The following is a 144179-nucleotide window of genomic DNA, read 5'->3' as shown; positions in this document are numbered from 1 at the left end:
TTAAGCAGGGGAATGACATGACAGATTTGTGAGTTTTTTTTTTTTTTAATCTCTCTAGTTTAAATCTCTAGTGGAGATTCCAAGGTGGGGAGGGAAAAAAGCAGATCGAACACAAAGAGAACATAATCCATCCAAGAAGCTTGCTGTGAAAACTGGAAAACCCCCAATGAGACGGATTTCCCATCCAAATCTCACAGTTGCACTGCTTTAAATGAGCTTAGACCTTACTTACAAACTTCACTCACATTTTTAATACTCAGGTGGTGAATTTAATCACAAGGGTGCATTGTATTACTTACTTCATGTATTTGGAAATGCGAGTTTTTTCACTGAGTCAGCATGGCCATATAGCTTAGCTCAGGAAAACATGTCAATCCTTATGCCCCCTCAAAACTGCCATTGACACGCATGACATCAAAATTTTCTAGGTGATGTGAAACTAAATCATGACTCTTTGCAATGTATTCTAATCAGCTACTCCATTAACTGTCTTCAAGCGGTAATCAACTCGGCTCCAAATGAACAGCTACATATTCAGCTTGCTCCATGAATTCTATGAATGCATAAACCATAACAAGTTGTAATTATATTACTTTCAGAAGTCATTTACAGCAATTGAACAAACTAAGAAAAATTCTAAGATTCTTGTGTGACAGCGCAATTAAACAATATGAACTGTAAGACTCCACTTCATATTCTAAAATTTAGTTATGATGTATTTTCCGAGAAAAGATCTCATTGGAATATAGACATTGTTCAGGTTAGGGATTCGTAACTTTAAATTATGTACCACCAAGCAAAGTTATCAGATAATACATCATATTTTGTCACATGCCATATTAAATACATTTCTTGAACAGAGAGAAATCCTCTCTTTTAATAGGGAGGAAGGTGGAAATGTCTGCGACAAAAAGACCACTGGGAAAAGGAAAGGTACTTTCACAGTACCCACTATGTGCCAGGCGCTGAGCTAAGAACTTTACGTATTTTGACCTATTATCATGTGTTTCATGCCGAATATTTGATAGAACCATCCATTTCCCTCTCGTCAGAATCCTTCAATTTCAAGTAGTCAGGTAGTTCTAAAGAGACTAGTACCATTTCAATTACCCATTGCTGCATAACACACCAGCCCAAAACTTTAGGAGTTTAAAATAACAACCACCATTTATAATCCTTCATGATTCTGTGGGTGACCAAGAAGTTCTGCTCTGTGGCGATGGCTTGGCCACTGGGTTAGCTGGGAGGTTTACAGTGGCCTTCCTCCCATGGCAAGGAGTTGGTGTTGGCTGCTAGCTTGGAGCTCCACTGGGAGTGTTGGCCAGAGGCCTTGGTTCCTCCCTATGAAGCCCTCTCTCCATGGTTGTTTGGACTCCCTCACAGCATAGGAGTTGGGTTCCAAGAAGGAACATTCTAAAAGTGAGCACTCTAAGAGTAAAAACCCAGCATGCAAACACTTATTGTGGTAGGTAAAATAATGCCCCCCACAAAGATATCCATGCTGTAATCCCTGAAACCTGTGAATAGGTTATTTTTATGGCAAAAGAGACTATACAAATGTGATTAAGTTAAGGTGAGATGGAAAAATTAGTCTGGATTACCCAGGAGGGACCAATATAATCCTAAGAGTCCTTGTAAGATGGAGGCAGAAGTAAGACAGACTTAAAAATGTTATGCTGATGGCTTTGAAAATGAAGGAAGGGGCCATAAGCCAAGGAATGCAGGCAACTTCTAGAAGCTGGACAACAAAAAAAAATAAATTCTCCTCTAGGGCCTCCAGAAGGAATGTGGTCCTGCCGACACCTTGATTTTAGCCCAGTGCAACTTCTGACCTACCGAACTATGAAGCAATAAGTTTGTTTTATTTTAAGCCAGGAAGTTGGGGTGATTTAAAACAGCAATAAGAGGGTGGCTCAGTCGGTTGAGTGTCCGACTTAAGCTCATGTTATGATCTTGCAGTTTGTGAGTTCAAGCCCTGCACTGGGCTCTGTGCTGACAGCTCGGAGCCTGGAGCCTGCTTGGGATTCTGTGCCTCCCTCTCTCTCTGCCCCTCCCCCACTCACGCTCTGTCTCTCTCAAAAATAAATAAACATTAAAAGATGTTAAAAAAATAAATAAATAAAACAGCAATAGGAAATGAACACATTTGTAAAGCTTCTGCTTTTAACCCACTTGTTAATACCCAATGGGTAAAGCCCAGAATCATTGGACTAAATTCACAGAGACGTGATTCATTGTAACAGTATACCACCACAGTGACAATTCAACATGAGTACTATTTCCTTCGAAATATTTCCTGTGATTTAGTTTTCTGTTGCTGCTGTAACAAATTAACACAAACTCAGTGACTTAAAAGAACGCAAATTTATCTCACTGTTTTTTGCAGGGCATCGCCTGACACGGGTAGGCAAGCTAAAATCAAAATGTTGGCAGGGCTACACTCCTCACCAGCGGCTCTGCAGAAGACTCTATTTCCAAGATCATTCATGTTGTTGGCTGAATTAAGTTCCTTGGGGTTGTAAGACTGAGGTCTCCATTTCCCTGCAGGTTGGCAATCAAAGGCTGTCCTTCACTCTGAAGGCTTCTGTCCAGTCCTTGCTTGTGACCCCTTAGATCTCAGAACCATCAACAGCACACTTGGAATTCTTTGACTTTTCCTTCTGCTACATCTTCCTCCAGATAAAGAAAGTTTTCTGCTTTTAAAGGATTATGTGATTAGATCGGGCCCACTCATGATAATCTATTTTAATATCTATAACCTTAATTATCTCTGCAAATCTCCTTTTGCCATACAACATAACATATTCACAGGTTCCAGGGATTAGGGCACAGACAACTAGGGGCGGAGGGGGCATTATTCTGCCTACCATAGTTCTCTAAAACCAAAATCTTTGTGACAAGGAGAGTTAGAAGTACAGCCTCAGTCTATTCTGTGCCCTGTCTACGAAAAAACCCTCAAAGGAGCAATTAGCACAGATAAATTCATCATCATTCTGCTGTTCACTGGCTCCAACAGCATTTCCAGGAGACAATTTATTTGAGATGTTACTCCTCCAAAATTAGTCACAGTTGGGTATTTCATAACCAGCTCTGCTCTATCATTAAAGGGAAAGGCTTCTAAAAAGAGCAACAATGCTGTTTTTATAATAACCACATAAACTGCCTTCCTAGACAATGAAGAACAAACTGAAAACCAACTGATTCAAAATGATTTCATGACATCATATAATGGACTGTATACCCACAGTGTTGGACCCGTCTTCACATCCCTCTTTACTCCCCAAAGATTTTGCACTTTTTGTGTCTGTTCTGAATCTACTAGTGGCTTTTTCACTGCCAAAAGCAATGTAATTAGGGCTTTTGTGGCAAATTGTGATTATCCTATGTATTAAACATGTGTCTCTTACTTACCGATAGAGACTAAGATAAATAGGTAGAGACAACTATACTTTTTAAAAAAATCCAAGTGCCTTACTGTTTATGTTAAAATATTAATTTTTAACGTTTATTTTATTTTTGGGGGGACAGAGAGAGAGAGAGAGAGAGAGAGAGAGAGAGAGACTGAGCATGAACGGGGGAGGGGCAGAGAGAGAGGGAGACACAGAATCGGAAACAGGCTCCAGGCTCTGAGCCATCAGCCCAGAGCCTGATGCGGGGCTCGAACTCACGCACAGCGAGATCGTGACCTGGCTGAAGTCGGACGCTTAACCGACTGCGCCACCCAGGCGCCCCAAAATATTAATTTTTAAAACATTATATTGGACTTGGGGTACTTGACTGGCTCAGTCCATAGAGCATGTAACTCTTGATCTTGAGGTTCTAATTTCAAGTTCCACATTAAGCATGGAGCCTATTTAAAAAAAAAAATAGGGGGGTACCTGGGTGGCTCAGTCAGTGAAGCGTCCAACTTCAGTTTAGATGATGACCTCAGGGCTTGTGAGTTCAGGCTGACAGCTCAGATCCTGGAACCTGCTTCAGACTCTGTGTCTCCCTCTCTCTCTCTGCCCCTCCCCAACTCGTGCTCGCTTGCTGTCTCTCTCTCTCTCTCTCTCTCTCTCTCTCAAAAATAAATAAACATTAAAAAATAAACTAAACAGAACAAAATAAAACACTATTTAAAAATATTGTATTGGACAACCTTGACAAAACAAAGCCATAAAGAAAACAAAGCTTAAGAATTAAGCTAAGGAAGCTTGACATGTCCCAAGTGAGGAAAATTTTATCCCAACATCTTTGTTTATTGTCATTCCAGTAGGAGAAAAATATTGCTAACATGAATGAGCTGGTCTAAGGAAAGGGCACTTTATACTCACTGAAACCTTCTTATTCATGATGCAAGTTTAAATTCTGCTCCCAAAAGGAAAATTTCGGAGGGCTACTCCTACCGCCATCAGTGATAGAGACAGCCTGGGGACTATCAGAACCACCTGGGAAGAATTAAGTTTGGAAGCTTTTAGTCTAACTTCACTCAGTGAGGTGGAAGGGAGCCTCCTTCTGGTCAATTACATAGAAGAGAATTTTGGTTTTTACTGAAAGTCCTTCTTTGCCTATTGTACAGCTGACATTGCAACCAGTTTCTCTTATTGAAAAATATTCTGCAGTATTAATACAAAAAGAACAAAGAAGATAATCACCCTCAACTAACTCAGGAGAAATGTGCCCAAACATAAATGCGCTTCAGAGTAAAGGAAGTTCCACATGTTTCAACTAATAAATAATCTTTTTACACGGTAGTCAAATTCTAAAGAAAACAAAGCCTACATATTAGATGTGTTCTCAAATCATGGGTAGACTAAGGACAAATCTTATTAGCTAAATAATTTGCCAGTGAAGTTTTAAATGACCTTTGCTTTATTATTAATTTAATGTAGTCTAGATGTAGACTGTTTCACAATTTTGCATATCTTCCTTGCAAGAGGGCCATGCTCATCTGTTTTAAAAAATGTTTATTTATTTTTAAGAGAGAGAGAGAGAGAGAGAGCATGAGCAGTGGAGGAGCAAAGAGAGAAGGGAGCAGAGGATCCAAAGCAGGCTCTGCGCTGACAGCCCAATGCGGATCTCACGAACCGCGAGATCATGCCCTGAGCCAAAGTCAGACGCTCAACCAAGTGAGCCACCCAGGCGCCCCCGTCTTTAAGATATTGTTCCAATTTTAGTATATGTGCTGCCAAAGCAAGCACTGGACTTCAGTATTTATTATAATAAATGAATCATAGGAGCATAAATCCTGATTCATATATTTTAATGTACAAATCCGTCAGTTTGATTACTGGGGTCATGTGTTTTTTTTTTTTTTCCTTCAGTCATGTTAAATTACATCCATAGCCAAATCTCTGAAGTAAATCATGAGCTCATTCAGGAAACATCCTGCCAAGAGAGTATTTGGCACACAGTAGGCAGTCAATAAATATTGAAAATGGTAAACATTTATTCCATCAAGACATACATAGTAGTATAGATTTTTAACCGTGTGTAAACTCTCCAACTGAAATGTTAACAGTCCGTCAGTCCCTCATCCAACACACCTGAGAGTTGCTTTCCCTTCCGTTAATTGAAATGCATTCAGGAGAGAGACATTAATTAATATTAATCAAGCCTACAATGAAAGTAAGACAGGGCTATAGGCAATGTACTCTGAGTCCATATAATAATGATTTTAGAGGCACTGCATTCCTTGTTCCTTCAGTTTACGCTGATATGTAATTGCATGTGATCATGTAGAAATAATCACTGATCAAGAAAAGTCAGGGTGGGTGCAGTGCAGGTGTATCCTTTTCCATAATCTGGAAAGGCTTCCTCAATTCCCTCAATTCGCAGATATTGAATGGGGGTTTGCCCTGCATCAGGTGCTGTACTAGGCACCTGATACGCAGAAGTGAAAAGAGATGTGTTTCCTGTCCTCAAGAAACTTATAATCTAGTACCTGTAAGTTCAGACTTGGAAGGGCAAAAGTATTATAAGTGTTGAGATAGAAGAATGAGAACACAAATGAAGAAGTTGTCAGTTTAGAGTCATGTCTAGGGGAGAAAAGCTGGAAACCCTTCTCCCATTTGACCTGAACACATCAGTTCCCTGCTGCAAAAGGCATTTGAATGACTATGTCTTCCTGTGACAGCTGTAGGAAATGTCAAGGAAAACTGAATGCAGGAAAAGAAGGCCCAGGGACAAGGCGAGAAAGACTCACAATCAAAGCATTGTTTGCAATAGGTCAATCCTTAACCAACAAGTATGAACCTTCAGATGCCTGAAAGCAAACACTAGAATGTACCTTCCTGCTGACTGCCACACACAGACACACCTATACACACTTATATACCGCCTTACACTGTAGATAACTTTTTCACCTTGGCTTTCATTCACCAGCCTTAGGAATAAACAAGGGCTTGGGAACCTGACTCACCAGGGCCAAAGCCCTCCGTTTTCCCCAGACAGTTCTCCAAAGAGATTTCTATGGCCTGTATAAAGAGGATTCTTGGAGATTTGTTTATAATTCCTAAATTATCTGAGTTCAAGGAGCCAATGAGCCCCCTTTCTCAGCAGTGCCTCCCTGAAGGCCATCCCCAGTCAGCTATGACCATTACTCAGTGGGCATGTCATCTACACAGGGACTATGTCTCATACTTCTTCCTTGGTATCCCGCACAGTTCCCAACACAGTGCCTCACAGATCATTAGATGATCGATAATAATGATGACGATAAACAACAAACACAGAAGCTCTCCAAAGATGATCAGAATGGTAAAATCCCAAGATTATGCCATGTGTTAGAAGTTATGTATGGTCGATCGACAGAACAACCTATTAAATATATTCTATGCATTTGGGGTGCCTGGGTGGCTCATTCAACTTCAGCTCAGGTCCTGATCTCATGGTTCACGGGTCTGAGCCCCCAGTCGGGCCCTGTGCTGACAGCTTGGAGCCTGGAGACTGTTTCAAATTCTGTGTCCCCCTCTCTCTCTGGCCCCTCCCCTGCTGATGCTCTGTCTCTTTCTCTCTTTTAAAAATAGACATTAAAAAAATTAAATATATTCTATGTGCTTTATATTCCCATTCCCTCTTCCCCCACAGTATCATTAATAACAGAGGGTACGCTATCATGTGTGTTCTTTATTTGTGCTGCCCATGAAGAAATACGGAGGCTCCTGTTGATGCCAATAAGGCATTTTATCTGTTTAACATAAGTCACCATATGGAGCAGGTTCTACCTGAGGCCTGCCTGGGTGAGGTCCAAGTCATTGTGTCCAATTTATCCAGGGTTCTGATTTACCAAGTAATGTCCCAAGGTGCTGCCATAGATGCCACGCCTGTGTTAGTAGAAACAAACACAAGGGCTCTAACCTGTGTCCCGTAAGCAGAAGGAATCCTTTGATCTCACTGGGAGGCCACAGTTCTGTTACATGTACCCTCTTTTGGACACGTCAAGCTCCTATTTGTTGCAAGAGCATTTATTTGGAAAAATTAAGAGACTCTTTTAAGAAAAGCAAAGGACAAGCTCAATAATTTATGAGACATTTTATTTGACTACTGGGTCAGTGGTATAATTTTGCATACGTTCTCATGAATGTAACTGCTGTGTTTTATGTGAGGATCATCTTGTAAACCAAATGTGCTGGCGGAGGAGAATCAGTGTGCAGCACCCAAGACATTAGGAAAATGGGCGGCTGTGGAAAATACCTGTAAGGCTTTCCTCCCCAATGTCACAGCTAACCACAGCAGAAAGGAATACCCTTGCTCAACCACTCTCCTTTCCAGTGGTTAGCTCTTCTGTTGACCAATTACCTTCTGGCTAAGTTTCAATGTGAAGTAGAAGCTGGAAGTAGCAACTGACCAGCGACTGACTCTTACCCTGGTGCTGTTTTGTTGAAGAACAATATTCTCTTTGTAATCAGCTTCTCATGTCTCATGTGCCCCTAATCAGTGGCAAATTAATTAAGAATTAAAAGAGAAATTCTCTAGGGTGTGTGTGTGTGTGTGTGTGTGTGTGTGTTCACATGTGTGCACATACATGTGCAGGTTGACATGCTTTGTTTTCAAGTGGCCAAGACCTATACATGAAAGTGTATTTATAGGAAATTTACAGCCTCTATATTTACCTCCATCCCACTAGGGATGGAAAATCCAACAGTGCAGACAATCCCCATCTGAAGTTGCTATTACGATGCAAGTGGATATTGTCATTAAACTCAAGACGGCCTTCTTGGTTTTGTAAGCAGTCCTGGACACTGCGGTTCCCTAACACGGTTATCAAAGGCTTGTGATAGCACTTAATGGCTGCAACTACCATGTGTGATTAGAACCTACCAGATGACACTGTACTGGGCATATTCCCTTTAATCTCTTTCCATATTGCTGAAACCTTGAAGGACATATATTTTTATCCCTATTTTATAGATCAGGAAACAGAACTTCAGAGAAGTTTAAAAGTGGAAAAAATGATATATGAACCTAAATTAGCCTGGCACTAAGGTCAAGCTTTTTCTACTGCATGCATAGCCACCGATTTTATATACCTCTAGGAGTATAGCCAGCCCCCAACCTTATTTTCTAAGAAGCCCTGCTTTTCTGAGTGTTTAACATTTTTGAGAGATAAATTCTATAATATGGCTTTCTAGCTAGAGGTAGACACAGTCATTTACCCACTCTGCTGAGCTAAGGCCCAGAAAGTACCCCTCTACCCATCTGAGATATCAAGAGAGTAGGAACAAGGTTTATGGGACACAATACAAATAAAGCTTCTCTTAGCCACTCCTATGAAAAATCTGATGTGCATCACTCATTCATTCAACAAATATTTACTGAATGACTCTGTGCCAGGCACTGTATTATGTGCTGGACTTAAAATAATGAGTAAGAGATAGTGTCCACTCTCAAAACACTGGCAGTATTAGGGAGACAGGCTAGCAAAAGAGCAATTTCTAGGTACAGTGATTAAAAACTACTACCGAAACAAGCATGAGATTATTAGACACAGATCAAGGGCAACCACTTGTCTTGGAGTGTTTAGAACAACTTCCAGGAGAAAAATAGCATCCCCCAGAGTTCTAAAGAATAAATACTTGGTGAGCCTGGCAATTGAAGTGAGGCAGTTAGGAGTTTTCCAGGCAGAAAGGACAGGATATACACAGATCTAAAAGTGAGAGGGAACCTTCAGGTTTCAAATCCTGCAAGGTCTCCTGTGTCACTAGAGGGGATAAGAGTAGAAAATAATGACCCTGGACAGCTAAAAACAGAACAGATCATAAAGGTCCTGGTAAGAAATGTTAGGACTCCATCTTAGAGGGAAAGTATTCCCTAAACAACAAGCTATGGCTTAGATCTCTTAGACATCCAAATAGAGTCTCAGGGAGCCAGAACATTGCTCACAAAACCCACCTTAGGAGCAAAACACTATACGTGTAAGATTTGTTTCCCTTTGTGCTCCTCACTCAGCCCTGAAGAGTGATTGTGTGTCTTTCCCCTTTGCAGGGACGTGATTCTCTAGCAGTCTTATGAATACTCATGAGAGAACTGGAGGGACCAAAGCAGGGGAGGGCTGGTGCCAAAGAGGGTGTCATTCATTCATTGTTTGTTCAGTCATTCATTTAACCCAGGCAATACAGCAATAATCATTTAAAGCAGGGGTTGGCAGTCTACCACCTGTTAAGTCAAATGCGACCCACCACCTGTTTTTATAAATAAAGTTTTATTGGAACACAGTTATGTGTGTTCATGTATGTGTTCATGTTTATGACCTCTTTCACACTACAAGAGCAGAGGTGGTATATTGTAACAGAGACAACAAACTGAAAATATTTACTATATGGTCCTTTACAGCAAAAGTCTGCTCACCTCTACCTAGTTGATTTCAGTACCAACTCTGCCATTTGGGCTCTGAAACTCAGTTTCCTCGTCTGTAAAGCAGAGAGATGATAATAATGGTGTTACCTAATAGATTTTCTGTGAGGATTAAATAATTTTTATGTGTGAAGTACCCAGCACAAAATAATCACTGAATGAATATTTGTTGCTGCTGCTATTGTTGTTATTTATTCCTTCACCAATATTGCAGGAATGGCTTAGAGACTGGAACAAGGACTACAGTGAACACTGTATCCAGTCTCCATGGCTGCTGAGCTGTTTGAAATGCCTTGTAGGTGGCACAGAGAGAGTAGGATATCCAGGAGCAATTCATGGAGAAAGAGTTGAGGCTGGGTATACACATTTGGGAGTAAATTGCATATGATATATTTAAAACCACGGACCTGGATGGATTCATTGTAAAAAGTGTATGTGGAAAGTAGAGGTGGGCCAGACAACAAGTCCAGTTGAGGTTTGTGATCGTAATTTTAAAGTTAGCCTAGTAAGCACTGTTGCATTTTTTTCCCAGCTACATTCAGCTGTATTGATGCAGTGATGGAATAGGAACGAAGTTGAATATACTGAAGGTTGAAATTTTCCCAAGCAAACACATTAGGGGGTGGGGCAAAGAAGTTGAATATGCATACATGGAAATTATTTAACAATAGACTGAGAAACGTTAAAGACAAATGTTGGCCAGTGAGATAACAGTAAAGTCAATGGACTGGGCTTCCTAATGGTGCCCGAGAATTACTGGAATAGAGTAATTCTCTACTTGTTTACACTAGAGGAGGTGAATTGGAGAGAGAAGAAGAGGTGGTCAAAGAATAAACAGAAATAGCGATGGTGAGCAATTTAGTAAACTAATGACTAAAATCCATAATGCATGGGGAGAATGAGGGAGAGGAAAGTAGTTTACTGTAAAAAAGGGGAGAAGGGCAAAGTGTATAGCCTAATTCCACGTGCTTCAAAGACCAGAGGGATTGAAGAGGAAATAGAAGTAATGGTATAAAAGCAGCCTTAAAGAAAAAGGTGGGCACCAACCCTAAATAACTTCAGTAACAGATAAGCACCCAAGAGAGAAATGCCTACACAGTAGAGGCTACATGTAAATAATATAAAGAGAGTAGATCACCAAGGGAACATTAGCTGCCGTAAGAAATAGATAAAACCCAAATGCTCAGCGGCCTAACTTAATAGAAGTTTATTTCTTGCTCAATAAACTCAATAGAAATGATCTCTTAGAACAGGAAGCGCTCCTTTCTATGTAGTTATTCAAACACTCAAGTTGATGGAGACCCTCCCATACTCACATGTGGTTTCTAAGGCTGCCATGGGTGTTGACACCAAGAACAGTAAGAGAGGGGGAGATGAGCATTGCATTATGGGCCAGACCAGGAAGTGGCCAACATCATCTTCTCTCATTTAGTAATGTGGCTAGGAATGGAGTCTGTATTTTGTACCCAGAAATAAAAGGAAGTAAATTTGGTAACTTGCAGTAGAAGTCTAGGGGACACTTTAACCAGTATACTTTCATGGAATTTATCAGTATACTAAAAAATATCATAGACTCAGAAGTATTTGATTTAAATGTATAGCTTTATCATAGATAGGAACTTGAACAAGCCATGTAAACATTAATCCTTATTTATAAAATTGTGATAAATAGTAGTGCTCTTGCCTTAAAGTATACCTAAAAATATCAAAATAAGATACCATGTATTTAAAATGTTCTTAGAAATTCTGAAGCACTGCATAAATTTCAGCTATTATCAATACTACTCAGAACATAATAGGTATATGCCCCATTCTTGTTTCTTTAAGTTAACTACATCCTTGTGCAAGTTGGCAGTATAATTCTATAAAAAGCCACTTCAAACACCTGTGTTCCCTATCTAAAATCCTCATACATGCTTTCCACTTATCCACCTAGGTCCTGACTTTTAGCAGGCCCAACTTCCCGCTTCTCCTGCTTAAGTATTATTGTTATCATACTTAACTTTCATTTTCTGCCTATCTCATAATGTTAAGACCAAAGTTTTGGGTTTTCATCTTGTTTTTGCCCTCTGACACATCTATAGCAAAATCCACACCTGTTAACACCTAAAACTTTACAGAAAGTGGCCCATGTGCACTGCTCCATTGCCTGTTGACTATCAGGAAAAACTTTTACATAGAGATGTGCAGGCTGCATACTGCATAACCCTACAGGTCATCGTTCATATGGTTGACCAAATTATTACAATGTTCTGACAGATGGCAGCAGATATCTCCAAGACAGTATTCCATTACATAGAAGTTATATGTCTCGAAGAAAAGGTCCCTTTTCCTAATTCACACTAAGGTACCACATGGACTTGTGGTGGTCCTTTCTGTGAGGTCTGTTCCTGTCCAAATGTGGAGAGTCATGTGACCTGTCCAGTAAGATTAAGCACAAAACTCAAGAAGACACTGCACCTAAAAGGCTCAGAACTATTTCAGAGCCTTGTCTCTTGCAAACTGTAGGTAAAAACTTTTTTTTACCAGTTCCTAATGACATGGAATTGTTGATTAAAAGAGCGCCACAACAGTAAAACACATGTTGAAATTTGTTATACATGTGACTGTGTTCATTATTATATAAACTTGTATGTAGATTTCCTATCTTCATGGATTGGTTCTTTAAAAAAGCAAACAAACCAAAAACCTTTGTTTCAAAGCCAAATCCAAATACTCCATTCCATCACAAAGTAAAAACAATGAACCCAAGCATCCATGTTTTTGGACCTAGGTGATTTCTTATCTTCTGGACTGCAATTTACATTGATGAGTCCATATAACCGATGCCCAAAGATCCTCCCTGAGTTGAAAACCACAGGTAAAGTCAGATATAAATATATAAAGTGAACAGAAGCCAAAATATCCATAACCTAAGAGGAACTGCCCCAAGGTAAAGAAATAAAAAACATGGTGCGTCAGCTTCTATCCCAGTACCTGTTAAGGAAATATACCCTTTTTATGCTTTACTAATCCAGGTACCTTATGTACCTTATGACTACCTGTGCAGTCACACTCATCTTTAAAGACACAGCTCAAAATCTACATTCTTCTTAAAAAGACAAATACTGTATGACCCCACTCATATGAGGGATCTAAGGTCGTCAAATTCACAGAATCAGAAAGTAAAATATGGTTATCAGGGGCTAGGAGGACGGGAAATGGGGAGTTGCTGTTCAATAATTACAGGAGTTTCTGTTTTGTAGAACAAACAGTCCTAGAGATCTGTTAAACAGTAATGTGAATATACTTAACATTATTGACCATACACTTAAAAATGGTTCAGATAGTAAATTTTGTTATTTTTTTTACCATAATCCCAGACTTCAACTTATATTACCAGTATGGTACTGGCACAAAAATGGACACATATATCATAGTACAGACTAGAAATCCAGAAATGAACCCACAGTTGTATGGAAAATTGATCTTTGACAAAGCAGGAATGAATATCCAAAGGGAAAAAGACAGCCTCTTCCACAAATAGTGTTGGGAAAACTGGACCACTACATGAAAAAGAATGAAACTGGGCCATTTTCTTACCCCAAACTCAAAAATAAATTCAAAAGGGATTAAAGACCTAAATGTGATATAGGAAACCATAAAAACCCTAGAAGAGAACACAGGCAGTAATCTCTTTGACATCAGCCATAGCAACTTCTTTCTTGATATGTCTCCCAAGGCAAGGGAAACAAAAGCAAAAATAAAGTATTGGAACTTTATCAAAATAAAAAGCTTCTGCACAGCAAAAGAAACGATCAACAAAACTAAAAGGCAACATAAATATTGGGAGAAGATATTTACAATGACACATCTGAAAAGGGCTAGCATCCAAAATATATAAAGAATTTATAAGACCCCAAAAGTGAATAGTCCTAATTGGATAAAAAAAATGGGCAGAAGACATGAATAGACATTTTCCCAGAGGAGACATACAGGTGGCCAACAGACATAAAAAGATGCTCAACATCACTGATCATCAGGGAAAGGCAAATCAAAACTACAAGGAGCTATCACCTCACACCTGTCAGAATGGTCAAAGTAAACAACAAAAGAAACAACAGGTGTTGGCAAGGATGTAGAGAACAGGGAACCCTCTTGCACTGTTGGTGGGAATGCAAACTGGTGCAGCCACTGTGGAAAACAGTATGGAGGTTCCTGAAAAAGTTAAAAATAGAACTATTCTATGATCCAGCAATTGCACTACTAGGTATTTACCCAAAGAATACAAAAATACTAATTCAAAGGGATACATGCACCCTGATGTTTATAGCAGCATTATCTACCAAATTATGCAAATAGCCCAAGTGTCCATCAACTGATGAATGGATAAAAATGGGGTGTGTGTGTATCTCAGCCATAAAACAGAATGAAATCTTGCCATTTGCGATGACATGGATAAAGCTAGAGAATATTGTACTAAGTGAAATAACTCACAGAAAGACAAATACCATATGATTTCATTCATAGGTGGAACTTAAGAAACAAAACAAATGAGCAAAGGAAGAAAAAAAGAGAGGTAAACCAAGAAACAGACTCTTAGCCATAGAGAACAAACTGATGGCTACCAGAGGGGAGCGGAGGGGGGAGTTGGGCAAAATAGATGATGGAGATTAAAGAGTATACTTGTTGTGATGAACACCAGGTGGTGTGTGGAAGCCAGCAGTCAGGCAGGCTCTGTGCTAACAGCTCGGAGCCTGGAGCCTGCTTTGGATTCTGTGTATCCCCCACTCCCTCCCCTATCTTCTCTCTCTGTCTCTCTCTCAAATATAAACAAACATTAAAAAACATTTTTTAATGAAAAAAAATGAAAAGGACTTTGGCTTTGGTCATTGTCAGAAACAGGATACCGATAATTCTCTCTTCATGCATGCATTTCCAATTACAATAGGTAGGTTCGCGAGGCTTAAAGGCCCAGGGTCAGGCAACATGGATGAGCAAACCAAATAAAAGCAATCAAATTAAATATACCAAGAGCCATGGGCAGATACCAACAATCATAAGATGGTGCAAGAGGCCATATAACATAACCATTAACACAAATACTGATGCCAGAATTCCTCCGCTCAAATTGCAACTATGTCAGTTATTTGCTATGTAATGTTGGGCAAGATAAGGATATGCCTCCATTTTCTCATCTGTAAAATAGGAACAATAATTATACCTGCCTTACAGGTGGTGTTACAAGGATGAAATGAGTTAATTTATGTAAAAGGTTGAAGAGAGTGCCTAGCACATAGTAAGCTATATAAAAGTGTTACCTATTAGGAGTTAAAAGCATGAATGATCACTTCCAGATGCAAGGGCCAGGAAAACTTTGTATAGGAACTGGCATTTGAGTTCACTGTTGAATGACAAGTACAACCTGAATGCATGGGGAGGGAGTACAGGGGGAGGTCAAAGTGGCATGAATGCTCAAACTGTGTTTAGGGAAGAAAGAGAGAGAAGAGAGAAAATGGCTGAAATATAGGGCACACATCAGAGTATAATGGGAGATAGAACTAGAAAGGTGATTTGCAGCCAGATAAGTTGAATGCCAGGCAAAGCCATCCACAGAAAGCAATGGAGGACCACCATGGGATTCTGAATAGGGGAGTGGTACCATAAGAGCAGTAAGATGGATTTGGAGGCCCTTCGCTGCATGGACTGGATTGAAGAGACTGAAAGCCACGTGCCCAGGCAAGGAGTATAATATTGCCCAGGTTAAGGTATTAAGGGTCAGAGAAGGGTTAGTACCAAAGGCAACATTATAGCCATGCAAAATGTAGAGTTGTAAGAAAAGTATCAAGAAAGAGAAATGAATAAAATCTATAAAACACACAATCTATTAATGTACCAAAAAACACTCTGTATGTTCCACTGTGACAACAGAGAATTAGAATCCCTGCTCACGACATTTTCTATATATGTGGATTGTTCATTTCTATGCATATTCCTTAGGAAAGAACTCAAATTCCTCCAAAATATTATCTCAACCTGGATCCCCAACCTTCTCTCTCTCCAGCCCCTGCACGCCCCATGCTACAGCCAAATTGCATGGTTATTCCCAATCAGTGAAAAAACATTGTAAATCATAACGCACCATAAGAACTTGAGCATTTATTTATTATTTTCATATCTTTTGCTGTCTTCCTTTTAGGCCTTGGCTCACCCAGTTTTCTCCCCCTGGAAGACTCTTTTTATCTCCAACTACCAAATTCCTATTTAACCTTTGAGGCCCCGCTGAAATACTGCTTTCCTCATGAAGCCTTCCTCAGTGCCTCCACCAGGAAATGATCTCTCTCTTGTCTGTTCTCTCAGCACTTTAAATCATATCACTATGATTTAATGCAAAAATGCAATAAATGCTATTTGTGAACATGTCATAACTATGTCATTACTCATCAATTTTTAAAAATTGTAATGGTGCTTGAGAGGTTACAGTCATATCTCATCTATTGCATATGTATAGAATAATCCTTTTAACCACTTGTTATAAAAAACAGGAAAATTTATTATTACTCTCACTCTTTACTGCTGACGAAAGAATAAATGAATCACCCAAGGTCACACCACACCAAGGCTTGAACCCAGATTCAGGGAATTTGCTACCACATGTTCTCTCACCCACTAAACTCCTCTTATACCTTCCCTACATGAACCCTTGACCCCCAACCCTCCCAGGCAGCGCTCATGATGTGCTTGCGCCACACCAATGAGTGGGATCTCCACTGTGTGTCATCCTCAAAGGCAGAGAGGCTCTATCGCTTTTACTTTTTTAGTTTCCAGGTCACCATTACTCCACCTACCATGATGAACATCTCTGCATTCACAACATGCTCTGCCTCCAGCCCATTCATTACAGTGCCCCAAGCAGCCGGGAGCATCTGCTCAGAGTTGCAGTCAAAATGAAGCCAGTTTGTCATCGTGGATACAGGAAACATGGAAGAATCATGTGGTCCATCCCAGAAGAGCAGACTGGATCAGACTGCATTGGACCCAGTCACTACTGACCTAATACAGCTTTCTTAATACGATGTTCAGCAATACAATAGATATTCTGCCCCACTGCCATCCAGTGCAGGAAAAAGGAAAGAGGAGTCCTTAGAATTTTATATGAACTTATAATATTCTGTGACTTCTACTTAAGCATCTTACTTTTCCCATCACTCAGTTTTAATAGATAGTTGTTTTTTTTTTTTTTTCATTTGCTAGCTTCTGAGTTAGACCAAAAGGGACAATCTAGCAAAGAGGGAGAAATGATTGAGTGGTACAAGGCACCAATTCTTGAAGTATAACATTTCTGTCTGCCAAATCCTTTCCCTTGTCAAATTTTTGCTGGAATCAATAGGTTATTTTTGGAATTGTGAAACATAGTACTGAATCAAGCAAATTATGTGACAAATAATATCAGAAGTACTATTCAGAGAAAGAAAATAATAGATGATTAAGTGCCTCCATGCAGTCTTCCTAGGATAATGTTTTCTAATGAATTATATGATGTATATATTTAGGAAACTATTTTCCCTTCAGAGGAATGCTCCTTTATTGATTGAGAAAAAAAATCCAACTGATGCCCCCACAAATAGTACAGATTCTCAGTTTTCAAAAAGTGTTTTCTCTTAAATAACAAAGGTACAGGGAGAATAATATTCAATAACCTAATTTCATATTTTGAGGACTTTTCTCACTCTGATTTTCTTAAATCTTTGCAGAAATCCAATGCTTCATTACATCTTTATTTTTTTTAATTTTTTAATGTTTATTTTTGACAGAGAGAGAGAGGGGGGGGGGAGGGGGGAGGGGCAGAGAGAGAGGGAGACACAGAATCCGAAGCAGGCTCCAGGCTCTGAGCTGTCAGCACAGAGCCCGATGCAAGGCTCGAACCCATGAACTGCGAGATCACGACCTGAGCCGAAGTCGGACGTTCAACCGACTGAGCCACGCAGGCACCCCATTGCATCTTTATTTTAATCTTTATTGCTTTTTCTGATTAAAACCATAATTCCTGCTATCATAAAAATCCAAATATTTCATAAAAGCATTACACAGAAAGCAAAGAATCCTGCAATTACTCAGAATTGTAACATTTCTAAAGTCTCTAACTATAGCTTCAAATTCTCTCAATCTGTTAACCCTCTACTTCCCTCTCTCGAGATCAGCCCAGTTCTTCCTTCCACATTACAGCCCTACCTCTCCAGCCCATGTGCACACATTCCTCATAATTTTAAAAATGTCCCTTGACCCTTCAGTCTCTTTTAGTCCGACGACTGACTCTCATTCCTTTCTCTTCTGAACATCTCAAGAGTAAGTTTTATCATTTCTCAGATCACTGTGATCTGGTTTCTTTCCCTTCAACTCAACTAAAGCCATGAGATTCTAATGTCAAAATATAATGAACACATTTGTGATTTCAGAAATCCTCTCTCCAACTTTAACCCTGCTGATATCTCCCTCTTTAAAATAGGTGTCTCACTGGTTTGATTACATTTCTTTGTCCTTGTTCTCTTTCTGCTTCTCTGGTAATGCTTTCTTAATCTGCTTTATTATTCCATCTTCCTCTGCTTGTCATTCTTATGGTGGTGCTTTGTCTTTGGCCCATTTTCCTTCTCGCTCTACATGAGTTGTCTCATCTGAGTTATCTATCTCAAGGTTTTTACAACTACCTATTGCAGACTGATAACTCCCAAATCTCATTCATCTCCAGCCCCTCCCAATGTCTTCAGGTTCCATACTCACACATGGACTTGTATTTCCCAAAGGCACCTTAAAATTGACATTGTCCAGATTGAATTCATCTTTGCCTCCCCACTTCTCCCAATCCAAGAGACCGCCTCCTGCTGTCATCTGTGTGTGAGCCATTGACACCATTGTCCTCCTGCTCACCCAAGCAAGAAACCAGGCAGTCATTTTTCACTTTTTCTTCTTCAATTTCCTTATGGACTTAACCATCCAAACATATTTTGAGTCTGTTCCCTTTTCTCTAATCTAGGCCCTATCTTTTCTTTTGTACCTTTTCATGATACTAATTTTCTAGAGCCCAGCCTTGGCCCCTCAGATACATTCCATACTGCTTTCAACATAAATTTTAGAAAATTAAAATCTGATCCTATTATTTCCTACATTAAGTGACCAATGATCTCCCTCAGCTTTCAAATAAAAATCCAAGCTCTTTAGAATGGCATTAAGGTCTTTTATAACATGGCTTCTATAATTTTTCTACCACCATCTCATAATTTATGATCCAACAATGCTAACCTACTTATGATTCCCTGCATATATGGTGCCCTGGTATTTACGATGCTATTCCCTCTTGTTTTTCCATTTATACTCACTTGCCTGTCTAATTCTTACTCATTCATTTATTTTTTAAGGATAATAAAATGAAAGTTAGCTTTTACTGTTTCTAAGGCTCAAAGGACATCCAGACTGGACTTCTGTTCTGAATAACAGTGGGTTAGACTTCTGCAGAGCAACTTCGTGCTGGGGCAGAGGAGAACTAAGAAAGGTAGGCAAAATATTTTTAAAGATTTGATTTAAGGCATATGAGAGATTCCAAAGCAGTGAGGGTTTAAGGGACAAATATCCAAGAAAGAAGGAAAATGTGGAAAAGCAAGCCCAATTTTCCTCTCAAAGCATTTCCTGGCAGGAATGTAAGTTAGTACAGCCACTTTAGAAAACCATTTGGGGAGTATCTGCTAAAATGGAACTATTCACACCCTATAACCAAGCATTCCATTCTTAGATACCTGCCCCACAGAAATGTGTAGCAAAAGCCAAGTCGAAGAGTGTGCATAACCACATTATTCATGATAGCTCCAAACTAGAAACAACTGATATTTCCATCAAATATTAGAATAAATAATTAAATTATCCTTGTACAATGGAATGCTACACAGCACTGAAAATTAATGAACTACAGCTATACCCAGCAACATAAATGCATTTTCTAAGCAAACTTTGTATGAAAAAGCCAGATACAAGAGTATATACTATAAGACTTCATTTATACGAAATACAAATAGATAAAACAAATGCATGATGTCAAAAGTCCAAATAGTGGTTTTCTTTGTACAGAAAGGATTGGATCCTGGTAATCTTCTAATACTTGATCTGAACAGTGCTTACCTGGAGGTATTCACTGTATGACCATTTGTCCAGCTGTACATCTATAATTCATGAAAAGTTTGGTATATATGTTATACCTCAATAAAATAAAACACCTTTCAAAACAGGAAAACAGGACATCTGTATCTAAATACAAAATAGTATTATGTACAGTTGAAGAAGGACTAATAGAAATAAAAAGCTATGTTTTAGAGAAACAGTGTGTCTCAATATGCACGCCTTCAAAGCTATTACCGTTAAATTACTGGAGAACTACCAACCACAGGTTAAGTGTCTGAGATATACATATTATTTACTACCACAAAGAATTTATGCAGAAATTTTATTTAGACACAATAAGAAAGCTTCTCTTTCCACAAAATATGCTTTACTTTTCAAAGAAAGCCAAAATTGAAAATGGTTATCAATTTTTTTCCAGCTGACATCACCTGGGAGATGCTATTAAATTTCATTTGTTTTAGCATCTGGTGAATGGTTTGGATTGAGGTTTCTGGAAGGCTCTTCCTAGCCTTTGTGATAGGTCATCTGTCCCTTTACAAAATGCTTCACTGTGTATGAGTACTTAGAAAACATCCCAGGTTTTTCACCTTCATGTTCTGATATAGAGGGGGACTGCATCGACAGTTCTATGCTTTTCCAAGTGCCAGAAAATATTTAAATAGCTTCCAAGGTTTTGTGTTTTTTTTCTAGTTTTGGAGGTTAAAAAAGAGTGTGTATTGAAAGATCTTTATTTTTAAAAATAGGAGCAAGATTAATTATCAATGTTAGACCAGTGCATTTAAATGGTAAAAATGGTGAGCAAATGAGCCACTTTCAGCTTATGGTCCAGCAGGCATAGCAGAGAGATAGGAGTTAAGAAAATGCAGAATTAAGCATCCACTTTCTGGCTACCTGTTACCTCCATCTGGGGTTACACAGTGTAGCGTCAGTTGCTCCCATTTTTGACTACCATGCTTCCTCACACCCAGGTACTACATGGGTTCCTTGGACAGCCAAGGCAGGGTGGCCTCAGCCAGGGGCAATAAACAGAGAGTCCATAGGTACTTTACTTCCCAGAAAGAGGGAAGCTCCCCACCCTCTCACCTCCTACAATCAAAATCTGGCATATTCATTGATAAGTCCATAGATACATTCTCCCTGACCTCATAGAATTTTAATTCTAGGTGAGAACTTAAATATTTTTAAAGTCCCCTACTCTATAATTCTGGTAAATGGGCCTTTGTTCCCCTACATATGAGTTTCTACTTCAGTAAATTCAGATCCACAGTTCCTATAAAAATGTGGTTACTCTGGCTTACTCTTGTCAGTGTCCCTCTAGGAACTCCCAGAACCAGCATCTACATCTTACCTCCCATCAGATTTTACTGAAACATTTCCCTGAAATCAACTGCTTCCTGGATACCTAGAATTCCAAATGAGTTATGCATTTTCCACTATAGCATTTCACCCATCAGTTGATAATTGCTTGTCATCTTGGATTAGACTCCCACTCCCACCTTTATATCAAATGCTTCCTGTCACAGAGACTATGATCAGGAAGAGAGGCCTTATCCCGAGCTCTGGCAATTGCATCTAATGTTTCTGTGATGGACAGATACTAAGCTGTCCCCAGATTAGCCCTGTCTCCTGGTCATACCTTGGTGTAATTCCCTCTCTTCAGTGTGAGTGGAAATGTTGACTTGCTTGTAACCAGCAGTATTTAGCCAGTCTCTCTCCATTGACTCTCCTTTATTAGATTTGATCAAGCAAGCTTCCGTATAGACAGGTCCACGTAGCAAGGACCTAGGGTGGCTTGCAGCAAATAGTCAACTAGAAATTGAAACTCTTAGTCCAAGAGATACTCAGTCCTGGCAACCAACAATCATGTGAACTTGGAAGAGACTCCTTCTTCAGTCCAGCTTCAGATGAGACCCCACCCCTGGCCAACAATCTTGATTTCAGCTTTGAGGGAGCCTGAAACAAAAGAGCCAGCTACGCCGTGCCTAGACTCCTGAGTCACAGAAACTGTGAGACAGTAAATGTGTGTTGTTTTAAGCCACTAAGTTTGTGGTAATTTGTTACATAGCAATAGATCAATAATACAATTTCTAATATCTGCTTCACTCCCAAAAGGTTACTGAAATTAAGTGGGTTAGTCCCACACTTTTCCAAAGAAGACATCCAGATGGCTCAACATTGCTCATCATCAGGGAAATACAAATCAAAACCACACTGAGATACCACCTCACACCTGTCAGAGTGGCTAAAATTAACAACTCAGGAAACAACAGATGTTGGCAAGGATGTGGAGAAACGGGACCCCTCTTGCACTGTTGGTGGGAATGCAAACTGGTGCAGCCGCTCTGGAAAACAGTGTGACGCTTCCTCAAAAAATTAAAAACAGAATTATCCTATGACCCAACAACAGCATTACTAGGAATTTATCCAAAGGACAGAGGAGTGCTGATTCATAGGAGCACATGTACCCCCAATGTTTATATCAGCACTATCAACAATAGCCAAAGTATGAAAAGAGCCCAAATGTCCATGAACTGATGAATGGATAAAGAAAATATGGTTTATATACACAATAGAATACTACTTGGCAAAGAGAAAGAATGAAATCTTGCCATTTGCAACAACGTGGATGGAACTGGAGGGTATTATGCTAAGTGAAGTAAGTCAGGCAGAGAAAGACAGATATCATATGTTTTTACTCATATGTGGAATTTGAGAAATTTAACAGAAGACCATGGGGGAGAAGAAGGGGAAAAATAGTTTCAAACAGAGAGGGAGGCAAACCCATAAGAGACTCTTAAATACAGAGAACAAACTGAGAGTTGATGGGCGGGAGGAGAGGGGAAAATAGGTGATGAGCATTGAGGAAGGCACTTGGGATGAGCACTGGATGTTGTATGTAAATGATGAATCATGGGGATCTTACTCCCGAAGCCAAGAGCACACTGTATATACTGCATGCTAGTTAACTTAACAATAAATTATATTTTAAAAAAGTGGGTTAGTCCCAGAGCAGCCCCAAATTATCATATTTTTAATAATAAGCCCCAACTTGATAGGTTTTTGAATGTGAAAAAGAGCAATATATTCAGAGATCAATTTTAATGTCATTAAATTCTGCCATTTTGAGTATCTGAGGTGAGCTAGTGAATAGTTAGTGAACTTCTAAACATTTTTTTTATTCCAATTGGGAGAGACATTGTAGATTTTCACACCCTACATGGCAGACTATATTTCCCAAAGATGGGTATAACAGTATCCTCCATGCTATGTGCTCTCATGCAATGTGATCTTGCCACTCTTCCATCAGAGGCACAGTCTAGTTCCCTCCTCTGGGGCCAGACTATGTGACATGTTTGTAATCAATAAAATGTGTAGAAGTGAGGCTTCATGATTGCTGGGGCTAGGCAGTAAAGGCCATGCAGCTTCTGCCTGTTCTCTTGGCAGTTTTCCTTCAGGGCACTTCCTTTCAGCTTGCTCCTTCCAAGCTACCATGTTGTGAGAAGCCAGAGCCAGATGGAGAGGCCATGAGTAGGAGTTCCAGATGACAGGGTCAGCTGAGCCCAGTCTTTAAGTCCGGTACCAGACCCACAAGTGAAGAAGTCTCCTCACACTTCCCCAGCAGTTTGGATCACCCCAGGCATGGGGGTTTTCCCAGCTGAATTCCCTGACACTATGGAGCAGAGACAAACTGTGATGGTCAGTTTTATATGTCAGACTTGCTAGACTACGGTATCCAGTTATTCAATCAAACACAAATTAGGTGTTGCTATGAAGGTAATTTTGTCATCATGATTAACATCTAAGTCAGTTGGCTTTAGATAAAAGACATTATGCTGGGTAATCTGGGTTAGCCTGATCCAAGCACCTGAAAGTCTGTAAGAACAGAACTAGATTCTCTAAGGAAGAAGAAATTCCACCTGTGGACTGCACTGGCAGCCCCTTCCTGGGGCTTTCTCTTCCTGACAGCCCACCGTGCAGATTTCAGACTAACGTAACTAGCCCCCACAATCACATAAGTCAATTCTTTGCAATAACTTTCTTAATATACATGTATCCTCCAGGTTCTGTTTCTCTGGTGGAATACTGATACATAAGCCATCTGGCTATGCCCTGTCTGAATTCTTTACCCATGGGAAATTTAGCTTAATAAAATGATTGCTTCTTTATACTACTAAGGTTTAATTATTTTTTTATGCAGTGATAGACAACCAGAATTCATCCTGTTATTTAACCAACTTATAAAGAATTCCCTCAATCACAAGAAAATGCTGACTGTATGTACCTTACAGCTCTCTCATACTTGAGGCAAAATAAAGGGAGAGTAGACTACTGTCCTTGAATCTGAATACATTATTGGTCATTATATCATTGAGATTGAAATTGAAAAGACACCTATCTTTAGTCAAGAATATATTAAAAATACACAAGAGCTTCCTAAACTATTCTTAGAGAAATCAATCAGATTTGTAACCTGGAATTTCCTTTGTTAATATCAATGTGCCAGTCACATAAATAATAATAATTATGATATAACATTAATAGTGATTAATAACATTTCTTTAGCTGTAGCTCTACCTTGTTTTACAGAACTTCTATTCTCTAAAACCTCCCCTTCCTGATCCCCCAATTTTTCTGAGAATGCCTGTTTAAGGTTTCAGTCAAACCTTGTTTATGCTCATAAACTTTTTTTTTTCTACTTCCACTTGGTGCCCACCAGATTTCCCCACACATCAGCACCCCTTTGATGGTGGTGCCCTAGCACACAGCCATCACCTGCTGTCCATGGTGCTGATTTTTGTGCCAGGGGCACTGTCTAATGACAAAAAGCACAGCTTCATGCTACTGTTGAATCCATTGACCCCAGACATCAAAGCCAGAGACTCAGACTTGGATTTTGCCAGGTGCTGCCATGAAAGGTTTTGAGTATTCCCATGGTGCTAAAGACAGTGTTTGGCTGACATTTCAAGTGCTCCTAATATGTCAGTGCCCTAAATGTATCAAAGTTTCATATTCCTTGCACCCACCTTATTCATAATTCCATTTTTTGTACCATGCTCCTTTGTACCATGCTCCATTTTTAATGGACACCAGTGCAATGCTGATTACTCTCTGGGTATATAAACTACTAAGTTTTTTGTGAAAGTGGATTTTTCCATTTTTATATTCAGCTCTCAGTTTCCTAGAGATGAATTGATAAGCATCACACTGGAAAGCAGATTTCAATAGCAAAAAGCATGTTGTACTCAAAATTGGTTCTCATTTCTTATTACCAAGCTTGCTTGTTAATTCTCTCTCCTCGTAGAATAAGCTCATTCTCAAAGAGGTTGTTTTAGAACTTCTTTCAAACAGACGTTGAGTAAACCTTCCCTGATATGTTTAGTTCTTTTTTAATATATTTTTAACATTTATTTATGTATTTTGAGAGAGAGAGAGAGAGGGAGAGGGAGAGGCAGAGAAAGAGGGAGAAAGAGAATCCCAAGTAGGCTATGCACTGTCAGCCCTGAGCCTGATGCAGGGTTCAGTCTCACAAACCATGAGATCAGGACCTGAGCCGAAATCAAGAGTCAGACATTTAACCGACTGAACCACCCAGGTGACCCTGATGTGTTTAATTCTAAAAGGTAACTAGCACCTAGGCTTTAGCTGGAAATGCCTGATATAGCGCATTTCTTTAAGAATTTAGTTTAGTTGAAGGAAAGGTGTGAGTTCTCATTTCATTTTGACAAGTGAAAAACCCAGAACCCCAATTTTAATTAAAACGTCTTATCTGGGTGTGGTGGCTTATTTGTATTAACTGATTCTAATCTTGCAAAGAGCACAGAGTTAAGGGATGTGCTTTGGAACAAGACTGAGTTCTTCTCCATTTTGCCAATTACTGGCTGAGGACTTTGGAAAAGTTACTTAACCACTGTCTGTGCCTCAGTGTTCCTAGCTGTGCAATGAGAATATTGATAGTTCATACCCCATAGAATTTTAGTGGAGATTAGTTCACATTAATAAGAAGCACTGGCAAAGAACAGTAATTGGTATACAGCATGCACTATATATGGATTTGTTAATATTATTTAACAATTGTTTAGCTATTGTCACTTTGCCAGTCATCACCCAGGCAAAGGGCTTCTCATTTAGTGACACTCGATGAGTAAGAATTGATGTGGTCTGGGCATGTGTCAAGGATTTTACTTATTTCAACACTTCCATGCATTCTGCACAAAAGGAGATGAATTAGAGGACATTGTCTAAATATTTGTATTTATATGTAAAAAGGCATTAAATTCTAGTACATGTCACAATTAGAAGAGTGTTTTTCTTGGGAGACGTTTTACAAGCAAATGTGTTTTACTGCCATATAGACATCTTTACTATGTTAATACAGCCGTGAATTTTCACCAGCAGCTGGCATAGTTATATGATGCTAATACATTAGATACACATGTAGCCAACATGTGAGCTCCTAGGTGTCAGGCTATATCACTTAATTATAGTTCATTGACATAAATGTCAGAATTATTCCTGTTTTGACCAATAGGATTACCTCCAAAAGGGCCAGAATCTCTTTTCACTGCTGATTTGTAGATTTTCTTTATCCATTAGCTAAAAATACTGAGTTAATGGATTAACATAATGAATCATCAAAACAAAAAAGATGTAAATGAAAATTTAGATTCTCAAACACACACACACACACAAATATGTACACAAATATTCATAGAAGCTTTATTTCTGATAGCGAAAAACTGGAAGCTACCAAATTCTCTTTCAATGAGTAAAAATGTAAACAAACTATGGTACCTCCAAATCATTAAACACTACGCAACAATCAAAAGTAAGGAACTACTGATACACACAACAACTTGGATGCCTCTCAAGAGAACTGTGCTGAGTGAAAAACAGACCATCTGAAATGATTAAATAGGACATGACTCCATTTATATAAATTTCTTGAAATGAGAAAATTGTAGAGATGGAGAATAGATTAGTAGTTACCAGAGGTTGAAGGAAGGAGTTGAAGTGGATGTAGCTACAAAAGGGTGGCACAAGGAATCTCTGAGACGAGACTGTATGTGTCTTGGCTGTGCTGGTTTCCCATGAATCTACACATACAATAAAATTGCATAGAACGAAACACACACACACACACACACACACACACACACACACACACAAAAGATTGCATGTAAAGCTGGTGGCAAAATATGGAAAAGATTGGTGGATTTTTATCGACAGCAATCTCCCAGGTGTGATACTACATTAGTTATGTAAAATGTTACCATTAGGAACAACAGGGTCAAAGGCATACAGGATCTCTATATCTTCTTATAATTACATGTGAATCTACAATTATTTCAGAATTAAAGGTTTACAAAACAAGATACACTTAAGAACTTTCATAAGATATTGTAGAAAATATAAATTTAAAAATGAAAAGTATAAATCTAAAAGTAGTGATTTCGTTACCAGAAGTTTACAAAATCTGTTATTTTTAAAGGAGCAATTACATGATTCTGACTCAGTAAATATTTATTGACAGTCTACTGAGCTCTAGGCACAAGAGTAGGCATTTCAGCAAAAAAAATATTAATTGACCTTCAAGGATACTCTTGTAAAATAGGAACTACAGTACCTACCACAAATGAAGACACATTCAGTAGATAGCAGGTCTGGAACTTGCCCCCAGCCCCAGTAGTTTTCCTAGCACTATATCAGATCAGCCTCTGTCATACAGAAATGTCCTAAACAGTACAAAGCAACAGCTATCTAGGATGAATTTAGAAGCTTACATGGTACTTTTTTTTTAAATTTTTTTTAACGTTTATTTATTTCTGAGACAGAGAGAGACAGAGCATGAATAGGGGAGGGGCAGAGAGAGAGGGAGACACAGAATCTGAAACAGGCTCCAGGCTCTGAGCTGTCAGCCCAGAGCCCAACGTGGGGCTTGAACTCACAGACTGTGAGATCATGACCTGAGCTGAAGTCTTAACCGACCAAGCCACCCAGGCGCCCCTTACATGGTACATTTTGTGTATAGTTTTTAAAAAATATTTATTTATTTTGAGAGAGAGAGAGAGAGAGAGAGAGAGAGAGAACAAGCAGGAAAGGGATAGAGAGAGTGGGAGAGAGAATCCCAAGAAGGCCCCCACCCTGTCAACGCAGAGCTGGATGTGGGGCTGGATCCCACAAACCATGAATGAAATCACGACCTGAGCCGAAACCCAGAGTCAGACATATAATCGACTGAGCCACCCAGGTACCCCTATATTTTTTATCACAAGAAAGGGGTAACTAGCTTTTTGTTGCAACAATCCCTAAATTTTATTTTACTTTTCTTTTGTCCTCAGCCACAAGAAAAACCTGATCATTCTCCTACCCACATCTACAAAGAGCTTCCTACTTCCTTCCCTACACTCATTCTATAAAAACATCAAATCTGACTCAACCACTAAATCCTCTTTGTCCACCCCAACCACTGAACTGCTGAAAACAGGAAAACAATAACAGTTTTCTTCAAGGAAAGAAGATGGTCCCTCAGGGAGATTTATAGGCCAATCTGTTTACATATCAAATCTGGATCTGATTTCCTAGGTCTAAAATTACAACTTATGTATCTTATTCTTTCAGTGTTTGCTACATATCATTTAAGGTTTTTTTTTTCCCTTAAATTTGCTGGTTCCCTCACAATGCAGTAGCATGTCTTGCTTAATATTTATATTTTTCCAAGATACTACTTCCTAGTGAAAAAAATCCGTTATCTGAATTTTTTAAAGGTTGCCCTTGAAATATATTATGTTGAACTAGAATATAATTTTAATAAATAGCTATTGTTTATATATTAACCAACCCCAGTAAATATATAGACCTTTCCAGAGGCATCCTCAAAGGAGTACAGAGGTGTAAGTGTTATCATTATTCCCGGCCTTCCCCATCTCAATAATGGCCCCTCAGTCTACCAGTTACTCAAACCAGAAACCCGGGAGTCATTCTGGACACCTTTTTTTTCTCTTCATCCCCACAGTCAATTTATTAATGACTTTTGTCCACTCTGCATCCATAATACATGCTGGTTCTTTCCCCTTCTGTCCATTTGCATCACCAGCCCCAAAGGAAAGTCCACCACCATCATTGTCAGGTGGACAATGTATCAAGTCTCTTATTGGTCTTCTTCCCTCCTATTGTCTTCCTTAAATCCATTTGCCACACAGAGACCTGAAAGCTCATGTCACTCATCTAAAACTCCTCAATGGATTCCCATGTCACTTACAATAAAATCCAGTCCCCTGAACATCACTGTGGTTTAAGAGTCTCTACACTGATCTAAGCTTCTCAAACTCAGCCCGACCTATGACCACTCTCCTCTTGTTTCTTACGCTACAACCACATCAGCTTCCTCTAGCTTCCTCAAACATGCCACATTCTTTCTCACTAGGGTCTTACAGGTGTTGTTTGCTTGTCCTGGCACGGACTTTCCCCTTTCTTTTCTCAAAACTGGCCATCTCTATTCAACCTCCAACTCTCTGCTCAAATGTCACTTTCTCAGAGTCTTTTGTAACCAGCAAACTTAAAAATGTTTCACCATCATCCCCTTGGTTCTCCATCACAGCATCCCATTATTTTCCTTTAAATACCTTTCACAATATGAAATCATATTTTTATTTGTTTACTGGTTTGTCTCCTATTATATAAATTCTAATAAGGCAAAGACTATTTCTGATTTGATCACTTTATAACCATGCCTATCACACTGTAGTAGGTCTTCATAAAGATTGTTGAATGAATGAAAGTACAAATGAAGAAATCAAGGTTCACACAATATTTGTTCAGGGTAGGAGTTAATAAACTCCTAAGCCATAAATAGAACCATAATTCCTTCAGCTTTCACCTAGCACTTGAGCCACTGTATCATACTTTCCTTAACTGTGTATAAAGTATTGTTTTATTGTGAAGTATAAGTGTAAAAACTAAAGGCATTCAGAATTCAAAACCCTAATTCCAAAGCTGCTACATTCTATGACTAATGTGAACCAGATACCATCTCTACTACTGATTCAGTTATTTCAATGTAACTATTCTTAATTAGTAATTGTTCAGTTATTTTCAAATTGAAAAGTACCCAGAGAATAGTTTCATTTCAATATATTTTTCACTAATGTGTAACATCAATATGATGCCTTTTTTACTGTTAAGTTCAAAATAATGAAAGTTCTAATGAGGAGTTAATATGAGCAACTTTTATAATATCATAAATATTTTTCTGATAATTCTGTGTACTGTTTCATTTGTACTTAGTAGCCTTCTAGTTATCTTTTTGTTTAAATTTGGACAACTTTGAAAAAGAATGAATTTTATATGCTTTCAAAAGATGTCAAAGATTGTGTCTAAAATTGGTTTGAATTGAAATGTTTCAATTTTATAATCACCTATTAATCACGGACTATACAACTTGGAAAAATAAAAAGTCATAATGCTTGTAAGAAGTCATAAAAATGTCTAATGAGCATTTGAATTCAACAGACTTCTTTGATTTACAATTTTATAACATTTCTTTAAAACTGTTCTCAGAATTCACTACTTTACCATATTGTCTATTGAGAACACTTCCACTTAATTCCAGCTATTTTTACAGTCTCTAGACATGTATCTATCATTGTTATAATAATTGTTTTCCAGTGATGCATATGTGATCTCTAGCGATAGTCATATCCATATATATGTGTGTGAATATCTGTAGTTTTAAAGATATATCTATATAGATATATATAAATATATAACTATCACTAGAGAGTGTGTGTGTGTGTGTGTGTGTGTATATATATATATATGTGTGTGTGTATATATATATATATATATATATATACTTTTGTTCTCCTCTATTCTTATATATTTTGTTCATTTTCTTCATTAGATCATAACCCTCTTGTGATGGAAATTACATCTACAGTTATTTCCTTTGACACTTTCTGCAAAGCCTCCCAAAACACTATGCCCATTGTAGCTACTTAATAAACATTGGCTCATTGCCTGAAGTTAGCAATTGACAACTCAGTCATAAAGAATTCATAGCAGTGCATAAATTTATTAATTTAATTTTTACATCCCTGTGAGAGGTGATGTACCAAAATATTTTCTAATTTTAGGTGAGATCCTCTTGGCAATCAGAAAAGAAAAGGAAAAATAATGTGACATTCATGGCTGGCTAATTTCATGATAATAGTCTTTTCAGTGTGTAAAAATTAAACTGTATGAATGAAAGTGGAAAAGAATGTGTCTGTTGATGTAGGTTTCTTTAATTTCCTCCTTAACTTACTTCCCAGATTTGGAATATTTGATGTCAACTTGGGAGACATATATTAACAACAATACTTCATAAGAGAAGAAAAACATTTCCTAAGATAATACAAAAATACAAAACAGCATTTGTTGGAAAAAGAAGGGGCTTTGAACCTAGATGTTTCTGGGTTCGGATCTTGGTTCTGCCACCTACTCATAACGTGACCTCACATGGGTCACTTGTCCTCTCGGAGACTTGGTTACCTCAACTGTAAAACAGGATTAAAAAAATCTACTATATAGCATTGTTATGAGGATTCAATGAGTTAGAACCTGTAAAATGTCAAGTCCTGCTGGTGTGAACAAATGCCTACCTAATATTTTTCTTAAATTTTCTTCCATAATACCTCCCCTTTTGTTACTGAGAATGGTTGCCAGAAGGGGAGCTGGTGAGGGGAAGAAATGTGTAAATCTTTTAGGTGATCAGATAGTTGCTGCAACAGGTAACAATATTCCCCACACTAATTTCTTCCTCTCCTACTGTTCTACCTCCTCACTACATTACAGCTCACTACAAGCAAAGTTCATTAGCAACAGCCGTCTCCTCAAAAAATCAAACTGTTGAAGGCCCTGCACAACATTTCTCTGCCTAGTTTTCCTCTTTTGACATCATACTTTCATTCTAAACTGGAAGATAAGGTTATGGAATCTGAGGACTGCCCACCAACATTTTCAATAACCATACGAGACTTGTCAGTCACAAGTCTGGTCAATGCAGCCAACCAATCTCTCCCCCACTACAGTCCAGTCCTCATACATGTCACCAGAATTCTTAGCTTACAGTTTAGCTTTGGTGCTCTCTTTCCATGCTAAAGAATATTCTTGAGCTCAACATTTCCTAAAGTGGAACTACTTACCATGGTTCTCATGACCTTCCATAATGGAAACCCACCTGCCTATCCACTCTTTTCTCTCAATACATCTTGTCATGAGGTCAGAGTTATTGATAAGTCTCAAACATGCCCTAAACCACACACCTTAATTATTACTGTTCTTTCCACCTGCTATACGCACTTTCCATTCATAGCTATTAAAATCCTATCCTTCTGTAAAATACAATGAACATTTCTCACCTTCTTTAGCCTAACCTAACCTTAAACTCTCTCATCCCATCTTCCTTATCTGAGCACCTACAAACCATTTAAATTCCAAAAGTGGGAGCTACTCCCTCCTTGAAGCCCTCTAAGACCTCTCCACCTCCCTAACCTCAGGTAGAATTGATCACTGCACCACATTACCTGGCACATATTCCTTTCAGAGTCTCTATCACACTGCTGGTCTCTCTTATTCACATTTCCCCCATTAGATTCCAGGTTCTTCCTGGGTGCCAGGGTGGTTCAGCTGGTTAAGCATCTGACTCTTGGTTTTGGCTCATGTCATGATCTCATGGTTCGTGGGTTCGAGCCCTGTATCAGCTCCACGTTGTCAGTGCAGAGCCTGCTTGGGATTCACTCTCTGCCTCTCCCCTGCTCGTGTCTTCTTTCTCTCTCAAAATAAATAAACTTAAAAAAATAGAGAGAGACTCCAGGTCCTTCTGAAATGCCTGATCAAAACAACATCAAGGTTGGAAACTGCTGCTCTATATAGTAAAATTGAATAAAATTGCTAAAGTTTGCTATATTCCCTATTAAAATCCTACCTTAAGGTTACAACTATTAGTTTTTCAAAAGAATGTCAATCATGAATATTGAATAGAAGAAAATCTTAAATATCTTCACCCAAATATGAGACTGAAATCAGAAAGAAAATAAATAAGCAGGGGAGAAGGCAGGAAAGAGGGCACGCACATTCGGAAAATATTAAAATGAATACTGCACTCAGCAAACTTTTTTGAGTATAGACTATATTCAAAGCTCTGTGCAAAAGTTATTTTAAGAGCCTAGAGATTATAATGGTGTCAGATTTGAGAGACTTTTTTTTTTAATAAAGGCAGACTGCCACATGCAGCACCTCATCTGTATACGTCTGGAGTCTTAGAAGCTTCACTACCATATGTTCCCCTAAAAATGGACTTGGAGAGCTTGTTTGGAGGTTCTAGCAGAACTATACCCTCTACTGAAGGACAGTCCTGCTCTTTCAGGGAAGGTCATCTTCTTTGACCAAGTGTGCAGTTTCGGGAAGAACACTCACAGAGCAGTGAGGGAGGAAAGAGACACCCACCTAGCAAGCTAGATTGACCAACTCAACCCTGGTGATCAATGGAATGACAGACATTGCAGCCAGATTTCCCTCACACCTGAGAGACATTTTTAAACCTAGAATGAATAGGAATTGGTGACTAAATATGAAGTGGAGGGTATGTGAGTCATCAGAGATGATGACTCAGAAAGCAAGAGGAGGACCATGGAGTCATTAACCAAGACAAAGGAATCCATGGGAAAGAGAAAAACGTGGTATGGAGCATATAATGGAATGTGTTGACAAGAGAGGAGGCGTTCCAGAGGCCACATTGGACAGATGGACAATCAGTAAGACAAGAGCCAGATGGGATAAGGTCAGCATGGATAGGGATGAAATGGCAATGAGGGTTTGGGAGAGGACGGCAGGCCAGGTGTCCTTGGCTTCTGGGTGATAGCCATGAATCACAAGGAGAAGGAACCTGGAGGGACATGGTAATGAAGGAATAAAACAATGCAGTAAGAGTCTGGTTCCAATATTCCAAATAGTACAATATTGTCACAGTTCAATAGCTTCCTCATAAAAATACTTTCCTAGATGCCTTATCCTGGATGAACTCTCACTGTGGTGCAACTTCATGGAATCACTGCTTGTAGCTTAAGATATAATTAAAGGCATTGGGTTTTCACATTGTGCTCTGCAAAGCCCCAAGGACTTTATGGAGGGGCTGCATGGTCTTCAAAGAACACAGAAGGGATTGAGTTCTAATCCAATCAGTGAGATTCCCTTTCAATTTGTTTTACATGTTGCACTTTTCAGAAACAGGTCCCTACTAAGAAGAATTCCACTGTTAAGAACTTAAAAAAAAAAAAAAAGATTTAAAATTCACTAATGTGTCTCAATCAATAATGAAGTGTAACTTAAGTAATTTGTTATGCATCATAAACTAATGTAGTTTATACATTTTCCATAAATTAGAGTGGATTTAAAAGTATCCCATTAATAATGTCACTCTAACATTTCCAGCTGCATTTCTGAGAGATAGAAAAAAGAATAATGATATTACTAGTATAGTAGGAATTTCACATTATCCAGCTCCACTTATGCGAATGTGTTATTGATGTGAAATTATCCTTCGTAAGTGTTGATGAAAGTAAAGGTTGAGAACTGGTGATCTCCATTATATCCAAAGTCCTTAATACTTGGAGAATGTCCAATTTATCCACTTCTAATCCAGAACCAGGGAAGAATGGATGGATCACCAAAGGCTCCAAGAGCGGGGTCCTTTCTAAGGGCCACAAGTCAGACCTGTGGACACCTTTATACAAGAGTGTCATTTAAAGGTTTCATCGAGATAAAGGGTCAAACTAGGCTAAAACCTATTCAGAAAAGCCAACCAGAGCAAGAAAATCACATCTAGAAAAAAAAAAAAAGGTGAAAAGCAAATAAGTGGAAGTGAAGGTAAAGGTGGTGAGGAAGGAGAGTGACTCAAAGCAAATTCAAGTCCTTAGAAGTGTGGAGCGTGGGAATGAGGAGCTACCTTCAGCAGCTGGGGCAGGCAAGAAGATGGCTCGAGTCTACTCAAAGAGCTTTTACTCCTTTAAGCCTCAGCAACAATGGCTTTTTAAAACTATGTATCAACTTACATAAGAATTCATTGTGGGAAGCCTTTGAATAAGCATAAATAAGAGAGAAGTACATTTTGTAAGATTTGATTAACAGTATGACTTCACTGTACCCTCAGCCCCAGCCGTCTGTGAAAATCACAAAATGTTTACTGGTATATCTTATGTAGGGTTGTGTTTCCACATATGTCGTCTCAGCCCATCGTCTAGGCGTGATGGGATTTGCAAAGTAAATAAAGACTTGATTCAGGGAACAGTCTAGGGGGAGAAAAAAAGGATGCCTGGCCACTGGGAGTTGAAACTGAACTTGGCTGACAAGACACAAATTTAAAAATCAGAAGCAGCATCTTTGGGGGGGTGGGGGCAAGTCACTGCATACAACATAGAGTTCCCTGGGAATGCAGTTGTTAGAGGGCATGACACAGTGATAAAGCAAAGACAGAGTAAGCAGACAGCTTCAACCACAGGCAGTAACCACAGGAGAGGAGTTCTCTAGAGTGCGAAAGAGATAGAATTGGATACAGTGCTCATTTAATTCCAGGTTTAGAGTGGAGGTTTATTAAGCCTATGTAGAGACACCATGACCTGCCTGTCACTTCAAGAAACCCTTGTTCCTCTCTGTCATATGTCCTTCATTCAAATACCTGATAATAAAAATATTATAATAATTTAATACCATCATTGATAAGGCATAGAATATGTATTACTAGGCCTTATGTTAAATCCCTAAAATAAATAATTTTGTTTAGTTCTCATAACAAACCAACCAGTGTTATTAGGAATGATGGTGCCAACGAGTATCTTTAACTCTAACTCTCTCTCTCTCAGCCACTCTCTATTGTTTGATTTGAAAAGCTGACTTTTTTGGAATGTGCTACACAAACTCAGTGCAAGTTCTTTTTCCAATCAGATTGCCAGCAAATCCACTTCTAAATAGAAATTCTGAAACTACCTCTTATTATTATCCCCACCTATGAGGAATTAAGGGTGAGGAGTTCAGTGATAGGCCCAAGGTTGCACAGCCAGGATTCAAATTCAGGTGCTCTGACTACAGAGCACACATTCCTACTCATTATATGCCTTACTGGCCTATAGATTGGGGATTTGTAAAGCTTTTAGCCTAACATGTATAACCTGCAGATTTTACACTTTACATTAATTGTTTCTGCTAATTACACCTTCTATTATGTGTATATGCTAAGGTCCTTTGGGCTACAAGATACCAGTGGTATCCTGGTATCCCACCACATGGTAGTGGGAGTTCAGTTGGTGCACAAGAAACTGGAGAACCCAGAAAACTATTTCAGTAGCTATTTGCCCTCATGAACCTGGTTAAGTCATTCATCCCCACTCAGACACCAAGCATCCCTTGAAATGCAGTCATCAGCTGTTACTCATCCTTATGACTCAGCTTCCCTTTGTCTCAGCACCTGTTCCATTTTGTTCTCCTCTACCACTGCTACTACTCTTGCTGTGTCTCATCTTAAAAATTCCCAAAAAGCAAGGATCCAATTTGGTTGGTGGGTCATTATCCAAAATGGAATCCCCTAGAGTATATTGTAAAACATTAGAGGAAATCCTCTGATGTGAAAGAAACAAAACAAACTGTTGGAGGAAAGCAAATTGGAGCAACTACGCAGGGAGAAGAAAACCTCAAGTGTATTAAAATACTCACAGAGATAAGGAGAAAAAAATACATCCATGGAACAATAGGTTGGAATCTTAAAAAGGATATTTGGAAATAAAAAAGAGTTCTTGAAAAAAAAAATTTAAGATGATCATAGAATTATAATGATTAAGCCAATAGTGGAAATAAAATGAAATACTGAAAAACATTCAATTAATCCAAAAGAAGGCAGAAAAATATGAAAAATAACCAATGATTAAATGAGACAAATAGAAAGCCAACAGTATAGTATCAATTAAACCTAACCAGATAGATAAGTACACTAAATGAAAATGGTCTAAACACTCCAATTAAAAGGCAAAGATTATTAATCTGTATTGGGGAAAAAAGATGCAGCGATATTCCATGTACAAGAAGCCACTTTAAATGTAAAAATAGGTTAAAATAATGAAAAAGATACATAATGAAATCCTACCAAAGTGCACAAAAAAAAGTTTTGGTATAATTGAAATGGTTCATATATTGATTAAATATACATTGCCAAAACTGACTATACACTTAAATGGTGTGGGTTTTTTTTGTATATAAGTTATATCAGCATAAAGTTGATGTTTAACAATTAAAAATATGATTGTAGAAATTAAACACACAACAGAAATCCTGAAATAAATATTAAGGAAATCGTCCAGAAAGTAGAAGGAAAACAGAAGTGGTCTATAGTTGAGAAATAATAGGAAAATCAGGGGATTAATTCAGGAGATCTAACTTCATTATAATAGGTGTGTTCCATAAGAAAATGCAGAGAGAGCAAATAAAAATCAATTTCAAAAAATGTTAACAAACTAAAGGACTTGAGTTTCTGGACTGAATGCCCAACATAATGCATGAAAATAGACACATAAAATTTCAGGCCATTAGGAAGAAGAGCAAATATAAAAAGTCTTCCAGACACAACAGGTTTTACAGACCATCAAAAATAATGACAGAATTTCGGCTTCTAATTAACAGAAGAAGCTATGAAACAACAGAGCAATGCTTTTAAAATTGCACAGGAAAATGATTTGCTTCCTAGAATTTTGTACCCAACAAACTATCCATCCACACTATAATTAAGCCTGAAGGTGGAATAAATACATTTTTGAATATGCAAGTCTCGAAAACTTTGCTGCCCATCCTTTCTTTCTCAGGAAGCTACGGAAGGATGTTATCCAATAAAATGGGGGAACAGAGGAAGAAAAACACTGAGAACTCAAGAAAACAGAGGCTTCCACACAAGAGAGAGATGAAAAGGAAATCCCAAGATAAGATCCTAGGACAGCTTGGCAGCAGGTCTTGAAAGCCACTACCTAAATTTAAATCAATTAGAAGTTCCTGGGAAAGTTATTTCCAAAAGATGAAGCTGGTAGAATATGTGATGTGTTAATAAGAGGTTTACACAATTGGGTGAGAATTTGGGTTTAAATTTGTGATAAACACATTAAAAGAATAATCATCAACAAAGAAGATAACTTGGAAAAATCAAATATTGTGCAGGAAAAACAGTTATAGTATATTACATTACTCAAGTATAGGCATCATTTGAATAGTTTTAATTATTTACGTGCAGACTATAGACCCAATGAAATTTTTCAAGAGAATAAAACTCTACGGAGGGGATGGGAGAATGGACGGATGGGAAATGTGTGGGTGATTGGGATGGGCAAGGAGGGGAGGGAAAGAGAGCTAAATCTTCACCTTTCATGGGAAAGAGGTAGATAATGTCTAAAAGTGAAAAATTAGGAAGTAGTAATCCATTAAAGTTATTGGTGCTTTTCATAATGACCTTACAGAACTATTTGACTCTCTACACAATCTGAATATAGTCCTTTGATACAAGAGAAATTTTATTTTTAAAAATGCGGAAAAGCCTAAGATATTTTTTAACAAAGCTAAAGCAAACCGGGAGAGCAGTAGTTGAGAAGATTTATAGGAGTGGCTATCACATTGCTTCTCCCTGAATCCTTCCTCATTCCTCCTACTGAGTACATGCATCACATAAAAATATGACCAGCAGTAGTAAAGCAAGGTCCTTGCACAACTCATTATATTATTTGTGAGATTGACATAGTATTTCTTCTATGGAGCTCAGCTGCTCTACTGAGAATATTAAGCATGGAACATTTTAACTCTAGGAAATTAAAAGCAAGGGAAGTGTATGGAAAGAGACATAAGAATGAGAGATTACAAGAGCAAATGAAATCAAATCTTCATTAGAAGATAATTAAGACCAAGCCCCTGAATAATTCTGTAGCTTCCCCAGGATGTAATGATAGAAATTGGTAGCATTATTAATTTTTCTCATGAACCATTCTCACAGCATGTCACTATTCCCACTATTTATCACTTCTATCTTTTGTTTTACTGAAAACACTCAAATATTGCTTGCCATCTGAAGTTATCAAAAGCCAATCTACGCCACTTCATTTTACTAAGATTGACTGAGCCTAGTTAGAGGAAATAAATGATCAGAACTGCCTGTAGCTTGATCTCACTGTTCCTGGTGCTTTGCCCTGCCCCTTGGAGGGCCAAATAATAAATTAAAATAATCTGGCCTGGCTCAGTCCTGCATTCCTGGAACTTTTCTTTCTGATTTGGCCTCTACTAGATATTCAGTCATGAAACTTGGGAAAAACTGGGAATACCTGGTTATAACATTTAACTCTGTTTGGGCTCTGTTTGTCTAGAGTAGACAAACTCTAAGTTTGTCTACTATTGAACGGAACTGGCTAAAATTCATTAGCAGAATCAAGAACATCTCTTCATTCTCATTGTGAACTGGTCTGTTGATCTCCTGCTTTAGGACTCCCTTTGAGAATTTAAGAAATAAAAAAAAAAAAAAAAGCAGGGCTTGGAAGAGAAAATAGCGGTAACTAATTTTATCCTAACTTTAACTGTAAAATAGAAGAACAAAAACAGTTTAATCAAAGAGGACCTGACATTAATTCCCTTTTACTGTCTACTTCCTCCATGCTAACGACCATGTTAGACCCTTTATATAATATTATCTCTAATCATTAATATAACTCTTTATGATAGCTATTATATCTGCAAATTACAGGTTGTGCACACAGAGGCTTTAGGCAACAAAGTCTTCCCTAGAGCACCTGACAGGCCACAGAAGCAGTGTAATCAGCTGGAAACCCATCTTCCCATAGCTATGATCTTCCACTATAAGAAGGTGTGCCCTGCTAACAAAATTATACCTATTCCAAAGTTGTTGCAATAATCAAATTAAAAAATAACAATACAACTAGAGCTCTGAGACCAGTGCCCTAAACATAGTGAGTGTTTAATAATGTTAGCTCTCAATACAATTATTACTGTCATTAGAGATTTAATAAGCCTTACCTTCTTTTTCTTTTTCTTCCCTCTTCTCCCTTGGCCAAAAGGAAGTAAGAGATATGCCCTTAAGGAGAAAGGGGTGGATGGCTCCATGACTTAAGAGACTTAAGTAAATGGTCTTCCTCCAGGAGATCTTCTCTGTTGATTAGTACACGGTTCCTGTAGGACAGACCCTGTTCTGAATGTCATAATCTGGGTATTTAACAAGAGTTAGTACCCAGTATGAAACCTATCGTCCTGTCTGGTTTAGTCCTTCGGCAGGACTGCTACTGAAGGATTTATACTACTTCCTGAGAGTTCCGGGGCCAGCGTCATAAAGCAATACTTATTTCTCATTCCTGTCTCTCACCCTCATAGAGTAGGGGTGAGCCCAAGATGCAGTTTGCATGGATTTTTAACACTCTTTGATTAGCTAACTCATAACACTGTTCTACCTAGCCACAATAGCCATCCTACTTCTAGGAGACAAAGGGCTGTAGCTATCAGCTGCGTTCGTGTAATTATTCCTATCAAGAGCCTCTCCCAATGTTGCTTTATACTCTCAACCAATCATATTTCATGTGCTTATCTTACAATTTCCCCTATGGGCTCCCTCCCACATTGCTACATATTCTTAACATTCATAGAAATCTCTTCCCTTCATCCTCTCCCAACAAATACCAGGCAGTTACAGGTGAGTCTTCTTTGTTCCCCTCACATGAGCGTCTCCACGCCTGGGTCTTTAATTAAATCTTGACTGCTTTTCTGAGTCAATCCTTCACCTCCCACCTCCAGGCTGTTGGTGGATACACAGCTGCTCATCTCCACCTCCTTCTCCTCCTCTCCTCTTTAGGCTTCTCTTGGAGTTTCTTCTAACAATAACGTGAGAATTGAGTTCTTCGGTCTCCTCCTCAAGTGTTTGCCCATAGGAAAGATTAAAGAAAAAAAAAAAAACTCAGAATCTGTGAAACAACATTTAATTTCTTACCACTGTACACAAATACTTGCCTTAATCCTGATGGTGCACGAATGAGTAGATATGATTCTCCTATTATTAGAAAGGAGCATAATTTTTTTTTTGAGAGAGAGAGAGAGGAGGAGGGACAGAGAGAGAGAGGGAAAGAGAGAAAATCCCAAGCAGGCTCCATGCCTAGCACAGAGCCCAACATGAAGCTTGATCCCACAACTGTGAGATCATGACCCAAGCTGAAATCAAGAGTCTGACGCTTAACCAACTGAGCCATCCAGGTGCCCCAGAAAGGAGCATTATAATAATGACTCTCATAAGACCCACGTGTGTGTACATTCGTTCATCCATATATGAATTCATCCAACAAAAATACCTTACTTGCCTGCCATGTGCTAATCGCTGTGGTAATGCCAGAAGCACAAAGGTGAATCAGATGGAAACTGGATCAGGGGACAGAGGGCCAGACTATGACCAAGGAAGACAATAATACAATAGTGTAGTAGTTCAGACAAGTAATAAGGTCCCGAAGGAACCCAAACAGTGGCAGTGAAGCTAGGAGGCAGGATAGAGACACGAGATATAAGGAGAGTCTATCAGAAGGATGTGGGTATTTTGTGAGTGTGAGGAACAAGGGGGGAAAGAAACAAAAGTCTAGCATGCCTTCAAGATTTCTTGATGAGACTGGGTGCATAATGTTATCATTCCCAGTCAGAGCATAGGAAAAATCAGTTTGGAGGGAATAATGGGTGCAGTTTTGGAAGCCAAGATACCTGTGGGATATCAAGGTGCAGATAACTACCAAGTATTTAGATTAGAACTAGAAATACAAGTTTGCTAGATTAAATACTTGTCACAGAGTAGAATCTCATGCTCAACGTCCTCAATAGGTGTCAAAAGCTGTTTTATGAGACAATTGCTTGCAAGACAAAATTATCTTCAAGATTCTCTAAAACATTTCCTTAGGAACATAAACCATATTATATTGGTCTGTCACAGAACTGCTTTAACTAAATTGAATCTTACCCTGATGCCATTGTCTAAATGGAACGTGTTTATAAAACAGCCCCCGGGAACTTATGAGTTTATCTTCTGGAATAGTGACATTGAAGATTTGATTCATGTCCTTTGGAGGCCTCCTCACCCACCCCTGAGAGCTTTCCACCCAGTGGCACCAATGGTTGGATTTCTAAACAACTGATATCTTACAGGCATTTTGGATTGCATAACCATAATGAGATTTCACCCTCTTCTCACTGGTTTCTGAAAAGCTTAAGACTAAATTTGGGACTTATAGCATATTTAGCCTCATTCCTCCTGGGTGACATTTTGTTTTCTCCCTTATTTCAATTTGTTCCTTTTGTCTCCTACTTATTTTTTGCTTCTCAGTTGGATTTTCCTGTATCCTTATTAGCAGTTTTAAATCATTCCTGAGACAATATGTATTGTTTAGAAAGTAATTATTTATTCATTCACTTCCCTTTAGAATTCATGAATCCTCAGCCTATAGATTGGAGTCAGAGAAGAGAATGAGACATGCAAAGAGCACACAAAAAGAAGAGGAAAATGAATCATTCACATTTTAGGGTGGAAATAGGAGGAATTGGCAAAGGAGACTGGAAAGAAATCATGAAATGACCCTGAGAGAACTGTGCCAGAAAATCCAAGGAAGAAAAACTGACCGCAGAGAGTCAAATGCTGCAGAGAGATTAACTATAATGAAGTCTGAAAGCAGTCCATTGGATTGGATAATTAGATGATGGCCAGAAATGGCAATTTCATTGACTTGGTGGAATCAGTTGCCTGACTCCCAAAGAATGAGTCAAAGCAGAAAATAAGGATAATCCTCCAGTTATAGAATGAATAAGTCACAGAAATAAAAGGCACGGCTACAGGGAATATAGTTGATGAAATTGTAATGACATTGTATACTAACAGATGGTAGCTACACTTGTGGTGAACACAGCATACCTGTAGAGATGTTAAATCACTATGTCGTACACCTGAAACTGATGTAACATGCCTGTGAACCATACTCAAATTAACAACAACAAAAAAATCTTTAAGATAATTCTTATGAGGCATTCGACTCAGAAGGGAATAAGAGATATTAAAAGACAGCTAGAGGTTGACTTGTGATCAGGGATGAAGCTGTTTTTTATATAGAAAAGATTTTGTCATGTTTAGACTGCAGGGAAGAACCGAATTAAGAGAATAGGAAAGTACAGGGAAGAGAAATATGAAGCAGTGTGTCAGGTTTGGGTGACTGAAGGTTAGGGGTAAAGACAATGTTAAAGATTTCAGAGCCCAGCAGGCAGCCATTCAGGTAGCTGAAGAAGATTTAAGGCAAGTTCAAGAAGATTTAAGACTAAAATGTTGAATTTTTCATCCATGTAGATACTATAGTCACCCAGGATCATGGCATGACTTGGAAGACTGTGATCCAGATGCCAAACCCTCAACACATTTGGAGTTTGGATGACAGCCAGAATAAGGTTAGATGGTAGTATGGACAGAAGGCAGTGTCCAAAACGGAAGGGGGTTTTGCTTGAAGCTAAAAGAGAGATGATTTGCCAGGGCTTAAGGCGATACTGGGAATAGTCTAGTGCTGCCCTGGAGCCCATGGAGTCTGGACAATACGAGGCAGTTTTATTTTTTTTATTTTTATTTTTTTTTCAATATATGAAGTTTATTGTCAAATTGGTTTCCATACAACACACAGTGCTCATCCCAAAAGGTGCCCTCCTCAATACCCATCCCCCACCCTCCCCTCCCTCCCACCCCCCATCAACCCTCAGTTTCTTCTCAGTTTTTAAGAGTCTCTTATGCTTTGGCTCTCTCCCACTCTAACCTCTTTTTTTTTTTTCCTTCCCCTCCCCCATGGGTTTCTGTTAAGTTTCTCAGGATCCACATAAGAGTGAAAACATATGGTATCTGTCTTTCTCTGTATGGCTTATTTCACTTAGCATCACACTCTCCAGTTCCATCCACGTTGCTACAAAGGGCCATATTTCGTTCTTTCTCATTTCCATGTAGTACTCCATTGTGTATATAAACCACAATTTCTTTATCCATTCATCAGTTGATGGACATTTAGGCTCTTTCCATAATTTGGCTATTGTTGAGAGTGCTGCTATGAACATTGGGGTACAAGTGCCCCTATGCATCAGTACTCCTGTATCCCTTGGGTAAATTCCTAGCAGTGCTATTGCTGGATCATAGGGTAGGTCTATTTTTAATTTTTTGAGGAACCTCCACACTGTTTTCCAGAGTGGCTGTACCAATTTGCATTCCCACCAACAGTGCAAGAGGGTTCCCGTTTCTCCACATCCTCTCCAGCATCTATAGTCTCCTGATTTGTTCATTTTGGCTCTCTGACTGGCGTGAGGTGATATCTGAGTGTGGTTTTGATTTGTATTTCCCTGATGAGGAGCGACGTTGAGCATCTTTTCATGTGCCTGTTGGCCATCCGGATGTCTTCTTTAGAGAAGTGTCTATTCATGGTTTCTGCCCATTTCTTCACTGGATTATTTGTTTTTCGGGTGTGGAGTTTGGTGAGCTCTTTATAGATTTTGGATACTAGCCCTTTGTCCGAATGTCATTTGCAAATATCTTTTCCCATTCTGTTGGTTGCCTTTTAGTTTTGTTGATTGTTTCCTTTGGTGTGTAGAAGTTTTTATCTTCATAAGGTCCCAGTAGTTCATTTTTGCTTTTAATTCCCTTGCCTTTGGGGATGTGTCAAGTAAGAAATTGCTACGGCTGAGGTCAGAGAGGTCTTTTCCTGCTTTCTCCTCTAGGGTTTTGATGGTTTCCTGTCTCACATTCAGGTCCTTAATCCATTTTGAGTTTATTTTTGTGAATGGTGTGAGAAAGTGGTCTAGTTTCAATCTTCTGCATGTTGCTGTCCAGTTCTCCCAGCACCATTTGTTAAAGAGACTGTCTTTTTTCCATTGGATGTTCTTTCCTGCTTTGTCAAAGATTAGTTGGCCATACGTTTGTGGGTCTAGTTCTGGTGTTTCTATCCTATTCCATTGGTTTATGTGTGTTTTTGTGCCAATACCATGCTGTGTTGATGATTACAGCTTTGTAGTAGAGGCTAAAGTCTGGGATTGTGATGCCTCCTGCTTTGGTCTTCTTCTTCAAAATTACTTTGGCCATTCGGGGCCTTTTGTGGTTCCATATGAGGCAGTTTTAAACAGTCTCCTGAGAGACTCTGTAGGGGAGGCATTGGAGGAGAGATCCAGAGAGGGAAAGATGAACTTCAGTCAGGACAAGAAGGTAGGAGATTGACTGCCACTCTGTTTATTGTTTGGAGAAAGATTAAAGATGGGGGTTAAAAGAAAAATCACATCCATCCATTCCCCATTTCTTTGAAAAAGTGGAGATGCCCACAACACACAGCAGCCTCCAAATAAATACCTACATGTCAATTCAAAGATGTGAGTCTGGAAAGCAGATCTGAAATGTTGAAAAAATGGAAACTTCTCCCAACACAAAACAGTAGGTAGCAGCTGTCACAGTGTTTACCATGATGTGACCCTTTCTATGAAACTTCTATTTATGTGGAAGAGGAAAAAGGAGAGAGAAGGGTAAATAAGAGGACTACATTGCCAGTGAGTGTCTAATTTGTCAGAGGCTGGATGGGGGGTGGGGGGGGGGAAGGTGGGTAGGAAAAATAATGCTTTTAGGGCATTAATAAATTAACAGTTCCAATTAGAGACTCAGTCACCCAACCCCTTCCCTTTAGAACTCATGGAAAATGAATTGTTTGAAGAGCTCTCCTGTTGTCCTGGGGGAAGAAATCCTGTATTTGTTTGCATCCCTTCATAAATCAAAGGATATTAAATATACTTGACTTTCTTGCTTATAACTTTTATTTTTTGAAACAAATAGTTTCTTTCATGTGTACAGCTAAAGAAAACATCTATTAGTAGCTACAGTCACTTTGATTTCTAATGATTCTCAGTGAAAAAATTTAAGTGAAATATAAAAGCCCATTAATGGATTTCACATGGGATTCAAACGCTTGGGCATGGGGTCGGGGGGGAGTTCCAAGTAATCAGATTTTTCTGTTAAGATCATTTTGTATTGCATTTTATCACACTTAAATCTTACAGAGTTTTAACTTAGAGCTTTGAATACAGCACAGTCCGGGTAGCAGCCAGATTGACACACTAAATCTTAATGTTTCTAAATTAAAAAGTCAGTACTATTTGCCAACTAAATTTTCAATCTGCTGCATCAATTCTTGCATAAAAACTATACCCTCTGGAATTCTACATTTTTATAGCTCTCTTCCTCATAATGAATAATGTATATTCGACACAATATCAAGCTCTGCCCTTTTTGCTTTAATTTTTTATATTTATGTAATTTTCTAAGTATGTAATTATCTATAAGGCTAAAAAAGGACTGTTGCAATGGTTATTTCCATCATATTAAACGTGCACTATAAAAACAGTGATAAAAATTTAAAAATATATATTGCTGTTTTCCTTTTGCCAAAACAACCCACTTCCAATTTAGAATCTGGACCAGCCCAACTGCTCTAATATTGCTATCTTACACATTTGATTTACAATAGTTATGTTTTACCCATAATTGTCATCTAATTTTTAAAACTATAAGGATCTATTGAATATCCAGTTCCAAGTAGAAGCAATCCTTTAAAATGAGCTGGCTTCAAGTAAATATTCCTGAAAGTTAAAAAGTGAAAGCTCTTACGTTCACTGATATTTTCTGCTACCAAAGTACAGCACTTTAAAACAGAAACCTGAACCATATAGGTAGCACAGTTTACAAAAGAAATTGGACATAGAAGTTTTTATTGTATTTAAATAAGCTTTTTCAAATCCACCAGCTCTCACCTGACCAACCACTGTCTCATACTACCATCACCCCACCCATCACCTTATCTCAACTTCCTTTTAGATTGGCAGTAAAATCTGACCATGTTTTTTTCTTTTATGGCTTATTGCATAGCTATCATGCTAAAAATAAGAATGCTAAAAATAAGAATCCAAACTCTAAGAATACCTTTACAATTCTTCCTCATTTTTCTAACACTTCATAGGAATTTTTATAATTAAATATTTAATCCATACCATTTAATTTATAATGTGAATTAGAGTTTTAATTTCCTTCCTTGCCTCCTTCCTTCCTTCCTTCCTTCCATCCTTCCTTTCCTTTCCTTTCTTCTTTCTTTCCAAATATAAGCCAATTACTCTAACACTATATATTAAATAATACATTCTTTCCCCATTGATTTTAATAGCAAGTTTTAATAGCAATTGATGCTGGCATTAATAATAGTTTACACTTTCATAGTGCTTACGACAGGTCAGGTATTATAAATACTTTACACATATTACCTTACAGCAAATCTATGCAGTATGAACTAGTTTATCCCCATTTGATAGGTATAAAATTTGAAAAACAGAAGGTTTAAGAATTTGCGCAATGTCACATACTGTGGTGTTCTCTTATGCTGCATATACCTTGTCCTGAACCCTGTTCTGACCCATTATTAATCAGTCCGTTGGTATGACACTTTTAATTATAGTAGCTTTACAGTACATCTTGACATCTACTAGGGAATATGACCCTCATTGTTCTTTATCTGTTTTCTTGGTGTTCTTAGTCAATCTTTCGCTAACATAAATTTCATCATTAGCATGAGAAGTTAAAAAAATATATTTTGAATGAAACTGTATGAAATTTACAAATTTGAAGGAGAACTGGTATCTTTAGAACAATGAATCATTCTATCCAAGAACATGTGAAGACCCTTCATTTACCCAGATCTTCTTTTTATGCCCTGCAATAAAATGTTATGGTTTTCTTCATATAAGTTTCATATATTTCTTGCTAAATTTATCCATTGGCATTATATTTTTCCACATTTTTTCATTATGTTTCCTGTCTCTTACAAGTTAAAACATCAGATGGAAAGTTCTTCATTCTTGCATATTTCTCACATCTTACTGAATTCTCTTATTCTTTTTTAATAGATTTCCAGTTAATTCAGTTGGATTTGAGGTATTTAATTATCTTATGAAGAGAAAAGTAATTATGTCCATTTCTTTCCCATATCTATACTTCTTTTGTTTTCCTGTTTCATTGCTTTGATTAAAACCTTCAGAACAATATTAAACAAAGTGGTAAGGCAGAAAGTATTAGTTGTGCCCCAGTACCTCAGTCTCTTCTTCATCCATAGGAAACCCTAATTTTTACATGAATACATGACTACTCAGAATGAAGGCTCAGTTTCCAGCATTCTTTGCATCAATGTGTGGCCATGTAACCAATTATTAGTCAAGTCAGCAGCATTATCACATGGTAACATCTATGAGCATTCTTTAAAATCAGCAAATACCACATTGGTCTCCTTTAGTCTTTACTCATTGTCATTTACTCCATCCTCTGCCTTAAATACAGATATGATTGATATCTGTACAGATATGATTGATATACAGATATGAGCTGTCACTTAAAATATGAGAATGAAGACCACACCCAAGGGGTAATAGAATGAATCTGGGTACCTGAGGAGGCCATGGAGTAGACCCACTTTACCACTCTTAACTGCCTTTCTCCAGTTTTTCTGAACAAGAGAAATATAACCAAATCTAATCCTAACAGAAACAATTGTGATAGTGATGAACACTCTTTTTCCTGAAAATAATGAAAATACTACTTGTGTTTCACTATTTAGTATGGTATTTACCACTGGCTTCTTATGTATACCATTTCTCAATTTAACGAAGTTTCCTTGTAACTCTAATTATGGAAAATTTAAAATTAGAAATGACTATTACTTTTATCCAATAACTCCAGCATTTATTTAGATTAGCACTGTTCAACAGAACTTTCCACAATGATGGAGATGTTCCTTTCTGTGCTCATTCCATAGCCACTAGCCATATGTGGCTACCGAATACTTAAAATGTGGCTAGTGGGAATGAGGAACCAAATATTTAAAATAACATAATTTAGCTATTCAAATTTCAATTAGAAGAGTTATATGTGGTTAATGCCTACCATGGAGGACACAGCAAGTCCAGATGATCATATAGATTTTCTCTTTTAATTAACATAAGATATTGAAATAAGAGGTATAGTAATGTGAACCCATCTTTTATTTCTGGAACAAAATCTACTTGGTAATGCTAGATTTGACTTGCTAATATATTATTAATGTAATAACATGGAGAAAATGCATTCACCAGAATTCCTAGGGAAAGCACTATATTTGTTCAGAAGAAATGCTTCATAAGTCTCTTGGGGTGGTATACAGACCTTGAGGGAATGTGCAAATAACAAGCATAATAGAATTTGCTCTCTGTAATGAAAGAGTATGGAATTTTAAGTCCCAAACAGAAAAACTGAGAGGGACAGAGTAGAGCCTGAGAGGCTGAATACTGCATGATGGAAGAAAGAGAGAAAAATAAAACATTAATGACACCATAGAAAAGGAACTGGGAAGAAGAGTAATTTCAGGTGGAGATTTTTCTGCAAGATTCTATATACTATGTGATAATTCCTGATTTGGTCTCCACAAATTTTCAGTAAAGTCCATAAAGATCATTAATGTATATGTACATATGTATGTATGTATATATGTGTTTTATTTATTAGATGTCTCCACAGATATTCTATCTCTCTGTCCTTCTAGACATGTGATAGGATTTAATTTCCTCAACCTCTTAAAATTACTTGTGGCTTGCATTGACCAATAAATGTGAGTGGAAGTAACATGAGTCATTTCTAGACAGAAGCTTTTCCCTGTCATAGCTATTGGTCATGTTCCAGATAATGGAATATCTGACACAAATGACCTTGAATGAGGACTATATACAGCAGAGGGCACAGCCAACCTATGGGACATGGTTTGAATGGGAAATAAATCTCTGTTGTCTTAGACAACTACAATTTTTAGACTGTTACTGCAAAATAACCCATTCTACCCTAACCAATATCGAAATTGATAGTATGGAATGGAGTGTGACTGTATAAAACAAACAAACAACACTAAAATATTTGGCACTGGATTAAGGAATGGAAGATAGGTGGTGAAGAAAACATTGTTAGAGCATGAAAAGATGAAAATCCATTTTATGCAGTGAGAAATCATTTGACACAAGGTAAGTAAAACAAAGACATATAGCAAATATGAGAATTATGTCCAGAAAAGAATTATGGTTATACTGTTAACATGTGGTTATACTGTTATAACCATAGTAACATGTGGTTACTCTTCTAGACTTAAGACAACCACAGGTCCCAATCTTCTCTGGAATGAAAAGTGGGTCCATAAACCTTCTTGCTCCAATCAAGGACATAGTTCTTGATGCCCACTTCAGCTATAACCAAAGGGAATAAGAGAAAAGGAAGAATCTCTTAGAGGTAGAAGCTAGGAACAATGAAGAATAATTAATGGTCAAGGGAGCCAACTCAGGGCTAGCTCAAGGAAAAATCCCCACATCCAGAAAAGGGGCACTTTTCCTGTTACCCAATTCTTGTATATATTAAATGTCTGAGAAGCAGGTAACATTTTAGTTCAGAAGCCTCCAGAAGTTATATCCAGGCTTGACAGAGACTATTAGGCATTACCTCCTTCTTGGTGAAGAGACTCACACATTACCCAGAGATCCTAGTCATTAACACTGGTTTTGTTAGACTATTGAAATTTTGAGTAGTCTTCCTTGGATAGGAAAAATTTGTGTTTTAAATGTAGAAAGGAGAGTAAACCAAATAATTGGCAACCAGAAAGGACTTCTCTAGAGCCAGAATATGATTTCCTATGTTTCCTTCCTCTGCTAGCAGTCACTAAATAATTTTCCAAATGTCTGACTCTCTGAAAGCCTGTATCCATCCCTATGTAAGGAAGTCCCCAGCTGACCCTCGGAAGAGTAAGCAAGAAATAAGCTTTCATTGTTTTAAACCAGTACGAATTTGGCATTATTTGTTACCACAGAAAAACTTGTGTATCCTGACAGATATAATGTGATTGGGTTTTCTGAGTAAACCAGGGAAGGAAGTGAGTTCTGTACTCAATGGCAGAACCAAATGGAGTCATCCTGTGGGGACAAGAAGACAGATATCTTCTGGGTTACATTTAGGATGTATTCATGTACATTCACTGTTTTCTTTTTATGCTATGATTTTTCAGTTTTTATATTACAGTTATGCTAGCCTTAAAACATGGGTAGGCAAATTTTATGAGTTTTTTCCCCTATGATTTGGAATAGTGAAAGGAACAAAGGAATTACCTGTCCCTTAATTACTCTTTTAAGTTAACCTATAAAAGCATTTTGATCAGAAGTATTTCACTTACAGGTAAAAGATATGTAAATTAAACTAGCTTTACTAAAAAGAAAGAAAGAAAGAAAGAAAGAAAGAAAGAAAGAAAGAAAGAAAGAGAAAGAAGAAAGAAAGGAAAGAAAGAGAGAAAGAAAGAAAGAAAGAAAGAGAAAGAAGAAAGAAAGAAAAGAAAGAAAGAAAGAAAGAAAGAAAGAAAGAAAGAAAGAAAGAAAGAAAGAAAAAGAGAGGAAGGAGGAAAGAAACTTATTGCTTTACATGTAGGAAAGACAGCAGTAGCACCAGGGACTCAAGCGATGTTGGGATCTTTCTCTTCTCTTTTTCTTTTCCTTGATTTCCATATCTGTGTCTGAGTGCTGTATGTATGTGTGCCCGCCTCACTCAGTCTCCATCTCTCAGTCAGGGAGTTTCTGACCATATGTCTGTCTGTCCTTCATCACTGTGTCCCTGCCCACATCCCATTTTCCTCCTCTTCCTCTCTCTCATCTGTCATTGCAGATGGGCTTAATTTGCGTGGGAAGAGATAGCTGTGACCATTCTCAGTTATAAGTTCGCACAATCCCCATCAGCAACCCAGAAGAAGAGAACTTTTCCACAGACACAAATACAAAATTACAGGAAAGAACTTCAATGAACTCTGTTGGAACCACATACCCTACTTTGAACCAGTAAATACAAAGATATTTGCAAATATGATTCAACAAGATAGATTAATTTCTGTGTCCAGCAATTGGTATACTGTGACTTCCCGCTATCATAGTCTCACGTAATTGAGGTGGAGGAGGATCCATTCCCAAAAGAAGGAGTGGTAAAAGGGAGGACAGAGACATAAATGTTAGGCACCATAGATATCTGCTCCCAAAAATATGGGCTTAGCTCTGGAGGGGAATAAAATCTTTGGCAACCTTTTTCAATTCCCTCCACCATGACTGGTCTACCTAGGTTTTCCTAACTGCACTTGAGTCAGATTTCATAATTTATATATTGTTTAGAAAATGTAGATTTTCTAATTTATTGGCAAAAAGTTGAACAGGCTTTTCCTTATAATGTCCATCAAAATGAAATCCAATGGCATAATGCCAAGGGCAACTCTGTAAAAGCAATTCTCTGGGGGACAAAAACCAAAGTATTTCAGGCTGCAGCTCTCTCCTGGTTTGGCTTAATCCAGGAATAAAATTGAGTGTCTAGAGAATGGATGGACTGCATTTCCTTCAGGCAATTCTCCATATATATTACTTTTCACAATTGAGCTTTTGATAGGTATTGGGCAGCAGAAATTTCTAGGTTATAACCTCTGACAAGAACTTGGAGCACAAATTATTTTACAATGCTCAATTTCATATGTTTCATTGGTCAGTCAAAATGAAGAGAGTTGACAGTCTCATATGAAAGTTGAGACAACTAAATAGGATATATTTCTGAAGAGAAAACACAAAATAGGTCCATGGAATAAGAATTCATAGATAGGGCCAAGCTCTTCTGAGAACAAAACAGCTGAACAAAACACAAGACAGAATGACATTCTTTAAGATCTGAGAGAAGGTACTGTGCTGCCATCAGAGGGTATGGATAAAGCAGGTGGAAAAGAAAAGTTTTTCTTTTCATCAAGAAAGTGGTAGTGGAGGGGCACATGGGTGGCTCAGTTGGGTAAGCACCCAACTCTTCATATTGGCTCAGGTCATGATCTCATGGTTCATGAGATCAAGCCCTGCATTGGGCTCTGTGCTGTCAGCACAGAGCCTGGTTGTGATCCTCTCTTTGTCCTTCCCCCACTTGCTCTCTCTCTCTAAAAATAAATAAACTTTTTAAAAAAAGAAGAAGAAAGTGGTGGTGGAGATGGGCATGGTGAGATGAGAGGGATTTTAATGGGCAGATGGAAAGCAGAGGAGCAAGAGAGAACTTCATGAGCATGTCTGTGAAATATATTTCCCTAGGGTTTAGGGAATGGGTGAAGGGATAACACCAAGGTTGGATGAAAGAGGAACCAAACTATTGCCCAGCCACTGTAGTGTAAGGAAGTCCAAGCTAAACACTGAATGATATGGAAAGTGACCCTAGATACAATCACATGAAGCAGAGGAAAAGTACAGTTGAGCCCTGACCAAATTCAAACCAACACTGAAAAACATTATGTCTTTAGCTACTGCTTCTGGGTGTGTCCTATCCCATTAGGTATGTATGTAGTCTAGTCTGGAACTGTTTGCCTGGCCTTGGGCTGCCCTCATACTAATGTGAGTGAAATAATGGGCAGCATCCTGCCTAAACCATCCTTCACAGAGGACATATAAACTGTTTTATTCTTTCAGAAGGAAGAGCACAGAGGTGTGGGTATTGAAGCAAAAAAGTTAACCCAGTGCCAATGTTGTTAACTATACTGTGCCTATTAACATTCACCTTGTATGCACTTTCTCCCCCAAATTATAAAATGCTCCCCTTAATTAGGATTTTCAACCATGCTTTGAATTAATAGATGTTCTAAATCCAAGGTTCTACATTTTTACCATTAAGGTGTACATGACTGCTGGCGTTTACATGAGTGAAACCTCACATGAGCTTATCTCCTGGGCTCTGGAAGTCCACTCCACTAGTTATTCAATATACTTGCCTTCTTTATGCAATGTTCTTTTTTAGTGCAGCCCAGTTAGGAGGTGTTGACTCTGTGAATATTTGTGAAAATCTAGAATGCAACTTGAAAATGTCATGGAAAGTTTGTTGCAATGACTTGTTCCTTGATTCAACTTTCCCAGACAATGAGAGAAAAAAATACCCGTATTTTTTGCTTACTCCACTCCCCTCTATGTAAACTGTCCTTCCTTTCTCTTTCACCTCTAGATAATTCAGCCTTTGATAGCCACTTGCTGTCTCTAATTCTCTTTCAAAAGGCAGCATCAATGGTTCTTTCGACTGATTTTGACAGCCTTTTAAAAGTCCTTCTATGATGGGGGACTGCATTTTATCAAATTACTTCTTTATATGTCTCTCTGACTCTGAGGACAGGTCCAGTTACCACATTTACTCTACCAGGTCCAGGATCAGTGCACAGCAAATAGCAGACACTTGGTAATTCTTGGCAGAACTGAAATTAAATATGAAGTCCAAAAATGTTACCTGTTTAAGAAAATGTAAGCAAACTCTTAAGTTTGCTTTGGAAGAAAATATTCTCAGAATTAATTTTCACAAGACCTTTTTAGAAAGAAATGAATTATGAATGTAATTAATTATAAATGAATTATAAGAGCAATGGTGGAGAATAATAGAAAAATGAGAACCAGGAACAGCTCAAATAAAAATGTAAAAAATCATGATTCATTCTAAAACATAATTAATAATGGAGTGACAAATCAATTGCTTTTTTGGCTTTCTAATCTTCTCTACTCTTTCTAGAACTTGAAATCTGGTTTATAATTTGACCCTAGAAACAATTACTATATTCTAGGTCAGTATATTACTTATTAGGGGATCCTTCCTCATTAATTTCAATGCAAGGTCTTAAATTGCAGGAGAATGGAGAAAGGGAATAACAAAATAACTGACCTGTTAGAAATTTCCTCCTCTTACCTGTCCTTATGTCTACAGACGAAATAGAGATAAATCAGAGATTGGAGACAACCATTATAAAATTCCAGTTAGTATCTTCGGATAAATCGGGAGACATTAGTCACTGAAACCAAAACAGATGTTAATAAAAAGAACAATCAGGGGCGCCTGGGTGGCTCAGTCGGTTAAGCGGCCGACTTCGGCTCAGGTCATGATCTCGCACTCTGTGAGTTCGAGCCCCGCGTCGGGCTCTGTGCTGACAGCTCAGAGCCTGGAGCCTGTTTCGGATTCTGTGTCTCGCTCTCTCTGACCCTCCCCTGTTCATGCTCTGTCTCTCCCTGTCTCAAAAATAAATAAAAAACGTTTAAAAAAAATTTTAAAAATAAATAAATAAATAAATAAATAAAAATAAAAAGAATAATCAGTGAAATTTCTGAATGGGAGTAGCTCTACCGGTAATTCTAAAGACTGCCTTACTGTAGCACCCAAATTAGTAGCCATATTTCCAGGAAGACACCCCACTGGTTGTGCAGAACAGCAGTGTTAGACTAAGCTGAGAGCTGACATTGATTTTGACATCCATCTTTTTAATGACCCTTATTAAAGTATAATTTATATATGACAAATTATACTTATTTTAAGTATACCATTTAAAAGAGTTTTGACAATTTGTAACTACCACAGTTTGTAACCATCATCACTCTCCAGATATAGAACATTTCCTGGGGTGCCTGGGTGGCCCAGTCGGTTAAGCACCTGGCTCTTGATTTCAGATCAGGTCATGATCTCGTGGTTAATGGGCTCGAGCCCCACTTTGGGCTCCGTGCTGCCCCTCCCCCACACACTCTCTCTCTTCTGTCTCTCAAAATAAATAAATAAAAACTTAAAAAAAATTTCCTCACCAAAAAATGTTCAGTGGCTCTTTTTAGTCAATCCCACCTCAGTCCTGGACCTTGGAAACCACTTATCTTCTCTCTCTCCCAGGGGGGGTAGTTTTGTATTTTCTAGAATGTTAAGTAAATAGAATCACATGTATTATTACATTAATAATATATTAGCAAGTCAAATCTAGCATTAGATTTGCTAGAACACAGTACGTGTTCTTCTTTGGCTTCTTTGCTTCGTATATTTCTGAGATTCTTCCATGCCATGTGTTCTTTTCTCTTTCTTACTGAGCAATATTCCACTATATGGCTATGCCACAGTTTATTTACTCACTTGCTGATGGACCTTTGAGTTGTTTCCAGTTTAGAGCTATTACGGATAAATTTGCTATGACTTTCATGAGCAAGGCTTTGTGTGGACATGTATTTCTCTTTACCTTAGGTAAATATCTAAGCGTGGAATTATTAGATAATATGACAATGGTATGCTTAAACTGCAAAACTGTTTTCCAGGTGTGTGTAATATTTTACACTCCTTCCAGCAATGTATGAGTTATGGATGCTCCACATCTTTGCCAAAACTTGATATTCATTCTTTCTCTTTCTTTCTGTCTCTTTCTTTTTTTCTTTCTTTCTTTCTTTCTTTCTTTCTTTCTTTCTTTCTTTCTTCCTTCCTTCCTTCCTTCCCTTCTTAGGCATTCTAGAGGGTGAGCAATTGTATATCACTATAGTTTTAGTTTTCATTTTACTGATGACTGATAATGCTGAGCATCTCTTTATGTGTTTTCTTGGCCATTTGTATATCTCTGTTTGCCAATTATCTGTTCAGATCGTTTGCTCGTTTTATTATTGGATTGTTTGTCTTCCTACTTTTGACTTGTAGGAGTTCTTTATATATTCTGTATACAAGTAATTTCTTCATAAATATTGAAAATAACCTCTCCCAGTCTGTGGTTTGACTTTCATTTCTTTAATGGTTTCTTTAAAAAAAATAAAAGGTTTTAATTCTGATGAAGTACAATTTGTCCTTTTAAAAAAAATGTATGGTTTGTACTATCAAAGAAACTGTTGCCACTCCAAGGTCATGTAGATTTTCTCCTATACTTTCTTCTGGAAGTTTTATAGTTTTGACTCTTACATTTAGGACTGTGATCCTTTTCAAGGTAATCTTTGTATATAATGTGAAGTACATGATGTGATTCATTTTATTTCTGTGGATTTCCAGTTATTTCAACACCACTTATTGAAAATATTACCACTTGACCCATTCAATTACCTCAAAATCTTAATCAAAAACCAATTCATATTCAATTTATGTGTATAATTTAGCTCTGTATATAATTATGATTATAATCAACTTGTGTACATATTTCTGGATTCTCTATTCTGTTCCACGGACCTATGCATCTATTCTTACGCTAATATTCACTATCTTAAGTTCTGTAAGTTTAAGGCATCCTGAAATTAGATAGTGTTAAGTTTTTAACTTGATTCTTATCTTTCAAGATTGTATTCAATATGCTAGATTTTCTGCACTTCCTTAGAAATTTGATAATAAATTTGCCAATATCTACAACAGAAAGGCTACAGGAAATTTGATTAGGATTATGCTGAATCAATAGGACAATTTGGGGAATTTTGAAATTTTAACACCACTGATTTCTCCACGCCATGAACCTGATACACATCCATTTGTTTAGCTCTTCTTTAAGTTTCCTTAGCAATGTGCAGTAATATTCTAGGTGCAAATATTAAATATATTTTGTTAAATTTATTTTAGGTACTTTATTTTTGTGCTATGTACATAATATTTATTTCTTTTAATTTTCCAATTGTTCATTGCTCATATAAAAAATTCAACAGAGTTTTGTATATTGAAGTTGTATCATGCCATCTGGCTAAATTTATTTATTCTAGTAGCTTTTTTGCAGATTCATTAGGATATTCTACATCTACTATCCCATATTCTGCAAATAGAAAGTTCTGCTTCTTTCTCTCCAATCTATATACCTGTTATTTGTTTTTCTTGCCTGTTACAACAGCTAGGACCTCCAGGAAAATGGTTAATAAAGGTAGTAAAATCATATACCCTTGATCACTCCAAAGGGAAGGCATCCAGTCTTTCACTAGTAAACATGATGTTAGTTGCAGGTTCTTCAGACTCTCTTTATCAGGGTGAAGTGTTCTTTTATTTTTAGTTTCCCCAGGATTTTTATTAATCATTATAGTGTGTTGAATTTTCTAAGTACTTTTACTGTACCTATGGCTAATCTGATTTTCAACCCTTTACTATTCTTTTAGTGAGGTGGATTACCTTAATTGATTGTTGAAGGCTAAGGTCAAACCAATCTTGCACATCTGGGATAAATCTCCTTTGGTCATGAGGTGTTATCACATTTATATATTGCTGGGTTTGATTCGCTAATATTTTTTTAATGTTTTTATTTATTTTTGAGAAAGAGAGAGAGCACCAGCAGGGGAGGGGCAGAAAGAGAGAGGGAGACACAGAATCCAAAGCAGACTCCAGCTGTCAGCACAGAGCCCGATGCAGGGCTCGAACCCACAGACTATGAGATCATGACCTGAGCTGAACTTGGACACTTAACTGTTTGAGTCACCCAGGCACCCCAGTTTGCTAATATTTTAAGCATTGTTCTGTGTTTTGGGGTGCCTAGGTGGCTCAGTTGGTTAAGCGTCTGACTCTTGACTTCTGAGTTCGAGCCCCATATCGGGCTCTGTGCTGGCAGTGTGGAGCCTGCATAGGATTCTGTCTCCCTCTCTGTCCCCCGCCCCCTGTTTGCTGTTTATCTCTCTCTCTCAAATAAAAATTGTAAAAAAATAAATAAGTATTTAAAAAAAGAATTTTTCTGTGTTTCTGAAGGATTTGGGTCTTTAATTTCATTATCTTTTAATATCTTTGTTTTCAGGAGAACTCTAGCCTCATAAAACGACTTGGGAAGGGTTCCTTCCTCTTCTGTTTTCCAGAAGCTTTTATGCAGGACTGTTATCATTCTTCCTTAAATTTTTGGTAGAACTCACTAGTAAGTCCATCCAAGACTAGAGTTTTCTTTATGGGAAGGCTTTTAATTATAAATTCAAATTATTTAAAAGATATAAGGCTACTCAGATTTTAGGTTAATTTTTTTGAGTATTTGTGACTTTCACTATATGTCCATTTTTGTTTCTATCTTAGCAATGCATTTCTGTCATTTAGGTCTATTTCACCTAGAGAAACTATGTAAGACTTTCTGTAGGGATATATACTTAGGCATGAAACTTGAGGCTTTGTTTATCTTAATGCTTCTATTTTCTTTTTCACTAATCTCTGCTTTTATTATATTTTTATATTTTATTTTCTTTGGTTTCTTTGGTTTTATTCCATTGTTTCCCTAACTGCATACTTTGCTTCTTGATTTTCAACCTACATTCTTTCTCTTTTAAAGAATTTATTACTGTAAATTTATTTTTAAATATCTTTTGCCCATCTCTGAAGTTTTATCTTTAGTATTTTCTTTACCATTGAGTTCTAAGTATATTTTAATCATCGTTATTTCTTTTTGACATAGAGTTACTTAGAAATACATATTTGCAAATGCTCAAATGTATTATGTTTGCTTTTTTTACACTTTTGTTATTGATTTTACACTAGATTGCATTGTTGACAGAAAATATGAGCTGTATGATACATACCCTTTGAAAATTGTCGGGGCGCCTGGGTGGCTCAGTCGGTTGAGCATCCAACTTTGGCTTAGGTCATGATCTCACTGTCCGTGAGTTCGAGCCCCACGTCGGGCTCTGTGCTGACAGCTCAGAGCCTGGAGCCTGCTTCAGATTCTGTGTCTCCCTCTCTCTCTGCCCCTCCCCTGTTCATGCTCTGTCTCTCTCTGTCTCAAAAATAAAATAAACATTAAAAAAAAGAAAGAAAGAAAGAAAATTATTGAGGCTGGAGGCTGGCTTTATGGCCCTACCACATGATTAGGTTGGTTCATCTGTTCCTTATGTTCTCAAGAAGAATGTACATTCTTTAATCATTGGTTCTATATACCAATGGTTCTATATGTATCCATTAATCAAGCTGCTCAGTATATGATTCAGGTCTTCCATATATTCATGAAAACTTTCGGTCTACAATTCACATATTGTATTTGTCCACTTTTTGTATTATTACATCAGTTTTGTTCTCTAAATTTTGAGACTTTATCATTTTTATACTGTATTTTATATCTTTTATTGAGTTCTGTAAGGTTAGAATTAGAATTTCCTGTTGAAACGAGCTTTTTATCATTATGTTGTGAGTCTCCTTATCTTTGACAATACTTTTTCGTCTTGTATTCTATTTTCATTAATATTATTATAGAAACCCCAACATCTTTTGGCTAGTATTTTCCTGGTATACTTTTCAAAAATTATTTTTATTTTTTCATGTTCAACCTTTCTTAGTCCTTATGTTTTAGATGTGTCTCTTATAAACATGCAAAATCCATGTTTATAACCATCTATCAGTCTCTGTCTTTTAGCTGATGAGTCCAGCTGCCTTATAGATATTGTTACCTGGACTAGTTTCTATCATCCTTCTTGTGCTTTTTCCTTTGTTGTATTTTTGTATGTTTATTCTTTCTTCAGGAAAATTATTGGTTTGGTTCAATTTTTTAAAAATTTAGGGCAAAAAAAAATATATCATAAATTTGCCTCTTAAATCATTTTAGCGTGTACAATTCAGTGGCATTAATTACATTCCCAATGTTGTGCAACCATCACCACTATCTATTTCCAAAACTTCTTCATCACTTGAAACAGAGACTCTGTTAACTGTGAAGCAATAATTCCTTTATTCCTTTATAGCCCCTGATGACCTTAATCTATTTTTTGTGTTTATGAATTTGCCTATTTTTGATATGTTACATAAGTGGAATCATACAATCTTTATCCTTTTGTGTCTGGCTCATTTCACTTAGCATAAAGTCTCCAGGTTCATCTATGTTGTAGCATGATCAGAACTACATTCTTTTGTGTGGTTTCATAATATTCCAATGGACGTATATACTATATTTTATTAATCCATTCATTGGTTTATGGACATTTGGGTTGTTGCCACCATCTGGCTATTCTGAATAATGCTGCAATGAACACAGGTGTACAAATAACTGTTGGAGTCCCTGCTTTCAATTATTTTGGGTATATATATAGGAATGGAATTGCAGTTTGCTTTCTTATTTGATTGTTTCCTTCTACTGATTGAAGATTACAGACTCCATATCTACTCTTTCATGGTTAACTTGTAAGTAATAGTTTGCATGCATAATAACTAACCAAGTCTACAGTCAATACTTTCACCTCCTCCAAATAACACAAGGAATTTGGAAACTTAACTCTGATCCCCTCCTTCTTAACTTACATAGATTTATTGTCCAGAATTAGGTTCTGTGTCCTTTGTTAACCCCACAAAGCATTTATTATCATTATTACAATTATTATTGCTGGTATGCTGATATGATACAAATTAAATAGCAATCACTAAAAAAGTAGAAATAAAGCATATAACTTAAATAACTAGAAATTTAAAAAGTGAAATATTGATGTAATCTTTCAATGTAAAAATATTCTGATTTTTTAAGTCAGCCCCTAAGTAAAAATAAATAAAAATTTTAAATTCTCAAGGAAAAAAAGACTTTCAATATTGTGCAGAGCAAACAAAACCCCAGGATGACAAATTTCAGCTCAAGTTTAAAATCTATGATGTAACTTGACATTGCCATTATGTCTAACTGTGGTTTGCTCATACCTGCATATGGATAAAATATGATATTTCATTTACCCTGACTATAATAATCAATTTTGGAACTATGTCATCAAGTACCCTAAAGTTTTTCCTCTATGCTTTACTTGTGGCTTGGCAGACCAATATCACTCCGCTGCTTCATTGGTCAGCATACAGTCGTCAAGTGCCTAGGACATGGCAGCCCAGTTTCAGTCATTAAGGACACAGCATTGAATATATTGACAAAAATGAATGCCTTTATATTTGGACAGACATCTCCAAAGAAGACGTACAAATAGCCCAGGAGCACATGAAAAAATGCTCAATATCACTAATCATTAGGGAAATGCAAATCAAAACTACAAGATACCCCCTCCCATTCATCAGGATGGCTATCAAAAAAACAACAACAACAACAACAGAAAACAATACGTGTTGATGAGGATGTAGAGAAACTGGAAGCCTTGTGTATCATAGGTAGGAATGTAAAATTGTGCAGCCACTGTGGAATACAGTATGGTGGTTCCTCAAAAATTAAAAATAGAACCACCACTATAAAATAGAACCACCATATGATCCACCAGTTCTACTTTTGGGTACACACTCAAAAGAAGTGAAATCAGAGTCTCACAGCAGCATTATTTAAATGAGGTAAACTGTGGAAGCAACGCAAGTGTCCCTAGATAGATGAGGGGATAAGCAAACTGTGATATATACATACATTAGAATATTATTCAACCTTAAAATGGAAGGAAATTCTGACACATGCTACAACATAGATGAAATTTAAGGACATTATACTAAGCGAAATAAGCCAGTCACAAAAAAGAAACAAATACTATATGACTCTATTCATATGAGGTACTTAAAGTAGTCAGAATCATAAAGACAGAAAGCCTGATGGTTGCCAGGGACTAGGAGAAAGGGCAGAATGGGGGTTGATGTTTAATGAGTATAGTGTTTCAATTTTACAAGATGACGAGTTCTGGAGATGGATGGTCGTGGTGAAGGTTGCACAACAATATGAATGCTCCTAATCCCACTGAACAGTACACTTAAAAATGGTTAAGAAAAAAAATGGTCAAGAGAGTAAATTTTATGTGTACTTTTTACCACAATAAAAAAAAAATTGAGGAGTGCCTGAGTGGCTCTGTCAGTTGGGTGTCCGACTCTTAGTTTCGGCTCAGGTCAGGACCTCATGGTTTTGTGGGGTCAAGCCCTGCATTGGGCTCTGCACTAGCAGCATGGAGCCTGCTTGGGATTCTCTCTCCCTCTCTCTCTCTGCCCCTCTCCCACTCACACTGACTCTGTCTCTCTCAAATACAATTAAAAAGAAAACAATTTTTTTGAAAAAAAAAATTCCTTGAGGGAATTTACACATAGAAAGAAAGGAAATGAACAAACAAAACATATGCTAAGCCAAATGGTGAGAATGTTCTAGAGAAAAACAAAACAAGGCAAGAAGACAGAGAATGCTGGGGAAAGAGGCTGGAGGTGGTTGCAGTGGTCAGGGAAGATTTTACCAAGGAGGTGATTCTTGAGCAAAGACCTTGTGCTAGAGAGGACTAGCTTTGCCCTCCCCATCTTAGAGTAGAATTGTTACTACGGTGGCCTCTGAGCCAGGACCTTTCCCGGCCCCTCCTGCATCTTGACATAGCCACATAACCAATGGAATTGGCTCTTTCCACTTCTGGCTCTTCCCTCTTCTGCCAACTGAAGCAGAAGACCCGGAGACTTCAGAGCGGCTGTCCAAGAGAAATATAATGTGAACCACGTTATTTTTAATTCTCCAACAGCCACATTACTATGTGTTTGGGGAAAAAACGGGTGAAATTCATTTTAATAATGCATCTTTGAACCCAGTATTTCCAAAAATTATTTCAACATGTATCTAAGATACAAAAAATATCAATGAGATACTCTTCTTTTTTTCAAAATCCAGTATGTGTTTTACTCTTATTGCACATTTCAAGTGCTGCTAGCCCTTTTTCAAGTACTCAGTAGCACACGTGGCACCATGTTGGACAGTGCAAGCCCAGAATATGGTGGAGCATAGATGATGAAAGAAGGTGCGTCCCTATTCTCCGTATGGAGGACAGCCACCCATCAACCAGGAACACCCACATGTTATCATTACATGAAAAATAAACTTCCTTTGGGTTAATCTTCCAAAGGTTTGAGATTCATCTTGCAGAAACTGATTCCTTGAAGTGGTGTAGAAAATAAAAAACTAAAATATAGAGAATTGGCTTAGGAATAGGGTAACAGGCAGCACAAAAGAGACATTAGGAGCTGGAAATCAGAGACTCATGTTATGTGTTGATAGAACTCTTAACTGCGCACACTTGTGAGACAGAACAGGTACAAGCAGTGACCCTGTAACATTACAGTAATTAAAAAAAAAAAACAACAAGAATGCCAACAGATGCTGTAGTCATCTGCTCAGGCTGCCATAACAAAATACCACAGGCAGGGTGGCTTACACAACAGAAGATTATTTTCTCACAGTTCTGGAGACCGGAAATCCAAGATCAGCCCCGGCAGGATCAGTTTCTGGGAAGACCTCGCTCCTTGGCTTTCAGATAGCTGCCTTCTTTGTGTCCTTGCATGGTCTTTTGTCTGTGTGCATGCATACTCCTGGTGTCTCTTCCTCTTCTGGTCCTATTGGATTAGGTTCCCACCATTATTATCTCATTTTACCTTAATTACCTCCTTAAAGTCCCCATCTCCAAATCCAGGCACATTGAGGGTTAGGGCTTCTACATATGAATTTGGAGGGACACCATTCCGTTCATAAAAGATGCTGAATGCTCCTCTCTGTACTGAACAGAGTAAAGTACAGAGAGGAGCATTCAGCATCTTTTATTCGGATTCTCGATAAACCTTTAAGGTAGTGCTAAAGGCTCCCTGTCTGAAATTCAGGCATAAATGATGCTTATGCTTCTGGGTGGCTCAAGTCAGAGAACTACATACGCATCAAGACCAGGAACTGGATCCCAGCAGCTCATAAAGTGCTTAATGTGCAAAAATTGTTTTAAAAATGTGTTCAGAGAAGAATTGGCTGGTCTGCAAGCAGAAATAAAAGAGAATGAAGAGAATCTAGAAATCAAGGTGAGTTTGGGGCCTTGATGGTATGGAAAGCTGACTGCTTCTAGATACCAAACAGTAGGGGATAACATCAGAAATGCTTTGAGCAAAAGTGCCCATTAAGTTGTTTTTGGTTAAGCAGAACTTTTCAAGGCTAAAACAGAGATCATGGGTAACTTATTCTCTTCCCACCAAGCCTATTGCTTCAAGGGGGCCTCAAGTTAACCCCATGAAATTAAGAGAAAAATAAGTAGAGAGGCAAGGAAGGAAAGAAATAGAGAAGGCCTAAGAATAAATTATTTTTATTTCTTTTTAATGTTTATTTTGAGAGAGAGAGAGAGAGAAAGAGAGAGAGAGAGAGAGCATGAGCAGGGGAGGGACAGAGAGAGAGAAGGAGAGAATCCCAAGCAGGCTCCGCACTGTCAGCACAGAGCCTGATGCTGCGCCTGAACCTGTGAACCATGAGATCATGATCTGAGCCAAAATTGAGAGCCAGGCGCTTAACTGACTGAACTACCCAGGCGCCCCAAGAATAATTTTCCAGAAAGAACTTTGGATGTGGTTACTGGCACATGGAGCTGACTAGAAATCATGGGAATAATGTTTCCGAAGAACAGTGATCTGAGTCTTAAAAAGCCTGTGACTAAACAGGCTTGTGATCCCTTGGACACACCTAGGGATCTCAAGTGCCCAATGGCAGGACACAGCTGTACGTGCTCCAAGGAAGTCAGATTCTTTACTGCTGCTCTCAGATATTGCCAGAAAGGATACTGGGCAAGAAAAATCACCCCAGAGGGCAGAGCCAAGAACTACAGAAAACAGTGAACAAGCAAGTTCCTCCCATCAAGCAGAACCACAGTCTAATGAAGGAACTTCCTATACCACAAGGGTAGGGAGGATTCGTAACGCCTGTCCAGTTGGGTTCGCCACTGCTGTGAACCAGTTACTGCTGTGGATCTCTCAGCTGCCCTTTTCCAAAGAAGAGCTTCTATTGCTATCCTGTTCTTGATTCATATTTTTTATGTGAGGTTTGCTGTGGGGGAGGTGGGCAGACAATTAGCCTTTGAATTCATAGGTCTCTGAACCAAAGGAACACACTACCCAGAGTGCCTGGACTGTGTTCTGGATGAAGCACCGGGGTGGAACTTTGGGCTGTCTCCTTTGGGAAGGAGGCCACACAGATACTTGTGGCCAGGAGGCAGTCCATGGCAGAAATAGCTAGCCGCCTCAAGAGTTGTTACTCTCTGTCTCTAGTGTTAGGCTCTTACTGGGAATGTGCTGCAGAGCCAGTAACTAGCTATTGTCTCAAGAGAATGTGAGCAGAAGTGATACATGCCTTGTCTACTGTCTGTTTCTCCTTCCACCAGTGAGAAACAGAGGTCTCAGGGATTGTCTAAAGACAGTGCACACAAATGGAAGGAGCCTGGGTCCCAGAGTTGCCACATACAGGAAATCTACCTGACATCCAGGAACACCGTTATCAGACTGTTACATGAGTGAGAGATTGACTTCTGTTTTATTAAACCACTGAAATTGTAAAGTTCCTTTGCTATAGAAGTTCACGTGAACCTAATTAATGTGCCCCTAAAAGAGGTGAAAGAGAGAGCTGTACATCTCTAGACGAAAAGCATTCCAGGCAGAAGGAACAGAACAGTAAACGCATGGCCCTTGGGCAGGAGAATACCAAATGTGTTCAAGGATTAGCAAGGAGCTGAGCACGGCTGAAGCAAAGCAAACAAGGGGGAAAATTGAAGGCGATAAGATCAGAGTTGTAAAAAAGAGGCCATATCCTTAAAACCTTGTAGGCTACTGGGAAGATTTTAGCTTTTACTCTGAAATGAGTTGGAAAGCCACTATAGTATCTGGAGAGGAAGGAGGACATGATCTGACATTTTAATTTGGATCACTGTAGCTGGTGCTTAGGAACAAATTACAGGGGAACAACAAATAGGGTAATCAGCTCTGAGAATATGAAAACAATCCAGGGGAGAGATGGAGGTGGTTTGGAATCAGGAGGTTGTAAACTTGGTGGTAATCAGTATTCGGATTCTGGATAAACCTTTAAGGTAGTGCTAAAGGCTCCCTGTCTGAAATTCAGGCATAAATGATGCTTATGCTTCTGGATGGCTCAAGTCAGAGAACTACATATGCACCAAGACCAGAAACTGGATCCCAGCAGCTCATAAAGTGCTTAATGTCCTCAGTAGTGAAAAAGGAATAGTATTATTGTTTCAGTATAGGTATTAATAATTGACTTGTACAAAGTAAATGAAACTAACTGAAAGTCTTATGGATGCTTTCTGAGTTACCCACCCCATAAAGAACTTCCCACTGAGATTTAATGCTATTAAAGTACATGCATCTTCAGTGCCACCTTTAATATTAACCACAAGATGGTCATTGGCCTGAGAGACAAGGTTACTTTGGTTTCCTTCAAACAGCAAACTGTGATTTTCTAAAACAAGCAAACAAACAAAAATCAGCTACTACTTTAAATAGGAAAACTGTGAAGATGTCAGTTTTACAGCCATGAAATTCAGTGAAGCTTGCCTCACAGGCTATATAGAGGTTTTTCTTACTTTCTCTTTACATGTTTAACAAGAGAATCATTAGAAAATAGTGAAACCAAGATTATTCTTACTATTGCGCAAATTGTAATTTACCTCCTGCTTTTACATTTTTAATTTTAGCCCTATAGTTGCCACACGCGGAATCCCCCACAATATGGTGGGCTTTCCTCTCCTCATATGTCCCAGTTATGCTTCGGCTGAGTTTGTCATTTTTTTATGCCTTTAGAAGAGTCACTGGAAAAAAGGTAAATCATTTACATAACTGTATTTTTACTCAACTAGCAACTTTTCTCAGTTTATGTTGACATTGACAAAGGTAAAATATTTTCAAAATTTTTCATTATAAAAAAAAATTGCAAGATTACAAAAAGTTTAGGAAAAGAGCAAACACAAATTACCCTAAGTGGATACTCCAGCATCATGTCACGATGATTGCAAACATCAATCAAATATTTAACAACCATGAGACAGGTGAAGAAATCATTAAAATGGAAAAACATATTTGCAGAGTAAATTTCAGCAAGCTTAAGAAAATAGAAGTGGCCACTTGGGAACATAATTAAAAAATAAGAAACCCAGTAAAACTGGGTATGAAGATAAGAAGAAATCCTCCTTGAGTCAAAAGACAGGCAAAATTTAACTTCATCAGCCAAAAAAATGTTGAATAACTGAAATAAAGAGGAATTACATACACACACACAAACACACACACGTGCACGTGCACACACAGGGTATTAGACCATTTTATATGCTAGCGTAAGTCTAAGGGGGGAAGATAAATGCAAAAAACTTTAGATATTATTTGCAAAAACCAAAACACACAAGGATAGGAAAATATTGTTACTTTGCTTACTTTAATTACATAAAGTATAAGATAAAGTAAAAGAAACTATGCTCTCTTGTGGATAAGGACCTACAACTGTTAAAAGTAACATTAAACAGAAGAAACATAATTTTTTGGCCTTCCTTGGCCAAAACAGGATCACGCTTGATGGCACTTTTATAACAGAGAACATCTGGATTAGAGAGAAAGAAAACTTAAAGTATGTCATTAAACTGTAGATCAAAAGAATATGTCTTAATTCGTAGGGCCTTATAGCTCCCTGTGTGATATGGTATCATAGGTGTCTGCAGCTGAATATAAGAACACAGAATTTTCCGTTCTACCATCTCAGAAGCACCAATTTATTTGATAGTCATGCTCTAGATAACCAGGGAAGATTTTATTCATATCTTTTAAGTCTTTAACAAGAATAATAATCCAGGAATCCCAAGCGATTTTATTAAGTTGGTCATGCAGGCTGCTGTTTTCTGCACTCTTTTCTGAATATTTCTCCGTTTATCAGGAGACATCTCCTCCAACTCTGTTAGGAATGTGGGGTCCCCTCCCATTCAAGCCTTCCTCCTGGAGGAAGGAACAACTCTTGCCCCAATCTTACCTGATTCCACTCACATCTGTACCACTCAAATAAGCCTACCCTGAGCCCTTTCTTCTTGGGGCCTATACCTTTGCGGTCCTATTCTCTAAGCCACAGATACACCCATTTGAGAGTAGTGAGGCCATTACTGAATATGCCCAAGAAGTGGCCATGTTGGTTTGTAAGTAAATAGTAGAGAGGAGCACTTTGGGAAATATTCATCGAAAGAGACCAAACTTTTGTCCAATCACGATGCCTCTGCTATTGTGGGAGGGAAGGAATTATGAGTACAACACAGTGTCTACAACCCAGATTTGGCCACCAGCCTAGGCCCCATGCTTAGAAAAAGGATAAGAAGTAAAAAGCAACTACCAAGAGAGATTGTTCTCTGACTCCGTATTTCAGCACAGAGAAGCAGTGGCCTGATAGGACTTTGCTGGGTGGGAGGAGAGTGCGAGGGGGAACCAGGCCATCTCCCATCCGTACTCCATGGTAGTAGCTCCTCACAGAAGCAGTAGCAGCAGCAACACTGGTACTAAAAGCAGTGAAAAGCCAGTTCTGGTTTCATGAGATGGCAGCGGCTGCAGCCAGCACCCTTGATGGGGGCACAGTGTCATCACAGAGTATCCCTGACCTGAGTGCCAACGGCTTTACTTGCCAGAGGTGGCCATGCTACCTGGAGATACCCGATGTCACGCATCACTAATAAGGGCAGAAAGAAACCAACATATGGCAGGGGAGGCCTTGGGTATCAGGGAAGATTTAAAGAACCTGTTTTGAGAGGAGGTATGACCAGGGACTCTCGGAATTCACTGGTGAGACAGGGGTGAGTTTCTGAAGGAGCTAGAAGGTCCAGTGTGCTACATGAAGTATTACAGAGAAATTAACCCCATTTTCATCTCCAGGGACAGACTGAGGAAAGACGTCTTAATGTGCTATGTGGGCGATGTTGGTTAAATGATTACTCTTTCCAGGAACAGTATGCATTTTAACAGAGACTTCTTGTAGACGATACATTAACCTTTGTACACGAACATTTCCCCCTGATTGTTTAGAGAAGACCTGGGCTAATACATCTCCATTTGGGTTCAATATTCTAATTGTCTAGTTTTTTCAAGGTGAAAGGCTCTGCATATAAGATGGTTCTGGGTTAGGAAAGGCAATATCTGTAGTATTTAAGCAGAAGTTTCTAGTTCCTGAGCTGCTAACCCCAAGCCTTCTTTCCACCACTTCCGACCCCAACCTCCTCTTTCCACTGCACAATGGAAACATCTTCATGCGGTCCTACCAAGGATCACAATGAATAAATGTTATTAATATGATGCTATTAGGTAGGTATATAAATACATTCAGCCATTTAATTCTAAGCCTAGAAGAATAAAGGTCACAAAGGTCAGTCTTTGGCCTGATATTTTTTTAATATTCTCCTTACTAATGTATGTACATTATGTAATGTAATAAGGAAAGAGGTGTTCAGTTTCACTAAATATGGAAATAAAAATTTATTTCAGTAATATTCTTATATATCCATACTAAGTGATAAGGACTCAGTAGTGAGTAGTTTTAAGATGATAACCTAAGTGTCCAGTAAGTATTTAGAATGACCGAATTGGCAGGTTCAGAGGTTTTCCAAATCATTACTACCACTTAATATTTTTTAACGTGCATTTATTTTTTAAAGAGTTTGTGCCTGTGAGCACACCAGAGAGGGGCAGAGAGAGACAGAAACAGAGGATACGAAGCAGGCTCCATGCCGACAGCAGGTAGTCCGATGTGAGGCTCAAACTCATGAACTGTGAGATCATGACCCGAGCCGAAGTCAGGTGTTCAACTCACTGGGCCACCCACGTTAGGTGGCACCCTAATCCTACCACTTTAAAGAGAGACCTGAGCCCCAGGTAGGCAATACTTTTCTGTTTCAGGTTACCCAGCAAGTTCCGGCCAAGCCTGGGGTAGAACCTGTTTCTCTACTCCTCAGTGTGAATTCCTTCCCTTCTATAAGGCTCTGGAAATTAAGGTGAAGCTTGTCCCCCATTTTCTCCAGAATCTCAATTCCAGGGCAGTGGTCAATTCCCATTTTTACTGTTCCGTCCACCATGACCCTTCCAGAGTGGCAGCATAGATGTGGTGCCACGTAAAGGGTGGCCTGTTATACACCCTCCACTATCACATTTCCAGAAACACCTAACCCAGCTCGGAATTCATCCTATCTGTTGTGGTTTGGAATGTTTGTTACAGCACAAAACCCTCTCCACATCCTGGCCTTCAACATGCACACATGGGTACACACATACACATGCATGCACACCAAACACACTATCTTTTCCTTTAGTGAGAACACAAATTACATGATCATTAAGGAAAATGACCTTGTTCCACAGTGCTAATGATGACAACGAATCTATAAAGAATGAATTCCTCTGTTACCTATGGGACATGTGATCACAGCTTAGGTACCTCTCTTAGAAGAGCTGGACATCTGGATGCAATTTGAGATGGGAGCCATAGCTGCCCTTTGGTATTAATATGATCTTTTTGTTGTTGTTGTTGCTAAGGCTATGAGCAGGAACCAATCATAGACTTACTCTCCTGACATAGTTTATGGTCAGCCAAGAATAAATCCGCCTTCTTTGAACTTTCTAGCAGTTAGAGAAACAAATGTATTAGGCCCATGAATGGCTGCAGACAAAGGCCATTTTTAAAAACAGTGTGGAGGTTCCTCAAAAAATTAAAAATAGATCTACCCTATGACCCAGCAATAGCACTGCTAGGAATTTACCCAAGGGATACAGGAGTGCTGATGCATAGGGGCACTTGTACCCCAATGTTTATAGCAGCACTTTCAACAATAGTCAAATTATGGAAAGAGCCCAAATGTCCAACAACTGACAAATGGATAAAGAAGATGTGGTTTATATATACAATGGAATACTACTTGGCAATGAGAAAGAATGAAATCTGGCCACTTGCAGTAATGTGGATGGAACTGGAGGGTATGTATTATGCTAAGTGAAATAAGTCAGGCAGAGAAAGACAGATACCATATGTTTTCACTCCTATATGGATCCTGAGAAACTTAACAGAAGACCAGGGGGGAGGGGGAGGGGGAAAAAGTTACAGAAAGAGAGGGAGGCAACCATAAGAGACTCTTAAGGACTGAGAACAAACTGAGGGTTGATGGGAGGTGGGGGACAGGGGAAAGTGGGTGATGGGCATGAAGGAGGGCACTTGTTGGGATGAGCACGGGGTGTTGTATGGAAACTAATTTGACAATAAATTATATTAAAAAAAAAAAAGAACAGCCCTCAGTTTATGAACTGCTAAATTGATACACTCAAAAGAGACTTGAGAATTGCCAGGATGTGAAGCCAAGGTCCCTATGTTGCTCCTTGTGGAGAAAACATCAACCTCTAATTCCCTCTGTAACTGCACTTTTGAGAACAGATGATGCTACACCCAGATGACTGAGTTTGAGGGAGTGGAAGAAAAGGAAAATATTGGGGCATCTGGGTGGCTCAGTCAGTTAAGCATCAGACTTCTTTGGCTCAGGTCACAATCTCAAGGTTTGTGGGTATGAGCCCGGCTTCAGGCTCCATGCTGACAACTCAGAGCCCAGAGCCTGCTTCGGATTCTGTGTCTCCCTCTCTCTGCCCCTCCCCTGCTCACACTCTGTCTCTCTCTCAAAATTAAATAAACATTAAAATTTTTTTTTTAAAAAAGGAAAAAGGAAAATATCTGAGGAAGCTTAAATATTAACTAGACAACTCAACCTGTCTGACTGACATGAATTAATATTTCACTACCAAGTATTTTTACTGTAAAGTGTAAAAACTCTTGGGATTTGCAACCCTAAAGGGATAAAAGACTATTTGCAAGTTTGATAAGCTTGATTTCCTCCTTTGCACAGAGGAATGTCACATGTCATCAATGTATTTTCTCTTGGTCACAACCCTTGCTGCCTATTCTCTACCTCACCCATGAGTTCTCATTTACAACCTCAACTCCTTTCAAAAATCAGTGACTTAGCCATGAACCAGTAAGACCCAACCCTCTGAATTCTGCATCTACTCCAGAGGGTGACCCACCTGCCCAAATCTTCCTCTCTTCATTGATGGCACAAGAGGGTCCATTTCTGAAATCACTGAGTCGGAAGCATCCCCCAAAATCAATGAATAAGCATACAACCAGCATGATGCTAAGGCACAAGAAACTAGGCATTGGAAAAAAAACACCCGAGCACAATTCCAGATCAGGTAAACTAGAAATCTCTGGGTGTGGGATTCAGGTACTGGTATTTTTAAAAAATCTCCCCCCGTGGGATTCTAAAGCATAGACAGCGTTGAGAACCACAGCCCTAGCACAATACAGAGCCCTGGTGACTGTTGCTATGTGGGCAGTACAATACTGTTCCAAAGTCAGGGACCTTTCAGGCAGAGTTTATAGAGATAGAATTGCAAAATAATTCAATCAGCATGAAACCTGGTGTGCCAGTTTTAAAATATAGCCCCAAATCATTTGACACTTCTTCCATTGAAACATAGGGTGTATCAAAAAAAAATTCAAATGGATGAAAGACCTAAATGTGTTTAAAGACCATTACCTAGAGAAGAACACAGGCAGCAATCTTTGTGACATCGGCCGTAGCATCATCTTATTAGACATGTCTCTGGAGACAAGGGAAACAAAAGCAAAAATGAAAATGAACTATTGGGACCTCATCAAGACAAAAAGCTTCTGCAGAGCTAAGGAAACAATCAACAAAACTAAAAGGCAACCTATGGAATGGAAGAAGATAATTGCAAATGACATATCTGACAAAGGGTTAGTATCCAAAATCTATAAAGAACTTATCAAACTCAATACCCCCCCCCAAAAAAACAAATAATCCGGTTAAGAAATGGGCAGAAGACAGACATTATTCAAAAAAAGACATCTGTGGCTAACAAATACACGAAAAGATGCTCAACGGGGTGCCTGAGTGGCTCAGTCAGTTGAGCATCCGACTTCAGCTCAGGTCACGATCTCGCGGTCCGTGAGTTCGAGCCCCGTGTCGGGCTCTGGGCTGATGGCTCAGAGCCTGGAGCCTGCTTCCAATTCTGTGTCTCCCTCTCTCTGCCCCTCCCCCGTTCATGCTCTGTCTCTCTCTGTCTCAAAAATAAATAAATGTTAAAAAAAATTAAAAAAAAAAAAGAAAAAGAAAAGATGCTCAACATCACTCATCTTCAGAGAAATACAAATCCAAACCACAATAAGATACCACGCCTGTCAGAATGGCCAAAATTAACAACACAGGAAATAACAGATGTTGGCGAGGATGCAGAGAGAGGGGAACCCTCTTAAATTGTTGGTGGGAATGAAAACTGGTGCAGCCACTCTGGAAAACAGTATGGAGCTTCCTCAAAAGGTTAAAAATAGAACTACCCTTTGATCCAGCAATTACACCACTAGGTATTTGCCCAAAGGATACAAAAATACTGATTTGAAGGGGCATGCACCCTGATGTTTATAGCAGCATTATCAACAATAGCCAAATTATGGAAAAAGCCCAAATGTCCACTAACTGATGAACTGATAAAGATGATGTGGTAATATATATGCAATGGAATATTAGCCACCAAAAAAAATGATATCTTGGGGCACCGGGGTGGCTCAGTCGGTTGAGCATCCGACTTCGGCTCAGGTCATGATCTCACAGCTCGTGAGTTCGAGCCCTGCATCAGGCTCTGTGCTGATAGCTCGGAGCCTGAGCCTGCTTCGGATTCTGTGTCTCCCTCTCTCTCTGCCCCTAACCCACTCACATTCTGTCTCTGTCTCTCTCAAAAATAAATAAACATTAAAAAAAAAAAAGAATGATATCTTGCCATTTGCAAGAACATGGATGGAGCTAGAGTAAATTATACTAAATTATACTAAGTGAAATAAGTTAGTCAGGAAAGATAAATATATGATTTCACTCATATGTGGAATTTAAGAAAAAAAACAGATGGGGTGCCTGGATGGCTCAGTTGGTTAAGCATCTGACTTCCGCTCAGGTCATGATCTCGTGGTTCGTGGGTTCAGACTCTGCATTAGGCTCTGTGCTGACAGCTCAGAGCCTGAAGCCCGATTCTGTCTTCCTCTCTTTCTGTCCCTTGCCCACTCACACTCTGTTTTTCTCTCTCAAAAATAAATAAACATTTAAATAAAAATTTTTTAAAGAAACAAAACAGATGAACATAGGAGAAGGAAAGAAAAAAAGAGAGAGAGAGGGAAGCAAACCATAAGAGACTATTAACTATAGAGAACAAACTGAGGATTGCTGGAGGGGAGGTGGGCAAGGGATGGGCTAAATGGGTAATGGGCATTAAGGAGGATTCTTGTGATGAGCACTGGGTGTTATATGTAAGTGATGAATCTGTCCCTGAAACCAATATTATACTATAAGTTAACTAACTAGAACTTAAATAAAAACTTGAAACCAAAAAAAAAAAAAAAAAAAAGGAAGGGTAGGGTATATGTCCTTTCCTATCAAATATAGGTGGATCTTTGACTGCTTCATCCAAAAGATATAGCAGAATTGATGCTACCTTAGGTCTAAGGTTACATCATGAAAGGCAGTACAATTTCCACTTTGTGGACTTGGGTACTCATGGTGGAGTCCTGAGCCCCTGAAAGAAGTCCAATTGCCTTAGCCACCATGCTGTAAGGAAGATCAAGCTACACTGAGAAGCCACATGCAAGGACTCTTCTTGATGCCCCACCCAAGTTCCCAGCCACCATCAGTGTCCACTGAGTAACTGAGAGATTGACAGAACATTTACAAACTCTGGGACCTGAAGGCAGCAAATAAGTGTATTAGAGGAATGTCTCCGAATTTGCCCATCGAACACTCATTTTCCAGTTTCCCTCCAAATTTAAGATCACTCTTTAAGCAAGCAATGCAAGAGTCTGAAGCTATCTATTGAGTTATTCTTGTTCTGAATAGTGGCTACATTTGAAACATAGATAGAAAAAACACTGAAAATGCTAGGAAAAGGTCTGTAACATAAAACTGCCTAACCTCAAAGAGACACCATTATTATTTTAAAATATCAGAAAAATGAATAGACTTTAATCATTTGAAAGTGGAGATGGTGGTCCCCAAAAGGAATATCCACGTCCTAATCTCTGGAACCCATGAATGTTACCTTATATGGGAAAAAAGGTCTTTGCAGATGTAATTAAGTTAAGGACCTAAAGGGGAAACCATCCTGAATATAGGTGGGACCTACATTCAGTAACAAGTGTCCTTATGAGAGATACACAATAGAGATTTAACAGATAGAAGGGGAGCAGGCAATGTAACCACGGAGGCAGAGAACCAAGTGAGGCAGCCAAATATCAAAGATTGCTTATAGTCACCAGAAGCTGGAAGAGGCAAAAAACAGATTCTCCTTTAGAGCCCCAGAGGGAATGTGGCTCAGCCAACACCCTGATCTCAGACTTCTGCCTCCAGAACTGTGAGAAAATGAATCTCTATTCTTCTAAATCAACCAGTTTGTAGTAATTTGTCACAGCAGCCACAGCAAATTAATACAGTTGGAAAAAAAATATTTCCTAATCAAAATTTTCTGCTTCTATACAAGTGTAAATTTAATAAATGGAATTTTATTCTTTATACTTGTCTCCTTATGCTTCTACCTAGAAGACAGATTTCAGTTCAAAATATCATTTCTCATATAAAAATGTCAAATTTTTATTACTGTTGTTATTTTCCTATTGTTTAATGTTTCCATGCGTGTCTCTTTGATGCCATCTAACAGTGATTTTTAGGATGTATTTATCAGTAATCTAAATAGAGTACAAAGTGAAGGACTTGATTGAGCATTCTAAATTCTGCTTGGGAGGTGAGGAGTGGAGAGCAGAGCACTAGACAGGAAAGGATAAGGAGGTATATGATTTGTTGGGAAGTGTCTGTAGACATGCTTTTAAAAGGATGTCTCAAATACCAACAGCAGGACATCCTACAAAATGACTTACCAGTTATTCCTCAAAACCATGGGGGCCAGCAAAAACCGGGAAAGTATGAGAAATATCATGGCCAAGAGGAGCCTAAGGAGACATGAACACTAAATATAATGCAGTATCCTGGAACAGAAAAACAGTAGGTAATTTAAGGAAATCTGAATAAAGAAATGACTTCAGTTATCATTATTGGCTCATTAATTTCAACAAAAACACTATACAAATATAAGGTGTTAAACAGGTAAAACTGAGTGCGGGATATATGGGCACTCTGTGTCCTATCTTCTCAATTTTCCTGTAAATGTAAAACTGTTCTAAGCACTAATCTATTAAAACACACCACATACATACACACACAGCTGTCTCTATCAATATCCATATTTCAAATAAGAAACTAAAGTTGAAGGAAGTGAAACACTTAATACAAATCAGCAAGTCGAGGAAATTTTCTCGACTACTTCCCGGAATGCTAGTGCATGTTGCAAAGAATTATTTAGAATTATTATTTTCCCCCTTAATTATTGGCGATGTTCTTAAAAAGGAACACCAAAAAAACTCTTCCAGACTTAACAAGAAAGGAAAAGAAAGAAAAGGAAAAGAAAAAAAACCAAAACAGCTGGTTGTGCTTGCAGTCTAGTTTCCAGGACTAACTGGCGTGCCATCTGCTCGCAGCATAGAGTGGTAACCATGGTTCACGTGCCACACCAGCGTGCGGTGTTAGGAAGTTTGCCCCAACAAGCCTGGACAACTTAGCTTCCGCGCAGGTTGCTGCGGGGAGGGGGTGGCGGCGGCAGCGTCCAGAGTGTGTATATCGTTTTTCCAAACTCCATCTGCTTTCCCCTCCCCTGGCTGTGCCCGCGGTCCCCCAGCGCGGCAAGCCGAAGGGACAGGAGCGGGCCTTTTATGCATAACAAAAGAGCTCCCCTCCTCCTCCCGCCGCCCCCGCGCCGCCCCCACCTTGGCTTTCCCGCGGCCGCCCGGGCCCAAGTCCCCGGCAGGAATTGGCTCCCGGGCCCGAGGTTTCCAGGTACCCGGAAGGGGGAGGGGGCCGAGGCGGCAACAATTGGGCGGGTGAGGGCGAAACGCGCGGCCGGGAGCGCCAAGACTCCGAGGGGCGGCGGGCCCGGGCCGTGCCGCCGAGCGATTGGCCGGGGCCATCCCGGCGGCCGCCGCTGATTGGCTGATTCTCAAATTCGGTCTCAAGGCGCCAGAGGAGGTGTTTTAGCGGGGACTGCGATCCGGGGCTGGAGCGCTGGCGCTGCCCTGACACCGCGGGGTCCCCGCCAGCTCAGGGCGCTCGGAGCGGGGATCTGCGCGCCTCGCTTTCCCCGCCCGATGTCGCCGCCCGCCTGCTGATCTCCTCTCCCCGCTGGTCCCTCGCCGGTGTGGGATCGTGAAACGTCCCCACAGAGGCAGGAAACCTCCTTCTCAAAGTGGGAGTAAGTAGCGTGCGGCCCTAAGCGCTGCGTGGAGGCGGGAATTGGGGTAAAAGGGGACCCCCCCCCCCTCCCGCCCAGGCTGCCAGCCTCCCTGGCTGGTGGGGATCGAGTCATTTTTGCCGCCGGATCAAGAGCGTGTGGGGTGTCCTGGCTCCAGCTCTCCCTCACGTGAGGCAGTAGAGGGGACTTGTTCCTCACGATCTGGGGGGTTCATTGGAAGAGTTTATCCTTGGGGTCTGCTTGGAGGCCTGGGAAGGGGCTGCGTTAAGAGCTGAGTGGGTTTGGTCTAGCGATCAGGTTTCCCTCCCCCCTGATTCAAAACCCCCTCAAAGCCGAATTCCTCCCAGTTCTTTGCGCCAAAATTAACTGACCTAGGAGACCCTGTGCTTTCTGACAGATTTGCCCTACACTCTTCTGACTTGGTAACTTTGTTTTGTGCTGTTGCTTTTCATAAACGATTACCAGTTTTGTCGATTTTTTGCCTTCTCAGGTTTTTAGTAATTATCAAACACACTTTAAGTGTTCGTGTTATTCATGTGCGTTTTAGAGTTGAGGGTGGCTGCACTCCTGGAAATTCCCAGGATGAGTTTAGAGAGGGGAAGTTCATGTTCACGAGCAAGTAATAAATATTTTTGTTGGAGGAGAAAACATCCAATTGTAAAATCATTTTCTAATGTAATTGTGCATTACAGATGGAGGTAAATTGTTTAACATTAAAAGACCTGATCAACCCCAGGCAGCCCAGACTAGATTTTGCAATTGAAGATGGGGAAAATGCACAAAAGGTAAGTGCGCTTAAATACCTTATGCTTTAACATATTTAAGATGGTCATTTCTAATTCAATGAAGTATTTCGACATGGCACTTGTATTTGTCTTATAAACATAATAATTAATGTTGACGCTCATTATAGAAATATACCTTTTTAAAAATGGAGGCATCCAAACCATTATTGTCGAGTTTCTCACTCACTGTGCAGTAGAAAGAGGCTGTTAGATGTAATGTTGAAACCAATTTATATGAATCGAAAATGTGCTGGACACTGCAACCAAAAATTTATACTTACAGTTGTCAAGAGTGGATTAGCTCATGCTGTGCAGGAATGTTACCCCTTGGGTCCTGGAATATAGACTGTACATTGTAAATACTGGATATTTAAAGTGCTGTGAAGTGTTCTTCATACCAATGAACCCTCTCCTAGCGACTATTCCATTCACCCAAAATTAAGACCTGTGCCACCCATATATAGGGAGATAAAATGACTTAGCCCACTAGCATACTCTGAATATTTTACAGTGCTACTCCTGGTTCTGTACTGAGCCTTTCTCTCTCTTTCTGCACCCCTTGTGACTTTTAAGACCATGGTTGTGTCTTCAAGACCCATAACGAAGTGGCCATTGTAATGTCTAAACTGTCACCATCCCCACATCGGCACAGCTGCACTCACCAGCTAGTGCCCTACGGAAAAGGTGTAATAGCTTGTTAGTGAATGTCTAAGCATTTTTAGGCAGAAGCCAAATATATAACAGAAACTTTGAATACAAATCTGAGCATAGCAACTTACTTGGGCATTGCACTTCTCTAGGCTCCTTGTTTTTATTTTTAGACTTGCCATCAACAATGAAACTGTCTGGTTGCAAAGCACCTCTTATGTGGACCTTTGAAAATACTTGACAACCATTAATTTTGGATAGGTGTGCAACTGTATGTTTTGTAGTGTTGTGGTTTTTTTTTTCCTAGCCTTCAAAATTTTTTTGTTAGGAAAAGAAGGATACCAAAACATTGTTGTTTTCAAGAGGACTTTCTAAAAATGAACCTAAGCCATATGAGGATGGAAATGCCCAGACTTTAAAGTGTATATTGAGAGTTTTGGCTTTGGGATTTTCAGAGCAAAACTTTTTGTTTTCCTTTATAATTTGGATGGAATAGCTTTGAAGGAATGTGTATGCATTTATATAAAGCCTGAGTTAGCGTCTACTTCTTTCCTTCTGGGTCAGTGATTTTTTTTATCAAGTGCCTTCCACAAGGGCATTCTACTCTGGTTGGTATCAGTGAGTACTGTTTGCAGATGAACTTTCCCATTTTAATAGGTGTGGAGAATAACTCAAATGACTCCACAAAGAGGTCGGAAAAGTGGTTAAAATGTTTGAAATGGATTGTATGAGCAGGGATTATTTCACCTCTCAAAGAGAAGGCAAGGAATGAGAATAGTGCTTCTGCCCAGAGCGTAGGTGGAGCTTTTGTCTCCTTTTCACATTGCTGTGTAGTAAACGAAGGAGGATTTCTAGGGATGGTGAGAACGTGGGATTTGCAGTAACAGAGATCTGGGTTTGATTTCCTGCTCTGCCATTTATTAGCTCCATAACCTCGAACTAATATATTTATTCAGTCACTCAATAAATATTTATATTCCAGGTGCTGAGATACAGTGGTTTAAGTTTCCTAACCTCTCTAAGCTTATTTTTTTCTTCCATAAATTGGAGCTAATAAATAGCACCTCCCTCTTTAGGTGTTTGTAAAGTACCCAGCAACACATACTGTTCACACTGTACTCAGTGACAACGCAAAGATAAACATAGAGGCCGTGAGACACTTTCTGGGACTCAGATGCAAAACTACCCAACTGTACTATCATTTGCCAAGTGCCATCACAGAAGTGGGAACAAAATGTTTGGCAAAATAACAGAGGAGGAAATACATTCACAGGGAATCCCGGGAGATTTGGGAAGCTTCACAGAGCAGGTAACATCTGGGCTAACCACGCCTCCATGCCTAAGGACGTTCAGCCTACAGAAAAACAGGAGTGAGCAGAACGGACATTGTAGGCAGAGGAAATAATGTGAGGTGCAGGCGTTCTAGAAATGTTCAAGATACTCAGAATGGCCAGAAGCTGATGGTGTTGAATTGTTGCTTGAAAGCCTCTGAGAGATGCCTGGCACAGTGTTTTGTGGGTCAGCTGGCATTTAGAGGATTTCTCTTTCTTGACTTTCTACACATTGGTCAAGAACTAGAAGTACTGTATGATGCATGCATCTTCTTGCTACTTACGGAGGAATTTTTTTTTAAGTGTACAGTTTTCAGTTTCATTACCCACATTTCCTTAGCCCAGTTGTGAGGTAATAAACAAGACTCTCCTCTTAAGTTGTTTACAGAGCATTTGGGGAGGACAAAAGAAGAAAATTGATGGTTTGGCATGCAGGGGTGAGCAATAAGGATTGAGCTACCGGGGTGCTTTGTGAAGGAGATAAACCTGAACAAGGGCTTGAAGGGATGAATGTTAAGACTTAGGCAAGTGGAGAGGAAGGCAACTGGTAAGAAGTAGCAATGAGCAGATACATTTGGGGACAGTGCCCAGACTTAGTGGGCACAGGTTTTCTTTGAAGGTCATTCATCATTTTTAGGAGTGATTGAGAGAGAAGGGAAGGTCAGTTTGAGCTATGTATCTGTACCTGTGTGATTACAGGTAGATAAATGTGTGCAGGAGGCACTGGTTGCCTGACTTTGGAATTCATGAAAGGTCCTAGCCAGATACAAACTTGGGAACTGTCAACATTCAGGTTGGTTTTAAAGCCCTGTACATGAGGATGAGTGAACTGTCCCAGAGAGAGAGCGAACAGAGAGGAGTGGAGAGCTGAGGTTCTAAGAGTAGAAAACGAGGAACCAACGAAGGAGACTGAGAAGTAGGGAGAGAACCAAGAGAAAAAATGTGCTGTTTCCAAAGGGCTGCATGTTTCATAGAGCAAAGAATAGTCAACAGTCTCAACCTGTACAGTGAGGTCAAATGAGGTGTTTTACTGTTGATTTGGCAAGTGAGAGGCGACCTAGATGAGACCAGTGGGAACCCCTGGGAGACGGGCAGAGGAAAGCCCTTGGTGTGGATTACTCATTCTAGAAAGTGTGCTCTGAAGAGAAGGAGAGTTTGTTAGTCAAAAGCTAGAAAGAGACGCTTCCTAACATGTCATCTCTGCAGTGAGCCTTAAACCATAGGTCGAGTTTCAAGGGGCAAAGCTTCACCAATAGCATTAAAGACAAAGTAACGGTGCAGGGCAGGTTTGAAGAAAAGCAAGTGCACTGTTTGGGCACAAGGTAGAATAATGCATGAGATAGAACTGGAAAAGCAGTTGGCAAAATATTGCCAAGGGCCCCAACAAGGCTGATATCTGCACATATTATTTGAGGGAACGTGATCAAAGCTATATCTGAGACCCAAGCAAGACGGGAACCAAGATCTTATAATTACACAGCTTTTCTATGGCGGCATACAGCAGAGTCGAAGTACTGGTATAATTCATAACAAATATTTGTATAGCACTCAGGTGACAAACTGCCTTCACCTTCATTATCTGAGCCCATCCTCACAGCACCTCTATGGCAGATAAGCGAGGCTATGTTGTGTCCATTTGCATATGAGAATTGGAGAGCCTGTTTCAGGGTTACATTTCTCCAGGCCCTCTCTAATCGAAGAAGCTACTTCCAGGGTGTTGCACTTAGATTTACCGACAGGCAGATCGGACACGGAGGTAACGTGCTGGAGGCTTGTTAGGGGTGCTCTGGGGAGCCACGTCTGTGGGTAGGAAGGGAAGGCAGCAGAACTAGACAGAGGGAGAAGCGGATCTGAGACAGTCTCAGGGGAAGTCTGGAGTTTACCCAACTAGGAGTTCTAGAATGACCCCTCAGAGTCATCCTGAGTGGGGGCAAGCCTGGCTAGGCTTTTACATGTCAACGCTACCTCTATTGGCATTGAGGACAGTCCGGGTCTCCCTGGGAAGTTATGATTCTGGAGGACTCTGCCCTCTCAGACTGGTGAAGGGCTTCTAGCATCAGGGGAAATGAGTCATTCATTCCTGAAGAGATCTCAGCACATCCCTGTGTCCACCACACAGCTGGGGAGCCTGGTTGGAAAGCTGTAGAGATAGATTCTTTAGTTGGAACCCCTTATTTTATTGATAAGGAAACTTGGGCCTAGACAGAACAATTTGTCCAGTATCAAAAAGACCCAGAGCGGAGACAAAAACCAGGTTTCCACTCTCATTCTAACTTCCTTTCCACTTATACAGTGTTAGGACTACAGGCTAGACAGACAGATGAAGCAGTTGACTTTAGATTACAGTTGACTTTCTGCCCATCTGAGATCTCAGCATAAAAATTTGCTTGGCATTCTTTTTTCTCTTCATGTAGAGGTGTGTACAATCATAACCTCGCAGGTAACCTAATTCCCCTCCAACTTTACGTATTAAACTGTAGTAAAAATATATCAAAGTGTTGAAGGAAATAATCCATCTAAATAGTTCCTCCATAGGGCAAAAGTAGGAGCTCATTACTCCTTTGAGAATAGGTAGGTCTGCTAGAGGGAGCAGAGAAGGAGTGTGCATCTCTGTAACCTCAGTGAGGCTGGCCCACACCCTCTATCACAGGGATACTTTTTGGAAAACGAGATAATCAAGGCACAGTGTTCTGTCAGCACCCATAAGGGGCAAGGCACTGTGCCAAAAAAACTATGAGGAATGAGCCATATGGAACTTGATTCCTGACCTCCAGAAGTGCACAGTCACATTAATGAGTCAAGACATGCACCTAGGAAGTTAAATAGCAATATGACGCATTGTGTTGTATTAGCTCTGAGTGCCAGAATGGACGGTAACAAAGAATGGGAAAGAGGGGAACAGGTAACAGCTAGGTTTTACTGAGGGCTCAATATATGCCAGGAACTACTCTAATAACCCTTGAGGTTGGTATCTTTGTGGACTTCATTTTCAGTTGAGAGAATTAGAATATAGTGAGACAAGCAGCTTGCCCACACTGATAAGCAGCAGAGACAGGTAAGCTGGCCCAAGAGCCTGTGTGCATAACTACTTCCCCATACTGCCTCTCCATAGTGCCAGTGGGGTCAGTGGTCTGCTCAGTACCTTTTGTTAATCCAACAAAAGTTTGCACCCACGATAAGCTCACTTCTAGATGCAAGATTTCAGAAACTTCTGCTGTCAGCTGTTTCTTGCATACCAGTAACTTTTATACTGAATGAAGGTTGTATGTGACCCCAGGCAAGTTATTTAACCTCTCTGTGCCTCAGTTTCTTCATCTGTAGACTGGAAAAATAATAGTACCTAGGTCACAGGATTGGATGAGGTGTTAATATATGTAAAGTACATAAAACGGGGTGTGGTCCATAGTAAACACTTAATACTTTCCCCTCAGAATTCCCTTGTAGAAGACTTCATCAGAACTGCACATTAGTACGGATGTGTTAAGAGATATGGGTAGATGCAGTGCTCCAGGCTGGCTGTTTCTGCTGCGTGGTGGGAAACCATCCCCCCCATCCCATTCCCTCCTCTCCCCCCACCCCAGTGACACCGGGGCAAAACCTCACCATGGCCAGCCAGCAGCTTTTGCTGATCCAAGGAACAAGAGATGCTGCCCCCGCCCCCCTACACAGACTCCAGGGGCTCCCAATCTTCTTTTCCTCTCTTCATATGTTGCTCATTGGTGGGAAAGCACCTTTCTTAAAGGACTGCTTAGCGGAAATCCAAGCACACAGTAGCTACAGGATGCTACATATATAGGAAAAGCATATATATATGGAATATATATATATTTTTTCCTATAGGAAAAGCATATATAGGATGCTACATATATAGGAAAAGCTATAGGACAAACCTTTAGCTCATCCACCTTCATCATTATGTAAAATGCAATTGCTTGGAGGTGAATTCTGCTACAGAAAGAACAGAATCTTTCCGTTTTTGAATGATGAGTCCTTATTTTAGGGGAAAGAAACTTGTTTTCTTTACTTGGTATTTCCAAATGTGGCTTCCATTCACTTAGTCCTTTTTCAAAGTGGACTAAGGGACATAATGGACCCATCACTGCTCTTCTCTTATAATTATCTAAGGAGGTCTACTCAAAGTGTGATCTGGGGACAGATGCTAGCCCACAAACTATTGCTAAACCATAAAAAATTAAGACCAGAATTTGAAAGGCAGGCACTTAGAAAGCTCTGTAACAATTTGATCTTGCCCCCCTGTGGCATCTAAGCCCATGATCAGTGGTCTCTTCCTAGTGAACAGGCTGTAGGTTGTTTGAGTGACAAACTCACATGGAGAGTTACAGGTGGTGGAAAATGCATATAAGTACTGTGAAGTGAAACTACATATCAGTATGTGGGAGTTTGGAAATAAAAAACCCTGGCCCTTCACCATGGATAGTTTGAGAAGTACTGCTCTAAGGGAATAACAGCCCTTCCAGGTTGGTTTGAAATGTGGCATTTTGTTGGATACTTTTCCATTGGTTGGTCCTGCTACAAATTTCTAAATTAGCACCAGTGAACACTGAACTACAAAAGCATAACTGTACTGCACTAGTTAGTGCAAACTCGTAAATGGAGAAACAGTATGGACTCAGCCCACATTTGCCCTTATTATCATCCCCAACAATTACAAGCATCTACCAGGGGCACATACACTCAACTTCTTTCCCAGAGCTGCCATGAGAAGTGTATTTAAAAGCAGTAGATGATAATCATGTTCTCACTGAACCACTATTGGATTCCATGAATCCTTCAGTCTATTTTCATTAGTCCTAGCCTGGTATTTTTCAGCGGTGAATATATGGTCTCTTTGTATTTTCATGTCTCGGTGAATCATGGGAACAAAATGCTCTTAGCTTATACCTGCCCTTTCTCTTTCTTACTAAAAGGTCTCTTTTTTTTTAAATAGGAAAATATATTTGTTGATCTCTCAAGGATGGCCCCGAAGACTCCAATAAAAAATGAACCAATTGATTTATCAAAGCAAAAAATTTTCACTCCAGAAAGAAACCCCATTACTCCAGTTAAGCTTGTTGACAGACAGCAGGCAGAACCATGGACGCCCACAGCTAACCTGAAGATGCTCATTAGTGCTGCCAGCCCTGACATAAGAGACCGGGAGAAGAAAAAGGGACTGTTCAGACCCATTGAAAACAAGGATGATGCCTTTACAGACTCTCTGCAGGTAAACAGGCTGTGCGTCTCAGGCTTTATAGAAATTTTTTTTTAAGTTTATTTATTTTGAGGGAGACAGAGACAGTGTGAGTGGGGAGGGGCAGAGAAAAAGGGAGAGAGAGAATCCTAAGTAGGTTCTGCGCTGTCAACATGGGGCCGATGTGGGGCTCAAACCCGTGAAACCACAAGACCATGACCTGAGCCGAAACCAAGAGTCAGAGTCTTAGCCGACGGAGCAACCTAGGCACCCCAGGCTTTATAGAATTTTAAAATCTTTACTTAACAACTTAAAAGTCATAGGATTCTCAGTTTTTCAGTTACCATTGAGCCAAAGGCGGTATTAAACTTAATGTCTTCCTCTCTTCTTTTTTTTTTTTTTTTTTTTTTAATGGCATGTCAGATGTCTGTAATGGTAAAATACTTTTAGGCAGGCGATATCTTTCATCCACAAATCCCTGCTGTTTACAGATATCAAAATATGCCAAAACTTAATATCTTACTTCTAGCTGAAATGGAATTCTCACTCTGTGTCTTATTTTTTTCATAATGAATGTTTTTTTTTTCTCTTCTATATGCTACTCCCTTGACTACTCCCAGTACACATTTAAAAATGATAATTTTTAAAGCAGAACTGTTTCATAATTTTGATTTAATGAAAAAGTTTGGACTTTTTTTAATGCTGCTGTGAATTATAATTTTTCTCTGATTTTGAGGGTAGCAGTTTATTTTAGACTTTGGAAATTTCATTATTTTTATATATTTTGAAGTTTTTGGTTTGGGGCCTTAAAGGTAAATCATCTTTAAATTATCTGTCCCATGGAGAACCAGAGCTATTGAATAAGCAGCATATCTATACTTTAAAGAAAAAAAAAAATCAATGGTCAATAATTTTCACTCTCCCATTAAACCTTTTCCCAGGCTCGCTAAGAAAAGTTACAAATTTGAATGTTATTTCTCTATTTTTCCTCCTTTTGGTAGACTTTTTATGCTATAAAAATTACCAAAATGAAGAAATTGAAAAAGAAGAGAAAAAGATATCCTGAATTACAACATGAAATTAATAGAACAAAATGAAGTGAATCTGGTATACTTCATTGCAGTGACAGAGCTAATAGATTTTTCCATGTAACTAGGGGCAGCTGGGTGGCGCAGTCGGTTGGGCGTCCGACTTCAGCCAGGTCACGATCTCGCAGTCCGGGAGTTCGAGCCCCGCGTCGGGCTCTGGGCTGATGGCTCAGAGCCTGGAGCCTGTTTCCGATTCTGTGTCTCCCTCTCTCTCTGCCCCTCCCCCGTTCATGCTCTGTCTCTCTCTGTCCCAAAAATAAATAAACGTTGGGAAAAAAAAAAAAAAAAAGATTTTTCCATGTAACTAAACACAAATCAGACCATACTTTGAGAACCACCGCTCCAGAGAAACTCTGTGTATACACCAAGAGACACGAACAAGAATATCATAGCAGCACAGTTCCTGTTAGTGCACACTGGAAACAACACACATGGCTATGAGTAGGAGAATGGATAACTAAATTGTGGTATATTCATACAGTGGAATATCAAACAGCAGTGACAATGAGAGAAAATCATAGCTACATGCAAGAACGTGGATGAATCATAAAGACGTATGTTGATTGAAAGGAGCAAGTTTCAGAAGACTATCTATTAGTTTCAATTTTACAAACGCTGAAAACTCAAACCAAACAAAACCTAAGCAATATTTTATATAGGAATATATCCATATGTGATAGGATTATTTGAAAATGGCCATGAAATGATACATGCAAATTTAGGAGAAAGGTTACTCTGTGGGGTAGGCAGATGTAAATTAATAGTATTGTTCTGGTTTGGGGCATTAAAGATATTATGTACATGGTAAGTATATTTTGTATGACCAAATATTCTATCAAAAGGTAGTAAAAAATCAATTTAAAGAAGATATTCCTCAGTAATTTTTAGGAATATGAAAAGATTCTATGACCAAAAAATTTGAGAACTACTATTCTAGGGTACACATCTAGTAGAGCCTGGGTGGCTCAGTCAGTTGAGCGTCCGACTTCAGCTTGGGTCATGATCTCATGGTCCATGAGTTTGAGCCCCTTGTCGGGCTCTGTGCTGACAGCTCAGGGCCTGAAGCTTGTTTCAGATTCTGTGTCTCCCTCTCTCTCTGCCCCTCCCCTGCTCATGCTCTGTCTCTCTCTGTCTCAAAATAAATAAATAAATAAAAACATTAAAAAAATAATAAAAAAGAAAAGCCTTTTACTTTTGCAGCTTGAACTGAGCCTTTCTCAAATGTGGGTTGCTGAGACAAGGACACCACGTTAGTATCCTTACAAAAAGAATAAAGAGGAGTAAGACTTAGCTGCCCTTGTTCAGTTCCTTGAACCTTGGTCAGTTGTAAAAAATAAAACACGTTGGTGACGCAATGCAGGCCAGTGAATCTCAGAATTTTATGTCAATAGGAATTACCCAGGACCTAAATTCTGATACATCAGGTCTGGGATGGGGCAAGCTCCCGGTGATGCTGATCTATAGGTCTAATGAGCACATTCATAGCAAGGTGTAGCAAGCTGTAAATGACTTTCATTTTTTAAGCTTTTAACCAATAGACTCTCAAGTTTCAGAGGAGGAAAAAATCAGTCCAAAGAAAACAACCAATAAAATGTTAAGAAAATTGGATTAGGTAATGAATATATTTTAACCAGAATCTAGAATGCTGTGGACTGGGATGCCCCCCCCCCCCCAGGTTTGCCAATAACTCATTAGTCCATGCATTTCTTCTGCATTTTTCATGCAATTTCTCCACATGCAATTTCGGTGGCATCTCTCCTCTCCCTTTTGTCTGCCCTTTGCAGCTTGATGTTGTTGGGGACAGTGCTGTGGATGAATTTGAAAAGCAGAGGCCAAGCAGAAAACAGAAAAGTCTAGGACTCCTGTGCCAGAAGTTTCTAGCTCGCTATCCAAGTTACCCTTTGTCAACCGAGAAAACAACCATCTCCCTGGATGAAGTTGCTGTCAGTCTTGGTATGTATCATTAGATTACCTGGAGGCCCGTCTCCAGTCACAGTGGGAAACTGGTTTCCTCGGGCAGGCCTAAGTCTTGAGATAGCTTCTCATTAAGTAAAGAGTGGGCTCCCGAAGGATGAGGACAGAGGAGCAGGTAGTGCTTCCTTCTGTCATCGGATTTCTCATCCTCATGCAGAGGATTTCAGGGAGTCTTCTAGGCCTGAAGGTCAAACAAAAATTTGTGTCTTTTTTAACCTCGTAAAATATTTGTATAAAAGACTCAACGTTAAAAACATATCACTTGTAATTTCATATTATTGCAGACAAAACACATTTTAAAATAGCTTGCTGTTTATTTTTAAAAATGCTTCTAAGATTTCAGACCTGGTATTACTTCTGTTATCAAATAGGATTTGAGAGCAAGAGCGTTATGTTTGAAGCCATACAGTGTGATACAGCGAGCCTGTCAAGCTGGAGGAAGCACATCCGGACATAACTCAAACAGCTAACCTTCTAACAAAGAGGAGTACATGTGTTTACATGGCATGGGTGTGTGTAATGTGCAGTGGGGTATGGGCTGTAAATATGAAGACAGCTGCCTCAGAGTAGAGACCCCTAGTGGGCATGGGTTGCAGTTGGTCCCAGGATAAACATGTTGACAATCTTAACTAAGCAGAAATCACAGTGATTTGAAGGTATAGGGTGTCCCCTTAAAAAATAAGGTTTTACACACAGAAGAAAAGAAAAAAAATCAACTAAACAAGCATTATGATAGATTATATTTTTAATTTGTTTATTCTCTTTCTTCCCCTAGCCCTGAGAAATGTGCCCCAGTAGATGACTGGCCATCTGAATTATTCAAACTGATGGCTAAAACTGTTTTAGTTGCTAGAAACTGAGATAATGAGGCAGTGAATGTGATGGGAGGACCATGGGTTGGGCTTTGGATCAGATGGAGCTCTCCAATTTATAGGCTGTGAGAGTTTTTAAAAAGTTACTTAACCTGTTCCTGTCTGAAACACAAGGATCATAGCACCTACCTTGCAGAAACTTAGCAAAGTTTGGGGAGAATGTCAGCAACATGCCTAACTCAGGGCTGGGCATGGGTAACTCCTACTGTTACGTGGAACACTTTCTACTCAGCTCTTACTAGATCTCCCTCTGCCCTCCCCAAGCTATCCTGTCACCCTCTGGGAAAGGAAGTACAGTGCCTGATTGGGGAGCCCAGAAGTAAAATACAGTATTTGGAGTCAGTGCCAATGAAACAAGAAAGGGAAAGTGACCCAGCGGATGAAGACTTAGGGTACACCCATTTGAGGCACAGGCCTAGAAACTAATCTTACAGAGGATGAGGGTAAAACAGTAGCACACAGTGTCCTTACTGAGGTTCATGAAACCAGCTTCCTCCATATACCCAACTTCCATCCACGGACCTTGCACTAATGTCAGTGCAGAAGACAAAAGATTAGACAAAAACATCAGACAAGCTCCATCTCAGACTAAGGGAAGCATGGTAATAACTGATAAATCTGTGGGGGCGTACGTAATGCCATGGCTAGGATTAACAGGATTACGCTGATACAAAAGGAAAAGGCTGGATGCTAGGAAAAACCTTCCTGATGGAGCAAGCCCCAGAGTAACCTGAAGGTCTCGAGACCTGTGAAATGGAACTTTTTAGTGCACGAGCCAGTAGACAGATAAACCCAGTCCAGATTGAAAGGCAGCTGCCACAGTGGCTTTTACCAACACTGCCTATTAAACACCCATTGTGCATATTAAACACTCATCTTACCTTCAAGCGGTCAGAATCTTCCTTTATTTTCCCTTCTTAGGATATCTACTCACTAGATGGAGATTTAACAATTTGTATCTAATACAGAATCACAAAACAGCCCAGCATATGGCTGGCCCTGGGGTGTCTCAGTTGCGTTCACATGACATTTCTAATGGGAAGGTTTATGGAATGTTACACTCTAAACAAGATGTGTTAATATATGAAAACAGACTGGAATAAAAAAAACAGGCAGATCTGGACAAGGGGCTGTTGACTGCCCCTGCCAGCACCTTCCAGCAGGCATCTGGCACCGAAGTCTGAGCTTCTGAGGATGAAGAGCCTTTCAGGGTCATGAGCCGAAATGTTCTGATGAACTGTGAAATGCCTCTTCCTGCAGATAATAGAACTTCGTTTCACCTCCAAAGTTTTCATCAGAATTTGATCAATTTCTTGTGTTAAATCTTTGAAGGGCCAGAAGCTACATTCACTAAGCCTGCTCTGATTACATAACGGCTCCTGGCACGTGAGCAGAAAGAGGACATCTTTGTAGCTGGACCAGTTTTCTGGGAGATGCCCGGAGGCTTTTATTATGGGTTCTCAGATGAGAGCAAAGGAGCCAGTGGGTTCCAAAAGCCTAAGGGCCTGTTGCTCAGCAGGATGAGTCACAGGAAAGTTTTAAAATCTGTTTATACTGTGACTTCTCATGCTAGCAGGGATTTTAGGTATTTCCAATGCTATGCAGAAAGTATTTACAAAATAATACATAACAGTAGATAAAAATTGATACTCTATTGGAGACCCGTTACATTTATGGTCACATTTAATCCTCATCTAATGAGATAAATACTGAGTCCTAGAAAGATTACCCAGGTAGTAAGGGATTGAGCAGGGATTCAAATCCAGGCAGTCTGACCTCAAAGCCCCCACACTTAACTCCTGTAAATATTTTTGGTAAATGTGGTAGACAGCCCTATAACTCTAGCTATTTTGAGAGTGTTGGGAAAGTGGGTAGAGACTTGAAGAACTTCATGGTCAGCCAGTATTGTGCATAAAGAGTGTGCTTTACCCCTGGGCTGTTTAGCCCAAACGGCTGTGAATGGGAGCACGGGGACAGTTACCAGCAGCCAAGCTATGAGCAAAAGGAGCCTCGTATGTTGTTCAGCCCTGGCTGTAGCTTCCTCCAGCAGCTTGAGAAGGGTGCCCAAGCTGTAGACTCCTAAGTTTCCAGCGCAAAATAGGAAACAAAATATTTGCCATCTGTTTTCCTTCCTGGGCCATCAAGAAAGTTAACAAAGATAATTATTCCACATCATTCAAACTCCAGGAAAGGATACGATTGTCCAAATGAGGTGTCACGCGTTGGACACAGTTTATTTTACAGTCTGCATAATTAGGAGTAGAAGTCAAAATCAACCAAACAGCATTCATCAGGTGTCCATTAGACATACTGGTACACGTGTTGCTCAATCCCACCTGTTTTAACGTGCTGAGGTGTTCACGTGGTTTACCTAACGGGTCTAAAGAAGAGACATACTAGTGTTGACGTAACAGAGATGCGACTATCCTCCATCTCTGGGTGGATGTTTTTTACCCTCGCTCTTTTAAGGGTTGGATCCCAAGAACATCCTTACAGGTTCGGTTTGTGGAGCATCCACCCTTGCTGTGCATTGCCCTGGGCAGCATGTAGAGTAGCTTACAGACATGGTCCAGGCCCTCAAGGAATCTTCACTCAAAAATGTTTGCCTGCATGATTGTCGACTTCTGTTTTTCAAACAGGCGTTGAAAGGAGACGTATCTATGACATTGTAAATGTGCTGGAATCACTGCATCTGGTCAGCCGGGTGGCCAAGAATCAGTATGGCTGGCATGGACGGCACAGCCTGCCAAAAACCCTGAGGAGCCTCCAGAGACTGGGAGAGGAGCAGAAATATGAGGAGCAGATGGCACATCTCCAACAGAAAGAGCTAGAGCTGATGGATTATAAACTTGGAGAACGTAAAAAAGATGGCTGCCCAGATTCTCAAGATCAACAGTTACTGGATTTCTCTGAACCCGACTACCCCTCTTGTGAGTGCACCATAAAACCACACGAGTGATGGTTCCTTCCACAGAGATTCACTGCTAAGGCGGGAAGTGCCAGATCGACAGCCCTGGAGGGAGATGTCCTCCTGTTCTACCTACTGAAGAAAGGGGGACAGATGGCTCCCCCACTGGGCTTCCCACTCGACCTCACTTCAAGCCTGTCTGGTGGCAGTTCACTTGGTACTTGGTGTGTTTGGACCACAGATCGCTAACGGCGCTCCCGTTTCTGATTGACAGCCCCATGCTGATTTCTGTTTGTGAGCCTTTAAGGAAATTTCACTTGGAAAGAAGTTATCTTTTCACAGAATTCAGTTTTTTAAATTCTATTTAGGGTAGATTACTTAGGAACAAACCCCGTTAGGAGAACACGTTGGTAAGAAAGATAGATAATCCCTGCTGTCATTTGATACAGAATTTTTTTTATTTATATCTACATTATTCTTCCCCTCCCAGCTCCTTTTGAGCCTCTTCCTGTTTTGACCACTGATCTTCATCATTCTTACCCTAAATCCCATTGCTAAGATGATAAAGTACAAGTATCACTCAACATTTCCCTTGCATATATAATAGGGATGGAAATGTGGGCCTGGTTTTCATTAGATTTACTGCCTCGTGCCTTTTAGCTCCACCCCATGAGCCAGTTCTTATACTAGTAACCAGAGGAGACAGCCATCTGTCAGGGATGGTTTGCCTGCCATATACAGCAACAGACATCTAATCAGTGTCTCTTACTCATTTACAGCTTAGTTCTTCACTTATTTCTGAAAAGCAATGGAGGAGGCGAGCGCCTACTGTGTTTAAGATATATTCTAGATATTGTGGGCACAGAGAAAGAAAAACAGAGTTCTTGCCTTTGAGGGAACAGCTGACGTTCTGAAAACAGTCTGTGAAGTCTACCCTTCCTTTTATCCTTCTGCATTCATCTTTTCAAAAAGTTGCTCCAGGAAAACTACCTCATGGATTTATTCTATGAAGTAGGAGTGTAAAGCATTAAGAGTGGTTTCAGATATGCATTTCAGAGTTTATGCCTCCTGTAGAGTCATTTTCCAAGCCATAAGAAAACCCATCTCATTTCTTGAGGCGCCTGGCTGGCTCAGTCAGTAGAACATGCAACTCTTGATCTCAGGGTCATGAGTTCGAGTCCCACATTGGGTGTAGGGGTTACTTAAAAAAAAAAAAAAAAAAGACAAAAATCCATCTCATTTGTTTACAAGCCATCTTTTTGTGCTGTGTGTCCAGTAGGCTTCTGCCTGTAACAAGACTGATCTTTCCATCTGCTGGTAGAGTTAGTAGTTCTGGCAAACTCTAAGTACCATCTTTCATGTGGTAAATTATATGTTTTGATGCTTTCATTTCATTCCCTTTGTAGCATCTGCAAACAGTAGAAAAGACAAGTCTCTGAGAATTATGAGCCAGAAGTTTGTCATGCTATTCCTCGTCTCCAAAACCAAGATTGTTACTCTTGATGTGGCTGCCAAAATACTGATAGAAGAAAGCCAGGATACCCCAGACCATAGTAAATTTAAAAGTAAGCATCTTCACCTAAATCCACTTATAAGTACAAAAAGGGTGTCATATCATATATCGATATTTTCTGCCTGTGAGATTGAAGAAGAAATTGTTTTTGAGAAGTGCAGTCCTTCCTGCACTCATAAAGATTCTTGGGGCTGTGAGAGGTAAGTTAGTAAATACTATAATTCCCATTAAAGTTCTGTCCGATGCCTTTTCCTCGGCAGTTAGGATGGATGGTGGAAGCAGAATGCCATCCATCCCACAAATGCAGGTCAGGGAGGGTGTAAGATGCTTTGCGTTTCTCTTTAGTATTGCTGCTTCCAAGACAGAATGTCTGAGTTTTCTTTCCCCTTTTTTCCTCACCCCCTGCCTACTCTCCTGATGGGTGGAGATGAAAGTTGTCTGCAGGTAAGAAACAGAGGAATGACCAGGGTAGGGTAGGGGTGGTGGGATGAGGCCGCTGGGCAAGAATAGAGTTTCCGAGATTCGTACCCAGTGCATCTTCCTTTTCTGTCAAGCCTAGGTTGAGCCAAATGCCCTTGGCTGCCAGTAGCCCTTTCAAGGCCTGGGAAGCCATGATCTCAGCTTCTGCTTTTTCTGTTTCCATTGGAGGTATAGGCACCCTGTGGGAGAAATGAGTAGGTAATATGCAGCTCTATCAGAATTGGGAAGAAGATTGGATCTGGGGTGAATGTTTGATGTTCCTGGACCATAATCAGAGCTCCTCTGATTGATCTTAGATACAAAGTCAAGTGGGTTTCCTACCTGTAAATTGATTTCTTGAATGGACATTACTTTGTGGGTATTGCCCTGCCTGTCAGATGTCTTACCACCTCTTCTGAATGTCTCCTCTAGTACCTGCATTTTCAAATGTCTCTCCCCCAGCCCTCATAAGACTCAGGGAAGGACCACCCCGCCCCTCCCCCACTAGGTGGCCAGATGCCTGTCTTCAGCACAGCTGAACCTCGTGACCTTGAGCCCCAAAGGTCTTGTGTGCCCAAGAGCGCAGCCTCATGGGTAGCTCTGGGGAATCCCTGTCATTTTCACAGGCCAGCTGCCTGCTGGAGCTGGTGCCACCACCTCCTGCTGGGAGAAACTCAGAGCGAGCTTTTGACATGCCACACATCAGAATTACATTTACTAAGCCTTTAATTATAGCCCCTTTCCCTCCCTTGGCGTTCTTGAAATCTCAGCGCTCCCTGCAAATCTCCGTGCTCCCTGCTCATTACCAGGTGCCTCTCACAAGGGGTGTGAAGTTGTGGAAAAGGAAAGACACACTGACCTTCCCGTAGTATGTGTCTTCAGATACATCAGATCCATAAATCTCGGGCCATTGCATGACAGAGCCGTTGGCCTCTGCTGCACCCCACTGCTTTCTGCTTGAGGTTTATATGGCCGCCCAGAAAAGTGACCTGTCACATAAACTAAAATGTAATGGTGTTACAGACGGTGTGACCATAATTGTGTTTTATATCTTCAAGCAAAGGTACGACGCCTCTATGACATAGCCAATGTTCTGACCAGCTTGGCTCTAATAAAGAAGGTGCATGTAACCGAGGAGCGAGGCCGGAAACCAGCCTTCAAATGGATCGGGCCTGTGGACTTCAGTTCCAGCGGTAAGGTGGCATGGTTTTGCTAGGGACCTATTTTATTTTCAATCCCCAGTTCCTTTTCCAAATCATGCATCTACTACTCAATGAGATGGATCTTCATTTCCCATAACCTGCGTCACATTCAAAATTAGACTAGAGGTATCACTCTTGGAACAAGGAACGTTAGTCTTTAAATGGTGTGTGGGGTCAGCTCCCATATGGTAGGAAGGGAGATCCTGAGAGCTTATAATATGGGAGTTTCTGTAACTATTAAATTATAACTCATTAACATGTTTTATTTTATTCCAAAGTTCCTGGAAGTTTGGGATTAAGGATTAAAAATAACACTTCTTATGAATTCTGGTTGTTTCTGCATCAGCAAAATAAAGCATTATTTTTCTTCGAAATCCCAGATAGTGTTAAAATTATATTGATTACTATCACAAAACTAATACGTGATGAGATGGCTTCTAAATATAGTATGGATGTCATGAACACCTTTTTGGTAATTTATTTAACAGGTTACAAGTGTTATAATTTTACTAAACTAGAGCAAAAAAGGGTATTATCTTCTAATTTGACAGGTAATATCTGAGCAATTGGGGACTGGATCCTCCTATACCAGCTACTTTACATATAGCTGTGCTGCCTGGAAAAAAGAAGCCATTAAAGTTATTTTTAAATTACCCTTCCAATTTTGGTATTAGTGGCATAAATTCCTGCCACTTAACCCAGGCTTATAAAAGATACAGCTCTCTACCTCACTTACAACACATTATTCACTTAGGATCTAGATGAAACCACTTAAAATCAAGTATAACTAATTCAGGCCAGCCGGCACTTACTGCATGTGCATTGTGCACATGAAGTTACTGTACTAAATGCCACGAGAGATTGAAAGGCGTGTGTGACGCCATCCCTGCCTGCATGAATTACACACCTTTGCCATTTTGCACACCTCTGCCTTTAGCTTCTAGCCTTTTCACTTGTGAAGCCCTCTTCTTTTCAACCCAAACATATTCTACTCGGCTTTCAAGATCTGGCTTGAATGTCAACTCCTCCGTGAAGTTTTCCCTGATCACCCAGAGAAAAGACTGTCACATCTGAGCTGTTGCGATGTAGTATTGTGCTACTGTGCTCGGTGATGTTGATGTCATGCCATTGCCCCAGCTCTCTGCATTCATTGGAAGCCCGACGTGGTCGTTTTTGTTTTAATTTTTAACAACCATATTAAGATATAACTCACGTAAGATGTAACTCACGTAACTCATCAATTTAAATTGTACAATTCGGTGGCTTTTAGTACAGGGTTGTGCATCCGTCACCACAATTACTTGGAAAACACAGTCCATCCCCAAAAGAAACCCTGTCCACATTAGCACTTCCTTCCCACTTCTTCCCAACCTCTCCCTTCCAGCACCAGGAGAAAATTAATATATTTCCATCTCTATAGATTTGCCTATTCTGGAGATTCCCTATAAATGGAATCACACAATATATGGTCTTTTGTGACCAACTTCATTCACTTACACAATGTTGTTAGGTCCTTCAGCCTCATAGCATGTATCAGTACTTCCTTGCCTTCTGTTGTGGAATACTATCCCATTGTATAGATGTGCCACATTTCATTTATTCATTCATCGGTTGACAGAAATTTGGATTTTTTCCATTTTTTGGCAATTATGAATAATACCAGTTTGAACATTCACAGAGAAGTTTTGATACGAACGTCTGTTTGCATTTCTCATGGGTATATCTAGGGGTGGACGTGATGGCTCATATGGTAGCACTATGCTTAACATTTTAAGGAATGGTCAAACTGTTTTCTAAAGAGGCAGATTCCCGATGAGTTAAAAGCAGACTCAGCCTGTATTCATCCATGATTACCCTATAGTACCCAGATTAGTGCCTTTACTTGCTTTAGTTGATTAATGAGCTTCTATCGAAGGTGTAATTAGCCTACATTTGAAAATTAGAGAACGATTAAGCACAACACACGGTGGTCCTGGCTCTGGGGGAGCTCAGAGAGGATATGGGTGACATTCTGATGAATGGAACCGTTAGGTTTTGGAGGGAAGGAGAGCTGTTGAGTTCAGGGAGAAGATACCTAAGAACAAATCTGGTGCATGTTTAGAGATCAGCCACCCTGATTTAGGTGTAGGGCATGGGCTAGAGGATAACGAGACATAAAATGTGATTGGTTGGGACATTTTGGAAGCCTTCAAAATAAACCAAGAAATCTGTCCTAGATGTAATAGGCAGAAGTGACAAGAGATCTTTAGATAGATTAAAAAAGAAGAGGGACTCAAGGGTAGTAGTGTTGCAGAAAATAGGGTAGTCAGGGAACTGAGGTGGTGTTGAGAAGTCTCACGAAGGGATTTGTGTACCCAGCTAGAAGGGCTCCAATCTGATGAGGGGACCAGGACTTGAGACCAGGTCAGGAACCTCATTGTGAACCCACTTTCTCTATCTGACAGAAACCTGATCTTCTTTCTGTATATCTAGTTTCATTACTGACATCACCATCATCATCAACAACCCAGCAATCTGGAACTTCACATTACCTTTGATTTCTTGAATTCACTCTCCTTCACTCCTTGTGTAGCAATTCCTCATGGGTAAACTTAATAAATGTCTCTTTCCCCTTCTCCTTCCCACCATCGTGGCCTTTTCATCCTCTTCACAGCTTTTTTGAGTTATTATGACACAGGATAAATGGCACATGGTTAAAATTACAATTTGGTAGGTTTTGCATTGTGTACACCTGTGAAAGAATGACCACGGTCAATTTAATGAACCCATCACCCTCCAAAGTCTCCTGTGTCTTTGTAATTCCTCCCTCCTTACCCCCATCCCGTCCCCAGGGCAACCACTGATCTGCTTTCTTTCACTCTAGATTTTGTACATATTTTCTAAAATTTTTTATAAGCAAATTATATACAGTCGATGCTCATTATTCAGAGTGCATATTTGCAAATTTACATACTCACTAAAATTTTTTGATAACTCCAAAATCAACACTCGCAGAATTTTCTCATTCATTCACAGACATGCAAAGAGTGGCAAAAAATTTCGGTTGTAACACCCTTGTTCCCAGCTGAGGTCGAACAAGGCAACACAGCCTTCTTGTTTCTCGTACTTGTTCCTACTTGGCTCTCATGCTATAAACAAGTGTCCTTTCCGTGGTCTTTTTAAGGCCATGTATTCACATTTTTTGTGCTTTGTGTTGGGGATTTTGCTGTTAAAATGGCTCACAAGTGTCCTACTGAAGTGCTAATGATTCTAAGTACAAGAAGGCTGTGAAGTGCCTTACAGTGGAAATACATATGTTAGAAAAGCTTCCTTCAGGCATGCGTTCTAGTGCTTTTGGCTAAGAGTTGAACACTAACGAATCAACAATGTATATTAAATAAGGTGTCTTTAAACAGACACACATATAAAACAGGGTTATGTGTTGATCAGTTGATGAAAATGTTGTGACCGGAGGCTGGCAGGAACCTAACCCTGTATTTCCTCTAAGAGCAGTAGTTCAGTATTTGCTAATTCAGTGCTCATGGTAACTTCACAGAACATAACTACCGTGAATAACAAGAATTGACTGTAATGTGTATACTCTTTTTATCAAGCTTCTTTCACTCAGCATAATTACTGTCAGATTAATAGTATTGTATCATGTATCAATAGTTTATTCCTTTACATTGCTGAGTATCCCATTATATGGATATATCATTCTTTATTCATTTACTTGTTGGTGGACATGTGGATTATTTCCAGTGTTTGGCTAGAAATTTACTTATAAATTTATTTATTTACAAATAAAGCTACAGTAAATAGTCATGTACATCTGTTCATATGGTAGAATTCACCAGTGAAGCATGTGGGCAAGCAGTTTCCTACATGAGAGGTTTTTAATAACAGATTCAAGTTTTTCAGCTATAGGGCTATTCAGTTTATCTCTAGTAGATCTATCCTTCTACTTTGTGTTCAGTTTTCTCTTTTTCTAGTTTCTTAAGGTAGAAGTGGAGGTGATTCTAGATCGTTCTTTTTTCTAGTAGGTATTTAATGCTGTCAATTTTTACTGTAAGTGCTGCTTTAGCTCTATCCCACAAATTTTGATATGTGTGTTTTCTCTGTCTTTCAATTCAAAATATTTTGCAATTTCCCTTTATGTTTTCCTTTTATTGGGATGTGTGCTCATTTCCAATTTTTCTGAGATTTTTCCAGATCTTTTTCTTATGGATTTCTAACTTCATTCCATGTGGGCAGAGAATATACTTTATGTAACTTGAATCCTTTCAAATTTATTGAGGTTTGTTTTATGGTACAGATATGGTCTACCCATATGCACTTAAAAAAAGAATGTATATTCTACTTTGTTGAGTGGAATGTTTTACAAATGACAACTAAATCGAGTTGGTTGATTGTGTTGTCTAATTCTTCTATATCCTTACTGACTTTATGTTTATTTCTTCTCTCAATTGCTGGTAGAGGAATGTTGAAATGTCTGATTATAGTTGCAGATTTGTCTATTTCTTCTTTCAGCTCTATCAGGTTTTCCTATGTGTATTTGAAGCTGTCATTATGTACATAAACATTTAAGACCAATCCCTACGTCTTCTTGGTGAATTGACCCTTTTCTCATTATGAATGACCCTTCTTTATGCCTGATGATATTCTTTGTTTTGAAATCTACTTTATCTAATGGTAATATAATCATTTCAGCTTTCTTTCGATTAGTTAGCATAGTGTATATTGTTCATTCTTTTAACTATTGGTACCTATATTTAAAGTGAGCTTCTAGGGGCGCCTGGGTAGCTCAGTCATTTAAGCGGCTGACTTCGGCTCAGGTCATGATTTCGCGGTCCGTGAGTTCGAGCCCCGCGTCGGGCTCTGTGCTGACAGCTCAGAACCTGGAGCCTGTTTCAGATTCTGTGTCTCCCTCTCTCTGACCCTCCCCCGTTCATGCTCTGTCTCTCTCTGTCTCCAAAATAAATAAAAACGTTAAAAAAAAATTAAATAAAGTGAGTTTCTAGTAGGTAGTACATGGTTGAGAGTTTTTTCATCTAATCTGACAATTTCTGCTTTTTAATTGAGTTGTTTAGACCATTTGCATTTAAGGTGATTATTGATATTTGACTTTAGTCTGTCTTGCTATTTGTTTTCAATTTGTCCCATCTGCTCATTGTTTCCCTTTTTACTTTTTTTTTTTTTACTTCTTTTGGATTTATTATTTTTTATGCTTCCATAAAAAATTTTTTTTACTGGCTTTATTGGCTTATTAGCGGTAACTCTTTGTTGTGTTATTTTAATGGCTGCCTTAGGATTTATAGTATGCACTTTTAACTTATCACAGGCTACCTTCAAATGATGTACTACTTATATAAGGATCTTATAATAGCGTACTTTCACTTCTCCCTGCCTGGCCTTTGTACTATTATTACCAAACATTTTACTGCTCTGTGTGTTATAAACTCCACAATGCATTGTTATTATTTTTGGTTTAAACAGTCTATTGTCTTTTAAAAGACTTTCATAAGGGGAAAACTTTATATCTACCATGTAATCAGCATTTCTGGTGCTTGTCATCCCTTTTTTGTAGGTGCGGGTTTCCATCTGGTATCATTTTTCTTGGCTTGATGGACTTTCTTTAACATTTCTTGTAGTGCAGGTTTGCCACTAATGAATTCTTCCAGCTCTCCTATGTCTAAAGATATCTTTATTTTCCCCATTTTCCAGCTTTATTGAGATATACTCAACGTACATCACTGTATAAGCTTAAGGTGTAGAGCATAATGATTTGACCTACATATATTGTGAATTCATCACTGCAGTAAGTTTGGTTAGCATACATCATATTAATACAATAAGAAGAGAAAAAAAAGGGAAACAAATTTTTTTCCTTGTGATGAGAACTCTTAGGAGTTCTGTTAACAACCGTTAACTCTGTTAACAACTATTGTATATAACATACAGCAGTGTTAGCTATAGCCATCATGGCAGACATTACATCCTGAGTACTTATCATGTAACAGGAAATCTGTATGTTTTTTACCACCTTGCTCCATTGTTTTTAAAAGATATTTTTGCTGGGACTCCTGGGTGGCTCAGTCAATTGAGTGTCTGACTCTTTGATTTTGACTCAGATCATGATCCCAGGGTCATGGGATTGATCCCTGCATTGGGCTCTGGGCAGTGTGGAACCTGCTTAAGATTTATGCTCTCTCTCCCTCTGCCCCTCTCCCCCATTTGCGCTCTCTCTCTCTCTCTCAAAATAAAATAAATTTTTAAAAAGGTATTTTCGATGGGCAAAGGTTTCAGGATTGAAGGTTTTTCCTCTCAGTACTTTAAAGAAGTTGCTCTACTGTCTTCTAGGTTGGATTGTTTCTTGTTAGAAATCTATCATCATCTTGTTATTCCAGATATAATGTGTCCTTTGTCTCTGGTTGCTTTTAAGATTTTCTTTCTGCCTTGTTTTAAATGATTTGATTATGTGTGCTTTGGTATTTCTTCATGTCTCTTGTACTTGGGTTTGTTAGGCTTCTTAGATCTATGGGTTGAAGGTGTTTATCAACTTTGACAAATTTTCAGCCATTATTTTTTTGGATTTTTTTTTCTGTCCCCTCTTCTGTTCTTTGGGGACTCCAGTTATGCCTAAATTTGGCTGCTTGAAGTTATCCCACAGTTCACTGATGTTTTGTTTCTTTCATTCTCTTTTCTGGGTTTCATTTGGGAGAGTTTCTATTGGTATATCTTCAAATTCACTATTTTTTTTTCTGCAGCATTACAGTTTTTATCACTGGAAGTTTGACTTGAGCCTTTAGATTTTCGATGTCTCTACTCAACATGTTCAGTCTTTCCTCTAGTTCCCTGAGTTCATGGAATTATAATACCTGTTTTCATCTGCCCGTCTACTAATTCTATCGTGTGTCACTTTTGAATCCATTTCCATTGATTTGTCTCTTCACTGCAGGTTATATTTCGCTCAACTTTTTGTACCTGGTAATTTTTAATTATATGCCAGACACTAAGATGTGGGGTGCTAGATATTTCAGTTTTTCTAAAAATGTTCTTCATCTTTGTTCTGGGATGCAATGAAGTTACTTGGGAACAGTGAACCTTTCAGGCCTTGTTTTTAAGCTTTGGTAGGCAGGGCCATCAGCAGTTAGTCTTTAGTGCATTATCCCCACTACTGAGGCAATAATACCCTTTTCAGCATTCTAACCAGTGACCCATGAATTACAAGATTTTTCCATGCTAGCTATTGACAACAGGCACTATTCCCAGCCCTGGGTGAGCTGCAAGACACTATTCCTTCTTCTCCTTTTGAGTGGTTCTTTCCGTAACATTGGGTAGGTTTCTCACATGCGTGGGTGTTCCACGGAATACTTAAGAGTGGGAGTACCTTCTGCAGGTCTCCACCATTCTTTTTGTGTAGTTCTCCTTTCTGGTATTTTGCCCTGCAAATTCTAGCCATCCTGGCTTTCCTTGACTCCCAGCTCCAACCTCAATGTGGAGAGACTTCCAGTTTCTGTCCAGGTTCCCTTCCCTATACTCCAACCTGGAAACATTCTCCAGACAGTAAGTGGGGGGGCAATCCTCAATCTCACTCCATTGATTCCTGTCTCTAAGGACCCTGCTGTCCGGTGTCTTGAGAGCCATTGTTTTGATATACTTTGTCTGATATTTTGTTTCAGGAAGGAGGGTAAATTTGTTCCCTGTTACTGTCTGGACCCATTTTCTTTTTGATTTTATAATTTTTAACTTTCTAAAGACCATTTTGGGGGTTTTTGTAAAGGTGATTTTGTTTTTCAGTTTTTATGTGTTTTAGAAAATGTAAGTCTAGCAGGGCCCTTCAGTTTATTAATCTTTTCATTAAAATGGGCATGCTTTGGGGTGTCTGGGTAGCTCAGTCAGTTAAGTGTCTGACTTGATTTCAGCTCAGGTCATGATCTCACGCTTCATGAGTTCCAGCCCCACATCGGGCTCCGTAATGACAGTGTGGAGCCTGCTTGGGATTCTCTGTCTCCCTCTCTCTCTGCTTGCTACCCCCAGTGGCACCTACTCTCTCTCAAAATAAATAAATATTTCTTAAAATTATGCATGTTTTTTGGTCTCTGCACTGACAGCACAGAGCCTGCTTGGGATTCTCTGTCTGCTCCTCCCCTACTCATTCCCTCTGTCTCTCTTTCAAAATAAATGAATAAACAAACAAATGTGCATGCTTTGAACCTAGAAAGAAAAATCACACAGATGAACAGGGTAGGAATGACTAAACAACAGGGACTATTTCTATGTAGAAACATAGGCCTGGCTCTATACAGGAAGTTTTGTCCTGATTTTACACAGCCTCTTTAAGCAAAAAAATGGGCCTCCAAGGCCCTTCTATTCTCACTGTTCTGCAGCACTTCAACCATGACGTTTTTGCTGACCTTATTCCCTTGGTCACTTAGTAACTGAGCCTCCTACTGCCTAAGAAAGACATAATAGAGCATAATAGAAAATAGAGATTCGTATACTCATTGCCCTAGAGCTGTGGCAGAAGCGGCTGATCCCAATTAATGTTAAAATCTCTAAATATGTGTGTTGGGCTGAGCATGGTTGGGTTTTCCTTTGATATCTCTGCCCAAAGAAAGCATCTGAAATGTCAGGTCCATTCTAATTTGGGTTGGAGAACATTTTGCTCTACTTTTGTTGCAGTTGGGATAATTTTAGAATATATATGAATTCGGTCTCACTTTATAGTCTTTTACTAACTCTTAAAAAAATTAGTACATCTAAAGAAATTGGGGTTTGAGACAAGGCTCATAAGATTCCTTTGATTGTCTTAGTTTTTAATTTATAGGATAGCTCCATTACAATTACAGGCTCCCAAAGCTATATTCTAAAAAGGCTAAAATTATCCTGAATTATAGCTATATAACACTACCAATTCTCTCATTTATTTAGATGAAGAACTAGTGGATGTTTCTGCATCTGTCTTACCAGAATTGAAAAGAGAAACATATGGCCAGATTCAAGTCTGTGCAAAACAGAGGCTGGCTCGACATGGTTCTTTTAACACAGTTCAGGCTTCTGAGAGGATCCAGAGGAAAGTGAACTCAGAGCCCAGCAGCCCTTATAGAGAAGAACAAGGTATATGCCTTTTCTTATTCCGTGGACTCCGTCAGCTGTCATGTAACAGTCACCCTACCCAGGCATTTTAAAATGAGCTGACTCTAGGCCATGCCCTTTTTTTCACTTACCTGAAGTAAAAGGATGGTTGAGGGCAAAAGAGTTGCTGACTTCACAGGGAATGAACATGGCTCCGTGCCTGAAATTCATCCTAGTCAGCCATGAAGATCCACTGGTTTGCCAACTGGGTCTGTTTGATGCATCTCAGACATTCATCAGGTTTACAAAGCAACACTTGTTTTCTTTGTTTTGTTTCTAATTATTGATGAGACCTGAACTCCCCACTAATAGCTAGCTTCTGGAAATTTCTCTCTTTGAGTCAAAACCAGAACGGATTTGAGATAATCTTATAATCCCTGAGCTGTGAATAATGAATCCTACTATATATAATTGGTGTGTGTAAGTCTCTTGCCATATTTTGTTAGAATTTTATTTTCCTTTTTAGGATCAGGTGGCTACTCCTTAGAAATTGGAAGTCTGGCAGCTGTTTACCGACAGAAAATAGAAGACAGTTCACAGTAAGTAGTTTTTAAAAACTCTGAGTGTATTCTTTTCTATTTTCTGGTGTTAACTTTGAACACATTGAAATGCAACCCATCAAAAGGTAAATTTAGCAGTCTTCCTCAGAAGTTAGCCATTTGTTTATTAAGAATTTTCTGGGGTGCCTGGGTGGCTCAGTTGGTTGTGCATCTGACTTTGGCTCAGGTCATGATCCCACAGTTTGTGAGTTCAAGCCCCATAGCAGGTTCTCTGCTGTCAGCACAGAGCCCACTTTCAGATCCTCTGTCCCCTCTCACTCTGCCTCTCCTCTACTCACACACACACACACACACACACACTCTCTCTCTCTCTTTCTCTCTCTGAAAAATAAATAAATACTTAAAAAAAAAAAAGAATTTTCTGTTTCCCCTTTCTGCCTAACACTGTTCTGGATATAGCATCAAGGACACAAAAGTAGGAAGAATGGATCCCCTATGCTAATGAAAGCTTATGGGAAAAAATAAAAACAAATACACTGAGAAAAGACAATCCACTACTAACATGGCACTGAGGACTGAAGATTGGAGCTCCAGGAGTCATTTTGTCATTACCATAGATAACTTTGTTTATGAACCACCAGATCTTGTTCCAAAAGTTTTATATATATTAACTCATCTAATCATAACAAATGTTTGAGGTGGGTACTGTTTTTTCTTCATTTTACAGAAAGGAAATGGAAACCCAAAGAGGTTAAATAACTTGCCCAAAGTCACAGTGCTGATTCAAACCCAGGATTCAAACCCAGACTCTTTGATTCAAATTTTGGGTCTGATTTTGAAGAAAATCACATATTATCAGAAGAAGCAGAGAAAGTGCTAATGAGGGAACGAGAGTGGTTTTTAAGGACAAATTTGGGAAGAAACAGATTATGATGTGGGGTCAGGGAGTACCGGGACATTAAGCCGATTAGTTTAGCTGTAATGATTTGTCCAAATAGGATAGTAAAGGGAAACATCATTCGTAAAAAGAACTTGGGGTGTTGGAGGTGAATAGGTCAGGTTGGCAAAGAGCTTTGAAAGCCAGGTGGAAGAGTTTGGGTTTATGCGACAGACGATGATGAACTATGTAGACTCCATGGAGAACAGCACTCTGGCTGCTTTTATTAAGCAGGTGGGATTCAGCACCTGCAGCCTTTCTGCTGTGTCATGGTGCAGATCTGAGCTGTGTCAGCTGCAGACGGAAGAGTAGAAATCAGTGTAAGACGGTGAGTGAGCAAGACTCACCAAGTAGAGAGACATCACAAAGAACACCTGGATCTCAGACGGTGGTGCTGTTGTTGGTGGAGGTAGACAGGTTGAGGATGGATGACCAGAGGGAGGACGGTGAGTGATAGACTCAGCATGGCCATGTTGAGCTTCTCATAGCCGAGTAGTAGTGATCACTCTCTCAGGCTGTGGTCGGACAGATACACTCACCTCTGCAGCCGGTGCCCTCCATTTTAACTTCAGCACATGGACAACAAGACTGGGCAAAATAGGTCCTACTGATTAGTTCTTAGAGGAGTCTTTTTTTTTTTTTTTTTTTTTAACGTTTATTTATTTTTGAGACAGAGAGAGACAGAGCATGAATGGGGGAGGGTCAGAGAGAGGGAGACACAGAATCTGAAACAGGCTCCAGGCTCTGAGCAGTCAGCCCAGAGCCCGACACGGGGCTCGAACTCACATACCGCGAGATCGTGACCTGAGCCAAAGTCGGATGCTTAACCGACTGAGCCACCCAGGCGCCCCTCTTAGAGGAGCCTTACAAGGATTTTCTTCACCTGTTTCCAAAAATACACTAGAAATATAAATGTTTTTTAATATTTAGACATTTTCCCATAGAAAACGCCCATTGTTTATAATCTCATATGTTAAATGGGGGTTAATTTTTCATGTGTTCTGCCTAAAAATTGTGATACTGAACAGAACGGGACAAGAATGGCAGAAAATAATTTAGTAGGTAACTTTATTTCCTCACTGCCCAGTTCATTTATGTCACAGTGGATTTGAAACAAACCAGATGTATCCTTTAAATGAAACTCTGGGGGCGCCTGGGTGGCGCAGTCGGTTAAGCCTCCGGCTTCAGCCAGGTCATGATCTCGCGGTCCGTGAGTTCGAGCCCCGTGTCGGGCTCTGGGCTGATGGCCCGGAGCCTGGAGCCTGTTTCCGATTCTGTGTCTCCCTCTCTCTCTGCCCCTCGCCCGTTCATGCTCTGTCTCTCTCTGTCCCAAAAATAAATAAACGTTGAAAAAAAAAAATGAAAAAAAAAAATAAATGAAACTCTGATTTGGGGGCACCTAGGTGGCTAAAGTCAGTTAGGCGTCTGACTCTTGATATCGGCTCAGGTCACCATCTCACAGTTTGTGACATCAAGCCCTGCATTGGGCTCTGTTCTGTCAGTGCAGAGCCTGCTTGGGATTCTCTCTGCCCCTCTCCTTCTCTCTCTCTCTCTCTCTCTCTCTCTCTTTCCCTCTCAAAATAAACAAACTTTAAAAAAAATAAATGAAGGGGCGCCTGGGTGGCGCAGTCGGTTAAGCGTCTGACTTCAATCCAGGTCACGATCTCGCGGTCCGTGAGTTCGAGCCCTGCGTCAGGCTCTGAGCTGATGGCTCAGAGCCTGGAGCCTGTTTCCGATTCTGTGTCTCCCTCTCTCTCTGCCCCTCCCCCATTCATGCTCTGTCTCTCTCTGTCCCAAAAATAAATAAACGTTGAAAAAAAAAATTAAAAAAAAAAAAATAAATAAATAAATAAAAATAAAAAATAATAAATAAATGAATAAACTCTGGTCCAGTCTTTGCTATCTACCCAGAATGTCATACAGCGCCTAGTGTGAGGCCCAGCTTCATCACGTTAGAGCTGGGTGACCCTCAGTAGGCTGATGAGCCTCTGAGCTTCAGTCTCGTAAACTGGTGGCAGAGAGCTATCATTATCATAATTATGTAAAACAATTATAATATTATGCTAACTGATAACTATTAGATGTAGAAGAAGCAGGGGAGGAGCCAGTCTGAGCTCTAACCTGAGATCCCTCAAAGGCGGCCCTCCCAATCCCTGACCATCTATCCACGTTACATGGGCCCCTGCCTCTGGGATTAGCTAATAGGTGCTCAAGGGGCACACTTCAGTAGCAGCGTGAGCAGCATTATCTCATTTCTGCTTTGGTACATCTCTCTGGAGGAAGGCAAAGAATCAGGAGCTGGTGGAACACGATAACTTGTTGAGACCCATTATGTTTCTTTTCATTTCAGGGGAAAGGCCTTTGCCGGTAAGAGAGTGATGCCTCCGTCAAGCAGCCTGGACCCTGTTGCTCCTTCCCCTACCCTGTCTGCTGACTCAGAATATCGTGTTAACCCTTTAGCGCACCAAGTATTTTCTGTGGCCCAAACGGACCTGCAGTCCTTCTCCATGCAGAATGGTCTGAATGCACAAGCGGGTGTCTCACCGTCTTCTGCCGCCTCAGACGGGGAAACGCCAAAGCCAGCCCTGCTGACCAGCCAGCCCTTGGTGTACGTGCCCTCCACCTCACTGTTCATGCTGTATGGGAACCTACAGGAGGGACCGTCCCCAGGGTCAGGCTCAGGGTCGGAGAGGGACGGTGGAAGCTTGGAGGTCACGGCATCAGAGCATTCACCCACACCCTCAGTTCAGAAGCGCCTGGGTGAGGAGAGGAAGCCTCAAGAGGAGGAGCCAGCCACTAAAAGACAGAGCAGGGACTATGATGACAGCCCTCTAGCCCTTGTCATGCCCAAGGTAAGGGAGTTTGGGGAGGGAGGGACATGTTTAGTGACATCCCGTTAACCCAGAATTCCTTCCCAGTAAAGACACACAGATACTAATAAGCTACTGAGTCTGGAATGGAAGGTATTTTGTGTATCACTTGTATAACTAAGCCTGGGACTGGCTCTCCCATAGTCTTGCCATAAAGTAGTACCATAAGAAAAGCGATTTTGGGGGCACCTGGGTGGCGCAGTCGGTTAAGCGTCCGACTTCAGCCAGGTCACGATCTCGCGGTCCCTGAGTTCGAGCCCCGCGTCAGGCTCTGGGCTGATAGCTCAGAGCCTGGAGCCTGTTTCCGATTCTGTGTCTCCCTCTCTCTCTGCCCCTCCCCCATTCATGCTCTGTCTCTCTCTGTCCCAAAAATAAAATAAACGTTGAAAAAAAAAATTTAAAAAAAAAAAAAAAAAAAAAAAAGAAAAGCGATTTTGGGGGCGCCTGGGTGGCTCAGTCAGTTAAGCATCCAACTCTTGACTTTGGCTCAGGTCATGATCTCAGGGTTCATGGGATCAAGCCCCACGTCAGGCTCTGTGCTGAACATGGATCCCGCTTAAATTCTCTCCCTCTCTCTCTGCCTCACTCCTCCCCCCAGCACATGCATGCATGCACACAGACTCACTCAAAAAATTTAAAAAAACAAGTGCTTTCTATAAAGTTCCTGCTTTGCATAAAATGCTAAACGATATATGAAAAATAGAAAAGAAAGACCCATAATCCTTCCACATAGAGGCAATCACCGTTAACATGTTTGTAGATCTCCTCCCTTTTTCTATACTTTCTGGGTTTGTTTTTTTGTTTGTTTGTTTGTTTTTTTCAAACAAGTTGAGATCACTGAAATAGCCACCGTAATCCAGGAGGCACCGAAGTCTCAGAGTCAGGAATACAGGTGGTATTTGGCTTTTAGTGTCTGTGTCTGTTCTCATCCCTGTTCAGAGATCCTGTTTCCCCAGCTACAAAGTGAAGGGAGCAAAAATGTGAGCTGTTCGTATCTCTCACAAAGTAGCCCTCGAAGGTTAATGAGATATGACCAGTAAAACACTGTGAGAGCAGAAGCACGGTCATGACAGCAGTCCATGGTGGGTCAGCCAGACTCATAGAGATCAGTACCTTAGTTATGACCCCTTCTCTTTTATTCCTCCCTCTCGCCAGAGTGAATTGTTCTAATTGTGTATATAGCCTGGGGTTGCATAACAGCAGGGAAGACTGACTGGGGTATGTCTTAGGTAACCAAGACCGGCTTTGGGCCCATCCTGCCGTTCATACTGGGCCACTAAAAGATGCATCCACACTCTGGATGCATTAGCAGCTCAGAAATTTATTTCATAGTGTAAATACCATGGCCAGTTTTTCATTATTAAAACTCCATCATTTCTGTGCTTCAGAATCCTAAACCTCCAGGAGCACATGACATGTCCTTGATTTTCAGACCATTCCTAGAAGTGTGACCGAAACAACTCACATACACGATGCAGTGTGGCACATGGCGATCTCTGACCTTTCTGCTTATGTCTTAGCTATTTTGAGAAGGCTGTTCTTGAAATGTACTACTGGGATTTTTACGTGCCTTTCTGGTTCCTGCTTGGTTGTGCTTAGAAACCCTCAGATTCAACAGACATCGCTTCTCCCAAGACCCTGGGTCCCGGAGGATCTGCGCCCCTCGAAGACATTCACATGGAGAGTCAACTCTCTGCTGCAGAACAGCCTTCGGGAAAGGCTTCAGCAAACTGCTGCATTTCTTCCGAGTGGGGAAGTTCTTCAAGAGATGCAGAGGTTGAAAAGTCTTCAAAAGAAAATGAAAGCACCAAAGAGCCCTCTTTGCTGCAGTATCTTTATGTACAGTCGCCAGCCGGTAAGAGATGTCACCCTGTCTTAGGGCCCCTTGGGGTAGTCAGATCATGAATTAGATTTTTAAATTTTTGTCCACGTCACCTGACCGAAGTAGCCCATTAGTGATGCTGTGTACAGCCTCTGAGCCATTTTACTCTAAACCGCTTGTTTCCTCCCTCTGTGAACCGAAGGCAAAGGCTGTCTTCATTTTCACCAACTGGAAGGATACTAGGAAAATAATTAGGGCAAGTGAGTTTTTTGTTAATGCGTTGAACTTCATTTGCTAAAAAAGCACAATTCAAAAGATCGTTCTGTTTTTATAATTCAGCTGAATCTGGCATTGGTTCAGTTTACTGAACAGCATGAACCTCATGGCCACTATGTGCAGCTAGCCTGCCGATGTCTCGCATATCTGGAGGTACTGAGCATTCACTGTGGTCGAGGGCCAGGTCTGGAGACAGAGGGCTGGACATCAAAGCCACTTACAGTCTTCATGAAGTATTCAGCCATCCTCACCGGTAAAGCAGCACTAACCATGGCTGCTATGCCATGGGGGTGCTCTCAAAATTGAACTAAATTTTATAAGATAATACATCCGAAGCACTTCGATAATAGGACCTGACAGAAAGACTCAAGTGCTGTTAGTATTTCAAAATAAAGCTGAAACATAATAGATACCTAATTTTTAAGATATGCACCATGTATGTAAAGCTGCTCTCAATGCAAAGAGACTTTAACTGATTTTCCTCAGCTTTCCATTCACTTCACAGGTTAGGCAGGTGTTTTTTTATTGTTCTCTTATCTAGAAAATGTTCTTTATTCCACTAGCAAATATTTTTTGAGGGTCTGACGTAAGCATGATACTCAGTGGTGCAGATACATTGATGAACAAGAAACAGACTTGGTTCCTGCCAAATGAAAATGACAGCCCAGCACAGGGATTATTAGCTTTTTCTAGGCCAAGGACCCACTGACACTTTGGTAAAGCCTGTGGATTCTTCTTCACAATGTTTACAAATGCTTGAAATTATTAAATACATAGGATTATAAGGGGAAGTCAATTATACCAAAACAAAAAATAATTTTTACTAGTGACAAAGTCAAGGTGCTATTAATACTGTCAGATTTGTTGCCTAGGATCCAAGTTGAGGGAAATATAAATTTGCTAGAAATTTATAAGAATAAATAAATTTTGCTATAAATTTGTAAGAATAAAGATAACAATTTTTCCATCAAAGTTCATTTTCCTCCTCGACGTGGAACTCACATTAACTGACCCTCTCAGTAGCCCTGGGCATCTACCACATTGTCACACAGATGGTTGTGGGATCTCATTCGTGGCCATTGCTGAGGAGACGCAGTGCAGGGTGGGGAGAACACGGGAAGGGGGTTGGCTGGTCAGGCAGAATCCATTCTTTGTGGGTTCTTTCTCATTTGGAAGCGCCGTGCGGGATGTGAGCTGGAATGGTATCTTCCTGTTATGTTGACTTACCTTGTTCTGCTTCTGTTTCAGGATTAAATGGTTTCAATGTGCTCTTATCTGGCAGTCAGACCCCCCATCCTGTGGGGCCACCTTCAGGTCAGCTGCCATCACTCAGCATTCCTTGCATGGTCTTACCATCCCCGACGCTGGGCACTTTTCCTGTTCTCTATTCTCCCACAATGCCCAGGCCAGTTTCCTCTGCCCCTGGTGCTATCCCAAATGTGGGACCTGTGAATTTTGGCTTGCCTGGCCTCGGATCAACGGCTCATCTTCTCATCGGTCCTGCAAACATGGTTAATCCAAAATCATCGACACTCTCCTCTGCAGACCCTCAGCTTCAGTGTCCAGGCTCACTCAACCTGAGCCCTGTGATGTCAAGATCACACAACACCATCCAGCCTGAATCCCCCATGTATGGGGGGCATCCAGTCTCTGTAGTAAAATTACAGCAGGTGAGTCCTAAAGTGAGCCCAGGAAGGTCATCACTCTGTGATGGGGTCTGCCTGCCTTTAATTAGCTTTAAGTCACATGACTGTAGGACAGAGGCTCTAGGTCAAGGTCTTCCTAGCTTCCACTGTAGACCTAGAGTTATCTGCTTATTTTATAAAGCATGGAGATATTAAGGCAGCAAATGCTGTGCCTTAAAGACAGAAATATTTTTAGTTGTCAATCTGTTCCTTAAAATTAGAGGGACTTATTTGAGTGATGGTTCAGGGGGGATTTGTGAGGAATGCTGAATAGTCAGATGATTTCTCCAAGGCTTTCATTTCAGTAGATCAATAAAGGAGACCACCCTGAATTTTTGTTGTACAGCTATAGAAATAATCGAGAGAAACAGAAGTCTAGATACTAACACAAAGATTCTTATCATCTGTCATTTCTTAAAATGCAGTGTTTAGGAGACAGGAGATACATATAATGTATACAAATATACACATAAGACTCTTATAATCGATATAAATTCATCAATACCCTATTTCCCCCTAAACTCCCATTTGTAGCGGTCAGTAAGTATGTGTTGATTTCCTCTTATGCCTTAGGCATTGTTCAGAATGGTTACTTTTCTCTCACAGAGGAAGAGTTATGCTGTGGCCAAAAATATTTTAGACAAGTCTGTTAGAGGCTGACAAGGTTGCTAGACATTGAAATAAACAGTTTCTAAAGGTGATTATAATGTAATAACATGCTTTCTGATCACCAGTTATGTGCCAGGCACTGATCCAGGCAGTAAAGATATGCCAGTACACAGGATAAAGGCCCCTGTCCTTTGAGGGAACATTAAGGAGATCAACATTTAACACCAGAGGATACATACTAACAAGTAAATAAAAAGCGGGAGACAGATGCAGATACTTGCTATTTGCCCAGTGTGGTCTAAAAGGTGCTTGATAAATATGATCTTGTTTAATTCGTGCAGCTCTGTGAAGTCGTCACTTTTGTCATCCCCGTTGTATGGATGAAAACATTGAGGGACACATGGGTTAAGTAATTTGCCCAAGGTCACACAGCTGGTTGCACCAGTGGCACCCTTCTAACCTGTTTGCTAGGCTGCCTTTCTGCACATGAAATAACAAAGTTAATTTCAGTTGTGGTAAGTGCTGGGAAGGTCAACCCAGATGAGTGTGACAAAAAAGTGCAAAGGAGAGAACGTTTACACGAAGATCACAATGACGCAGGCCAGGACAGGGCTTACTTAGTTCAGAGATCGAGGACAATTTGGACCTCACTGCTGTTTTTATTTGCTCTTTCAGTCACCAGTTCCAGTGACCCCCAAGAGCATCCGACGCACACATCGTGAGACATTTTTCAAGACGCCTGGCAGCCTAGGAGACCCGGTCCTTAGGAGAAGAGAGAGGAATCCGTCACGAAACACCAGCTCGGCACAGAGGAGACTCGAAATCCCCAGCAGCGGGGCTGACTAACCCCACGCCTCACCAGGCGGGGGCGGGATCAAACCACCTGAACTTCCCTGTCGCAGGTGATGCCCTGACGCTGGATGCAAAACGGAACGCAAGCCTTCCGGTCTTCGGCACACGTCCTTCCTCTTTCACCCACTGGTTCTGGTTACCTGCCCGTCATCACGGATCCTCTGTTTTCCGGAAAGTAATTGTTACTAATTGTGCATTCAGTACCAGTTAGAGTCCAGACTCTGTGCGTGGTGTCACAGTGAAAGCACCGACTGACTTCTGTGGTTTTGATTCAAGAATCCTCTTATTGCTGGAAGTAGATCTGAACAGGCTACTGGAGCCTTGTGGTTTTTCTGCTGGGGGAAGGGGGAGCTGTCTAGCACTTAACCAGGGTGAGCGTTCTGGGCATGTATTTCCCCTCACCCTGACTATAGATCTGTGGTGAGAGAAACTTCCTTTCTGCAGTTTCAAAAAGCTACTGCTTCCTTAGGCTTCACCAGGAAGCCAACTCCAGTTGTGAATCCTATGGTATTATTTATTTTGTTCCTGAAATGGGATTTAGTGCAAAAAGTTTACAACTACAGCAAAACACATGTTTTTTCAGGGTATGACGACTTGAATGTTTATACTTTTTTCCTATGATTTGCCCTGCACTTACTTCACAACCTGCTAATAATGTGGATAAATGTATATGCATGACAGAATGTCAAGACCAAAATAACTGTGAATGGCACACCTTGCTATACTGAACTGTGCTTACCCTGTCTGGGCGCGAGAACCAAGAGGGACACCAGCAGCCTGAGAGCTGACCCGTGTGAACCGTGAGGTGTTTACTGTTCATTTGTAAAAATCCTACCATGTGCAGTTCCCTTCACTCTGTGCCCCGTGGGTGTTTTATTTAAATGTTAACCGTAAAGTATCAGGTTTGGAGGCCTTCAAAGAATCGCTGTTTATTGAATAAATCAGGATGGTAGCAAGTGATTATATGGAAAATTGGAACCTGGATGGGACCTTGTGGTAGAATTCTGAAGAGCTAATGATGTGGAACTTGATATAGGAAGATAGGTGATCGTTTTATTTTTTCTTTTGCTTTTTTTCTTTATTATTGGAAGGGTAAGAGGGAAAATGGACACATTATGTTGAGCATCCAAGAGTATGCAAACCAGTTATTTTTCAGAGTTTTTCTGAAAAATACAAGTGGTGAGTGCAGGGATTTCATTGTGCTAACATGAATACTATTCTGGAAACAATTATGCAATACTCGTTTGTTAAACCATATTGCTTTAGGATTTCATCAAGTAGCCAAACTAGCTCTTTTATTCCTAGATTTTTTGATATGTACCTCATTCTTGTCTCTTCCAGTAAGTGGCTTCCCCCCTCCCTTCCTTCCTTTTTCCCTTTCTTTTTTAAGCTTCTGTCTTAGATTTAGAATCTTGGTGTAGGGTTCTATTTTATTATTTTTGGACCCAATAAAATGTTCTATGAAATAAAAATATTAATTTAAGAGACTCTGGGAGTCTGAGCAAAGTAGCTTTATATTAACTACAGGATAATATTAGCCTTATTACCCCACGAGATTTTTGAAAACTTGAGGTAGATAGCCAGATTAAATAAATTTGTTATTATATAAAATTTTTATCAACACTAAACTTATAAAGTTTACAACATGGCATTTTTTTCTTTTTTACAATCTTTGCTAGCATTAAATGGATAAAATTATGGTTCTAATCATCCACAGTTTCCTGGTAATGTTTACCCTGAGCTAATATGAGCTAATATTTGTTTTATACTTTTATTGAAACAAATAAAAATATGCCCTTTTCAGGACACACAGCATCTATATCTGCACAGGGTACATGCATTTTTAAATATACCATACTTAAGAATGTCCACAAAAATATTTTCACTTGAGAGGTCTACATTTGGAAGACATCCCAATCTGATTTTCCCCTCACTGTTTTTGGATGTTCGCCACTTATTAAACTTCTTTGCTATCCCTTTTTTTTAATTATTCTGTTCACATGATGACCATAAAAACCTCAGAGAGTTCACGGTTCTTGAGGGGTGTTAAGGAGCAACCAACCCCCTAAATGAGAATATTAAGACTCTGTGACCATATTCAGCAATAGAAAACTGAGAACTAATCCCTTTTGTATCCGGGACACACTTTTTCATGTGGCTTCGTGATACATAAAAAAATAAAATGATGCTGTGGTTGTGTCTGTCAGGAGAACGTATGTTCCTTACAGAGCAACTGATGAAAATGGACTGCTAAGCTAGACTTGGGTATTTGGAGAAGCGGAAAAGCAATGGCAATCTTGAGTCTATCGTTGTATTACTTAGTAAAAGAAATAATTGTTGGGGACCCTGCTAAGGACACGCAGCTGTGAGTAGGCACTGAGGGAAGGTGTGTGCCCTACACTGTCCAGGGTTTGTGAAACCCTTTCATTCTGGTACAAGAGTTGGGAGAACTTTTATACTTGAATCTACCTACCAAGTTTACATTGCTCAATTCTTTTTGGTAAGGTGCTATTTCTGTATTTAAGTAACTTTTTTTTTTTCAACGTAAAGCTGCTTTCAGCTAATCTTATTGCACTGCTAGTTTTGTGTAGGTATTAATTTTATTGCTGCTTACTGCTTTTGTTTTCATCCTATTTAGCTCTGCTCTTTTTTCTAACGGCTATATTATCTATAGCTGTCTGCTTGGAACTTTCCTATATGTAAACTGATTTGTTTTTCTTTTAGAAAAATATTAAACTTGATAAAATAGCAATAAAAATTAATTCATTTAATGAGATGTTGGTTGTATTTGCTCGTGGGCTGTGTGTACCAATTTCAGCAAAACTGTTCATTGTCGCAGCTCAGCTAACCAAGCCCTCATAAAACCCAAATCGGATCTTTTTTTTTTTTTTTAACGTTTATTTTTGAGACAGAGTATGAATGGGGAAGGGGCAGAGAGAGAGGGAGACACAGAATCAGAAGCAGGCTCCAGGCTCCGAGCCATCAGCCCGGAGCCCGACGCGGGGCTCGAACTCACAGACCACGAGATCGTGACCTGAGTCAAAGTCGGATGCTTAACCGACTGAGCCACCCAGGCGCCCCTAAATCGGATCTTTTGATTGAGACTTCCCGGTAGTTCCCAAACACCAAACCTTAATATGTCAGAATTACACAGGAGCTTGAGAGGATAGGACTATGCTCTTGAGCCTCTGATTTCTACAGTCAGAATCTCCATAGGTTTGGAGCTTCCAGATGATCCTGATGCCTATCCACTTAAAAGAAGCTCAGGTGAATGCAATGCAGACCACTTCCCCAACTTCTCATGAAATCTGCAAGGTTAAATGCCTCTTATTCCAGCAAATGCCTACCTTGAGTTCAAAGCCAAATTCCATTGTTAACCCTCACTTTCAAATTAACCTCCAAACAGACCTAATCTGATTTTCTCTACTTTGTTAGCTCTCCAGTCATTTATGTCACGTTACTGTCAGTCCCCCCACCCCTGCTAAATTGTAGGGTCCTGGGGAAAGCGGCATTGAAACCCCAGTATCAAGCCCAGTCTTGGTACTCAGAAGGCCCGAAATGGTGAAGGGAGGAACCACAGGACCCCGCCCAACAGAGCTGGCCCCTTTGCCAGCACTGTTAGAGTCAGCTCCTGCCTCTCTTATTTTACTGTGGCCTCTTCCTTCCAACACACCACTTCCTGTCCCAGTCTCTAGCCTTCCTTCTCACAAGGCACATACATACAGTTGACTCTTGAACATGAGGTTTAAGGGGTGCCTGCCCCCGTGCAGTAAAAAATCCAGCATAACTTTTGACTCCCCAAAAACTTAACTATTAACGGCCTACTGTTGCCCAGAAGCTTTACCAATAACAACACATATTTTGTATAGGTACTGTGCATTGTATTCTTACAATAAAGCTAGAGAAAAGAAGAAAATCCATTTAAATGGACCTGCACAGTTCAAACCCATGTTATTCATAGCTGTATAACACAGGATTAAGCATGTTTCTACACATACACCAGGATTAGTTAGGATTTTACTAGCATATATTTAGCGGTATATTATGTTATAATGGGGTCGTGCTGCATTGTAGGCACCTACCAATATCTTCTCCCTACAAGCCTCCCCTTTTTGTCTTTCACGGGGTAAGTGCAGTGAACAAGCAGGACTCATGAGGTAGTCCTGAAGGCGATTTTGTCTTGTCTCCCTGCACTCCTTTGAAGCCTGGTCAACCGGGGTAACCCATCTGCCCCTGTTATGAACATCAGGTCAGGTGCTGTGACTTCTCTGGTTACCGCCAATAACAGAAGTTCTACAGCCATTTTAAGTTACAAAGATAGTCTCAATTTATGCAGGTGAACATTTAAAACTTCTGCACCTGGGGCTCAAGACGAGCAAGGAAGGCGTGGATCTTTGTTTCTACTGAGCATTTCCCCTTCCTCAACGTGCTTACCTAGATTACTAACCCTGGCAAGATCAAAGCGTGCGAACATTTGCCTCAACTTCTGCAATGCAGGCAGTACGTTTTCCTGCAGCTGCTATTCTCCCGCAGTCTCTGGTTTTCCTGCAGTCCGTTCCACAGGCGCTCGTGGGCGGGATTTAGAACAGTCCAGGGCTGCCTCTATCCACTGCTAGCCCACATGCGGTGCCCTTTGCTCTGATTCTTGGAGAGAAGGTCCAGCCAAACTCATAGCGGCCTCTCCTTCCTTTTGCTGCCAAAGCTGCTGGCTCACCCACATCCCCTACATCCCCCAGGCCAGTGTCAGACACCAGAAAAGAGGGAGAGGCAAGCAACACCTCCCACACCTCCTCTTAGTGGTTCTAGGGAGGCAGGGGTGTGAAGCCACAGCATAAGTTTCCAAAGAAATCACAAAATCCATTTTTATTTCCATTTGCTCAATCTTTTCAAGGCCTACGGGTGAACGAATTCAACAGTGGCATAACTGATGTGCAAAACCTCTTCTATCAATTCTCTGGAACGCAGCCTTTATTCAATTTGGTGCTGCAGCCAAGCTCACTATCTAACGACCTGTTGTGATAGTTATAAACTTCCACTGTCCAAGATTTCTGTTTTCCTAGATGGTTGTTACAGCACTTACTATCTCATAAAAGTAATCTTTGATAGCTGTTGATTTTTTAGTGTTAAGATCAGTTTTATCAGGTCAATGTACTTTCTTAAGCATTTGAAAATGCTTCAGAAGCTAAAAAATAATAAAGCTAAAAGTTTTCTTTTTTCCATTCCATTTTGTAAATAGCCTGCCGGTCCTTCTGCACAAGCATCCACTCTTTCCCCAACTGTACCCTGAAAAACTCAACTATTGATGGTTATTCAAAAAAATTTTTTTTAATGTTTTATTTATTTTTGAGAGACGAGAGAGAGACAGAGACAGAGTATAAGTGGGGGAGGGGCAGAGAGAGAGGGAGACAATCCGAAGCAGGCTCCAGGCTCTGAGCTGTCAGCACAGAGCCCGACACGGGGCTTGAACTCATGAACCACTAGATCATAACCTGAGCTGAAGTAGGACGCTTAACCAACCGAGCCACCCAGGTGCCCCAATAGTTATTAAGAGTCACATGAAAGTGGGTGACCGTGATAAAATTAATTTATTGCTACTACAGGATTTATTAGACTTAAATTTGCAAGAAGAAATACATACCCAATTTTTTTTTAACTGGTTTGATAGTGGGACTATTTTTCTTAGAGTACTGTGCAAAACTAGGGTTTGGCAAAAGTTACTTTGAGAAGCAATAAATTAATCTACCAAAGAACTCTCTAAAACTTCTTAGTCTTCACTGAAAAGCAAAGGGATCAATATTAGCTTCTTAAGGTCAGAGACCATAAATGATTTATATCCATATTCACAGTATCTAGCACAAAACATGCACCCAATAAAAAACTGGGGGAAAAAGTATTAAAGGATGAGTTACCACAAAGACTTAAAAAGACAAACAAACAAAACCTTTGAAGCCTTTTTCACTGCATGGTTCTAGGTACATAATAGTCGTTGAGTAAATAATTGTAGTATAGCTTGTTTTATTTTTTCTTTTTTAGTTTAAAAGAATGACATCTCCTGTGCCACCAATGCTTCTACAACAAAGTGGTCATAACCATGCTTTTAGGCTTTCAGGCGTTATCCCATGCAGCATTTTCCTGACCCTGTGAGTGAGGCTTTCTAGCCCCTTCACAGTCTGCACCCAACCTGCCCTCCCTCCTATGCTAGAGATTGCATTCATTTCTGCTCCTCTTCCACATTCTTTATCACAGGGTCTGGAAGCCTGGGAACTACATTTCCCAGATCCCCTTGCTACCAGGTGCTAGCTGTGATTCTGTCAGTTAATTACTCTCCTGCAGGATTTGGTAGAGAGCAAGGAAGCTGGGGCCATTCTTCCTCAAGCACAGAATGCAGCACACTGAGATTTCCCAGCTGCCATATTTGATTGGACCATGTAGCAGCTGGCCACAGTTTCATGCTGTTCCCAACCATCAGAGGAAACAGCATCTCCCCGACCTCTGGGTAGTAGCCACAGTGACACAATCTGAATGCTTCACAACAACGCCCTGACTGCTGTTTTCTCTGCCTTCCAGCGATTTTGGAAGCACCAAATTCCCTGTATTAAAAACTTTCTCCTGGAAATACCTAGAATGTTTTCCAAGTTCTACACAGACCCCAGCAGTCTCCACCGCTCCGCCTTCCTTCTCTTCCACCCATCCTCTATCAATCATGCCCCTCTCTGTGCTCACAATGCCTCCTACTCCCTTTTGCATCCATGCCTTTACCCCAGCTGTCCTCTCTTCCTAAACGCCCTCCTTCCACCCCCACTTCTCCATCAGGCTGTCTCACATGCATCTTCCAAAATCCAGTTCAAACGTCCCTCCCTCAGGAAGAATGAGCTGGTTTCCCCCACCACACAGTGAGGCCAGCCAAGGCAGCAATTAAGTTCTTCTCACCTACGTACTAGCACCCTGTCCAACGAGTATGTGAATAAGTGGTCAATCACACTGAAGGAAACACAACAGTGCACCTGTGAATGGGGTAGCTTAACATGAAATGGCAACGTGAAAATGGTGAGTACAAGAAACAACAGCTTCCAACCAGCATCAGATCATGAATAACCCTACCCCACCAATGTCCTGCACATCATTCATTCCGTCAATAAACATTTATCATTGCTATGCAAAAGGAGATAGTCTTGAGTGAGTGTGAGGGGGTGGGGATCAACCCTTTATCTCTCTTTGATAATGGTAGAGAATTACAGATGTCTAGTGCCCAAGGGAACCCTGAACATCATCTTATTCAGTCCCCTATTTTACAGAGAAGAAACAGAAGCAAGTTAAGCGACTTGCCCTGGATTACACAGCTACTTAACCAGTCTGGTGAGACCAGAACACAAGATTCCCAGTGACCCCACCCAGTACCCTTGTCCCTATGCCATCCCACTTATCAAGCTAAGGCAAAGTCTTTTAACAAAAAGGTGGAAGGAGTCGTTCATACAAACCTATCCAGTTTTCAGGAAGTGTGAATTTTACAGATTACAAACTTGGTTGTGCAGAAAGTTGGGGCTTTCTTATACAATGAGTCCCCTCTTCTCACAGGAAGCGGACACCGTGCAAACTAAGCTGAACGTCTGCACTGGGTTTCAGAAGATGCGTATGAGACCAGCAGGTAGAAAACAAAAACATGGCGATGGGAGGAGAGCGTTTAGGCAGAGGTGCAAAGGTATGGATGTCATCTTTATCTTTTTTTAATGTTTATTTATTTATTGTAGACAAATTAGGAGCACACAAGTGGGGAAGGGGCAGAGAGAAGAGAGAGAATCCCAAGCAGACTCCACGCTCAGTGCAGAGCCACAAGTGGAGCTCGATCTCATGACCACAAGATCATAACCTGAGCTGATATCAAGAGCGGGATGCTCAGGGCGCCTGGGTGGCTCAGCCGGTTAAGCGGCCGACTTCGGCTCAGGTCATGATCTCGAGGTCCGTGAGTTCGAGCCCCGAGTCGGGCTCTGTGCTGACAGCTCAGAGCCTGGAGCCTGTTTCAGATTCTGTGTCTCCCTCTCTCTGACCCTCCCCCATTCACGCTCTGTCTCTCTCTGTCTCAAAAATAAATAAATGTTAAAAAAAAAAAAAAGAGCTGGATGCTCAACCAACTGAGCCACCCAGGTGCCATCTTTAAAAATCTCTATCAAGGGGCACCTGGGTGCCTGTCTATTAACCATTCATGATCTTGCATGCAGTTCATGAGTTCGAGCCCCGCATCAGGCTTTGTGCTGACAGCTCAGAGCCTGGAGTCTGGCTTTGGAATCTGTGACTCCCTCTCTCTCTGCCCCTCCCCCGTTCATCCTCTCTCTCTCTCTCTCTCTCTCTCTCTCTCTCTCTCTCTCAAAAAATAAATAAATGTTATGGGGTGCCTGGGTGGCACAGTCGGTTAAGCGTCCAACTTCAGCCAGGTCATGATCTCGCAGTCCGTGAGTTCGAGCCCCGCGTCAGGCTCTGGGCTGATGGCTCAGAGCCTGGAGCCTGTTTCCGATTCTGTGTCTCCCTCTCTCTCTGCTCCTCCCCTGTTCATGCTCTGTCTCTCTCTGTCCCAAAAATAAATAAACGTTGAAAAAAAAATTTTTTTTTTAAAATAAATAAATGTTAAAAAAAAATCTCTACCAAAACATCTAAACTCCCTTACTAAACTCCCTTCCTATTGACCATAAATATTTAGGGAAATGAAAAAATAGTAAAACTAGTATTTGTTTACTATGTAATTTCAAACCTCAGAAACATTGAGAATTGTTTTATTCCTCCATAAAAAACATATCAAGAATAGTTTGAACAGCACTTACCTCATCATATAAATGAGACAAGTACTGATCATCTTTTTCCATGTCTTCACGAATTGTTATACTCCTTTCTAAGTTTGGGTCAGCTTCCATATTTTATTCTCAGTACTTCTAATTCCATAAAACATCTCCAAGAGTTCATTTAGTGGAAAGCTTTTGTAGGCTTCATTTCATCTGGGGCGTCATCATCTTTTCATCATAATCGTCATTTATGCTGACGAACTCACCTTCTTTAAGTGCCTCTAACTGCAAATCTAGCATCTCTCGAATGGCAGCAGTGCTGACATCCGTCGGCTATTTCTTCCCAACTACATGGATATCCGATTCGAATTGCAATTCGAGCATTATCACTTTTTGTTTCTTTGCCTCACTTTCATCTTTGCTAATTCCTGTTTTGAGCATTCATTTTATTAACATGTCATAAATTCTTCTCACTGGGAAAAAGACGCACCATGACTGCATGTTTTGCCACGGGCGCGAACACAGAGACTTTGTGCAACAAACTTTGAAAGGGGTGACATTGGTCCTGGCAGGCAACTGCTTTTTACGTAGTGATTTGTGGGCTGAAGCAGCAATGTTTGAACTTTATGCAATTACTCGTGGTTAATATATCATATCAGAGTAACTGAAATTTGAGCCAGGGTATGGGGGGCTGGTGTTATTTAACTAAACCATGGTAACTGGCAAGTGTGCATATCAGAACTGTGCAAAGCAAGGACTGCTTGCATAGGTTCTGGGACCAAAATTAATTTTAGTTTAAGTCGTCATTCTATCTTGTGGCGGAAATTAGTTTCAGTGAATTCAGAATAGTATCAGTCAATTCAGTCCCTTTTCCCCACTACACACTTCCTGCTGCTCTCTAGAGGCAGTACTCTTAGGGGCAAGTATTTAAAAGCATATTTCAGACAGGTTTCAACAACGAGGGGTGTTGGGCTTACGCCACTGGGGGCACAGAGTAGGACTCCAGCTCATTTTTACTCCAATCCCTTTTCTTCTGCCTTATTCCACATGCCAGTTTTATCAAACGGCAGCAATTACAGTTCCACACAAGCCACGTTCAAAGGAAGAGAGGAAACAAAGCTTTGAAAGTCCTTCCAGAGGAGTAAGGAGGAACTTTCTCAGAGTTGCGCAGAAAATCCCTCCTTGTTACTAGCCCCAAATGTGTAACATGTCCACTTCCAGACCACTTATTAGCAAGAGGTACAGGATTGCCTCTATCCCATTTAGACTTGTCCCTGCAACTGAAGCATTTGGGCTCGACCGGGGCGGGGTTGACACTTGAACGAAACTTGGTTCTGTTAGAGTGTAATAAGCGGGATATAGATGCGGGTGGCAATTTCACTAGCATCCGCCCCCTCTCCCTGCAGTCACATGGCATCACTGCCTGGGGAAGGGCAAATGTGTTCTCAGTCCTTATCAGTTCAAACTGACATCAGCTGAGAAGTACATTTTTCCTTCTGCTGTGTAGTCCCTTGTATCCCTTTTAAATATATATATATATATTTTTTTTTTTTTGAGAGAGAGAGAGAGAGCGAGCAAGCGAGAGAGAAGGGGAGGAGCAGAGAGACGGGGAGAGAGAGAATCCCAAGTAGATTCCACACTGTCAACACAGAGCTTGCCTCAGGGCTTGATCTCAGGAACATAACCTGAGCAGAAACCGGGAGTTGGACGCTCAACCGACTGAGCTACCCGGGCGCCCTTCCTTGTGTCTTCTGAAACCCTTGGTACCTACCAGTTCTGCCACCTCCCTGGTACCTCCTGCTGGGCCTCATCCAACCACTGCCTGTGTCAAGTCTGCTGGTTCGCAGTCCTACATTCACCATGCCGCTTGCAGCCCCAAGGAAAACTGCTGGTTTTCTAGGGCGCTGGTCTTTCACTGCCTTGTGCGTGCCTCAGGAGCCCAGAAAAGTCTCGTGAGGCTGCCTTTAACTCTCCGCCCAGATGGTTTCAGGTAACACTGGGCCCCATTTCCTGTTTAACTCTGCCCTTTGGAGCTGCCATTTATAAAGCTTCAGCTTGGTATGCAAAAGCAATTAGCTTTTTCAACCCTGCAAGGCCATTCCAGTGAAGTGTTTCACTCATTTTGAGGACCTAAATCATGAAGAAACCCTTGTCTGTACACAGAAGCACATACAAAGGTGTTTATCTTTCCATTTTTGAAATAACAAAAAGCTGTAAACAAACTAAAGTTCAAACAACATGGATAGTGATCGATTCATATCGTATACTATTAAATACTTTCAGTGAAATAACTAGACCTACATGCATCAACATGGATACGTCTAAAATACAGAGTACTAAGTGGAAAAAGTAATAGGTAAAGAGACATGCACATTCTACATTATGTATATTTTTAAAGCACTTTTGTAACAAATAATAAAAAAAAATAGACACAAAGAATGTACTCTTGCATCAGGATAGTTACTTCTAGAAACGAAAAGGCTTAAAAGAAGTACAAGATGGGGTTGGTGGAATACTCCCACTGCATCTACAATGTTTTATTTCTTTTTTTAACAAAGGAATCTGAAACCAATGGGGCAAATGTTAACAGTTGGTAATTTTAGCATACAAGCACTCATGGTTTTGTTATATTAACCTCTTCTGGATGTTGGAAATATTTTGTAATTTTTTAACTAAAATAAATATTTTTACATATTTGTATAACATATAAATATATAAACATTTTATATAAGATATGAGAATATGTAAAAATATTTAATATTTTACACAATAATTTTAGAAAATGATTACTATCTCTCTATGATAAGTCAGTGGCTCCTGCATGGGTGCAGGAGGCTGTAACATCAGTCAGAATAGCTGCTGCCCCATCCTGGAGGAAGTTTGTACAACCTTACCGTGTTGAACTCAGCAGAGGCTATACACTTACCTTTCCAAAGAAATATAGGTGGAAGTGATGAGTGTCCCTTTGGAGCAGGCTTGAAGACAGTGCTCATGGTTTTCTATGTCTGTTTTTCCTTCTGCCAAGAAACCACATGTCCCAAGGGGAAGCTGCTCTGTCACGGTCTTCAGCAAGGAGCAGAGTCATGGCCAACCTGCAATGACCATACAGCATGAACATGAATAAAACTTGTTCTCAAATCACTGAGAATTGGGGTCATTTACTACCTCACCTTCATTTAGGCTATCTTGTCACAATTTAAAAAGCATAATAAATGAAGAATCGACAGAGCATGGGCTTTCAAAATCACTATTAACATTTCACAACACTCTCTCCCTCTTCTTTTTAATACAGAAGACTAAGCAAACTAAGGAAGAGTTATTTAAACTCAATAAATTCAACACTTTGAAAACTCCACCTGACCTCCCATTGCCACAGCCCAATTTGGTATCAGACTTTAGGTAAATGTCATCACACAGTGGTTTTGGGGATAAACCAGGGATTTTGTACTGGGATGTATAAATCATTTTCAAGGGGTGGTTATATATCCAAACAATTTTTAAAGGAATCAAATTCCCTTCCATCTTCAAATTCTATTTGTATTCATTTTTAAATCATATCATAACTGATAATCTTGGTAATTCCTAAACTTAATAGCCTTGGTGATCTCTGCCCAATTGTTACTCTGGTATGACATGTTATGCTACGTTGTATTCTAGGGTTTGGCTGGGGGGGGGGGGAGAGGTAATTATTTTATTTTTGAGAGAGAAAGAGAGAGAAAGAGCACATGCACAAGCAGGAGAGAGGCAGAAAAGGGGGTACAGAGAATCTGAAGCAGGCTCTGTGGTGACAGCAGAGAACCCGATGCAGGGCTTGAACTCATGAACCATGAGATCATGACCCGGGCTGAAGTCAGATGTTCACCCAGCCACCCAGGTGCCCCATGTTGCGTTTTTATAATACTCTGTTCTCATCTCCCCTCTGTAAGCCCTTCCTCTCATAAGAAGAGTTTATATCCTACCCAAAGATTGCAAAGGTGCACTGTTTGGAGTATAGAAATCTATGGGACGTCCATCACAGAGATGATTTTAAATATTGGTATTGGTGCTGAGAAACTAAATAATTCTAATGACTGGGTACCAAACCCTTTTGCTGGTCAGAGAGCTTCCAATTCTTTTGCTGTCAACGCCATTGAAGCAAAGCTAAGACAGTTGTCCACTGATTGTGGAAATAAATATATAGAGAAATATATATAGAAAGCGTACTCGGTCATTTTTGGCAAGTAACTCAGAAATCATTTAAAGAATTTGGGTTACATTTTCTAATAAAATTTCTTCCAGTCCCATTATGTATTTCTGTGAATGAAGTTTCTTGAAGCTTCCAACTGGAAAAAATATATAATACATATAATATTGATGCTGATCCTTTCCAGATTCTAGCAATAACAAATATCCATCATACGTAAGTGACCTAATGTTTTTAAAGCTTCATCTATCTAAGGTGTAGATTTACGAATACAGCACTACTTTTTAATGTTTAATAGTTCTTGATCAACATCTGTAATATATTTGTGTTTTTCAATCAATTGTGTACTAAAAAAATATAGATAACTAAAGCCTTATAGTCACAGAAAAATTTTGTAACTTAAATTCTAATTTATATAGTTTTGTTAAGAAAAAAATATATGATATATATAACATTATATGTATAGCCTTATATATATAATATATATAGTAGATATATTATATATTTATATTTAACATATATATGTATAAAACATCAGGACATTAGTCTATAGGGAAAGTAGAATTCAAATAGAAGTTTAAGGGAGAAAAGGAATTATGTGACTCTTACTCATTTAAAAGAGCTTGCTCATGAAATTTTAAAATGGTTGATGGTATATATCAGATCCCTATGGCATTTAGAGTCCACGGTATATACATTAAAAGGAGTGACATGGCAGTTTTATTTTTAAATGGCGATATTCATAACCATAGGAGATTATATTCTTAACAACCATTTCAACTTACAATTAAAACTTTTACATACCAACTTAAAAATGCACCAGAAAGTTTCAAAATTGTGCTAAGGGGTACAGGAACCAACAGTCTGTAGACCACTCCCACATTCCCCAGAGGTGGGCCCCTCTCGCTCCTGTCCCTCATTCCTTCAGCTCCCCGTAGGCTCCCAGCATTGTCCACGCGGTGGCAGTAGTGTCTATTGAGAAGGACAAATTTCCAAATGTAGCGGATTTCTAAATCATTCCCGTATTTCATTTGTCATCAGCATGCTAAATAAACAGTTTACATATTGCATTAGAACAATAAATGTCCACTGTAACTTACCCACTGCTGCATTTCAAAATATTTCTTTAAATTTTCCAGCCAGGTAACAAATAGCTAGAGCTGTAAATACCACAGCTATATACATGTATCTCTTTTCCTTCACCTGGGAATGACCTGTACATTAAAATCACTTTTTATGCTCCTCTCTGTTTTTCTCCCCCACCGCTTACGTAGCCTCTGCCCAACCCCCCAGCTTCAGTTGCTAAGCAACTAAAAGAGCTTTGTTGTTCCTGAACACATTAACTGCCCTCATTTTCTCTAATGAGAACATGGCTGCAGCCCAAATTACCTCCTTTTCCTGAAAAACAGAGCAGGGTGCTTCTGACTTATGCTAATAGTAAGGCAAATCATATCCCAATAGATAAATTCAGGAAAAGGAAACCGGAATGCTCGAGCAACTCTGAACACAGTACCAGACACAGTACTAACAAGGATTCATTTTTGCCTTATGAGAAAGATCGTATAACTGAGCACCTATTACATGCTAGGCACTGTGGTGGGTCTTCACATTTATTATTTCTTTTAATCTTCAAAATGTTATTTAATACTCAACACTGTTTTTTCAAGGTTTTTACACCCCAGGACAGAGCTACTTTGTATGATTCAGTAGAGTACAAGGTATGCTGTATTTTTGAGAAAGAGCTATTGATAAAAGGGAAATAGGAACAGAAAACTTTGATAGATAACCATTCATCAGTGATTCTTAGACAAATGATTGGTTTTTTTATTTTAATTTTTACTTTCATTATCCATATAGGAAAGCTGTGACCCACAGAAATTAAATGTTTTGCTAATGTTAGAGAGTCAGCAAATGGCAGATTTAGATTATGTCAGACTAACACCGTTGTGGCACATTGCCTCTCGTTCATCTTGAGTTCAGAATGTTGTAGGAATTACTATCTTAGCTCATTAATTCATCAAAGATGTTCTTTGTCCAACATGTAGAAGAAGTATGAAGACGATTGCTACTGTAGAACTCTGTTAGGCTTTTCTCTATGCATGAACAGACCGTTTGCAGTCTTCTGTGTGAACAGAGTTGGATGAACTGGAGTTTAAACTTTGCTTTGCCACTTGCATAACCCGAGAAAGTTACCTCCTCACTTTGTGCCTCAGGTCCTCTTCTATAAAAATAAAAATGGTCTCCACCTCATAGAGACTATTTGAAATTTAATGTTGTATATTGGCAAGGATACGTTAAGCTGTTCCAACAAATGGGCTTCCAAATGTACAGTGTCTCAAACGTTCAGGGCAAGAGGTTAACAGCAGGTCCGCTGTCTTAGACAAATGACTTTCAAGATCACCGTGAACATGATCTCCATCCAAGCAAGCTGGAAGTGGGAAAGAGTGGGAGAAGTATGTTTGCAAGGCTTTTTTGAAGTCGGAGCTGGAGGCAGAACACATCACTTCCACTCACATCCTGCCGACTGAACTCAGGCACATAGATAGAACCATCTGCAAGAGGCTGGGAGATGTAATCTGGCTGAGGGCCCAAGAAGAAGGCCTAGAATCTGGACAACACCTAGCTGTCTCTGCCAAGGATCATGTGTACATAACTGTTTCTTACCACACACCTAGTAAGAGTTCAGTAAGTATTAGTTTCTTCCATTCCTCCTTCCCTCCTCCCTTTCTTTCTTCCTCTGTTATCTCCCCTCTATAGAGAAAGCACTTCTCATATTAGCTATATCCATTGATTATTTGACAGCATGAAAACTTTTCTATTGACCCTGAACTATAAAACAAAGGTGAGATGGTTCTTATAGCAAACAGCTTCAAGCAAGAATCTAAACCTACTCAATAAATATTAGCTATTTTAATTATGATTTTGATTTCCTCTTTTCTAAGTGATCATTGGCTACAGAATACTTGATTTACTAAACCACAAAATAAAGAAGTATTCAAAACAATGCTGGATTCTCCATATCTCACTTTGTAAATATCCTAGAATATCATAAGTTCTCCCAGTAAGAAGGGCCTCTTAAGGTCAATTTGTCAAATTTCTTCAGTTTAGAAGTGAGAAAAATAAAATGGAAGTGAAGGCTTTACCCAAAATCACACAGCTAGTCAATGGCAGGGCTGAACTCTTGACATCTAGTCAATATGAGGAGGAAAAAAAAAAGTATCCAAAGTCCTTATCAGTGCTCAAGAAATGGTTGTAATTACTGAAGAAGTGCATGCAAAGTGCTTTGAGAAGACAGTGCAGCTTAACAGAAGTGTGGAAATAGTCCTGTTCTCCTCAGAAGGCCGATGTTAAAATGGCAATTTTATTTAAAATCAATATCATTTTTGGTTGAAGTCTTTTACCAGTTTCAAGCTAAACAATTTCAAGTCAAGAAAAAGACATTAGGTGAGTTAACTTTAATGGAGGAATAATGTCAGAATTGTGGCGGATCCAGAACAGGGTGGGAGGGGGGTTTTGAAAGACAAAACTAAGTAGAGCAAACATATTTGCATGGAGTAAGGACAGGGTGGTGGTGGTGGTGGAGAGGCTTCAGAGGCCAAGAACCAGCATAAACATTCTGAATAACTAAGAGAAAGGATCTCACTTTTTTTGAGAGAGAGAGAGAGAAGAAAGCAAGTGGGGAGCAGGGGCAGAGGGAGAAAGAGAAAGAATCTTAAGCAGGCTCAGCACAAAGTCCAATGTGGGGATTGATCCCATGACCCTGGGATCATGACCTGAGCTGAAATCAAGAGTTGGACACTTATCTGACTGAACAACGCAGGTACCCTGAAAGGGTCTCTTTTTAACCTTGTTTATTAAACACATGAGAGTTTATACAGTAAAAAACAAAAACCCAGAATGCAGGTGGACCTACGTCATTACACTATTTTTTAAAATGTTTATTTATTTATTTTGAGAGAGAGAAAGAGTGGGGGAGGAGCAGAGAGAGAGAGAGAGAGAGAAAGAGAAAGAGAGAGAGAGAATCCCAAGTAGGCTCCATGCTCAGCATAGAGTCCGACCTGGGGCTTGATCTCATGACCTTTGGATCTCATGACCATGAGATCATGATCTGAGCCAAAATCAAGGGTCTGACACTCAACCACTGAGCCACCCAGGCACCCCATCATCATACCAATTTATTTTTTTTTTAATTTTTTTTTTCAACATTTATTTATTTTGGGGACAGAGAGAGACAGAGCATGAACGGGGGAGGGGCAGAGAGAGAGGGAGACACAGAGTCGGAAACAGGCTCCAGGCTCTGAGCCATCAGCCCAGAGCCTGATGCGGGGCTCGAACTCACGGACCGCGAGATCGTGACCTGGCTGAAGTTGGACGCTTAACCGACTGCGCCACCCAGGCGCCCCTCATCATACCAATTTAAAGTTGAACAAATTAACGCTCAGAGACCAGAACAACTTGTGAAAAGAAATAGAACTTCAATCTTTTGACTTCACATCCACTAAGCTTTCAACTAACATATGCCATAGGAAAGGGACCAGTGAGTTAACCAAAGACAAACTTCTTTCACTTTACAATATTACTGTTAGAGGTTATGGTATATGGATTATAAACACAGCCCTACTTCTCTATTCACCCTTATTTATCCATGCTCATTGCAATGTGACTTTGCAGTTCTTTGTATCATCTGGTAAAGCCCATTTCCCCACCCCTTAAATTTGGCTAGCCTGGGACTTACTCTGGCTAAAAGAATCACGTAGAAATGGTGACATGTCAAACCATGTCATAAGAAACTTCATATGTGTGATCTTTTTCTACTTTGGACTTCTGCTCCCACCATGAGAAAAAATCTGGGCTACCCAGGTGTAAGATGAGAGACCATCTGGTGAAGAGGTGATTCATGTCAGCAGAGATCTTTCTTCCTTCCTTCCTTTCTTTCTTTTTTAACATTTGTTCATTTTTGAGGGACAGAGACAGAGTGAGAGTGGGGGAGGGGCAGAGAGAGAGGGAGGCACAGAATCCGAAGCAGGCTCCAGGCTCTGAGCTGTCAGCACAGAGCCCGATGCGGGGCTCGAACCCACAAACCGTGAGATCGTGACCTGAGCCAAAGTCAGATGCTTAACCAACTAAGCCACCCAGGCACCCCGTGGCAGCAAAGATCTTTCTAAACCAGGCATCTCCCGACCACCCCACCAGTTCACAGAAAACACACACACAAGCCCAGTCAATGTCAGGCCGAGCCCAGGTCAGTCAATCTACCCGGTGGACCCATAGACTAGTGAGAAATAACAAATGGCTTTTTTAAATCCACCCCCCATTTGGGGATGGTTTGTTAGTCAGCAATTGCTAACTGATACAAGGGAAGGTTTGTATTCAGAACAATATTGAGGATCCCGCTAGCCCAACAATCCATAAAGATTCACCGAAACATTATAGGAATCCATCGGAAATATGTGCCAACCTCTAGTTTCACAGCTTTGCTATGTAACCGGCAAAATGTACATTGCAGTGAGAAAACAAAAATTATTTTCTCAGTCACAACCACACCCCCATTAAACAAATGCTGGAATAACTAAAAACTATTAATCCAAAAGGCATCAAATAATTAAATTGCCAGGGAGCCCTATATTTTCATTCAACTTTTCCTGCTTTGTATGTAGAACGTGGCATACAAATGCTTTTAGGGTAGTGTCCTAATTGTACTCATTTCCTTGAAAATGTCAGAAGTTAATGATAAGCAGAGTACTTTTTTAGTCCAGAAACAGAAAAGTTTTTAGGGCTCTGAGAGGTAAGATCAGGTCAAAACTTGATAGCTGAAAAAAAAAAAAAAAAATTTCATTCCCTGTAATCTAGAGGTCTCCCTTCCTTCCTGAACGATTCGTCCTGTATCATAAGCTAGTCTTTGGAATATAAGTTCCAGACACCAACTCGTCTTCCGACTTTGCTGACTTTGGAGTTTGGAGAATCAAGTTTCAAGAAAACCAGACAAAACCATTTATGAACTATGTGAAAGTGGAAATTCCATATGTTTTCTAACTTGTAAAAAGTAAAATATTTTCTTAAAAACTCTATCTTCTCCATCCAAACTTGTTTTCTTAAAGTATAACCTTTTCTGGTAGTTACTCTCTAAAGGGAAGTATTTTGAAAGGTCTCTTTTGGAAATTAAAAAAACAAAACAAAACACATGTTATTCAAGTTCACCTTTGTTCTGTGTCAGCAAGTATTTCCACATGCTGTTCACCAGCAGGCTGTTGATGCTATACAAGTTACTGAAGGTAGTCGGCCTTTCTTCAGGCCTAGAGTGGATGGAAAAAGGAAAGTGATTTGACGGTGGCATTCTAGATCTAGAATAGGTCTAGTGAATCTAGTTAATATTGAAAACATTTAAAAAGAGCATCAGGAACTCAGTTATCTTATGCCAGAGGTCGGTTATTCCCCCATTTATGAGAAAGTATTGTTCCGTCGTTAGGAGCCCGTGTTTTAGATTCCAGTCTCAGCTCTGCCATTTACCTGCTGTGTGACCTCAGTTTCTTCCACTGTAAAATGGGGATAATACTAATGTCACAGAGTGGTTTTTAGGGAAGTATTCCATGCACCTAATAATAAATACTACTTATTGAGCTGAGCACTGCACTAAACATGACATCTCATTTAACCCTCAGATGAGGAACTCGGGCTCAGAAGGTTCATGCTGAGGCTGTCATTTGCAAATGGTGGAGCTCATAATTGCCCTCAAATGTGTCTGATTCAAAACCTCCTCTCTCTCTTCTTCTCTCCTTCAGCTAGCTTGTTGCAGGTGAGAAGACAACTCTGGGGGGCGGTCAAGACTTAAGAGGGAAGGAACTTGAATTACTGGCTCTCCACATGGAGACGAGAATTACTTGCGAAGCTTGTTCCAGTTGTTGACTGACAGAGAAATACACTTCTACTGTGCTAGAGCCATTGTGGTTTGGTCTCCCCCAACCAAGACAGTTGACAAGTAACTCAGAAAGATTCTGGTTGTATTTGCCACCTGGGGCAAAGGGATTTAGGTGAGCTTTCCCAGGTCTGGGTATGGGGACCAAGGAGGCCCAAGCCAGAACTCTGGCTTTCAATTCTGCTTCTAAGTAGTCATTTTAGAGGCTGCCTCTACTTTTTCTGCCTTGAAGGAGGTCGACTCTCTGCTGTATGAAGAGTGGGATTAAGGTGATTTCCAGATCAAAGACTGAAGTGGGTGGGGTGGGTCAAGGCTGACACAGGCTATGTTACTACCAAGGCCAGCATCCTTGTAAGCCAGGCCATCCTGGTTGTTAAGCATTTTTACTGTCACACATAAAAATAAGCACCCACTAGACCAGGCTCCCTTAAGATATGCACCTGTATGTTCTTTGTCATCAAGTTACTTCCGTAATAACCCCTCTGTTTCCAGCACTCTTTGCCCCGCTCCCCATACTTGGGAAGTATGGTCAGTGGACACACAGTAACTGGTGGTGGGAATGCAAGAAACAAGACCACTTCTGCTGTCTGTGGCAGAACACAACAGAGTAGGACCCTGGCTGGCCTCTGCTTTAAAGGAAATCTTTATTAATTGCATATGGTTCACAGGTGTTCTTTTGAAAAACTCCGACTTTCTAGGGAAGCACAGTTCTCATGAGTGGCTTAAGCTTTGCATCATGAGTCTTATATTAAAAGAAAATCCAGGGGTGCTCGGGTGGTTCAGGTGGTTGAGCGTGCCATTTCGGTTCAGTTCGTGATCTCACTGCTCCCTGGGTTTGAGCCCCGTGTCAGGGTTCAAGCCCTATAGTGGGCTCCGTGCTGACAGCTCAGAGCCTGGAGCCTGCTTCAGATTCTGCGTCTGCCCCTCCCCTACTTGTGTGCACGTGCTCTCTCTCTCTCCCAAAAATAAATAAATATTAAAAAAAAGAAATAAAGAAAAAACATCGATGTGGTACAATTTGCTTACACTATAGTACTTTCTAAATAAATTCTTTTTAAAAACCCAAATATATTGGTTGAATGATGTTAAAGGCCATTGGGATCAATCTGTGGTGGCCCCATCTCAAGGGGGGGAGGGGGGGAAATATACGTGTGTACATGACAAGTAGTAGAGCAGAGAATTAAAAGAGTGAACTTCCATTTCAGACAGTCTGGGCCCGAGTACCAGCTCTGCCGTGAACTCTCTGTGAGATAGGAGGTAAATCACTTGGTCTCTCTCAGCCCAGGCATAAGTAGAGGTAATGATAATCACCTAGGGTTTTATCAGGATTGAATGTTACGATATAAAGCACTCAGCACAAGGAATAAACTCTATGACAATAATCACACCAATGTAATAGCCGGTTGGGTGGGAACTTTCATATCAGCTGGTCAGAGCATCCTTGCTAAAGGGCAGAGCTGGTGACACATAGATAATTCTTACTCTTCAGGATGTCCTTCTTGTCTTCAGCTTAACTCCCGCATCCTCTTTGTTCCCAGAGTAATCCTTCAGATATAACAGTAACAATTACAGTATCAGTTGCTCTTACATTCCATCTGGATTGGACTGGATTTCCAGTCCTTGCCATTCTTCCTTTTGACCTTTGACATATCTGTGTTTTTCTTAAGGTATTCATCCATCATGTGCTATTTGTGTTACTTTACTAACTTAACTCCAAGAGAGCAATAGCATTTCCCTGTTTCCAAGTTCTAATGCATGTTTTACTATATCAGTCCCAAGTACTAACCACAGATAGTAAATTCCAGGCTCATACTGCCCACTCATCAGGGAGAGGAAGCCCAGATACAGAATAAGTATCTCCACAGACCAGCCTGGGTAGTCCACGGAGCGAAAAGAACTTAGATCTTCTCACAACTGACAGGTAGTGTCCATCACTGGGGGACAGCCTCATTTGAGTTACCAATAACAGCCAGGGCAATGATGCCATCTGTGTGGCCCTGAATCACGTGAAGTTAACATCTATCCTTGTTTATCCTGACAAGAGGACAGCCTTGGGATCAGCCCAACATCCCGAGAGATCATCTCAAAGGGTTGAGCCTCCTCTGACTGAGGTGGCCACTGCAGAAGGAGAATGTTCCTAGATCTTGAAGACTTGTCTGGTCCTAAATTCTGCTTTATGCTAGGATCTTGGGGTACAGCTGTAATCTGCCCAATATGCCAGGTGGGTTACATCATTTACTGACCTCCCTTTCCAGTGCCTTTTCCCCCTGCACATATCCCACCAACGACACACCTCTACGGGTCAGCTGTAGTCCTTCTCCAAAAGTAAAAGCCCCTCCTTCTATGTAGCAATCTCACTGGTTAATGTTGTTTAAGTATTTCTACTTTGCTTTGTCTTAATATTTCTTACCAGGGACTAGATAGCACAATAAATAGGAAAGCTGATCGTTCCTAATGCAATCTTGCTTTTTTTCTTTATTTTCAAGTATCCAGGAAAATGCTTTTGGCTTCTCTGGGGTCTAGTCACCATGGTCATAACCAGGCTTCCAAGTTCATGAAAATCTTTCATAATACATTAAATCGCGCTCCAGTGCACCAGTTTTTATTTGACTAAATTGGCTGTATTTGGTTACAGCTGTATGACGGTTACAGTATTTCCTGGAATAACTTCAACATTTACTTTATTGCAAAATACTACAAACCACATTGTGTTCACAGTAACCTTCAGCCAGCACTTTAACTCCAACGTGCCTGGCATGCCTAAACTATTTCCTTCGTTTCTCCTATTCCCATGCTCTTCAGTATCTGAGGTCAAAGACAAGTAGGAGTTATTCAAGGAAGTGGGTATAATTCTTTAGAATTTTTTTTTCCTCAATCACCATTAAATCAATGTTACTGGAATATCTACCAAAGTTCATAGGAATTTAGGTAGCTATATATATATTTCTTTCTTTTTTAGCAATTTCTCAATGCTCTAGATCAGGAGTTGGCAAGCTATGGCCCTAGCAAACCTAGCCTGCAGCCTGTTTTTGTAAATAAAGTTTTATTGAAACATAGCCATGCTCATTTGTTTATATATTGTTTACAGCTGCTCTCACATTATAGCAGTAGAGTGATGGCTGGCAAAGCCTAAGATGTTTACTCTCTGGTCCTTTACCGAAAAAAAATCTAACTGAGTAAGTTAGGATTGGGTTTGAGTAGAGATAAGAAAGTAAGAAAGAATTCTAAAATTAGTGGGGGAGGTTATCAGATAAATAAGAACGTATATGCTCTCATAATGCTCACATTGCTTACCTGAGCAAGCATAAATAGATTTTTACTTCTATAAACTGACTTTTCTTCCTAGCACTTATAGTAATTGATTTATTGTCATCTCCCTCCACTAGAATGCAAGCTCTGTGAGGTCAGGAAATTTGCCCTGCTTTGTTCACTTACGTATCTCCAGTGTGTGTTTGTGAAGCAGAAACATGAGGAGATAGGGTTAATGGCCTTGATTCAAATTTTGGAACTAGCATCTATCAGTCATGTATTTTGGGTAAATTATTCTTCTCTCTGAGCCTAATGGGCCTCACACATAATGCAGGAGTCAGAAGACTTGTAACAATATATACCCAACACATTGTAGCTTCTGATACATGATTGTTGGTGTGGAAATAGGAAACTCTAGAGTAGAGTAATTCTAGTGCTCATTCTCTAGTTTCTGGAGTGTTTAGGGACAATAGTGGCTTCAAAATTGAGATATATGAAAGTGGCCTTTCAAAATAACTTTTTCCTCCTTTTTCCCAAGCTCCTCATGATCCTTATGCATCTGAAATTTGAGGACCACAGAACTAGAATCTGTGCTCTAATTCTGAATCCTAACAGAGAGAGACTGATCTGCCTGGCTAAATATACATACTGGTCTCTAATCATCTACAGCCAGAAGGGGGCAGAGTCACAGATTCTGTGTGGCCATGGGGGCTCATCTCTGGAGTAGGACACCAGCCTCACAAATCAGAATAACTTTTGCTAAAGTTGCAACTGCCCCTAAACACCCAGGAAGCTGGAGGATAGACCCGGGAGGGCTGCCATGAGAAAGGTTGACACTTCCTGATTCTTACGTGTCAGCAGGAATAATCAAGAACCACAGGAAGATGGTTTCTACCTTACTTCCAACTTTCAAATCTCTCTTGGGTGCATTAATTGGCAGAACTGAATTGACATTGAGAACCCTAGCTGCAAGGGAGTCTAGGAAATGTAGTTTTAACTTTTTGACCTGTCCAACTGGAAGAATAGAGTTTGTGTGGGCTACTGTATGGCATTAGCTAGCACAAATGTCATTCTTTATCATTTGTATACTTTCATAGCATGAAAAGAGTCAATTCAGCATTTTATCTTTAGATTTCCTATTTAGAAGAGGAAAAATAAAACATTTAAAAGGATTCTGATATAAAAGTACACTATTAAGATTCTCCAATTTGGTCAATTCGCTGTAAAGTCATCAGATTAAAGACATGCAATCCAAAAGTCATCCAAAAGCCTTCCAACTCCAACACTCTCATAAAATTGGTCCAAATCCCAACTGTAAATACCATTCCCTGTGCAAGCATAGGGCTCACCTCTAAATATCTGTGGATTCCACATAGACTTATGTTTCCAAAGCCAGTGTGATCTGGGGATTCCTACTTCCACACATGTTTTCTCAGTTATGTACCTTTTTGATCCAGGTGAGAGATTTAACCCTAATTTCTACAAGATTCCACTCACAAAATCTGAATAAGGCTAATACATTGTACTGACAACAGTACAACACTGCAAACAACTTTGAACAGTGGGCATTGTAGCTCTTAAAAGATCCTCTGGTCTCACAGTTCTGTGCTGACTGCTCAGAGCCTGGAGCCTGCTTCAAATTCTGGGTCTCTCTCTCTCTCTGCCCCTCCCCCACTCACACTCCATCTCTTGCTCTCAAAAATTAAATAAAACATTTTTTAAAAATTTTAAAAAAAGATCCTCTGGATACTCCAGTGAGTTTTAATGATCCCAGTCTGTATTTGGTTTCAAGCATACTCCATCTTGTCAGCTGAATCATCTGTTCTCTAGAGTAGGGGGGCATCCCTCCTTATCTCACCCAGAATAGCTTAGTCTTTATTAATTGAAGGAATGTATTCATCTTCAAGAAAAAGAAAACAAACCACAGAGACTTAAACAAATAGGGGACCACAGAGACTTAAACAAATAGGGGTTAATTTTTCTGATATAACAAGGTGTATAGAGTAGGCAATCTGGGGCTCATATAATCACTCAATGATTACATAGGTGTTCCAGGCTCTTCCAGTCTTTCTGTTTCACTATTATTAGGCGTCACCGTTTGCTTTCCTGCATGTGGCCTCCTGGTTACAATATGCTTGCTGCAATTTTAAGCATTAGGGTGTTTTCTAAGTAATTTGAAGCCTCCAAAATCAAATAAATATTGATTATGGTATTCACTATATATTTTCAAATATCATGAATCCTATTACACAAAATATTTTAGAAAGCCAAACAGAATTAAAATTTTAATATGAAGTTGCCTGAACATATATAACGAACTGATGTTCCATTACAGAGATAACACAAATTTAAGAAGTTATAATAAGGGGGGCGCCTGGGTGGCGCAGTCGGTTAAGCGTCCGACTTCAGCCAGGTCACGATCTCGGCCCCGCGTCGGGCTCTGGGCTGATGGCTCAGAGCCTGGAGCCTGTTTCCGATTCTGTGTCTCCCTCTCTCTCTGCCCCTCCCCCGTTCATGCTCTGTCTCTCTCTGTCCCAAAAATAAATAAACGTTGAAAAAAAAAATTAAAAAAAAAAAGTTATAATAAGGGCTTCTGCCTTGAATGTCTCTGTGTTATGTACTAGACATGTAACGGGCATTTTACATGCATTATTTTATTAAATTTTCATGACTCGTCATTTAACAGATTAAAAAGACTGAGGTTCAGGGGCAGCTGGGTGGCTTAGCCGGTTAAGTGTCAGACTTTGGCTCAGGTCATGATCTCATGGTTCATGGGTTGGAGCCCAGCATCAGGTTCTATGCTGACAGCTCAGAGACTGAAGCTGGCTTCGAATTCTAGGTCTTCTCCTCTCTCTGCCCCTCCCCAGCTTGTGCTCTGTCTCGCTCTCTCTCAGAAACAAAGAAAAGCATTAAACGTTTTTTGGGGTTTTTTCTTGTTTTTTTTTTTTAAAGACTGAGGTTCAGAGATGTTAAGTGATTTGAAAAAGGTCACACAAATCCCACACAGGTGAGTCTAACTCCAGACTTCATGCTATGTGTCCAGGGACTTGGAAACCTCCTTCTGTTTTCCACCAAAATTCAAAGCACCCAAGCCCCAGTCCCTGAGGACTTCCAATATATATTTGTGCTCTGTGATTTTAACATATATGAAATAAATAGAATACACTTGAGAATGTTCTATTTTAAGATATTTTAGTGGTAGCACAAAAGTTGTTATATTAGGCTTACAATGTAGCCACAACATTTTTTTATGATAAGATAGGCTGTGGATCTATTCTTAGACTACATTTCTGTGGCCCCGACATTACTTACTACGCCACCACATAAAGCTGCCTCCATTAGAAAATCCTTTGAAAACAATTGAGTTTAAGTTCATAAATTATGCAAAATTATGCTGGCTGTGTTTGCAGCTGCATGACAAAACTACCCTTCTCTAGGATTCCAAAGGGCACCAGCCCAGCTGAAAGAGCAAAGTCAATCAGAGCTAGACACAGTGTGTAGTTACTATGCCAGCTTCAGTACTCTTTCTGCACCTTATCCTGCTTCTCCCTCCTCATAGATTTCCTTCCATTGTTTTAGGAATGGTAAGAGCTCCAGTTTCCTGCACTACTTTGACCTATCAAAACAAGGAAGGATTTATTAAGTGGGTATGGGCATTTATTAAATGGCTGACTCATGACGCCACTGAAGCACATTCAAACTCAACATTACCTCATCTCGACATTTGCATTTTTCGCATTAAATTGCAGAGTGAAAGATTTTTTTCCAGTAAAGAAAACTGGCATGTGCAAGTACATAAGGGAATATGGGGAGAGAATGAGCAGAGGGACCCTCAAAATAGAGTAGGCTTCTTTTGTTAGACCTGGAAGCAAACCTAATTAAATCCTTTTTAAGATTTGGGAATGAGAATGAGAGGAAATGGCAGCTTCCTCCTTCTTCTCCTCCTTATGATACCTTTCCCAGAGCAGAGGGTGCCAGAATCTCTATCACTGTCATGATCAGCTTCGTCATCACTATCATCCTGGCCTTCACGTCTCTTCATCTGCAGTATCTCCTGAGATCTGAGACTCCTCCCATCTCTTCTCACCTAGGTCTGCCTTGGCAACACTGAAATAGATAAAAGCTGCCATTCACATCTACCAACCATGTGCCAGGACTGTGCCCAGTATTTTACAGTCCTGGTTTCTCCTCTCCTGGAAAATAGAATTCAGTATTTCCTAAAGGGTGCCTAAAGACAGATCACATCAGAATTACTTAAGGTGCTTACTTAAAGTTCAGATTCCCGGGGTGCCTGGGTGGCTTAGTCTGTTAAACGTCTGACTCTCGGTTTCAGCCCAGGTCATGATCTCATGGTTCGTGGGTTCGAGCCCCACACTGGGCTCTGTGCTGACAGTGCAGAGCCTGCTTAGGATTCTCTCCACCCCCCCCCGCCCCGCTTCCCTGCTTGTGCTCTCTCTTTATGTCTAAATAAACAAAGAAACAACTTAAAAAATTTTTTTTTAATAAAATAAAATGCAGATTCCTGGACCTTACAGTCTTACTGAATCACAGTCTCCTAGGAATCGTATGCACACTAAATTTGAGGACTAGATGTGATGATTAGCTCAATTCTATATCCCAGAGGAAATAAAAGTAAGCTACCCATGGTCATCCGGCTACTAAGTGATAAGTGTCTGGCTCTATAATCTCTTCCCTTAAGTTCTTAGCAGTCCTACACCTAACACTGCATTACTGAAGATTCTGAGCATAAGAGGAGCTATTCTCCCTGGACAGAAATCTTACCATGTCCAGGGGCAAATTACATCATGTTTGAGTATATGAGCACCATTACCCTGTTGCCTGAGTTCAAATCTTGGCCTCACACTTTATCAGCTATGTGATCCTTTACTTAACCTTGCCGTCTCTCAGTTCTACCTACAAAATGGTACCTACGTCATAGGATTGTTATAAGGCTTAAATGAGTTACTACAGGAAAAATGTTTAAAACAATATGTGATATATTGTAAGTTACTCAATGTGTTAGGTATTAGCATTTCCTACTTAAGCTCAACCCTAACCTCATCTAACTAAACCCTGACCAGACAGCACCTCTAAGTCAAGGCACATTTTGTTCTTTTTGGTTTACTTTTTTAGCTTATATTTAACTTTTTAAAAAAATTCTACAACTCTGATATGCTGATTATGAGATAGTGTTCCTCTTATGTTAATTCTACCCTTGTGATTCTGACTAAGGGGATTATTTGATATTTATAAACTTGGATAATGTCACCATTCAAAAATAATTATACCCTCAAAAGCTTGACCTTTCTTCTAGTAAAGCTAGAAATTTGGGAAGAACTTGAAAACATCAAAATGCACAAAAGAGCCCATTTATTATTCCCTATTGACTCGCTCAAACCATGTCCCAAAAGGAAAAAATAAAGTCTTCTGATGGAACATTTGGATGATGAATGTTGTTCTTCTTGATGTCTTCACTTTACTCTTCTACTGGAATGTCAGGCTGAGTAAGTTGATATAAACAAGATTAAAGAGATTACTAAACTTTGGTTAAAGTTTGAGCTTGTGGAAGTTCTCACTACATTAAGGGTAAGTTGCATTAATGATTTTAGCCAGAAGCATATGAACTTAAAAGAAAAAAAAAAGTTTTGAAGTTAAATTTCAACTGAAGATTATCTTTGCTAGTTCCTAAAGTCATCTGATTTTTCCACAATAGCAAGAGTTTTCCTTGAGTACATCAAGGCTGGATTCTTACTTCAGAATCTAGTCATTTCTTTCTTTTCTTTTTCCTTAACATTTTATTTATTTTATTTGAGAGAGAGAGAGAGAGAGAGAGAGAGAGAGAGAGAGAGAGAGAGAGAGAGAGAAAGTGCAAGTGGAGGGTAAGAGGTTGAGGGAGAGAGAAAGAGAATCTCAAGCAGGCTCCATACTCACCATGGAGCCTGACATGAGGCTCAGTCCCACAACCCTGGGATCATGACCTGAACCGAAATCAAGAGTCACCTGCTCAACCGACTGAGCCACCCAGGCACCCCCAGAATACAGTCATTTCTGCTACTTTTAAAATTTGCCCATAATTGTTTAGAGAAAAGTGTTAAGATTATGTCAACTAAGCAACAGCTGGTGGCCTTTCTAATCTTGTGACCAAAATACCATCTTCTCTTCATTACCAACTCATTTTTGTGAAACTTTGCTGTGACCAATTTCAAATAAATTGGGCACGAAGGCAAGCTTTCAAGTTGATTGAGTCTAATTCAATGAATAAGCATGAGTTTAATTAAGAGCACAGCCTTCCTGCTGGAGTTATAAACATCACAGGATGGAACTCTACAAGCAACCAAGAATTGCCCAGGGAGTGGTTCCATAGTGGAGAGGTGGCCTCCAAGGCCAATCCCTGCACTTCTTTGCTGATCTCTGTTATACTTTAAG

At 39.9% G+C, this 144179-nt stretch overlaps 1 protein-coding gene and 2 long non-coding RNA genes across 4 annotated transcripts; 1 reads left to right on the top strand and 2 right to left on the bottom strand.

The window, feature by feature from the left end:
• Positions 1 to 45079: 45079 nt before the first annotated feature.
• LOC125170421 (uncharacterized) lies at positions 45080 to 55864 on the bottom strand. Its single transcript, XR_007154028.1, has 4 exons — positions 55762 to 55864; positions 54881 to 54983; positions 45426 to 45556; positions 45080 to 45300 (listed from the first exon to the last, which is right to left on the bottom strand). It is a non-coding gene; the product is annotated as an uncharacterized LOC125170421 (long non-coding RNA).
• Positions 55865 to 63830: 7966 nt separating this feature from the next.
• LOC125170420 (uncharacterized) lies at positions 63831 to 77591 on the bottom strand. The gene is made up of 4 exons (XR_007154027.1): positions 77517 to 77591; positions 76575 to 76682; positions 73177 to 73242; positions 63831 to 64162 (listed from the first exon to the last, which is right to left on the bottom strand). It is a non-coding gene; the product is annotated as an uncharacterized LOC125170420 (long non-coding RNA).
• A 217-nt stretch (positions 77592 to 77808) lies between these two features.
• On the top strand, positions 77809 to 117380 carry E2F7 (E2F transcription factor 7). 2 transcript variants are annotated; one of them, XM_047868339.1, is made up of 13 exons: positions 77809 to 77998; positions 78691 to 78783; positions 85711 to 85986; positions 88826 to 88994; positions 92527 to 92817; positions 94202 to 94360; positions 95826 to 95960; positions 104883 to 105068; positions 105553 to 105625; positions 108874 to 109375; positions 110993 to 111248; positions 112740 to 113161; positions 114461 to 117380. In XM_047868339.1, the coding sequence occupies exons 2-13, from the start codon at positions 78691 to 78693 to the stop codon at positions 114629 to 114631; spliced, it is 2733 nt and encodes a 910-aa protein (XP_047724295.1). In that variant the 5' UTR covers positions 77809 to 77998; the 3' UTR covers positions 114632 to 117380. The 2 variants fall into 2 exon arrangements, with proteins under 2 accessions (XP_047724295.1, XP_047724296.1); XM_047868340.1 differs by lacking the exon at positions 92527 to 92817.
• The last annotated feature ends 26799 nt before the right edge of the window (positions 117381 to 144179 follow it).

This window comes from Prionailurus viverrinus, chromosome B4 (assembly GCF_022837055.1).
Source record: "Prionailurus viverrinus isolate Anna chromosome B4, UM_Priviv_1.0, whole genome shotgun sequence".
NCBI lineage: Eukaryota > Metazoa > Chordata > Mammalia > Carnivora > Felidae > Prionailurus > Prionailurus viverrinus.
This window is presented reverse-complemented; position numbering and strand designations above follow the sequence as displayed.

What these genes read in the sequence shown, in the direction of transcription:
- E2F7 (XM_047868339.1), top strand. Translation starts at nt 78,691, where the DNA reads ATGGAGGTAAATTGTTTAACATTAAAAGACCTGATCAACCCCAGGCAG. An exon ending in CCTTTACAGACTCTCTGCAG is followed by an intron (nt 85,987 to 88,825) that starts GTAAACAGGCTG and finishes TGCCCTTTGCAG; the next exon opens with CTTGATGTTGTTGGGGACAG. An exon ending in AAAATAGAAGACAGTTCACA is followed by an intron (nt 105,626 to 108,873) that starts GTAAGTAGTTTT and finishes TTTTCATTTCAG; the next exon opens with GGGAAAGGCCTTTGCCGGTA.